Raw genomic sequence first — 132,167 nt, forward strand, 5'->3', positions numbered from 1 at the left:
AAAAATGCTTTCTCGGCGCTCTTTTTTAACCGTCAGTTTTTTTATTATAGTTTTCTAATAACCAAAACGGCGTGAATTTTTAATTATAAGTACATTGTAAATTGTAAATGTCATAAATATATCTGCGCTTTGCCTTATCCGAGGCTATCACTTCGCTAAAGAATGTTGACATGAATAAACCGTGTAACCAGTAACATACAGTTTAAAAAGATCTTGTTCATATATGCTTTGTCTTCCGCCGTATACTTTTACAAATGGGAAATTGACGGGGTGATATGGGTTTCTAGGAGCACGAGAAACGACGCAGTAGGAAAAGGCGGGTTAAAATTCACTCGGAATACTCCGTAAATCCAGGGTAACTCGCCACAGAATGGCTCACAATAACAACGAAAAGCTCGCCCCCTCCAACATGTACATTATGTCATAGCTATAAGTAACCGCACCTGCTTAAGCAAACAGCAAATGCAGAAACAACTTTCCCCCTGCTTCCCACGAAGCATTGCAGCAAGTGGGAGATTCAAAGAAGGCGTCTAGTATACGCTTCGCGTCGACAGACACTGAATGTTAGCCTTCAAGTAATTCGAAAGCAATACTTGTTTAGGTTAGCGAAAGCGGGTACCCGGATGGCGTCCGCAAAAGCGTCCACTATACAGCTAACATTCGGCGCGCATGCATCGCAATAATAAAACACACCTGAAGGCACTTGCATCCGAACAAATCTCGCCCGCAGTTTCGGTGGCCTTCAGTTTTTGTGGACGCATGCAGTGTCTCAGCACAGCAGCATAGATAAAGATTTTGCGACATTTCCACGACATTTCCGTTGTAGGCTACAGTCGCCATTGGCAGAAGACTGTTCGGTGTAGCTGGATAAAAGAGAAGCTTTAACGCTCTCTAGCGGCTCGTACAGATGCGCTTAGGAGTCCTCTGCAATTGCTTTGACCTGCACAGATCGCGTGTATAGTTTCAAAGCTTACCTGGCCGTAGTCCTAGCCAGCTTTTCAACCCACCACACGTGTTTTGAATACATAAACGTACGCGCCACTAGTTGTTGGGAAACACGCAGGGGTGTCGTTGACGAGAAAAAAAATTCCACAAAACGTAGGTCGACTCTATGCCATTGCTGGTAAACTTTATTGATGCTGCGCGGTCAGTTATTACTCTGTTGGTGTCGCCCCGGGGGATGACCACCAGCAGCAGGATTGTATAACTGCAGGTTTATCTAGCATAGGTGCCATTGCAGCGCTGGTATGCAGCATCCAAATCTTTCGTAAAACATGCCCACTTTAAAAATATTATGCTTACAGCAAGCCCCGAATAACATCCTCCAGTCGCAGATTAGACGAAAATGTTTCCAGGGTGAGTTCACTTTGCTATAACGAGTAGTAAAAACAATAGGACGCGTCGTTTAATAACGCTCTCTGGAGTTTCTTATCAGTGTAACAAGCATGTTGCTTTTCAACTCATCCCGAAGTTTACTTGAAGCTTTTTTTACAGTTTCCCAATAGATCCTGAAGTTGTTCAATTTCACTTGCCGAGCAGCGTGATGTTTCTGAGCAATCTAAAAATATCTCTTTTTTGGATTCAGGGATTTTGAACAAAGTGTTTTTTTGTGCCGAAAATTGCCAAAGTTTTTTTTTCTAACGTTTATTAGGCCCGGTCTTCGTCAAAAGTAGACAACCATGCCGAAAATTCTAGAGCCATAAATAATGAACGCAGGAGCTTAACTCGATTGAGGGCAGACAGAATATTTTTGCTACAGTTACAAGAATAACGCTTTTGCCAACTGTACGGTATAAACAATTTCGTTGGAGTTTGCAAGTTCAGCTCCTGATTTGGGTTGTTGGTGACCTCCACAGCGTGAGAACTTTTGACCAAGACTATATATGTTTCAACTTCAAGGCCTCAGCCAAGAAAGATCCGTCAGAAGTAATTGGAGCACGGTGCCCAAACACATAGCAGCGCCGTGTAGCTGCACCAGCGGTAAACTAAAGAAGCAGAACCCGCATGCGTGCCAGCCGACGCCGATAGCCCCTCTGTACCTCTCAACCTACTTCTTTATTGCGGCTTTGAGCGTTGTTTGCAGCATACTGGTCTCGGCGATGGCACTGATAGCAGACCCACCTAGAAATATTAGAAAAGAAAAATTGTCACTTCAGATCCTTGCGATTGCGACGCTTCTCCAGCAGCTCGCGTGCGCTGAAAGTGTGTGAGCGACGCTGCCAAATACCGCCTCTGCCATCAGCGCCATAGTATGCTGCGAATAATGCTCGACGCCGCCTTAAAAGAAGTGGGTTGGGGAGTAAAGATGGGATATCACCGTCGGCAGGCGGGCATGGGTGTTCGGCTCATTTAGTTTACCGCTGGTGTAGCAACGCGGCGCTCCTATGCGGTTCGTCCACAGCTCCCATGCTCCAATTACTTCTGACAGAACCTGTACCTTCGGGCTGTGTATTCATATGGCTGAATACCAATTGTGAATGTGCGTTCTCGTTTAACAAACAACTTAGGCTGGCAGCCCGAAGCCGGAATTTTTTAAAGCTTTATATAAGCGATCTTCCCCTACCCTTATCCCCATATCTACCAGGGCTTCTTGGCATTCTTCTTCTAATAAAGCCAGTCATTCCATTTCATTCTCGTTGTTTGAAACCACGACAATGCTGCGGGCTTTCCCGCATTAACAGCGACGATTCCCAGGTGCAAACGGCTATTTTCAACTAAATTGGGCAATGAGGAGCTCACATACTTGGTGATTATGACTTACTTATGCGGCTTAAAACATTTTGAATGAATGGCCGCAGGTATATGGACATTCGGGTTGCTATGAAATCATTTTTATCGCGTGATTGACCACATTCGAAGGATTACCTAAACGAGCGAGAATAGCATAAGATTGAGGGACAATTGATGCTGTTTGCGTAGATCTCGGACTCTCAACGAAGACCCGATGAAACTTACACTCCGCTGACACAAATTCACAGTAGCACCGTGCCTGTTCTTACTCTTTTTTCTAAGCGATATCAAAGGACATCTGACAGCGCGTGAAAGAACAAAGCACACTCACGTCCTTAAAAAAAAGAGCACAATCGTGGGCTTCATGTTTTAAGGCGGCCACGCAACTTGCAACGCGAAGGCACCAATACTTCGGAAACGTTTGATTCTATAAATGTGGCTTGTTTGTAGGCCACGCCAGAAAATCGTTGATAAATTAAAGTAGGAGACCCGTGAGGGGGGAGGGGGCTTCTCTAACAGATGGCACTCTCCAAATCATGTTTAGCAAGATGGATCATGCTTTCTACGAATTTACCAGCAGCTTGACGACGGGCTCAGAAGTAAGTTAATGGGATGAAGTGGTACATGCACCATCACAAAACATATGGTAGTCAAAGCATAAGCAACACTATCTCACTCAAGGATCGATATGTTTGATCTTCTACAGCACCACCTACACTATCATGTCAATCTAATATTTCTTAAAAACTTGCTCAATTAGAGCTCTCTGATGTATCCAGTTCTATGAGTGTCACAAAATTTCCCTTCCCGCTGAGAATGTCTCCCGTCCCGTCCCCCACTTCAATGATGGTGACGTCGGGTGGCGGAGGCGCCGGCTGTTTACCGCTGCGCTCTGCGCGTGACCGAAAACGACGCTTCGCCCGCCGAGCCGCCACCACCGCGGCATCAGTCTGTGGGGCAGAATCGGAGTAGTCCGGGTCGTACTCAGAATCGGACGGTGTCGCCATCAAACTGTCCGACGCTACAGACGAGCACCCAACACTGTCCCGGCGCATGAGCTGACCCCTGCATACGTGCATGAACTCGATGTCGCCCGCGTCCACACGGCGGAGAGCGTCCATGGCGTCAAAGCCTCGCCGACCATGACCGTAAGTCGGCTTGGTCTTGATGCAGTGTTGCAACGACTCGACGCTCATGTAGAGACCGGTGCGTGGGGATGGCTTGTAGGAATTCGGGACGGACAGGATCATCCCGGGGTTGAGTGGGCCATTGTTCATTAGGTAAACGGGGCGCGGTTCGTGGAGGGAACCAAAAATAATTGGCTGCTCCAGACCTTCCAGGAGCGTCTGGTCCGGAGGCACCGAAAGCTTGCAAATGTTTCTAGAGTTGAGGGAGTCACAGGGGGAGTAGAGGGAGTCCAGGTCGATGCTCGTAGACGAACCGTTGTCCCCGTCTACCTCATCGGGACGGCAAAGATCCACTGGAGAGGAGCAAAGGCGAGGGGGCGGCCTTGGCGGGGCCTCCTGGGAGGAGCCCTTCGGAAGCGGCAAGGGTAGTACGTTCTCGTACGAAGGGCTGTTGTCGTTGCCGTCCGGCTCGCATCGAACTAGGGATGGCTCTCGGCGGCTCTCCTGAAGCTTGTGGAGTTTTTCGTATAGGTCTTTCCTGCAACGACAAATCGTGATACAAAGGATATATCGGCGCACTGAATAAGTGCTTGAAAAAACAAAAAACAAAAACGCTTGTCACAGTTTATACTTGAAACATAGTCTTTTCATTTGACCTTATATTAATTGAACACAGAGCAACTACGTACCGGATTGAGAATCAACAATGTGTTTTTGTGTATGGTTATGGGTGGTCTAACTTCTGACAGAAATGTTGGGATAGAGGACAGTGGGACTTTGGAGAAAAAAATGAAATATATGATGGTGTGGGACTCTTACTGTTTTTTTTTTCCGTGGACCTTACTGGAAATGACAAAGCCATCACCAGTGCTTTCTAAGGGCTCTTAAAATTCCTGTGTCGCACTTGAGCATCTTACCTTACATTCTTTTAGGCACGTATCATGCCTGAGAAAGCACGAGGTTGTTAAGCAGGGGTAACAACGAAGCTACCCGGAAAGTACGCTTTGTTACCTCGTTCTCACACGACCAGGCGCGCGATGGATGTTACCTATCTTACTCAGCCTTACTCTCGCCTGAGCAGGACTTTTTGAACGATCCTAACCGTTTTCAATAAGACTACCGACATTCCGGGCCTTATTAAAAGTGGTTCACAGAAACCTTTTCATTAACCGACGTAAAAAGAAAGCATAGTTTCAAATCGCAGGGCATATAGGTGCGCATTGTCGCTTGTGCTGCGGTATCAAATAAAGTTTTAAATTAGGTTGCCACCACGCCAGATGAATGGCAGTAGCTTGAAAAGAAGAACTTACTAAAGTCATTTCCTTTATTTTAAATGTCACATGCTGAAACCCCAATAGAGCAATATGAACTGAGGAATCATACTTGTTTAAAAGATGCGAATTTCTTTCGGTTTTCTGACTAACCAGAATTAGTGCAGCTGTATTAAATGCTTCCTTAGAAAACAGATGTAAAAGGGATACTGAGGCCGACCCGATGGATCAATGCATACTTCCTCGGCCGCAGCATAGGAGAAACAGACATGAAACAACAACGCTTAAAGAGTTCCCACCTCAATGCATGCTCCCAAGAACAGATAAATAAGGCATCGTAAGAGGCCTGAGAAGCCTTCATGGATGTGGTTAGAACGCCCAAGGCTTAGCCACTTGCTAGCCCTGCTAAAATAGCACACGGAAAGAAACTACAAACGTTGCATAAGAGACGAAGGAAGCAAGGCTTAAGGCTTAAAGGATGCAAGGCACAAGCCCCGCTCACCGGAAAAGGTCGAATCGTGCCTGCTGGGCTTCCCTGCCGGAAGCCTTCTTCCGACGTCGTTCCGGAGGACGCGGGGGATAGGGAGAGGAGTGGGCCATCGACTCCAGCGGCGAGTCCCGGAAGCTCTCGTTCACCTCGAAGAACCTGAATCGAAGGCTTCTGGTCAAGGTTTCCGCATTACGAGCCACATAGCAATGTTTAGCGCTAGCTATTAACGTTAATTTCCCCTAGAACACATTTTGCGTTAGCTGCGCTAGAGAATGGTCAATGCAAAGAACGCATGGCTGGAGTGAAATGCTGCTGCGTGATTTAGGGTATAGAATGTGTGTCGAAGACAGCGAAGTTTGGTGAAGTCTTCGCGGAGCTAGGTGGGGGGGGGGGGGCTTCAAGGGCTCAGTGTTAACAAAATACCAGGATGTTCATTCGCTATAAGCAATCTTCTAAGCAACAATGGTTCATTACATTGGGTTGCACAAGTAAATAGCTGAAAATGCGCTGTTTGGTGAGTTTTTTGCTTCATTAGCTACATGGAAAGCGCAGGGTTGCAAGTGATGACGTAGCTTTTATGAGGCGAAAGTTGCGCAAGACCACAAGTTTCGGATTACCAGCTTCTGTAGCAAGACAAGAATGAGAAAACCAACGAAAGCACGCGGACAACTGTTTGATGTTTTCTGAAGGGAAAGATAAAAAAGATGTGCTCAAACAAGTGTCCAACCAAACGAATTCTCCACGAGCGAGCCAAGTACGCCACCTTCACAGATTAGTTATCAGGCTTATGCACTGAGGTGGCACTGGCAACCTCTACCGGGGTCAAATCTGATCTTCTATAGGTCTCCCACAAAAAACTCGTGAGGCAAAACTCCGCAAAGCTCGTTACACGAATTGAAAAGAGCGCGGAACGTGGTCGCTCTGCAATATTTTCTTTGCACTGCGTGATACGCCTTGAAAGTGAAAAATGACGGCACTTTGTTTCGTAAATGGCTCGGCGTTTGCACGTTTTGCTCTAGCCTGCCGCACTTCACCTCCGGCGGAAGAAAGAGCAGGCGCCTAAACCCTGCACTAAAGCCAAGCTCCCACCAACTGTTCATTTCGAATTCTCGACTCCTCCGAGCATTTGCTACAAATAAAACATTTATGACGTGATGACAAACACAAGTGTTTTACAGCAGCTCCTATTCAGGCTTTGCGGCGGTGCGTAAGCACCGGCCTGAAACATTCATGTTGTCGTCGTGTTCCAAGTAGTCCTGTACTGGGCAAGTGCTAAGCACAGAGTGCTGCATACAAAATGAACAGGTAGCTGGAGCTTGGTTACCGGTAAGTCTTGTCTAGCGTTGTTCACTTTCCACTTGGCGAAGGTAGATGCAGACTCCAAAAATAAATGGGATGACGCTTTCCAACTCAGGAAACAAAGTGCGGTTATCCCTCATGTCGTCCCGCATTGTGGCATGTAACTATATTACGCCCGCATTGTGTCTATCGAATTTTGTATAGAACCTCTTCTCGGAAACGAATTCACGAGGCGTTGCTTGAGATTTAGATATACGCAACTACTTCGTAAAGAAGGGATTGCGAAAACATGCCGATACCTCTAAGCGTGAGAAATACGCGGGAAAGTTGAGCACAGGATGGGCTTTCGCTCTGGTAGGGACACTTTCAGATTACACACAGTGTTTGCATACTACTCCAGGTAATGCGGCTTTGCTAAACATGCAGGCTGTGTGGAGTTTGTATCGCATATGTTCTAGCTTCATGAATATAGAAGTAGTTGCGAGTCAGCACTTGCTCGGGTCTCCACTGTGACTTATCTTCCGTACCGCCCATCTGACGCAAGTTTCTTTTTTTTTTGCTTTAATTCGGCTTTATGCGTTAACCCTACCGCATGCACCTTAGCGGGCCACAAAATTCAAGCACGTACGTTGCTAGGCACCGCCCCCTCTATACTTCTTTCTACACGTAGTCGCTTCTGAGATTCCCACCGCCTCGTTGATCCCGCCCCCACTTTCGCGCGACGCCCTTCTGCGAGAACTCACAAACACAGCTCCCGCCCTCCAACTCCGCAAATGTCCTCCTTCAACTATAAATCCTTCATACTCTTCTTACCCTCTTAGATCCTTCTCTCTCTTTATAAGGCGTCGGCATCCCCCCGAATACAGTTTAAAGCCTTTTTCTGTCCCCTTTTCCACTCCCAGTATTCACAGAGCAAGCAAATGAACCCATTTACCCGTTCCATTCGTCAGTGTTTAAGACTTCTGGAACATCGTTGCTATTGGAAGCCTTAGGTATATTTAAGATAAACTAACGCACGAGGCAAATTCGCCCACCTCTAGGTCTCGTAGACGAGACGATTTACCCTCCCCAAGAACCCAATCTCACCTGTGGCAGTCAACTCCGAGAAGAGGATTGTGGCGCACCGTCGCCCCACTGTGTCCGTTGCTTCCGCCAGCCGTAGTCGTGGAGTAGTCGGGCAGTTTAGCGAATTGGAGGCGCCCGTGCTGCTGCTGCATGTGCTGGTAGTAGTCGTCTTCCGGTATGTCCACCAGCGTTGGCCGGAACCGGAAGTTGCGTAGCCGGGTCCTTGCGGCAGCGATCATCTCGCGCACCTGCATTGATTCACACGTGCACAGATCGTAGGATGAATGCCACATGAAGCTAGCTCGTGTGGCCTCGTGCCGCGAGGGAGTAGATGTGATGTGGTGATGGGAAGATGTTTGAAGGGTCAGTACAAATGTCCTTAATCTCTTGATCAATGAACGCGCTTTTACTACAGTGTGTGCACTGACATCACAAGGGTGGCGTAGTCAGTACCATTGTCCCAGCATCGTTAAAACTACCTATTTTAGCTCGGCGAGGACTCAAGTGGGCTCACGTGTTTTTTGCCATCTATGTAAACTATATGGTAGCCTAGATACGACGAGTGCGTTGTCAAAATAAGTTCATCGCCCATAGAAAGCGTAAGAGTTCCCTAATCACCTTCTGAGCGGATGAGAGAGAAGGCCAGTGACACAGAATCTTCTCCGAAAATGGCCGTCGAGAGTCCAGGTTCCTCAGTGCTGACGACAGCTTCTTTCTTTCAGGCGAGTAGCGTGGGCACTCGCACAAGACGTGGCATATCGTCTCCGGCGTTCCGCACGTTTCGCACTCCTCACTTGCTGCCATTCCTATTAAACTCCAGACTATAGACTGGAAGCCTTCAGTGGCAATCACTGTACTTGAACGTTTAGAGCTTCAGCGCTAGGCATACCTGTCTGCTCCAATTTTTCTTCATTCTTTCCTTTCTCTTTTTTGTCTATTTTTGCCTTTCTTTTTTCTCGTTTTTGATCACTAAGCAAGAAACTTGTAATAGTTCAGTGCGAAGCGGTAGGAGGGAATAAGAATTCAGTAGTTACGAGAGACTGCTGTGCAATGTTTTTCGCTACTTTGAAACTGAACTCTGCACGCTTTGGTGACCGCCTGCTCAACGCATGTTTACTACTCGTAAAAGCTTGTTTCAAAGTCTAGAGTGTTCACCTAGGGTGACAACAAAGGTCAGAGCCATGACTTCGGTAACACCTTGGTTTGAAAAATATGAATCCTATTTCTGCCATATTTCCCAGAGTTTTCCGCTGCCCCTAAAAATTCAGTTTCATTAATAAAGATAATTAGGTACGCTAAACTGCGCTAAAGGACGTGCATTTTTGAGCGAGCAGGTAACAAAGCATTTTTGGGGTGAATTGCTGACCCCACAGCGCATACTAATTCCAAATGTTGGAAGTTAGCTGTCGTACCGCAAAGCATGGTTAATTAAACATTTCTCGCATCCAGAAAAATGATGTTCATAATCGGGTTTTAACCTCCTCCATGTTTGCATTTCCAAGCTTCGCTATCTGCATCCCTATCGGCTCAGCAGTTGTTCGGCGATTCGCAAAGTTCTCTCGAGCAATTAGCATTAAAGGCGAAATCTTGCTTCGTGCTCAATATAACGCTGACTAGACGGTTCCACTAGACCCCAACGAAATGACAGGCAATATGTGTAACTCTAGGAACAGCCATTTTAAGGCTGATTACACAGAAGCCCTAAGGATTTTTCAAAAGCAGATTGAGGTTCTAGCAAAGAAGCAAAATTATCTTGCTAAGTGTTAGATGCATCGAGATAGTGCAGCAATGTATAAAGTAAGTAATTACGAGTAATCCAGAGGGTTAAATATTGGTTGATACCAATATTTCTCAATTAAAACTGTTTTATCGGGTAGGCGAATCAACTGTGTGGAAATGGGCTGCACATGAAAGTAGTGCGCGTTGAAATACTCAGTTTTAAAAATTGTTTAAACTTTGGAATTGGCAGCGTTGTATAAAACTGATTTCGATGTCATCGTCAATGTCGCCGGTAATATGAATATACCCAGCCAGGTTCGTATTGAGTAGTCCCCAATTACGCCAGAATTGGCGCTGTCGCTCATGACGCGCATGTGACCTCGAGATAGGCGGGATATCAACTACAGAGTCCACACACAGGATGGCGATTTTTAAGGGCTGATATCTTTAATCTAAACAAATGCGCGGAGTTTTTTCTTTAATAACGAAAGTCTCAAAGTATACCTCGAGTTTCACTTCCCAATATTAACATGTGAGCTAAAGCTGGCTGTTACGATCTTTTGTAGGTTAAGTAGTCGGTTCGTAATTATTTGTAAAAGGGTCGAAAGTGGGGCGATTTGGTATTGACGCATCTTAAAAATCCAACTGCGCGCAAATTAACGAGGACGTGAACACACTGAAGATACCACAAGCGCAGGGGTGTCTTCAGTGTGTTCACGTCCTCGTTAATTTGCGCGCAGTTGGATTTTTAAGATGCGTAATTATTTCTAGCATTTTTGTCAATTTCCGCTATGCCAAATTACACGACGTGTTGCCTTCATGGTGCACGAAACTACAATGACGTGAAACTGCACACTGATATATTGTGCACCTGAGCCGTTGTAAATCAAGTTTTGAAAACACAATGGTGCGTAATAGGAGTGTAAAAATAGATGCGCTCGGTTTGTGGTAATGTTTTATGCCTAACCGTATTTTTTTGTTTAACGCCTAACAGACATAGGTGCATTATAATATTATGCAGCGCCTGCTATCATCCTTTACACCGCGCGTTATGAAACCCCCGCCATCATCCCCAACAGACCACAAACTCATCATCATTACCAAGAGGCGTGGCCTATAGGCACGGAATCCCAAGGCAGGCGCAGAGGATAACGGCTATTCCTCGTTCTGTCGAGATGTGTGGTGTCTCTCGCCTGACAAACCCTGAACAGCTGGGGACCCGGACGTGATCCGATTGCTGCTGCCCGTCACCGAGCAAGCCGTTCTTCCTGTTGTCCGCAACTGCGCGTGGCGTGCAATCTACATGCTTCGCCAAAACACTCTACAAGGCAACGAGCTAGGCTATAATTTTTGTGTCGTTGTATTTTGCCGAGGCTTACCATCACCCTAATCACTGCCGTCATCTTTTCTTGTGCACTGCGGCTGTTCTGTGGCGGCTCCAATTCTCTAGAATTGCCGGCAAGAGGCTACTGCTCTTTTTTTTGTCTCTGGTACATTACGGCGCTGTATACTGACCAAAACGAAGAGTTAAAACAAACTCAAATACACTAGGCAATGCATAGAAATATTTGCTCGGTATTATCATTATTGAAAAGGAGGCAGCCGTAAGCGAGTGGAGTTAAGCAAAATTGAAATAAATAATACCTGCTGCTGATTTAGAGAAGTGGATATTGATTGCAACTGAGCTCAAATTGAACCGCCCTCAAAGGAGCCGCCGCCGATGGGCGTCACCACAACGCTCCAGAGCGACCGATTAGGGTGACCAGATGTGAGGATTTGGCGAATACCGAGGCCCACCATATGATTAGAGCCAAAAATATAATATGCGCTGGAAAACCCGCGCATGGCGTGCATTTGCGCTGTTTTCTCTGCGCAGGTTCTATTTTTATACTTGAAAGGGACCTTAAAACACTTTGTTTCAAAATATGTCGAAGTCTGAAATGCTTGGGGAGCGCGGTAAACCAACACAACCGGTACTTAGATTAGGGGATCGCTATGCACCTCAGCCAGAAATAATGACTATACGTTCATCAGATAACTTAGAAATTTGCTCAAAAGATCTTTCTCTCTTTCCCGGTCTTGGCGTTCTTCGGCCGCTCGAACTACGTCATTACCGCGGTTAGCAGGTATTGGCCTGCTTTCCTTCAGTTTCACCCAACGGACGCCTTCGATAGCCAGTTTAAAAAATTTAAGCCGTTCCACTCAATGCGAAAGCATTTGGAAGTGAAGAGCAGTGATTTGCCATAGTGGGAGGTGGCGCCGTTATCCGCTCACTGCTACCACCCATCACGCCCTTCGCCGCCCTCCCTCCCTCCTCTCTTGATAGATATGCAATTGAAATTTCCCGCCTTCGCAGTGCTCACGCGCCACCTGCCTGAAGCAGCGCCAGCGGGAGTTCTGTTTCTTTGTGCTTGCTTTAATTTCGTATGCTGGAACTGTTTTGCGTCATTTCGAACGCGTAATTTTTTTCTTGCGGGGTTGGAGCCTTTCTCGGCATTTTGAACGCGCCATTTTTTAAAGACGATAGTCTTTCTAGGGCTACTTAAACCCAGAAATTTTGGTCTGTCTGTATGTCTGTCCGTCTGTCTGTCTGTAACTCGATTCAGCCACCCGGCCAAAGTAAACTGCTCACTGCGCAATAGTCTTATATACTCACCGCCCAATGTAAACGTCTAAGCCTGGTTTATATGTTCATACTTGTCAACTTTGTTGAACAAGAACAAGACATTACGCAAATATAAGACAGTAAATTAGTACACAAGGGATATTTACAGTGTTCCTTTATTTAAAAATTCATGGATGCTTGGTTTTTCGATAGCAAGTGATATTCTACATTAACTGAAGAAAACCGCCGCCTCCTGGCGGCATATGAAAAATCACGCGGCAACAGCAACGAAAGGTTCCACTAGCTAGGTTCCACGTTCTGCTTGGAACGCACGTGGAGCACGGCCACGCGGTTCTATAAACCTTGTAGTCGGCCGCCTCCGTTCACGCGCGTCTCCGCCGTACTGCAGCGCTGACATCGAGAAATCCGGCCTGTAGCGGTGGAACGCGGTAAATTCAAATCGCCTTGCGCAAACCTTTAGTGTGTTTACCTTGGGATGAGCGCGACGGTACAGAAACAGCATGAAAGGTGAGCGGGAAAGCAAAGGGGGGGGGGGGGCATTTCCGTGGCAAATGTCTACAAAGACTACCGTCTTTTGACGACATTTGCAACGGAAGGAGCAGATACGCGGCCAATTTTTTCTTTCGCGGCCGCTTTTTTCGCGTACTATCGTAAAAACCAACCCAACCAGCGTTCCTAACTAAATGAACGCGGGGGCTGCCGGTTCGATAAACAGTTTTTGCTGAAATGTACCTGCAGTTTTCGTTGCGCTAAACAACGGGGAGATGTATGACAAGCGCCAGCGGTTCACGGGGTTCGAACGGTTATGACTAAACAAACCGCGTGGTTTTCGAAGTCTCAGCTTGACCCTCTGATGACCGTACACCAGGATCTACTTGGGACCGTTATCTTGCTGCGCCGCCCGATTCCGGCAGTCGCTTGACATCGACCGTTAGCGAGCTCATAAAGGTCTCTGCACTTAAAAGGAAGTCACAAAAGCAAAGCAGAAGAAGGGGGTGTATGGCTGCGGCGAGCGAATCACGCAGTGCCGGCCCGTGCTGCCGATAAGGACAGCTTTCACCGTGCTTCCATACCCGAAATAAAAGGTGAAAGCGTTTTCCGAGAGTGTTGCAGAACCCGTTTTATGGTATCCTTTGACTCATCATTTACCAGCTTCCACATTTGGTCACGCTTAACTGTCGCTCTGGCGCGTTGTGGTGAAGCCCACTTGAGCCAGTTCCTGCTTTGCGCAGAAGCGTTGTGGCATCCAATGAGGTCTGGTCGGGGAGCAACTTTGCTATTTGAAAACTTCAAGTGTAAAGTTCACTCTATGTACGTGCATTATTCGTAACTGTGACTTTTATAATGTCTATTTTCCGAGTGGAGTGTTTTTTGTTGTTGTTGTTTGCATTTTCGAAGCACAGAGCGCAAAGCGCAGTACCTTAGCGAGAAACTCTTGTGCCGGCGGCGGTGGGCTGGCGAGCATCTCAGGCTCGAGCAGCTCGGGTCCCAGGTTCATCTGCAGAGCGGCGCGCCGCACAGAACTCCGCGACTCGGCGTGCTGCCGGACGTCGCTGGGGGCTCCGTGCGTGGGCTGCGCCGCGCCGGAGACGTCACGCTTGAAGAAGACGTCACGGGTCGCCGCGGTGGCTCCGAGACCATTGCTTCCGGCGGAGGAGCCCCGAGGGGTGTCGTACGCATCCGTCTGCTCGTCGTGCGGACGGTGCTGCCGCTCCTGCAGAATCATCATCACCATCATCACCATCATCATCATCATCATCAGTATGGCAATGCCCACGGAAGGCCGAAAGCCTCGGTCAAAGATTTACAACCGTCACTATGCCGCGACGCGGCATCCATATCCACTCGTTTCCTCCCAGCTGTCTTCTGCTAATCCTTTCGCCGAGTTTCCTACCTTAATTCCTTTATTTATTCCCTGTCCCCCCCCCCTCAAAAAAAAAAAACACGAAAAAAGGTGGGGAGCACAAGCTGCTCTTGCGCATACTTGTAAATTTATTCCTCGGTAGCCGTCATCTTACCCAGGCCGTCCACCAGTTGTTAGCCGTCTTTCCAACATCTCCGGCCGAACGGAATTTTTAGGGCGACCGCCCTAAACGGCCTATTCAGCGAAAAAGCCGGCGTCCGGCGTCCCTAATGAAAAAAGAAACAATTCCTTCTGAGGCCTTCCACACACCAACGCCTTCCATAGCACGAGGCGTTCCACAGCGCAATCTTAAACTTGGCAACAGCAATAGATGTGCGTCAACGCGAGTACTTAAGGAAACGGAAGAACACAGCCAAACGTGTGAACAGTCACGAAGCGAGGTTTACCGTCGTTAAGTGTCAACTCATCCGTTACACGACGGCATTAACGAGCATCGACGCAAGGCGTAGGAGGCAGATCGAAGCAGTTTGAAAGCGTTAAGGCGGATAGCAAAAAAAAAAAAAAAAAAGCGGCTCAACGTGAGAAATTTCAAAACTCTTTGACAAGTTGAGGCGAAACAACGCGCATATAAAATCACAGCTGAACATCACGCATTCGCATTGACAACCCATGAGAAGTCATTTGGTGTCCTCGGGTTCTTTTTTAATTGATCCTGGATCTACTCTGCACACATCTAGAAAACAGCAGTTTCACACATCTAGTAATTACGGTGTCGGCTGCTCTTCTAACAACTCCTTCAAAAACAGATGAGTATATGTCCAGCCCGCTCATAACGAACACATCGGGAAACGGAAATCAGTTCGTTATATCTGTTTTTTTTCTATATGTGGACACAGAATATATGCATACAAATGGTATATCATTTGTATGCAGATTTATTCTTTATAGCCGGGATTTGGTTAAAATCGGGCTCGCTATAAGTGGACTGTACGCATACTTAAGATAAAGCAACGCTTCGACTTGCTTGCCTTTGTGCGCTAGTTGAGACGCAAACAAACGGCTTCGTTGTAAGATCGAAGGACATGTACCGAAAAATCCGCGAGGATTCACTAACGCTGCACTTCACCAGTTCCCACTTTCTGGCAACGGGTGAAATCATCATCTGTCTGCCATCTTAGCACAAAAACTGGTAGATATTATGAATGTTGTCAGGCCAAGGTGGCTGCCACGAGAAAATAAGCCGTTAAGCCTTGAAGACAATGGCAAGCGAAAGCCCGCAGCTCTTGAGACGGACCTAAGGAATCTACGGGAAGACAATTCCAGTTCTGCCCTCCGGTTTTTCGAAGCAGATGGTCCATGATCACGGGTTTGTGAGCATGTGGTAAATGAAAGAGAACAATGTGCCCGTAGAGGGATGTAGACTGCTAGCCAACGCAATATAGGCTGCTAGCCAACGCAGTTCGTTCTTCGGCTTCGTGGCTGTAGGATGCGTGTGTCTCCGTGTGATCTCTAACATGGCATATTAGGATGACTGACAATATTCGCTTGCCTCATAGCACCATAGGCTACAGCGACTGCACGATGAGGCGCCTGCTGCACCAATGCTGTGTACCCTTTTTTCCCGTAGCATTTTAAAGACGGTAGTCTTTCTGTGGCTACTTAAACTCAGAAATTTTGGACTGTCTGTATGTTTGTCTGTCTGTCTGTCTGTCTGTCTGTCCGTCTGTCTGTCTGTGACTCGATTCAGCCACCAGGCCAAAGTACAATTGTTATTGCGCAATATTCGTATATACTCACAGCCACATGTAAACGTCCAAGCCCAGTTTATATGTTCATACTTGTCAACTTTGTTGAACAAGAACAAGGCATTACGCAAATATAGGACAGGCAATTAGTAGACAAGGAATATTTACAGTGTTCCTTTATTTAAAAATTCTTGCATGCTTGGTTTTTCGATAGCAAATGATATTCTACATCTACTGCAGAAAACCGCCGCCTCCTGGAGGCATATGAAAAATCACGCGGCAACAGCAACGAAAGGTTCCACTAGCTAGGTTCCACGTTCTGCTTGGAACGCACGTGGAGCACGGCCACGCGGCTCTATAAACATAGTCGGCCGCCTCCATTCACGTGCGTCTCCGCCGTACTGCAGCGCTGGCATCGAGGAACCCGGCTTGTAGCAGTGGAACGCGGTAAATTTAAATCTCCTTCCGCAAACCTTTAGTGTGTTTACCTTGGAATGAGCGCGACGGTACAGGAACAGCATGAGAGGTGAGCGGGAAAGCAAAGGGGGACATTTCCTTGGCAAATGTCTACAAAGACTATCGTCTTTTGACGACATTTGCAACGAAACGAGCAGATACGCGGCCAATTTTTTAGAATGAACTCTTCGGCGTACTACCCTGGTGCGTACTCGAAACGGTTCGCAAGAAAAAAAATCCCTGGCCATCTCCACTAACGTGAAACCTGTGGAGGGGCGAAGCATGCGCTCATTGCGTGCCGGAGAAGTGCCTGTGAGAGGAGCAATCGCGTGTTTGTTGAGGTGGTGACGCCTTCTCTTGCGTTGAACCGGGTTTAAGCATTTGAATAGAGACAGACTGGCCGTACGTTGTCTTCGTATCGCACGCCGCATCATGCTAAGAAGTACGGTTTACAGGAGAAAACCTGGCATTTGAAATAATTTCGCGATGGAATTTGACAAATTTATTTTGTTAATGTGAATAAATTTTAATTATTCCTGTATTTTAAAGTAGTTGAAATCATGTTCGTTTATTTTGAACCGGTTTTATTCATTATACACTTGTTGTTTGACCACCGTTTGACAAGTTAATTTACCGTGACGACAGGAGACGTTTGACAACTTGATTCACCGTAACGACATGAGACGACGACAGGAGACGCCGAGAGCCTGAGCCGCTGAGGTGCTTCGCCCCTAAAATACGTTAGTATGCAGGAAGCTTGATGCAACGTCGTCGCGTTGTGCGATCATGCGAAGCCGTGACCGTAAATTTTTTCTGCAGAATCCAGTTGGGTAGCACGTGCGATGGGATGTAAGACATGACAGTACGAGGCCAGCCGTGATGTGTGGCGGTTCGAGGAAGTGACCAAACGTATCAGCAAAAGCTACCGTCAGTAAAATAGTCAGGCTGAAAGCGACAGAAACATCATAGAAAGACACAAGTGACGTTAAACTGTTTTAAAATAGGCCGTGTCTACAGTGCCGTCCGATGGTATTATATGCACTCCGTTATATCGACGTCCACCGGCGTTTTGTAATAAAACTTCCGTGTTTGGCACTGCATCGCCGTAGATAACGTAAAGATAGACAATGTAACCTAAACATAACATAACATGACCTAACGCACACAAAGAAATCACTTATAATACCAAAAGTAACCTAAGTCACAAAAATTATCGTTGAATTTAAAGACGGAAAAACAAACAAAAAGAAAAACACCAGAGGCAAAAGCCGGCTTCGAACCATCGTCGTTGCGATCAGGAAGCTAAGACGGATCCTCTACACTACAACGACAGACGGTTCGGCCGGTGTTAGCCTAGTTTTAAATATTCGAATGTCGTAGGACGGCACTCGAGCCATGCGTGGAGCGATCAGCTGGAGTGCCGTCGGACAGCACTCTAGACACTGCGTTTAAAATATATTTCCCTGTACTGTTTGAGAAAGCGGCGTGGAAAGCGTCTTGCCCCTGAAAATTGATTAAATTCGCTTCGGAGTCTTAATATTTTAAACTAAAAAGCATTCGCACCTGAATAGGTTCTCGTACCAGTTTCGCTTTTTTTTAAGAAGAAAATGTGGCCGCATGCCTTTTTTTGTCGCATTGAGGTTGGAAGATGTGAAATATAGATCTGTCGTGAGTTTTAGGACGTGAAGCTGCAACAAAATGTAGCATTGATACCTGCAAAAGGTGCCGTAATTGAACTGTTTGCGCTAATAACAAAAAGTCCAGCCAAGACAGATATACATATACATTAAAAGGGGTCCCGAAGAGGCATCTCGAGACGTGCGCTAGGAATACGTTTTGCAGCTTAAAAGGGCGAACAGTTACAGCATCTTCCGGATAAAAGGAAGGCGATCGCGAAATAGCCATTTTTTATCCTTCCCGAAATTTATTGAAGTGGTTCGAAGTTGCTGTGAACGTTTTTGCGACCCTCAATTATCATGGAACGTGATAAAAATGCCGAAGAGCCACTCGATGTTTGAAAGTATGACATGCGTTAAGGAAGGTGACCGCGAGATATTAAGCTGTCTTCTTAAAGTTATGAAAGCGACTCACAGTTCGTGTGAAGCTGTTTGCGTTTTCTATTCTTTTTCAAGTCTGCGGAAAAGGCAGAGGAGTCGCTGGACGCGACTGTTTCAAAGATTAGCACGCTTCCGTTTCTTTCATGGTTTAAACACAGCTGCGCCTCAGAGCAAAAAAAAAAAAAAAAAAACAGCCGTTTAAACGCGTAATTTGTTAGATGAACTAATGGAATGCTAAAAAGATAAGGAACCACAGAATGTCTATAGATGACTCATGATCCCACAACTTCAGTTATGGGGTCATGAGTCTTCAGTGCGCAGTGTCTACGTTAAGTGCAAGTTTTATTTCTTCAATTGTGTCTCTGTGTTGAGACTGAAACGCAAACCTTCAAATGATAAACCATATATCATCAAAGCTTTACCATAGACGTATACGTGCTTTATAAGGCGACAATGCTGCCACCTTCCCCCCAGCTTTCGAAAAGAAAGAAAGGAAAAAGCGAAATTAAAAGAAACTTACAGGATCTGAAGGTTGCTCGTTCAGGTAACTCCGGAAAGTCGACTTGGCCCTGGCTTGACGCACTTTCAGATAAACCAGCACTGCGAGCACATAGACCAGTCCGAGCACACCGAGGCACAGTCCGACCACGGTAAAGTCGGTGACCCTCCGCTCCGCGGGCGCAATGCCCGGCGCCCAACCGGAGCGGAACGCAATGCACGGCTCGAACACAGCGCCGGACTCATCGGCGCACCGCACTCGAAGCAGAAGCAGTTTGTGCTGCAGCGTGCGCCGCTCGGACTCGTCACCCAGCCACTGCAGGAACGTCCGGTTGCTGGCACGGTACAGCGCGAACGACGGCGCAGATCCGCCCGACGACGCCGAGCCTCGAGACTCGATCCAGCCGTCGGGGCTCAGGTACTGGGTTCGGTTCACATGGCACCACAGCGGGTCGATGGGAGCCATGCCTGGACGACAGTGTCCCGCGCAGGAAGCCAGTAAGTTCGAGTTAGAGAAATGGAGAGAGAGAGAGAGGTTGAGAGAGAGATCGAAGTAAAAACAAAAGGTGATTTTTAAAAGGAACTACTCGGAGGAAGGCGGCTACGAGCCGCATCTCAAAACGGCCCTTTGCTTTAAAACGACTTCTTTTCCCTTCACACATTTCTCGCCACCAAGCGCCTTGATAGGTGAAGGAAGCATTCCAAAGGGAAGTCACGTTTTAGAACGTGGCGCAGCTTCCGCGCTAAAAGAGAAAGTGAAGCGGATGGAAGATGGCAATTCCAAATAAGGTCTCAAGGTATACGGCGGTGGTTTCGGAGACGTATCTACGCTAGCAATATCGGTTTCTGGGGGGTTTACGCACGAAGCGGATGCCGTGTGCGTCCGAAACGTTTTTACCGGTTCGCCTTGCGTGACTCCGGAACAAGTCGTAAAGAAGCGCTTGTACACGGAACTTGTCAGATTGCAGCGGAAGGAAGGTGTGTGGTGTATCAGTCGCTTGGTTGCCGAAGCTCGCAGGCTCCTACACATGTTAGTTCGCCGTGGAGGAACTTATTTAGCCGAAGTCGATCGGCCTACGCGCTTTACAGCTCTTTATGAATGAATGCGTGAAGGACTTAATTTAGAAATAAGCCTGACGTCCACCGGGGTTATCGCGAAAGAAGGGAAGGCGAAAGTCTGAATAAAAGTCTGCTGCCTCGACGCACTACACCCTGCGCGTTGGTGCATTCGCATGGCCTACTCTGTAAAAAATGGCTTAGAACACATCACAAGGATTAAAGGGACAGAACGAGAAAAATGAGAATTGTAGTGATATTTTTATGTCAGCACCTCATAGTCACAGCGCTAAGAATATGGGGCTGAAATCTAGACAAGCCCCTCCTCCTCCTCCTCCGCCTCCACCTCCTCCTCCTGCTCCCCATCATCATCATCATCGTCGTCGTCGTCGTCATCGTCATAACCATCAGCAGCAACCTCCGCCCTTTTATCATCATCATCAGCAGCAATAACAATCATCATCCACACCACCATCATCCCAATCACCATCGTGATCATCATCACAATCATCTTAGTCGTCGTCGTCGTCATCACCATCACCCCCACCACCGCCAACAGCCTACTTGGTCCGTTGCGGGACGGAGATATCTCGTACGGACCTCCAATCGCTACTGTCCTTCGCCGTTGGAGTCCAGTCCTTGCCTCTGAATTTCCTTATTTCTTCTATCCATCACGTTATTGGCGTTCCCCTTCTAAATCCGTCTCTCGGTATCCACTCTTTAACCCTGGTGGTCCACCGATTGTGGTTTGGCCCAATTATGTGACCAGACCAAGTACACTTCTGTTTCTTTCTTTGGACATGCAATACTCGAGTTTGTTCGGTGATCCAGGTAGCTCGTTTCCTCTGTCTTAACGTATCTCCTACCGTTCTTTTCATGGCCCGCTGAGCCGACCTAAGTTCGCTTCCAAGTTGTGCAGTAACACAAATAAGGATTTGTGGCACGATTGTATCTACAAGACACGATACTACATTCAGCTGTGGTGAACTGTATACCTATTTGAAAGCCAGCGGTTTTATTCTCAAAATACGTTAATAGATTACCCATTGGAAATAGGTTACTAGCACATGTGTTGAGGATGGTCTAGAAATTTGCTATAGACCACAGGGTAGTTGTTTCAAAACACTGCTAACGTATCTGAGGGATTTACGATCCAGGTTCGGAATACAGTCGAATAACGTTAATACTAAGTCCGCGGGGACCGCTGGAAATTCAAATTGACCGATCTTCCAATTAAAGCAAAGGCACAATAACAGCATTGCCATTGGTCCGCAACACGCCCCCCTTCTTGATTTTGTGCACCATCTCCACTTTCGTCAGCAGTTTCAGCGAAGTGCACCATTTCCCGGAATAGTTAAGATTATCCCGAAATTATAAACGTGGAGCTTCCACCACACGCAGTGCTCACACGGAGCTGTGCGCAGCAGAGAAGGTTGAGGACCTGAAAAGGGAGATGCGCATGCTGCTGCTGATTTTTGGTTGTGGGGTTTAACGCGCCGACGCAACGCAGGCGATGAGGCGCGCCGTAGTGGAGGGCTCCGGATTAATTTTGACCACCTGGGGATCTTTATCGTGCGCCGAAATCTCGTACACACGGGCGTTTTTGCTTTTCGCCTCCATCAGAAAAGCGGCCGCCGCGGCCGGGAATCGAACCCGCGACCTCGTGCTCAGCAGCGCAACGCCTTAGCCACTGAGCCACCGCGGCGGGTGAGTCTCTGCTGACCTACCGCTTTACGACTGCGCGCTGCCCCAGTGGCGATGGCGCCGACGTAGTGCAGAGCAAGGCGGCGTTATGACGCGTAACGAATTTTAAGTATACAGAGAGATGACGGTCACCCTAATGCTTCTCATTCTAAATAACTTCACAATAACCAATATGTTGGGTTTAGCTCGGAATCATCGAGCCATTTCTTTGAATTGCATGTAAAATTGCGGGGACCCGAACATCACTTCCAATTGCCCGATAATTCCAATTAGGCGACTTGGAATTATCCAGAGTCGACTGTGTATACAAGAGGCACACCTCCGTTTCTACCACAGGCACTGCTGCCCTTCACAAGCGGAGTGTAGCAGACGACAGTGGCGCGAGTCCCTAAGCCGACGTCAGAACCAGGGGGCGCAACTCAAACATCTCACCGCCAATAGCTGCAACGCCGCCGACTATAGGCGAGCCGCGCTCGCCAATAGTCTTCGACTTCGACTCACATAATACGACTTCGACTCACAATCCGCCTCTCCTCCTTTCTCTTACCCCCTGTTTTAGAGAGCAATGGGAAATTTTGATGTTCAGCTCTTCACTGGCGACGCAGCTTGCGCTGGTCGACCGGGCGCAGGAGGCTATGACGTCATTTGGGCTCCAGTGAACACTCCCTGTGGGCAACATGACCCCCTTTAGACGCTCAATAAATGTATTCTCTCTCTCTCTCTCTCTCTCTCTCTCTCTCTCTCTCTCTCTCTCTCTCTCTCTCTCTCTCTCTCTCTACAGCACCCTGCTGTATCGCTGTTCTGGCCGCCACCGTGGACAGATGAGTGGATGAGATGAGTTGGCCGCCACCGTGGATGAGATGAGTTGGTTTGGCATGGGACGTGGCGGCCAACTGCTACACCAGGGTGCCGGATCTTTCTCTGGTGACGGAGCGCTGTTTATATTCCTAAGAGCCTTCTTGACATGGTTGAACGTTCCTAGTGTAGCACCTTAGGTACCAGGTATGATGGTTACATCCGGAGCAGGTAACACTTCATACCTGCATGGGTTGCTCACAGAGGGTTAGACGAAAAAGAGAGAGAAAGCGAGAGACGTTTTCCGCGGACGGCGTTGCCTCGCACGCCTGTAGTGCTATTGAGCAAGGGTTTGTCGGTTTTCCTTTCATACGCGCGGTTCTAAAAGAACAAGCCAAGACGCTGGCCTAATGGTGAGATCCACTGGCGACGGGCCGTTGGAAAGGTAAGCCACTGCCTTGCTCAAGTGTATAGCAACAAAAAGAATGGGTAGTTTGAAGCTCAGCTGGCCAAAATTGCCGCTGATGTTGCATTAGAGTCCTTCCTCGCCTTTTTAATACAATTATAAGCCGAAAAACTGTTTAGTGGACTCCGCGGCGACAGCAGTGACCCTTTGGCAGGGTAGCGCAAATGTTAGGCAACCCTGTGGTTCCTAAATTCCGGAAACATTGTGACGACGACAGTTCTGCACAGACTATATTTCCGCATTTTTTACATAATATCCGATTACATATCTATGGAGCCCTAGCTTGCTCGGGCGGTCACGGCAAGTAGTAGTAGTTTTCTGTGCGCCCTGGGCTGTCGAGTTATTAAATTTCCAGCGATGCATCTACCCGTAGCCCTATTCCTAGCTTAGTTAGGGCGCGGCGTTTCTGACGTAGTGCTGAACTTATTTAGAGTTTTTTTTTTTACCTTCGTAACTTAGTGTCAGATGATGCGAAAGGTCTTCTTTAGCGTTACCAACTATCTTTGACCCTTTGCCTAGCGAATAATTTCCTTTTTTTTTTTTTTCAAATTTAACCCCGCTTTCTGGGCTGGTTAGGCTCGTGGTTTCTGCGGCTTGTTTATACCGTGTTTCGACGAGCGCTGTTATACGCCCTTTGAGTGGGTTATTATACAGCCTTTGAAGTGATTTACCAACGTGAATTCATTAGGATGTAAAACAGCGCCACAAGGGAAGAGCACACAACACAGCGACTGGGTGTGTGCTCTTTTGTCGGCTTCATCCCTAGCGAGGTTTTATGTCCCCATGAACAACCCACTTCACCAGGATACCCTCATGTACCAAAGGTTAGTTATTTGAAATAAAGTATGGGTGTATTTTGTCCTCATGTTCACCGAAGTACGACTTAACGAGTTAGGTACGCCTTTCGGCTTGACCGGCGCGGAACTTTCGAAACCTACTTTCCTTTCAATATCCCCACGTGCTGGTAAAAGATCTTGCCGCTGGACTTGCGCTCACCAACCACCACGCCGACCGCGTGGCGCGGTTCTCAAAGACCCTGCCAAGTTTTAGGAGGTAGAGAGTAACGAGCACTCCAAACTATTCTTTCAAGCCTTCACTCTCGGCGGCGGTAAAGAAAGTTGGAAACTTCGCTCGACTGCGCGGCACGAACACCGGAGATTTTAATGAAAGGCGGTTCCTCCCAGTCTGACGCGAGCCAAGCGACGCAAAATACATGAGGGCGATAACCCTGTCTGAGGGCCGGGTTGGGCGCTCGGGCGGCCGGCGGTTACACGGATAACAACTTCATACGCTTTTGCACATTGCCCGGAGTGTGGAAATGAAGTGACACTTTCATCGCTGCGGCCGAGGGGTGCCGTTAAAAGATAGATAGATAGATAGATAGATAGATAGAGAGAGAGAGAGAGAGAGAGAGAGAGAGAGAGAGAGGAGAGAGAGAGAGAGAGAGAGAGAGAGAGAGAGAGAGAGAGAGAGAGAGAGAGAGAGAGAGAGAGAGAGAGAGAGAGAGAGAGAGAGAGAGAGAGAGAGAGAGAGAGAGAGCAAAAAACGTTCGGTCTGTGTGCATTAAACTCTAATTTGTGGGTGACAATGCAATATTAGATGACGCGTTTTTTGATTATCATTCAAAAGTCGCCCCAATATATATGACATAAAACTGCATGTGCCCTGGGCATGAAGGAGATAAAGAAGGAGGACTTAATTAGGCCATGCCAGGAGGAGGACAGAACAACAAGAACGACTGCGCAATAGCGGTATACGAATTAACCGATTACAAAATGTTAAGAATGCTTGTCCGCAGGTTCCGCATGATTATATACTACGGCTTCAGCGCCGATGCTCTAAAAAGCTTTTTTTTTATTTTACTGGTAATCAGGAACACAACGTAGGTCTATACAAGGACAGACTTTTCTTTCGTCAGAAACCTTGAGGATTTTTCATTCTTAGCCCATATGAAGTCGAAGCGCGTCATCGTCGCTTTGCAGATACTCGATAGCACGGCTCTGTGGGCGATGTGTGTTGTGCATTTAGCTATCACGCGGCTATTCTCTAGAACTGTGCCTGACTCGAGGACTTACCCTAGGGGTTCATAACAAAATGATCAAAGGGGAAATTGTAGTGAGCACAGAATGTGCAAATAACTCTTGTGCTTTGTTGGAGCCGATAAGGGCAAGATAACATACAACTGCACTCTATCCAATTTATGTTGTTTCCAATTATCTAGTTTTTTTTTTGTGACAACTAATTTCCAGGGTTAGCATTATTAGCATTATTATAACGCATTCAGGCGCAGAAATTTAAAGACGTATGGAAGAGGCTAATACGAGATTTTATCGTATATTGCCAGCGCAAATTCCGAAAGCTTGTACCTCAATACACGTTCCCCGCAATGCTTGATGCAGCGCCATATGCCCGCACCTTCCCCGCCTTCATTGCTTTCTCTCTTGTGGTACCTTATATTCGACATGTTAGGTTGGATGCTGACGAGCACGGTGGCCGCACCTTTATATTTATTTATTTATTTATTTATTTATTTATTTATTTATGTACGTATTTATTTATTTATTTATTTATTTATTTATATATTTCGGTACCCTCAGAGACGAAGGGATTATAGAGGGGAGTGGGTTTACAATGCAGTTAGTCCACTTATAACAATATCCAAGTGCCAAGGAAATCCCCTCGTTATAACCTATAATTGTTATTAGCGGGTTTCGAAATAAAAAGACGTAACAGAGCTCAAAACATCTTATTCGCATGCCAGCGGGGTTGTGCTACTACTAATTTGCGGAAAAGAAGGCGCAGTGGGTCACCTTCGTTTGCCGCGTGTGAAGCTAGCGCAAATCTTTTCCAAGAGCATCTATAGATGCTTCACCTAGCTGAGCTAAATGTCCTTGGCGGGAACAAAGTCCCCGAGGAACTGCGTCAAGCATTGGGTCTCCTACGAAGACACTACCTGAGTAGGCTGCGCAACCGCGTCGTTAGAGTCATCACTGTTGCACCTTTGGTGCACAATATAACCGGATTCAATAGTTATATCCGATATCGTGGCACTGGAGCATTGTAATAATTGGTTTATTTTACCATAGAAAGAATACAATAGTTGACGGTGCCATAGCTTTTCATCGTTATATCCGATATATTGTTATAAATGGTATCTTTATAAATGGACTCAACTGTATTTACAAACATATGACAAAACAGAGTACGACAATAAAAAACAGTAAACAAATACAGGAAAGAAACAAAGTAGTACAATCAAATGCTTCTGATTACACAATGCGAGCCAGTGGGCTTTAAATAGTTGTTGGTCCGGAATAGTTACCGTCAGTGCGGCTAGGAAGTTTTATTCTTGGAATATATGCCGTGTGAACGACCGCGAAGAAATTGTTAGTTTTGCAGGGCAGCAAACCGACTTTATGGACATTATTTGTGCGAGCTGAAATGCACCGAGGAGGCAGAATGATGATGATGATGATGATGTTTTTGATTGGGTTTTTATGGTGCAAGGCCGACTAACGGCAAAGAGCGCCAAGGAAAAACTGGTTTATGAGGACGAAATGACACTGAATATAAAACATTTTCTAAAAATAAACTTGAAATGACATAAAAGACATTGAAGATGACTGGTGTAAAGGGCCAGGTTGTCAGCATGCACGGTAAGTAACGAGATGTAAAAACTTTACATCGCTAAGAAACTTAAGAGTGCGCTTGTGGGTAATTACGGGTCGTCCCCTAAAAAGTAGGATGGGTGTAGCGTAATGTGTTGTCTGTATAGCTGTGCGAAGTGTTTGTGTCGTGTTGTTTCTAGTGCCTTGCATTGTATGAGGATGTGGATCGCGGATAGGCCGTCTCCACACCTGCTACACAGAGGTCTTGGAGATCCAGTGAGCAGGTATGTTCCATGTGTGTGCCCTAACGGTAATCTAGCCAAGGCGACTTCTGTGTATCTATTGCGTGTGTCGGTGGTGTATGGTCCCAAGTGAGGTTTTATTACGTGTAACTTGTCTGTTTGTTCACTCCAGTGTGTTTACCACGTTTCGCGTTGTTGATGTCGGATGTGTGGCTTTATGTCGGTATAGGGTAATGTTGTTTTGTCTACTGCATTCAAGAGTGTAGCAGCAGCGGCCATTTTATCCGCGGATTAGTCTCCTGCTATACCACAGTGACCAGGGACACAGCAAAGGACCAGTTCAAATTTGTGAGCATATACAGACATTATATCCTTGACCATAAGATTGACAACGTGGTTTATGTAAGACTTCGGTGAAAACAATGTTCGCACAACACTCCTGGAATCTGCATATATCATGGATTGTGGACTGTGGCTTTGAAGGATATGATTAACAAGAAAAAGTACCCCATAAGCCTCTGCAGTAAAGATACTAGTATTACTATTCAGAGTTCTAGTGACATTAAGGCCGGGTCCATGCGCAGCGCAGTACACAGAGGTGGCCGTTTTGGAGGCGTCCGTATAAAATTCAGAACACTGATACTTCTGCTGCAGATACAAGAAGTGCTGCAGGATTGCACATCTGGGCGCTCGGTTTTTCTCTATATATGTGTAAACGATATGTCGCATGATACAGGGTGGAGATGCCATGGGGCTATAAAATCTGTTACAGAAGTTTTGATGGTATCTAAAAATGAGACAGCAAGCTCCGACGCTTCCTCTATAACTCTGTTAGAGAAGGGTGAACACAATGATGGTTGATTTAGTAGGAGTTCAGTTATGGATGTATCGTAAAAATCTGACTTCAAAAAATGGTGAGGCATTGATGAGATTTTAAAAGCATAAAGCAGGTCTGAGTATGCTCTCGGACGTTGTAGGTTCCATTTATTACCCTCCACATAGACGATTGAGACCGGACTAGTGTGTTCCTCGCGTAGAGAATGAGTTGCTCGCGTAGCTGGCTGTGAAGGTAAATGTTGTGAAAGGGACAAAGGTGAAGAGTTTTTCTACGAGATGCTGAAGAAGGGAAGTGGTTGAGAGTTAAGTTTTTGATTCACTTTCATAGCTCGGTTATAGCTGTAAGGGTATCACTCCTTTGTAGCCTTTATTGTCGTAGGACGCAATGCAGCATTCTTATGGAGGCGAAGTCCGGAAAGGGTCCGTGTGTCGACATTTTTGGCGCACCTTGAAGTTACCCATGTGATCGAAATTAATCGGGCGCTCCACTTAACCCAGGTGTAGCTGGAGCTTCTAAACCCACGATACTTCCTTTTTTATTACTTTCTTTGCTACCGAACATTCAAAACGGCTGCCTATTGGTCGTCCTTCAACAAATGTACTCCCGCAATAAGCAAGCCTCAAGAAAATGAGACATGTTTCGGAATTCGTTCTATTCTGCCCTCTTTTCTACACCGTGAGGTGGACCCTCGTCTACCCTTCCGCACAGGGATTCGCTCAGTTTCCAAAGTAAGATGTGGGAACCTACAATTATTCCCGGTGAATACCACCAATCGAATTCCGTGACAAACGCTCGTTTTGCGAAAAGTGCCACAACAGCCTGAACGCTAAAATAATAAAGTGAAGTTTTACTGAGTCGTCATGCAAGTGCCATCAACGCCAACAACGCCACTTGTCATAAACTGCTAAAAAGTCTGATTTCCTTATCGACGACATTTCGTAAAAAGTGGGTATGACATTCCCTTGGTGCAGTAGAGTCAGTAAAATGCAGTCAGTAAAAGGCATTGGTGGAGACTTGGTGCAGACTTGGTGCAGTCAGTAAAAGGCATTGCATAAGGTGATAATTCGAATAATTGAATTTCGTTATAATGTTGAACCTCATTATAACGAACACTGACATTGTGAATTATCGGCTATAGCCAACTAAATACGGAATCTGCTTGGCCGCACTTCATTTCAATGGAACTTATTCTCTTTTTAAAGAAACCAACGCCGCGAAAGCCGCGCGCCATATCGGCTATAACGAAGAAATATTTGGTTCGCGCGAAGCTCGAAACTCAAAAGCTGCACAAAAAAAGCAAAATAGAAAAAAAGAAGATCACATCGCATTTTTTATTAGTTTGTGAAACTAAACAGTAGAAAAGGCCCTTTCGTGGTTGCACACTGTGGAAAACATCCTTCAGTGCTGTTATGCTATGAGGTTTTAGAGGCGGGGGAGATGGATGAAAGGGGTCCGAAACTGTCTGGCGTGGGGTGCCGACACCCTATCAGGCCCGACAGTGCTGCGAAAAGCCGCCAGACGAAGATCACATCCTTCTTCGAATAAATCTGCCCGTTTTTTTCAAACGAACTCTGTTCTGTAGTAATTTCACGTTCTCATCTCCCTTTCCATTTAGTTTGAACTGCCACAAGGAGTCAGGTAAGGATTATTTTGTTTATAGCGGGTTCGATGCTTAGAATAATGCGTCTTAGTATCCGGGATCATTGCCCGATCTAGACTGCCTATTTGTTCAGGCCGATTTTTACCCCTACTGTTACAACGAATATCGGATATAACGAACTAATTTACTGCCCCATAGAACTTCGTTATAGCGAGGTTGAACTGTTCTGAGCGTTTACTGGAGGTAGAGCATAAACAGCCCAATCTCGCGCAACCCAAAGCGAGCGAGCTCACCGGTTAGGCTGAGGTGGGCTCCCGGATGGACGATCTGTCCTGCTAGCGGGAGGAAGACCAGCGGTATCTGTTCCATCGGCGCACCAGGCCGCACGAACGCCCCCAGGCGACACTCGCCCAAGTCCCGCACGCACGTGCGTATGTCCTCGCGATAGGTGTGGTGTGACGGAGCGCACTGGCAGTGACACTGGCCTCCGCCGGGGGCCTGGGCCGCGTCAGGACCGCAACCCTGGCAGTCCCGGAATAAGTCCCCGCCATGGTGGCGGGATACGTCCATGCCGTAGACGCCTCCGGTAGACACCACAAGGAAGGTCGCCACAGTTTCCAGAAATAGCGAGACGGCGACCAGGGGGAGCATTCTCCCATCATGCCGCCCTGTCACCGCTCAACAGTGCTGTCCGCGTGATGCATAAGCGATGTTAAAATATTAGAACAAATGTTGAAGAAACCTGCTCCGTGGGGTGGCCGAAACGTGACGGTCGTCGACCAGAAACTGACTGAAGTTCCTTGGGATTGGATCGTTGATAGAATTGGGTTTCTGGGCAATGTGCGAGATTGACAGATGAAAGGCCCAACGAACCATACAGCGAGGAGCGCTTCGCTGGCAGAGAATAAGCGCTTCGCTGGCAGAGAATAAGGCGAAGAGCTCGGCGCGGATGATTGCACCCTTACAGGTAATTTAGAGTAATGGCTACCCTCCTGTTCAGCCGGAGTTGACTTGAGGGTGAAGATTTCTTGGTGTTCCGTAGCCGTACCTAAGACGGGTTCTGCGAGAAAAATATTTGTACTGTAGTTTCTGCTTCTCAATAGCAGTTCTTGGAAACCATCAATACATACTGCTTCATCTAACACCGCGCACAGAGCAGATCTAGCAAGCGTCACCGAGATCGTACTGGTGCCTCGCAGTACATGGACACAACTTGAAAAATAGGACAAGAAATACTTTCAAATCACCGCACGGGTGTTCGAATGAGGCTGCCCCATGAAACAGATATTTACCCTGCAATAGAAAAAGTCCGTCATTGCGTTCGTTGCATTTGGCACAGCGGATGCGGCACAGAGTTTCCTCTTGCGGATAACGTCCATGACCTTCCTTTTGATAGTGTTACTTCGAAGACACCTCCAGTGATAAACAGTGCACAGAGTCTTATCACTGGGGCGGTCTATCCACAATACGTACACGGCAAGCTCGTACATCTTCAAACCGGCAGGCACACAAACACACAATCGCCGCGACTCTGGGCCACGACATCCTTGGCTTCTTGCTCAGCTCTGTTCGGAGTGGTGCCGATGTCAGCAGGGCACGGTGTCCAGTAGCCGAATACGAGCGGTGTAGCATATTCCTTCCGCACTTCTCCGCGGGCGCCGATCTGCCCTTTCCCGGTAAATCTCCAACTGCGATGCCGTCAGCCCGTCTCGCTTCAATGGCTCCGTCCTATCGCCTCGGCCGGCGGCGCGGGTCATCACCTCGGTACCTTGACCTTCGCAGCTCTTCGCAACGGGACTTTCTCGCCACAGGGGCGCGAGAGTAGCAGAGTGCCCGGACGACGTGGTCCGCATCGCCGCACCGAAACAAGTTACGACCCGTGCCCTGACGGCGCTCGTACAAAAGACGTCCCACCGTCTCCCGCGTAACGGGGATCGCTGATGGGAACCGGTCTGTTCCATCGGCGGCTCGCGGCTGAATAAAATGGATCGCTGAACAGAATCCCGCCTTGCGCCGCCATCCCGGCACATCGGCTGGCTGGACAATGGGAGAGGCGAAAGGCAAAGAACGAGAGGAGGGTAGAGAGAGAGATGGCGTGTTTGGAATCGGCCTCTCGCCCGGATAAAGAAGGTACGCGTACAGCACGACGCATTTTCTCCGCCACGGAGAAGGTCCAACGCTCGCGCGTGGCCCCTTAAACGGAGTCAGCTGAGCGGAACGCTCAAGTACGACCCTCCTCTCGGGTGGCTGGTGCCGCGTCGCCCAAGACAAGGCGCCGCAACGTGTCTTCACGCATCGGCCGAGTGACCACCGTTGGCGGCGGCACACACACCGGCGGGGGATTTCCTCATCCGTGCTCGGATAGGAGACGGAAGGGAAGGAGAGGGCGAACCCACCGGCGTACGACACACGAGATGGAAGGGCGCGAAAGGAATCCCGGAGATTTTGTGATTTGGCCGCTTCAGGAGTCCGATGGCGGGCGCCTGCGGGCGCGGCGCGCATGCAGGGCAGACGCCCGAGACAAATGGCGGATTTTCCGTCGACGCGCCGGAGCGAGACCAAGAAGATTGCTCTCGTTGCCGCCGAAGCGCGAGGCAGGGAAGGGGCTGGAAGACGTGCCTCGCCTTCTCGGCATGCCGCACCGAGAGGGGGAGGACCGGTGGGCTTGTCGGGTGCAAGTTGAACCGTTTCACGATATATGGCGGCGCCAGTCAAGTGTGCAAGGTCAAGTTGTTTAGCGTGGGCGAGCCCACCGTTTTACGTTGGGTGCCGCAAGGTGTAATAGCGGTCCCGTTTGATGCACCGGACGTCAACGGTTCCGCGATCTCCTTCCTGGTTCACGAAACGGCGCGAAGTCTGTGCGGCAAACAGGACCAGCCTCCTCCGCTGGTTTTCTCCCGTGTGGGCTGTTGTTGGCGGAAATCGAACGGCGTAGATCTACGTCCGGGGCGCCTTGTGTGAGCAGTGGAAAGAGAAGCGTTGGATGAAGGGTGACGCGAGGCTCTGAACTTTGCTTCGAGGCTTGTGTGTATTTCGCGAGGAACACAATCTTGGCGCCATCCATTTTTGTCTCGTTCGCTTGGCTGCCCGCGCGAAGGTCCATAAAGGCGCTCCTCAACTTGAAAGGAGCGAAGCGTTCAGGTGGAACTGCAAACAACACTGAGGATAAGAAAACCGACCAACTAGCGAAACAACAACAAAAAAAAAAACCTACGGAATTCCTGTACACTATTCTTAGTAGTTATGCGGGTGCAAATATGCGAGCGGGAAGAGAATACGTGAACATAAAAAGAAAGATTTAGATACAGAGTTTCTTTTTGCTTCAGACCAGGAAGCAGCTACTCAACGGGCCTGGCTTTATAAAGGAAGGTGATGAGGTGTCTCTAAATGATAAGAGGTGACTGCAAGCCCCTTAAGTACCCCCTGGGGGGTCACACTTTGTAAAGCATCCAGAAAAGGTGGCGACCAAACCGGAAGCCATCGTTTCTCTGACCACCCATCTTAAGGAGGGCGCTCTCGTCTTTAGACAACAAGGAGCGTACGTCGAAAGCTTCCGCAAAACGGAAAATCACACATTCGTACCGAAAAAATGTGCCAATGCATTTCCGTACATATTGTTGAGACATGAGAAAAAGCAGAGGAGCTGGAAACTGGCACCACCGGAAGACACATTTCCTGCGGAAGTGAAAGGCTTTTTGGCAGCGCCGGTACCCAAGGCGGAAGCAACTTTGCCATAACCATTAGAAACAAAACCGGCCCCTTGCATCAATTTGGGCCGTATACGGCTACAGGATACATAACCGCGCACATAACAACGTGGTCTGCAAACGTCTACACGGTCCACAAAATGGAGGCTGGCCTGGTGCGCGTGTTTTCAATGGAGCAGTCGTTGCTCCCTTCAAATTTTTGCAGAGTTCAGCTACTCACGTGAACACCTGACACGTGCAATATGAACAGCTTGCACTGACGTTACTGTAGCTGCCATAATGGCGCATTGCTTGCCCTGTGGAAGGCTGTGAATTTATCTGCCGCTGTCATTTGGAGCAGCGCTAAAAAAGCTTAGAACAATACTCCAGAAAGGGCCATGGTCACGCCACAGGCAAGATATATGTATACGAGGAACACTTCATTTCACACTGATGAAATTTTTTGTTCTGTATTTCAGAATGCACGGGGTCGAATAGAGCACCTGTGCCAAAAGAAAAAAAAATAGATTTTGTCTTGTATTTTTGGATGCTAGACAGTTTCATCGTTTGTTCAACTCTCCCTTTTTCTTCTCCTGGTTGGTTTAACGCATCGGGAGACGTCAGCGCGGGAAACGTCCGTAGTGCTTCTCTCTCTCTCTCTCAATATATATATATATATATATATATATATATATATATATATATATATATATATTGTAGTGAAAAATATTACCTATGCTCTCTAAAAGCACCAGAGCCGCCATTTCCCAGAATGGGTCATATGGGTCGTATAAACACAGTCAGAAATCCTCATCGCCATCGTCTAGAGCTACGGGGTTCACTCGGACTGCTTCGGTCGGCTCGTGGTTGCATCCCTGATCCGCGATTCCTAACCTCCTTCAGAAAGATTCTTTCAATATATAGCGAATGAGAAATGGGAAATGAGGGGCTCGGTGAAATAAAACAGAGAATAAGGGTTGGCAGCCAAGAAAACCACGGAAAGCAAAGGGGAGGTTGTAGTGGGTCATAACAACAGATGAAGAATTTTTTGAGTCAAAAAGAAAGTGGTGCAAAAATGCCCACCGGGTGGGATCCGAACCCACGGCCTTCATAATACCGGTCCGGTGCAATTTCACCACTTTCTTTCTGACTCAAAAAATTCTTCATCTGTATCTATGACCCGCCACAACCTCCCCTTTGCTTTCCGAGGTTTTCTTGACGGCCAACCCTTATTTTTTTCTCTCTCTCTCTCTCTCTCTCTCTCTATATATATATATATATATATATATAAATATATATATATATATATATATATATATATATATATATATATATATATATATATATATATAGTGTAAGTAAAGAGTCGGATACACAGCAAGAACAATAACAAACAATGTTTACTTACGTAGCGGCAACGGGACTTGCCTTCATCAGAGTAAAGTTACATGATTTTGCTGTCGCAAACATTTTGAACACATTTCTTATATAGGTTTGCATAAAACTGTGAGAAAGAGCGGAAAATGTTTCGGAAATGGGGAGTGTGCATACAGTCAGGCTACGCCTATGTTACAACATCAACAAACAAACAAGAAAAATAAAAAGGGGGGGGGGGGGCGAGAGAGAGAAAAAGGGGTCGTGTTAACAATGCAGCGTTCAAGGTTGCACCATGACGGGTCAACGTATGCCGCGCGGGCTGCAAGTTCAGACAATGGGGGAAACTGGACAACCGCGGTTTGAAAAGAAAGGGAAGAGTATACACTGAGGTATTCAGTGACTGCTGAGACTGGTTTGGGGGGAAGCGAAGATGGGTGTGCCCCCCGCGGGTCAAGAGAATAGATAGGGGGCACAAAAGAGCATTTCACAGAAGCTAGCAATTGAACAGGAAATAGGTAGGGTCACAAAAGGTTAAACATGAATAGATCACAAAGAGTTAAACATTCTTAAGTGATGGTGGGAACGAGGCCTCCCTCCCCAGGACAAATGGCATTGTTGAGCCGCATTAGGCTAATAAAGCTGCTGTATTAGGAGAGTTTCTGCGAATTCTGATGGCAAACTCGAGGGTAGGAATAATGACCATAGTTATTAAAATTATGAAGCCGCTAATTTTAATCGAGGGATAAGCACGTTAGTTTTCCGTAACTTTCATTAATTCCAAGCGTGGCTGACCCAAACTTATAAATGAGATAAGATTCCCGAACCTCGCGGTCGTGGTGCGTTTTGAAGGCGGATTCTAAAATCGTTGCTTTAAGATGTTCAAATGCATGCCCGGGACTGTTCACATGTCTTGACAGGGGCAAATAAGGGCAGCTTTTTGCATGAGAGCGGTGATTATTGAACCGTATTCGGAAGGGCGTTTCAGTTTGGCAGATATATTGTTGCCTACAAACAGTGCACTCTAGAAGATATACGACATTAGCGGAGTCACAGTTAAAGTTACCTTTTATATTTACGTAGTAGTCTGAAGCCGTGCTGGTGGCGCGCTGTGTAGTGGTCATGTGTGGGCATACTTTACATCGGGGTTTATTGCAGGGCATGCAGCCAGTAGTTGCCGGTCGGTTGATACGAGAGTTAGTAAGAAAGTCACCTAAGTTCTTATTACGCCGGTAGACAACGCGTGGTGGTTCGGGGAATATGCTTTTTAAGCGGTCACTTTGCATTAGGATATCGTGATGTTTTTTGAGCACGGTTGACACTCTTGGAGCGGAGGATGAGTGGGTTAAAACTAAGTTAGTTTGCGGGTTCCCGTTGGGGGCTTTTTTCTTACAGATTTCGTTACGGTCTAACTGGTTGGCTCGCACAATAGCGTCGTCGATAACTTTTTCCGGGTATTTTTTATTCAGGAGGGCGGTCTTGAGTTCTCGACAGTTTGAGTCAAAGTCGGCTTGGTTTGAGCAAATTCTCCTAAATCGGTGGGCTTGGCTGTAAGGTATTGCTGTCTTGCAGTGTCTGACATGGCTGCTTCGGAAGTGCAAATACTGCCGCGTGTCTGTCGGTTTTCTATACAGTTTAGTTTGAAGCCGACCTTGGAAGGTAGTAACGGTGACGTCCAGAAAGTTTACACTGTGTTCCGAATAGGAATGAGCAAGGGAAATACTAGGATGGGCTAGGTTAAATGCCTCAATGAAGGTGAGGAGCTCCGCCTCACCGTGTTGCCAGATCATGAATATGTCATCAATATACATTTTATAGTACATTGGCTTTAAATTTCTGGGTGTCAAGAAAGTTTGATTCGAGATGAGCCATAAAGATATTAGCGTAGTTAGGTCCGATTCGAGTTCCCATTGACGTTCCGCTGACTTGCACGTAATGAACTCCGTCGAACCGCGGTTGTCCAGTTTCCCCCATTGTCTGAACTTGTAGCCCGCGCGGCATACGTTGACCCGTCATGGTGCAACCTTGAACGCTGCATTGTTAACACGACCCCTTTTTCTCTCTCTCGCTCCCCCCTCCCCCTTTTTATTTTTCTTGTTTGTTTGTTGATGTTGTAACATAGGCGTAGCCTGACTGTATGCACACTCCCCATTTCCGAAACATTTTCCGCTCTTTCTCACAGTTTTATGCAAACCTATATAAGAAATGTGTTAAAAATGTTTGCGACAGCAAAATCATGTAACTTTACTCTGATGAAGGCAAGTCCCGTTGCCGCTACGTAAGTAAACATTGTTTGTTATTGTTCTTGCTGTGTATCCGACTCTTTACTTATACTATTTCTGCGCGCTTTGTGAGTTTATCTTTCTCTAGATTTATATATATATATATATATATATATATATATAAGGGTTGGCAGTCGAGAAAACCTCGGAAAGCAAAGGGGAGGATGTGGTAGATCATTGAAACAGATTAAGAATTTGGAAAGAAAGAAAGAAAGTGAAGTGGTTATCGCACCAGACCGGTATTCTGGAGGTCGTGGGTTCGGATCCCACCTGGCGGGCATTTTTTCTTCACTTTCTTTCTTTCATTCCAAATTCTTAATCTGTTTCAATGATCTACCACATCCTCCCCTTTGCTTTCCGAGGTTTTCTCGACTGCCAACCCTTATTTCTGTGTTATTTTCAACGAGCCCCTCATTTCCTATTCTGATTCGCTACATGCATAGCGAGGGCCTCTGTTCTGGCAGTCTTGTTGCCAAAGGGAGCTTAAGAGGGTTCAAAGCTGGTCGACCACTCTGGACATGTCGTAGACACTCGAGTCACGACCCGGGGGTTAAAAAGAAGGTCCCCTTCACCCCGATTAGTCCGAATGGCGCTGGCTACCACCCCCAAGCACAGGAAATAAACATACCTAACATAAATACCCCAGAAAGTGAATGGGAAAATCGCCCCGCCGGTAGCGTAGTGGTTATCGTACCAGACCGGTATTCTGGAGGTCGTGGGTTCGGATCCCACCTGGCGGGCATTTTTTCTTCACTTTCTTTCTTTCTTTCCAAATTCTTAATCTGTTTCAATGATCTACCACATCCTCCCCTTTGCTTTCCGAGGTTTTCTCGACTACCAACCCTTATTTCTGTGTTATTTTCAACGAGCCCCTCATTTCCTATTCTGATTCGCTACATGCATAGCGATGGCCTCTGTTCTGGCAGTCTTGTTGCCAAAGGGAGCTTAAGAGGGTTCAAAGCTGGTCGACCACTCTGGACATGTCGTAGACACTCGAGTCACGACCCGGGGGTTAAAAAGAAGGTCCCCTTCACCTCGATTAGTCCGAATGGCGCTGGCTACCACCCCCAAGCACAGGAAATAAACATACCTAACATAAATACCCCAGAAAGTGAATGGGAAAATCGCCCCGCCGGTAGCGTAGTGGTTATCGCACCAGACCGGTATTCTGGAGGTCGTGGGTTCGGATCCCACCTGGCGGGCATTTTTTCTTCACTTTCTTTCTTTCTTTCCAAATTCTTAATCTGTTTCAATGATCTACCACATCCTCCCCTTTGCTTTCCGAGGTTTTCTCGACTGCCAACCCTTATTTCTGTGTTATTTTCAACGAGCCCCTCATTTCCTATTCTGATTCGCTACATGCATAGCGAGGGCCTCTGTTCTGGCAGTCTTGTTGCCAAAGGGAGCTTAAGAGGGTTCAAAGCTGGTCGACCACTCTGGACATGTCGTAGACACTCGAGTCACGACCCGGGGGTTAAAAAGAAGGTCCCCTTCACCCCGATTAGTCCGAATGGCGCTGGCTACCACCCCCAAGCACAGGAAATAAACATACCTAACATAAATACCCCAGAAAGTGAATGGGAAAATCGCCCCGCCGGTAGCGTAGTGGTTATCGCACCAGACCGGTATTCTGGAGGTCGTGGGTTCGGATCCCACCTGGCGGGCATTTTTTCTTCACTTTCTTTCTTTCTTTCCAAATTCTTAATCTGTTTCAATGATCTACCACATCCTCCCCTTTGCTTTCCGAGGTTTTCTCGACTGCCAACCCTTATTTCTGTGTTATTTTCAACGAGCCCCTCATTTCCTATATATATATATATATATATATATATATATATATATATATATATATATATATGAGAAAATGGTTGACTCACGAATAAAAACAAAAACAGTGGTGTACTGACGTTTCGAATGGTCCTCAGTAGACAACTGTTTTTACTTTTAATCGTCAATGAACCCATTTTATTTTCTGAAATATCTGAAATATTTATTCTCGCCCCTCGCGAAGTTTCTTATAGTACTTATATATATATATATATATATATATATATATATATATATATATATATATATTGCCGCGAACCATACATTGGGTTTGTTTATTTGTGTTTTGCTTTTACCGCCCGGCTGCGCCGGTCTGTGTTATCTCTGCGCCAAGGGAAGCGCGTGTTCCATTCTTTCTTTCTGTGCCGCATGTGTTATCTGTTGTGATAGGGAGAGCATTCCGATCTAACGTGAACAGCCCAGAATAATCTTCTTGGATCTACTATGTTCTCGATGCGAATCGACGTTTCGAGAACCACGCGCGCCAAAAGATAAAAAGCCTGCAGTGCGGACGCCGGGGCATTCGATTCGACGACACTCGCCTGTGCAAGTCACTTTGTTGACCGCTGCTTCGCCGCCTCTGTATTCTTTTGAGTTGTTAGGGGAGCACAAGTTCGCTCCAATAAACGTGTTTCTTATTCAACACCACTGCATCGTCCTTGTCTTCGTGACATCTGGTGGAGGTGCGGGGTACGCACCCTTCATGCCCACTACAACCTCGAAAAGCCGCCAAGCCAGTCCAACAAGAGCCAGCCCCCGCCTGCAAGATTTACCGCCCGAGTTCGGTCTTCTGCCAGAAGGGCCCAAGAGAAGGAACGCTGCAACCAACACCATGGTGCAAGAAACAACGTCGCCAATCATCCTGCAGCAGCCCCGAGAACCGCCATCGTTCCGGGGAGCCCCCGCTGAAGACCCCGAAGAATGGTTGGAGAAGTTGGAGCGCGTCCGCATCTTCAACAGGTGGGACGATGAAGAAACGTTCCGGCATGTCTTCTTTTACTTAGAAGATGCTGCTCGAACTTGGTTCGAGAACCATGAGAGCTCTTTGACCGACTGGACTCAATTCAAGAGGGAGTTCCTTAAGACCTTCACTACCGTGGTGAGAAAAGAGCGAGCTGCGCTTTTGCTTGAAACTCGAACGCAGCACCCCAACGAAGGAGTCGTGATTTTTGTTGAGGAGATGAAGCGACTTTTTCGTCGTGCGGACCCTGAAATGACCGAGGAAAAGAAGCTCAGGTTTCTAATGCGAGGAGTGAAGCAAGAGCTTTTTGCTTGTCTAGTCCGTAACCCTCCGAAGACAGTGGCCGAATTCGCGTCTGAGGCGGCCGCGATGGAGAAGACGCTAGAAATTCGAACCAGGCAGTACGACCGCCCTGTCAACGCGCTGTTCTCGGAGACCATCGGTGCTGCAAATGCAAGCTCCGATACATTGCGAGAGACCATCCGAGCAGTGGTCAGGGAGGAGCTTCGGAAGCTTTTTCCAACGACGCCGCAACCTCAAGTGGCTTCCCTGACCGACGTAATCCGAGAAGAAGTCCAAAACGCACTGGGAACTTCTACGCCGTCGGAAGCACCCCGCGAACCACAAGCCATGACCTACTCCTCGGCTGTTCGTCAACCCCGCCCTGCTCCAACCCGTCGTCAAGAGGCTGAGCCATACCGCCGTCCAACGCCGCCCGCCCGACGCCCTGTAGACCAATACCAGACGCCAAGGAAGACCGACGTGTGGCGAACGCCCGATAATCGCCCGCTGTGCTACCACTGCGGAGAGGCCGACCACATCTACCGTCGCTGTCCCTACAAGAGGCTCGGTTTGCGAGGGTTCTCCGTCGACGCCCCACGCCCCCGATACGGCCAGCGCCCTGCTGAGATCGAAGAATACCTCTCCAACACCAACCGAGGACCAGCCCACTTCAACCGTTCACCGTCGCCCTACCCGTCTCAGTCACCAAACCGCCGCAGCACTGCTGACTTCTCACGTGGAAGGTCCCCCAGCCCACGCGGGGGAAACTAAAAGCAGCAACTTCGGGAGGTAAAGTTGCACAACGGCGGAAAAATGAAAACCCTCCAACGACGCAGCGACTCGCTGAAGACCATCATTCACGACATGCCCTCATCCCGACGACCCGACCTAGCCCTAACGAGACTCCTGAACACGACGACAGCTACACGGCGCGACGCGTACCCGACCTGACCAAGACGTCCGTTGAGAAGACGACGACAACGACGATGCACAGTGCCCGACCATCAACACGTACAAGCAGAGATACGACGCCCCGACGAACCCGCAACTCGAGGACGACTGCATCTGACGTCAAGGTGTCCATCGACGGCTTTGACGTAGTCGCCCTCGTAGACACGGGAGCTGACTATTCGGTAATGAGCGGACCATTTGCGTCTAAACTGAAGAAAGTTATGACCAGATGGGACGGTCCGCACATACGCACAGCAGGAGGCCACCTCGTGACGCCAAGTGGAACGTGCACATCGCGCGTCACCATAGACGGCACAACGTACCCTGCGGCGTTCGTCGTTCTGCCTAACTGCTCCCGCGACGTGATTCTCGGAATGGACTTTTTGACGGACAACGGCGCAATAATTGATCTGCAGACCAAGTCGATAACATTTTCCTCCAATCACTCCACGACGCCGCAGCCGGACCCCGATCACCGTGCTGCTGTCAGGATCACCGACGATCACATCACCCTGCCACCCCGCGCAAGCTTGATGATCGCCGTCTACTGTGAGGATGCTGCTTCTGACATCGACGCTATCGTAGAGAGTGATCGAAGGTTGCTTCTCGACCGCGGTGTCTCCGTCGCAAGAGGCATTGCGCACTTTAAGCAACGCCAATCTCACGTTTTGGTCACTAATTTCACCGAAGAGTACCAGCATTTAAACAAGGGAGCTGCAATTGCGTTCCTCGAAGAAACGCAAGAAGCAAGTGATGTGATCGCAGTCGCCGACTTTGAACGCACACCCGTAGAAACATTCAAGCTCCCGCAGCCATTCGACGTGAATCCGGCGCTACCGCAAGAACAACGGAAAAAATTATTGGCTTTGCTGCGTCGCTATAGCGAATGTTTTTCGTCGAGCGCAAAACTACGTCAGACCCCTCTAGCGAAGCACCGAATAATAACCGAAGATGGAGCCCGACCTACCCGACAGTCACCGTACCGCGTCTCTTCACACGAACGGGAAGCCATCCGGACTCAAGTCGACGACATGCTGAGCGATGACATTATACAGCCATCGAAAAGCCCCTGGGCTGCGCCCGTCGTACTCGTAAAGAAAAAAGACGGCACATTAAGGTTTTGCGTTGACTACCGGCGACTGAACAAAATCACGAAAAAGGACGTGTACCCCCTCCCCCGAATCGACGACGCCCTCGACCACCTCTGCCACGCGAAGTACTTCTCATCGATGGACCTGAAGACCGGCTACTGGCAAATTGAAGTGGACGAGAGAGACCGAGAGAAGACTGCATTTATAACCCCAGACGGCCTATACGAGTTCAAGGTGATGCCGTTTGGGCTGTGCACAGCACCAGCGACGTTTCAAAGAGTCATGGACACTGTGCTAGCTGGCCTTAAGTGGCACACCTGCCTCGTATACCTCGACGACGTAGTGGTATTCGCCCGGACTTTCGACGAACACCTTGCAAGGTTGGAGTCTGTACTCGAGGCCATTCGTACGTCGGGGTTGACGCTGAAGCCTGAAAAGTGCCGTTTCGCATACGGGGAACTCAAGTTCTTGGGCCACGTCGTCAACGCCGCGGGAGTCCTACCTGACCCGGCAAAAACTTCAGCCATTGCGAACTTCCCAAGGCCAAAAGACAAGAAGGGCGTGCGGAGATTTCTCGGGCTGTGCGCATACTACCGGCGCTTCGTCGCAAACTTCGCACGCATTGCAGAGCCACTCACGCGCTTGACGAAAGATAGCACCCCTTTCAGCTGGGAAAACGACCAAGAAAAAGCATTCGGCGAGCTGCAAAAACGCCTGCAAAGCCCGCCCGTGCTCGCTCATTTCGACGGAAATGCCGAAACGGAAATGCATACGGACGCCAGTGATATAGGCTTGGGTGCCGTCCTTGTCCAAAAGCAAAGCGGCTGCGAAAGGGTAATCGCCTATGCTAGCCGTGGTCTGTCGAAGGAGGAGAAAAACTATTCTGCCTCTGAGAAAGAGTGCCTGGCTATTATATGGTCGATTTCAAAATTTCGCCCATACGTGTATGGAAGGCCATTCAAGGTTGTAACAGACCACCATGCGCTGTGTTGGCTCGCCAATTTGAAGGACCCCTCTGGCCGTCTTGGGCGGTGGAGCTTGCGCCTGCAGGAGTTCGACGTTACAGTCGTTTATAAATCCGGCAGGAAACACTCCGACGCCGACTGCCTGTCCCGCGCCCCCGTCGACCCACCACCACAAGACTCTGATGAAGACAGCGCGTTCTTCGGGATCGTGACGGAGAGCGACCTAGCCGCCCAGCAGCGTGCCGACCCCGACTTACGCGTCATAATCGAGTACCTCGAGGGATGCAACGTTGCCGTTCCTAGGACCTTCAAACGCAGTTTACCAGCATTCAGCCTGAGAAACTCCGTCCTTGTGAAGAAGAATTTCAGCCCCGGAACAAGAGCGAATTACCTTCTCGTCATCCCCGCGGACCTTCGTGACGAAATTTTGGAAGCGTGCCACGACGACCCGTCTTCCGGACATCTGGGCACAGCCCGCACTATCGGAAAAATCAAGGCGAGGTACTACTGGCCCGGCCTTACCTCTGACGTCACCCACTACGTCCGGAGCTGCCGTGACTGCCAGCGACGAAAAACGCCGCCGACAAGACCCGCCGGACTTCTGCAACCGATCGCCGTCCCATCGAGACCATTTCAACAGATTGGAATGGACCTTTTAGGCCCGTTCCCTACGTCACGATCACAGAACAAGTGGATTGTCGTAGCGACAGACTACATGACGCGCTACGCAGAGACCGCCGCTCTTCCGAGGGGGACTGCACAAGAAGTGGCGAAGTTCTTTATAAGCCAGGTTGTGCTGCGACATGGAGCCCCGGAAGTCCTAATCACAGACCGCGGAACGGCATTTACTGCGGAGCTGATGCAAGGAGTATTACGCTACAGCAACACGGATCACCGAAGAACGACGGCGTACCACCCCCAAACGAACGGACTAACAGAACGTCTGAACAAGACAATCGCAGATATGCTGTCAATGTACGTTGACGTTGAACATAAGACTTGGGACGAAGTGCTCCCGTATGTCACGTTTGCGTACAACACGGCTATCCAGGAGACGACACAGCTGACGCCGTTCGAGCTTGTCTACGGTAGAAGGCCGACTACGATGCTCGACGCCATGCTTCCGCACGTAGAAGACGACGATCTCAACGCCGACGTCCACGGATATCTTCAACGTGCGGAGGAGGCCCGCCAGCTCGCTCGAGTTCGTATAACGGACCAGCAGCTGGTGGATGCGGGCCGCTACAACCTCCGACGCCGAGACGCCGAGTACCAACCAGGGGATCGTGTGTGGGTTTGGACTCCCATCCGACGACGCGGACTCAGTGAGAAGCTCCTGCGAAGGTATTTCGGACCCTACCAGATTCTACGACGTGTTGGCCAACTTACCTACGAAGTGATCCCCGATGGTGACTCCGGCACATCACGACGACGCACGCGGCCTGAAGTCGTCCACGTGGTTCGCTTAAAACCTTTCTACGGACGATGACGAACTTTTATTTTCATTTGTTCGGACTGTCGCTTATGTTAGCATCGGGTCGATGCACTCTTAGAGGGGGGGGTAATGCCGCGAACCATACATTGGGTTTGTTTATTTGTGTTTTGCTTTTACCGCCCGGCTGCGCCGGTCTGTGTTATCTCTGCGCCAAGGGAAGCGCGTGTTCCATTCTTTCTTTCTGTGCCGCATGTGTTATCTGTTGTGATAGGGAGAGCATTCCGATCTAACGTGAACAGCCCAGAATAATCTTCTTGGATCTACTATGTTCTCGATGCGAATCGACGTTTCGAGAACCACGCGCGCCAAAAGATAAAAAGCCTGCAGTGCGGACGCCGGGGCATTCGATTCGACGACACTCGCCTGTGCAAGTCACTTTGTTGACCGCTGCTTCGCCGCCTCTGTATTCTTTTGAGTTGTTAGGGGAGCACAAGTTCGCTCCAATAAACGTGTTTCTCATTCAACACCACTGCATCGTCCTTGTCTTCGTGACAATATATATATATATATATATCTGTGCGTGTATCGTGAGAGAGAGGGAGAGAGAGAGAGAGAGAGAGAGAGAGAGAGAGAGAGAGAGAGAAATAAATTAGATACGTGGAGGAACATACGCGCAGGTGATGCGTCTTGAGTTCGCTCTGTTATAATGTGAATTGTAGATTGATGAAAAATAACGCTATGAATTTTCCGGCACGATAGGGCCGTGGCGAGTGTCATTCGCACTTGGCGCATGGCACAACCGCCTTCATGGCAAGGAAGTCTCCGCATAAACAATCGGGCCTGGTTCAATTTTTTCACTCTTTTTGCGCGAATTTTAAACTGTAAAGATTCATCTTTGTCATTGCTTTTATTACTTTTGGGGGGAGATAAGGATGCTGCAAAGTTCGAAACGTGGCGTAAAAGAGCTTCCTTATCTAACGACAGTATTCCCGGGCGGCAATATTTTCCGAGGCGCAGGTCGAGATTCGCGACGCGAGCTTTCGGCTAAACAAAGGTAGTACGGCAACCCGGTGCGAGATAAGCTATATATAGTGTAGAAAACAAAAACTTCGCGAGGTACGGCGACCGGGAGATGGATGCGCTGACACGGTTCGCACGATCTCCTCTTGGAATTGTTTTCTCGCTCGTGACATGCACCCGCTGATATCCCAGCGCTGACGCCGTGCTTCGCCGTTGTTCCTTCGTCGCTTATTTTTGGCGCGTGTTTTAAAAGAGACGTACAGTTTGTTTAGCGACCTGTCATCCACGTCTGCCGTGAGAAGGCAGCGCGAAAGGGAACTGTCAGCTGCTGCGTTTCCCGCCACGGCTGCGAGGGCCACTTTCGAAATCTCGCAGCGTTGTCTGGATATTCGATGCCACGCGTTAGTTTGATCTATCTCACACTAACTTAGTTCCCAGACGAGCCTAAGGTTGTGCCTTGCTGAACTGAGATAGGACCTCGATGCACTACAACTCCTTTACGAATAGCTGGCGCGGCAGTTCACTGCGCATTTTCCTGTAAGCGTGTTTAGGAACAAAGTTTCAAGTGTTCGTTTAGACAAAATGCAGAATTATTCAATCATTGATTCGTTGATTGATTGGTTAATTACATTGATTTGTATAATTAGGCAGAGTACGAGTACATCGCACAAAACAGTACAATTTCCAATCTTCTGCCGAAGTAAAATGGGGCAAAAGGCCTTTGAGCGTGATTGATCGAGCCCGATGGAGCCGCCTGATGAGGCCCCGTCCCTGATGTAGCATAATGGCAGCGGCACTAGCAAAACACTTTCAATGACCGGCGAGTCAAACTTTACAAGGTCGTGGGTTCGATTCCCAGCCGCAGCGGCCGCTTTTCTGATGGAGGCGAAAAGCAAAAACGCCGGTGCCTACGATCTTTAGGCACACGTTAAAGATCCCCAGGTAGTAAAATAATCCGTAGCCCTCCGCTACGGCGCGCCTCATAGCCTGGGTTGCGTCGACGCGTTAAACCCTACAATCAATCAATCAATCAATCAATCAGTCAAATTATAAATATGAAACAAATCAAACGGCAGCATCGGCACTATATCGACACAATTGTTGGTTATATAAAGCAATGACTTAGCACAAAAAAGCAGTATAAGGATAACATGCAGTAGAATATCGATAAACAGAAATCGATTAAACGGAACTGTAGCCTGTAGTTGGTTGGTTTCACAGTTAGAGAGAACAAGGCTTTGGTAGCTCACTCCAGCCACGTAAGTCATTTCTTTTAACTGAGAAAACGCCAGGTTCCTCGATACAACGACGTAATAGAACGAAGTTTTGCCTGTAAATATGATTGGTTGATGTAACTCTTCTTGTTTCGTGATGTAAACTCCTGTCTTGGCTGTATGCTGACAGTTTAAATAATAAATAAATAAATAAATAAATAAATAAATAAATAAATAAATAAATAAATAAATAAATAAATAAATAAATAAATAAATAAATAAATAAATAAATAAATAAATAAATAAACAAATAAATAAATAAATAAATAAATAAATAAATAAATAAATAAATAAATAAATAAATAAACAAATAAATAAATAAATAAATAAATAAATAAATAAATAAAAAAAATAATATGGGCAGGAGTGAGATAATAAAGGCCAACATTGAACACACAATTATCAGTGTGTTAACTGCACGTTAGCGGTTACGGGAAGAGATCAAACGAAACGGTAGACCACACTACATTCACTCAGTCATGTTTCTTGGTGGTGGTTTTGGCCCCAGCAACCAATCGCACAAACACAAATCTGTGACGTCATAGAGAAGTCGCCAGAAAGTGGAGGGGTGTCGGCACTGCTTTATCTGTTTTCTTTACTATCCTAGAAGTTGTTTGAAATTTGCGACAAAAATTGGCTCCATTGCTAACGGGACAAAGTAGCATTTCTAATGAACCAAAGTAGTATTTCGTCATCCAGGTCCCTTCAATAAAAGCCTGCAAAGGCTACGAATAAAAAAAAAAATGGTCCTGCTGAGGTTGTTCTGCTCGATATTTCATGTTGTGCCATTCCAACATCATACCGAACTGACAATTAACCACGTTCCATAACACAATTTTTGCGATTTCTGGTTTGTCAGATTACAACAGCGAAACTGTTTAGCAAATCGTAATTTTTCGTGTCCGCAGTCAAAAATACCGAGAAGTTGCCCAGCGCGCCCACGTTAGCGCGGGCCCCGCGAGGACCGCCCGGCATTCATTGCGCACGTTTGTCAAGCCAAGCATACCAACTTAGAGGGATTGGACAAGATTGGCAAACAGAAAAAAAGAAATGCTCAAGCGTTCGCCTTAATAGCGGCAACACTTGCTCGGAACGAGAAAAACTCCAGCATTCGCCGTAATCGTGGCAAGGCCTGCTCGGAACGAGAAAGACACGGCATAGCGTACGCCCCTCCAAGGTTATGTCCAATGGTTATCACTTCCAAGAAAATGAAAAATGCGCACACTTATAGCAACAACGACGGAGTAAAGGTCGTTGCGGCAGCGAAGAAAAAGCGAATAGGCTGCAATCGTCGACTTAAACATTTGTGATGGACGTGAAGGTTGCGTACAGCTTCGCTACCTTCCACTCATACGCGTAAATGTAAGCTTCCTCCATTTTTTTGTGATCCAGATTGCCCAATCAAAAATTGGTTTGTGCACCACAGAAAGGGGTGGTTAACAGTTACCAACTTACACTCTATATAACATAATGAGCCCATGCAGGGTTTCTTCAAAGTAAAGGCCGCATCTGCTGGAAGAGGGCAAATTTGTGTTTGTACAGAAGCAATCGACAACCGAAGTGGTAGAGTGCTCACTCGCTGCCGCATACCGCAAGTTGCCGAGACAGCAAATAAGTGCGACCACTTCGAACGGCGAATTCTTCCGGTGCAGTTAGCGCGCGCAAAGTAAACGAAGTTCGCGCTTCCTTCGTGGTCTTCGCGCTGGAACGGCAGACCACATTCCACACGTAGCTGCAACTCAACGATGCAGAAAACAAGCTAAAGTGCCTATAATGGCCAACGTCCAGACTACGTGAGCAACTCGTAGCGCCACAACACACAGAGGGAATTTCTGGCCAGAACTGTTGCGGCGAAAAAAAAAAAAAAGTGAACCAATAAAACCAACGATACTCGAGTTGCTTGCATGTGTAATGCAGTGGACCCCATGGCTCTGCTGCTAACCTTACACATCGACCACGCCAGGTTTAATCATTGCCCTTTCGCTCACATATATAAAAACGAGCGCGTTATTCGAAACACCTAACTGCGTAATAGCACCATCCTGACTTCCGCTTTTGCACGGATATGTCAAAACAATACCGGAGCCCCCTGTGTCGGCGGAAACGGTACCAGCGATTACCGACCCGGACTGCTGCTGTGCGCGAAGTTAGAGAAGGACAGTACGCAAAAGTAGGTCGCGACTCACGGCGAAATTTCGGTCGAATAAGCCGATATTGGCGTAGAAGTTTTCATCGCTCCCCGGGGCGACCTTGAACAAACTTGCTGCTCCCGATCTGTTATTGGAAGAAGCTGTGGGCGCTGCACATCTGTCATTGCAATATACTTGCTCTAAGTGGAGCAGGAAAACTTGCCCCGGAAGTGCTTTGTATCTGAAACTAGAATTGAAAACAAGCCAACCAAGAGACAACTCCACGGCGAAGGTGTTTTTCATGCAGGACTTTATTTATTTATTTTGCATAGTCCAGAATGGGTCAATATTGGTATGAGGCATTTCCACAAAAAAGTTTGGAGCATCGTCACCATAAAAAACAACGATAATGGCAATAATTAGCAATAGCAATAGATAATAAAGTTACTGCTCAATCAAACATTTATTAACGTTTCAAGGGATAGCCGATAGGCGTTTGTACTTGCACATGAAAGGAAAACAAACAAGCAAAATTTACCACGAGAATTGCGCACCCTACATACAATGAAACATGAACCAAATTGCCGTGAAACAACAGGAAAGCGGAATTTTGTCTTTAGAGCAATGAGAACACGTACTAGCTCCTGGCAAACTTCCAAAGTCAGAACAACCCTTAATATGAATGGCGTGCAATATGAATGGCGTGCAATGTGAATGGCAGTACGCCATACTACGCCATCCGCGAAACGACTAGCCAACTAGTCCTGTAGAGGAGGCGGAGGAGAAATGAACTTTTATTAAACGGCGAGGTGCTGGTGTTAATGGCACCTGCCTGTTGACAGCAGTCCTCAATTCCGCACTCCCTGGAACCTACCGGCCAACTTTGTTCTCTTCACCAACGTTTACTGATCGGTTAGGTCAGGGCTAGTTTCCTTTTGGAGCTCTTTAACACTAACCATCATCGTCATAATCAAGGTAAGGGCTGGTCACCCTCTGTTGAGTACAGGTGTTAGGGTAAAATAAATTAACGCAAACGGAGCAGGGAAAGAAATATACCATGGTCTTTCACCGGACACAATAACAGCGATATTGTAATCTGCAACTGTTTTAGTCAAACGTATTGACAGGGCTTCTGAAAAGATCGAGAACGGCAAAATTGAAGTAAAGAACCCTCCAGCCTCAATGGGGCACAGTGTCTGTTTATGGAGGTCAAACTGGACGGAGCTTTTTCTATGAACTATCCTAAAAAGACATGTAAAATAAACTTTATCGCGTCTAGACTGAGCCACGAAGATGGAGACTGCGACGAAGCTTTGTTTAAGGATAAAAAACCGGGTCTTTTGTAATTTATCAAAAGCCACGCAGTTCTACTTATACAACCGCGAAGATGCCAAAGCGTTCTGAAAATCGTGATGTCATAGCGTAAAGTAAAAGGATAGCAATACCTTACAGCTTCCGAAACACTGTTAGAAAAAAACCGCATAGGGCCGAGAACAGATCCCTCGGAAAGCATCGATTTACCACGACAAAGTGTCCGTAGGTAAGGGAGGACAGCACGTTTAATATTTATTTGGTTAATTGAGTTCTTATTAACTTTAGAGGTCCTGTCAGCTATTGTTAAAGAGGAAATAGGCAGGATATGATAAAACTAATCCGAGAATGCATCCACAAGAAATGACAACATCAATAATGGAAGAAACAATCTCAGCAAAGCAGTCAAAATTATTCCAAAAATAAACATGCGAGATTTGTAAACCTCGTTTATACCACGAAAAACATGCAGTCTCATATACGATGACGCAGTACGGCAGTAAAAGAAATTCCTTCACATCGGCCTCGCATGTCGCGCCAAGCAGCAAGAGCTACACGGAAAAGGCAGTCAGGTTAGGCTTGTTGCTGACAGGAAGCCAGCTGACATGCCCTTTCATTAGGTCAATTTTCTTCCAGGAAAAAAAAAACCCGGAAGTGAACCTGTACTTCAGTGTAGAAAGAAAACTGGGGCCTTTATACAAAATCTTCCCTTCTAAAGGAGCCCCATCGTGTCTTCTGCTCGTCGCATGGCTTTTTATGCGTGCCTATTGCATCGCAGAAGAATAGCTGTCGTATAACGCGATGGAACTCATCTTGGCAAGCACTCCCTGTAAGCTATGTGGTAACGCCACCACACACCGCAAATCACACGCAAAATAAAACCCATGCTGTAACACCACTATAAAAACGGTGCGATTATGCGATTCGAATGCAACCCGGGAATGTATCAGGTTGTTGGCAGTTGCAGTTCCCGCCCACAGTCCCTGGTAGCCTTACCTCAAATTTTGCTGATCTTCTAGGTTTATGCAGCTCCGTTAGGGACATTGCAGAGAGCATGAAAGACGATTATGGGTTTCTGCCACGAATGGGCAACTCCCGGTGACCTTTTGGAGACGCTGCATGCACCGAGGGGCTGTAGCCGGTGCTGATTCTTTTTTGGGACCAGAAGCGATAACGCTATTCCGATGAACGACTTGCGAAACATACCTGGAACTGTGTACGCAACAGCGGAGCGCGCATTCAAGCGGGGGACAGGAGCCGGTTTCCCCGTTTAACTTGGCTCCATAAACGTACGGTTCGCGAGTGGAGTGGAGTCCCTTCAGAGAACTGGGAATGATGGCCCTTGGATCGTGTATAGGCTGCTGTCAGTGCACACGGCCTGTGTTTTAATGTTTTATATTTGGTCGTATTCAGCAGGCGAAATCGGAAGCCGTGCGCGTTGCCCACGGGATCAAGTGAAGAAGGAACAACTGTCATGGGGCTCGTTCTGAATACCCAATAAACCGGGTTCTCTTTGTGGAGCTGTTTCGAAAAGTAAGTACCGACACGGAACGTGGCTTTGAACAAGGTTTTCACTAGTTGTGGTTTTATTTTCGCAAAGATGAAACTGTTATTCATTGCGGTTAATATATATTTTAAGGTGCATCAAGCTTTTGCAATGGCAATGTAGGCAAAATAGTGGTAAAAGCATGTTGGAGAGGCTCTCCAACATGCCCAAAATCCGGGATGACATTGCAAGCGGGATACTACCGAGAGCAGCTTGAATTGATAAATAATCAAGTCAGCGCGACATTTGCCGCAGGTCGGTGTTGAACCCGTCCATCCATGCAGCGCTTATTGTAATCACAAATATTTTGGTTAGTGGCCACTTATCGCGGGGGAGGCGGGTTTAACCAAACAATACCAGCAATGATGGGCGGCGGATCATGGCGAAATTGTGCTTTATCTCAAAACGAAAGACGCTAAATGCAAAAACCTCGTTTAAGCGATGCTTGTTTACCGGGATCCAACTGCTCCCCAAACTGTATGAAGCGCAATTCGTTTTGTAACTCATTGGTGTCGCCTGCCTTACATAACGCCTAGTTCTTCGCGTAACCAAGACTCAACCTTAAATTTTAAACATTTTTAAACTCCCCCTTAAACAATACAGGTTCGGTAATGCCAAATTAAATGAGCCTTGCAATACTTTTTCCAACTTTTTTTGAAATCCTATATGCTTGCAGAACGTAGTCACCCAACACACCGAGCTCTTAGATTAGGGGGTCGCAAAGTACCGAGCAGCCAAAAATTACTGCTCTATGCCTATCAGATAACTTGTAATCGCTCAAAAGATTTCTCTCTCTTTCCTGGTCTTGACGCTCTTTGACGGCTCGAATTACGTCGCTAAGGACATGTAGCGGCTGTTCGCCGGTTTTGCTTCAGCTGCAGCAATGAACGCTTTTCGATAGCAGCTTTAAAAAAAAAAAAAAGGACGCAAAACAAACCAGAAATGGAAGGCGCATCTGGTGCGACGAGCAAATAACGCAGTGCCGTTCCGTGCTGGCGATAACTATAGCTTTCAGAGTGGTTCCAGACGCGAAGTAAATAGTGAAAGCACTCATCGAATGTGTTGTAGGGTCCCTTTAACACAGTCACTAGCGCCATTTACACTTTAGCGTCAATATTACTCTGTCTCTTTGTGTTTTGCTAACATTCGCTTAACGGCTTGTCCTTGCGGTAGCTGTGTTAAAGAAGCCCGTATATGGCCTCCCCCACTCCAAAGAATTAATACAGAACAAATACAACCTAAAGGCCAAGCCGGTCGCTTCTGTCAAGCCTTGCGCACGTAGAAGCCGCCTCGGAACACGCTCGGAGGGAGTCCCCAGTCTAAAATCACAATAGGAATACCCCAAAAACCTAACAAGAATTCCTGTCGCATGACAAAAAACATTTTTGCGACAAGAGAAGTTCGGTTGTTACGACAAAGCCATATGTTGTTATGGCGCACATTTCTGTCGTAACGACAAAGTCAATATTCCCAACGACAAACATTCGTGTAGTAACAACAGAACTGCCATTTAAACAACTCTCCACAATGGGAAATAACATTCAAACCATGCGCAACTACTGATGGAACATCAGGACCACCAAAAGACAGGAATTCGGCACGAGGGAACATAAAAATGAGGACAGGAATCCGACACACGTCAGACCATGGGAATCACGACATAACAAGAACACGACAAGACCACAGTACGACACGCGAAAATGCGACAAACTACAGAAATTTTTCTTGTCGTCTTTTTCAATGGGTAGCGGCTGCAAAACTGCACTAACGCGTTCAATTAACAAGCGTTCAACACGATCACTAGACTTTTGCAATCGCCTCTTAGCATCCGAAGCGGCTAGCATGTTACTGATGCATGGACCATACACACGAGCGACACGGCCCAGAGAGAACTCCCCTTGACTCTGAGCACGTTTACGGGCGCTCATCTGTAATTCCCTACACTTTTGCCGTACACGGCTTCGCCTAAACGAGACCGACGAACTTCGGGCGAGCGTGCCCGACAGCCTGGCGGTAGCAACTAAATTCAGCTGTGTACACAAGGTTCCTATTCCGGGAAGGAAGCAGCCGAGATGTACAATGCCCCGATCCGTTGTCTATGACACGCCCGTGTAAGCTTTCACGCTTTTCGGCTGACGGTATGATTAATGGCCGACATGCAAGACCGAATCTGTAGGGACACGCTTCGGTGCCTGCGGCGCGAAAGAGCCATTTAGCGGAGTTGCAAAGTCCCGCCGCGTTATCTAAACGCTTCCTGGTAGCGAGGGGGAGTGTTGCATATGGACTGCACTCGGGCCTTGGCTTGAGATGGCGCGGGGCTCAGCTTCTGCGCTTTAATAGATGGAGATAATAGGGGTATTATGGCGGTAGTGCACAATCTTACGAATGTCAGCGTTCAACGTTTAGCAGCGAAGTAAGGCCTGATTATGAGTCTTACGACTGCCGCTTGAATAAAAAAAGAAACTGCACGGAGTAGATAAACGACAGAGATGTGGGCAGTGGGCGGGTATTGCAGAGAATCATAGAGTGGGCAAAGAGGTGCCCATAGAGTGGGAGCAAAGCTGATGACACAACCCTCGGCAACTTGAGCCCACAAGTTTACGTTAATCGATCCTCTTGTCCTGCGGAAACTGTTTTCGTGTTTCTGAGTGCGGCACAAGAACACCGCTTTATTTCCAGCACATTTTCAGGTTCCTCAGGCAGCGTTAAATTAGGCCATTTTGTTCCATATTTGCGACGTTGAGCAACAACGGGTAGTTTTTAATCATCAGGTAAGCTTTGCATTCTATACTTTGTAATGAGGCCATGGTTAATGGGCAAGATAAAAGAAGCGGTGCTGTTTTGTACTTAGAATCTTTAGGGGGGCTCGATAGGTAGATGATTGGAGCACCCGAATCATAGGCCCGGTAATTGTCTTTTGGTTGTAGTAACATACGAACACGTACTCTGGTGAAACGAAAATTGGCGCAGCTTGAATTAGTGGTGCAAGGTTGGAGAAACAGCAGAGCTGGCAGCCCCTCTGCTTTCGTCGGAGGTGCAACCCGGTGGCTGAACCTCACATGGATCTCCGAACTTGCCGCTGAAAGTTCTCCGTGACTGGCAGGGCGGGATCGTTTTGTCCGCAGCCTTTCAACTTTCTCCCAAAGTGGACCACGTTAACACGCGCTAGAGCTCACGGCAACCAGCTTCGCGAACTCGGCGTCTGTAGCGCGAACTCGGCATATGTGCTCCCCACTTCAGGCTCGAACGCACGTGAACTGGCGAGGAGAAGAGCACGCGGGAGATCACATCACGAACGCTGGGCAGAGTGTTCTCGAAGGTCGAACTGGCCGACGCTGGCCGCTCCGCACGAGGCACCCGCTCACAAGCGCTCGGTATTTTTTCTTGATATTTTTTTCTGGTAAAGCTCTAGATCGGAACTAAAAGCTCAAACGGCTCTGCTGTTAGAAAAATTAGTAAGTTCAGAGTGAGGCAGCGAAGGCACTAGCGCATTCGAAAGGGGAAAAGTGACTGAAACTTCGCGCTTTGCCCTGGCTCGCATCATTTTACAATATGAACAGTCACCCTGGGAGCGGCTGCTGTCATTGTAAAGGGAGAATGGAGGCCCCGTAAATGGCCAAGAAACGAGAATGAAAATGCACACAGGTCACTGCGGACAGTTACCCGCTTGGAGGAGCAGGTGCTTTAATTCTGCCCTCGTGTGCCCTCCTGAAGGTACAGAGTTAATTCTCGCGAGGTGGCGGAGTTCCAATGCAGCTACCTAGTTTGCAATTTCAAGCGTAATATTTACCGAGGACAGCCGGCTGCCTGGAACTTTTGTTACAGTCCTCATCGAAATCATTATGAATATGATCCCCTGCTGTTGCAAGGGCACGCCAGTAACCTTGAAATTGCACCTCCCCATAAACGTAGGAACAATCGTCGCACGCCCCTATCAACGTACCCACAATGAAAGCGGTGAACTTGTTTTATACCTCCTGACCCGGTGACCTACTTCGTCAATAAGCTATGCCAAATGGCATATGCTTTCGAGACCAATTTCAAACGTAACCCTTTGTTGCCTCGTCACGCTCTGCCAGGGGAAATAAAGGGAAAGAAAAAGACGTAGTTATCCACCGTGGAGCGTTAGTCCTACTTCACGTTTCCGCCATTAGCTCCAGATGGGAGAGACCTAGAAAGATAGCTACGGGCAGACTTTGAGCGATTTAGTTCATTTTTCTTATGTTCCTTAAAGAGTTCGTCCTAATATCCTAGTTTTACAATTCGCAAGAGGCTGATTAGGGGAACATGTTGTCTTGTGACGAAGAAACGAAGTGTTGAAAGTAATACCGGAGGACAGAACAGCAGACCGATTCCGCTACATGTTTAAAAAGACTAGTTTATTAAAGGGGTCATGCAGACAAATTACAAGTTTGCTTTTTCGGAAAGTATTCGTGTTTTGTAGTGCCCCTATCACTTGTCCGGCGGCAAATGATGCCATATTTATTGAGAAATTCATCAATTTAGGGCAAACTTGATTCTCCCGCTAGACCATGTGTTTCCGTGACGTCTGCCATGAAGTCATAAGTGGGCGTACTCAAACGGACTTCCACTGTGTCATCCGGCTCTGCAGCCTTGCTTGCCGTCGATCCTCCCAGATGGCAGTACGATACTCAGCCACGGACCGTTGTCCGCCGTTGCTTTGTTTTTGACCGTATTTACACCAGGCTTGTTCCTGTTACTGTAGAAAGTAATGTTTTGTGAAACATGGGGTATACTGGACAAACAAAGTCACGGAAGACAAAGTCGTTTACGCCGATTGGCCAGTGTCGTGTAAGAAAACTCCAAAGCGGGGGACTGCTGTGCAGCTAAAACAAGCATACTGCGTCCATTACCAAGTGTACTGCGCATTGGTACTTCTATTTTTTGCGCCTATTTTCGTTCCTTCCATTGTTTAACCCACCATTCTTACTGCTGTAAAATGAATATGCATTACAGTTAAGCGCAAATAGCTCGTTCGGCATCATAAGCCTTGCGTAATTTTCGTTTGCTCATGCCGGCCTCAGCCACCCACACAGCTGGGCATTTGACATCACAGGTTCTGTTGTGGGAAATGAGCTGGTGGGTCGTAAGGCCGTTCCATTTTTTCTTAATTATATAGCTTATTTGAGCGAAGTTTACGTTAAAATTGGTGTCGGTATGATTCCAACGAGGCAATCTTTCGAATTAATCAAACTTGTGTTTTGTCTCAATGGCCCCTTTAAAACCCGAGAACTCAATTGCCTAACCGCGCACTATGCGCCGTCCGGCAGCTTTGTAGGCCTTTCATATAAGCATCGCAACAGCTACGAGTTGTTTTGGGCCTCTTGCGGTGTTTATTGCGGCGCAAAATCAACGTCTTACTCCACTGCGGTAGTACGTACGCTGCCTCTTCAACTGGTGAACAAACGTGGCGCGAAACTGTTCGTCATCAAAGTAGCCTGAGACCCGCAGTACAATAACAGTGCGCTCCACGCAATGGCATGCCCCATAGCATGTAAGCGATTCTGGCCTGAAGATCCAACGAGACGGAAAAACCAACCGGCTGTGCTATTAACGACGCGAGATATACAAGGAGATAAAATAACAAATCGAGCCTGAATATCCAAAGCAACAAACGTGTAATAGAGCCGGAATGTCCACCGCGACGACAGATCTAACAGTATCCAATCGAGCCTGAATGTCAAACCAGGCCAAAGTACCAACCAAATGAAAAGCCGAAAACGACGTAAGGTTCAAGAACACCGAAAGTAGATTGTTCGATTTGAGACACTCGAACTTTATTTTTTATTTCGATAGCGAGAGGTCCGACGGGGTTGTGTGAAACTTTACGACGCAAGAACAAAATAAGGTATTTGAATTTAGTTAGTGGTATGAAGGGCTAAGTTTTTCGTCAAAGTAACACGCTGCACGTGAACGTCTTCGAGCCATAGGCCATGATCAGTATCAGTAAAATAGCCTTCCAATAAAATAAACAAGCCGGTTTCCCTTTTTGTACTGCGATTCATTCGTATCGTTAGTACCGACACATCAAGAGAAACACTACGCCGAGGATTGAAAAAAAAAACGCCTAGATTTTGTTATTTAACGCCAGGATTAAAAAACAAGCTCCCTGATCATTATATTATCCTCGAAAGCAATGCATGCGCTATTTTATAAATTAGACCGGGCCCTACTAAAGTTAATCTTTCCGGAACAAGCGCTGAAACAACGGGGACGAATAAAGAAACCGAAAACACTTTGTCTGCTGTCTGAGTGATTTTTTTTACCGAAACGAATTCGTAGCAATTAGCGAAACCTTCCGCTCTACTGCACCACCAACGCTTGCTTCAAGATAAGCTTGGGTGTGGGATCTGTTATTTTGAGCTATGTCTGCAACTAGTTTACACAGTCTTCTGATTATTTCTTTCGCTTTCATAAATGTGCCTGAAATACAATCTCTATTTGCCTGTGTTTTGGTCTTTTATAGCGCCCTTTGAGGTCTTTCGCATTGATTTTCAAGCTGCGCTTACAGTCAACAGTCTCTACCAATTTCTGCGCCTTTCCCTTTTTACTTTGCTTGAAATCAGGCGGAGGGATTCCACGCTCCCACGTTCGCAGCGTGTGGGTTGACATCGGTGTGCCGTCCTCCTTAGTTACAGGTTCATCTGAGATCCATTTTTCGTCTTCATATTTTTCTTTCCTGCATGATATTCATCAGCCAAAAGAGTGGTTCCTTTGTTTCTCACCCCTCCCACACGTGTCCTCGGAGCGATTTCTGAAGGTGAAATCCCGCGCCTCAATGTAAACGAGGAAACGAAGGTGGTCTTCCTTTATGCGAGCGCTCGGTACTCCAAGAAATCATATCTGGCCTTTTTACTTTACTAGCGCCCTATGGAGTTTTCAGTGTTCTTCTTTCTTCCTGCCGTTTGCCCATATCCCGCCCGACACGTGCAGAAAAATCCCCGGCCATCTCCACTAACGTGAATCCTGTGGAGGGGCGCAGCATGCAGTGTATAAGCGTATTTTTGGTGTTAATCGACCAGATTAGGGGAAATCCCCAAGGTGGAGTAAGTTTCTGCGAAGGAAAGTTTGACATCCACCTGAATGCAGCCGTACGGCTTTATTCCCGTGGATGTCAAACTTTCCTTCGCAGAAGCGTATTTTGGGCGGCTTGGCGTTTTTGCCTGCAGAGATTAAACCGTTGGGGTTAGAAATACACAGCTTTGCTGTAAGTCTCGTGTCTTTAAGCACGAAGCGTTCTAACGCGAGGCGTAAGCGAGTGTTCCGGTGTTTTTAGTACGCGTTAAAAAGCGTGGTAGCGCGAGGCCTAAACCAGTGCCCCGGTGTTTTTTAGTACGCGCTATGTTTGAGAGGCGTAAACGAGTGTCCCGGTGTTTTAGTATCGTGACTACATGAGACGACGGTTACGGCGGCGGCATGCGACGCCAACAGCCTGAGCACCTCAGAGGCTTCGCCCCTAAAAAAGCAGCCAAACTTCTAACGTAACAAATAATTCGATTCATGCAGCATCAGGAATTACCTCTTTCCCTCGCTGGCTACGTTGTTTCAAGTAAAGGTCACCATCACTTTAAAGAGGGCTGCTCCATGGACGGAAGGACGCAGGCGATCCGTAGAACAACAAACAATTACGGCAAAGCTAAACATATGTTCAGACCCAGGGTTTTCGCGGGGAAAAAAGGTACACCCAGGCTTTGGTGGTACTTTAGACGTACATGTAGTGACCGTCGGTAAATAAACGTATTCATCATCATCACCAGCCTATCTACGCCCTGCAGGGCAAAGGCCTTTCCAATTAATCTCCAATTATCCCGGTCTTGTGCTAACTGCGACCAGTTTATCCCCGCAAATTTCTCTATCTCATCTGCCCTTCTAACTTTCTGCCGCCCCCTGCCACGCATGCCTGCTGCAGGGATCCACTCTGTTACAAACGGTTATCTTGCCTTCGCATTGCATTGCATGCCCTGCCCACGAACATTTCTTCTTAATTTCTACTAATATGTCCTTCACACGCGTTTGTACCCTGATCCACTCCGCTCTCTTCTTGACTCTTAATGTTACACCTATCATCTTCCGTTCTATTGGTCGCTGAGTCGTCCCCAATTTAAGTTGAACCCTCTTAGTGAGCCTCGAAGTTTCTGCTCCGTAGATGAGTACCGGTAAAGAATAAACGTATTACTTGCGGCTGAAATTAAAGTGGATGTACATGGCTACTACGTAACTAAATTAGGTCGTTTTTTGTTTGTTAATTCTTACAGGGCAACGCGCATCTATTGGACAGACTCGACCTGTTTATTCAGAAAGGGGATGTTGCTATAGACTTATACGTTTCGACTATAGTCGAATGTTATCTCACACGGACGCACGCACGCCCACACGTACATCCGCACACGCACATAGACGCGCCCGCACACGCACATGGTGTAATGTATTAGATTAGCGGGTTCGTATTGACGGGTTCCTCGAAGGAACCTATATTGACTTGGAAATGGAAGCTGAGGAAAGGTTCTCACAATACGTGACAATAGAAGAGCGGCGAGCGTAAACGCTGCAGTGAATACGAAATGACCGGTTGCCGACGAATGCTAATTTACACGGCCGCAGAGCCGTTGCTACCACGAACAACGAGCGCACGGAGCAGAAAAGGTGAAGTCTCGTTTGTTTGATTGCCGGTGCAGAGGTGGCTACGAGACGGGGCCACCAAATGGCGCACACACCGAATTCCATTTATTGAGGTATTTTCGCCTTGGTCTCTTCTGAAGAGAGTAAGGCCAGGTTACGGGCAACTGCCGTAATATTTTCAAATAATGACGTCATTTGACGTCTCAGACAATCGAACTGCGTGAAACGACGTTTTTTTACGTCCATAGCACACGATATGGCTGTTACGTCGGCAGTCTGAACATAGCATAACGCGTATTTTGGATACGAAGCACGGGTGACTGGTAAACTGCAGCCGGTCCGCAGTCGCGCACTCAACGGGCCGCTTCCGAAAAGTAGTGACTTGTTAAGAGGGAGAGAGAGAGAGAGGGAGGGAGAGAGGGGTAGAGAGGGGGGAGGGAGGAAGAGAGAGGTAGAGAGAAGGAGGGAGAGAGAAAGAGGGGAGGGAGAGAGGGGATAGAGAGGGGTAGAGAGACAGAGAGTTGAGAGAGGGGAGAGAGGGAGAAGGCATGGTTGAGTCGCGGGAGGGCAGCTCTGTGGGCCCGACACCTGTCGACCAGGGCGCGCTTGGACTAAGCGTCCGAGTGCGGGAGAGCAGACAGCCAGGAGTCGGCGCAAAAGTCTTTCGGAAAGGCTGCCAGTTTCGGATTCCTCACAAACAAAAAACAAAAGCAAAACTAATACAGTAAATCCCCGTTTTATTGAAGTGCTCAGGACACAAAACTAACTTCCTCATGAGCAATACTTCTTTACAATTATGAGAGACTCTTCATGCATTGGAGACTGTTAAACACTTCAAATAAAGTGGTTTCTTTATAACGAATGTTTGCTGTATATCGCCGAATAGACCAATGCTATGTTGATGGGAACAACCCTTTGCTGAATAAAACGAGCGTCTTGGATTAGTTAACAAACTCGGTTGTAAGACGCCTTAAGTTTAGAACAGAAATGGAATTAGGCTGGAGTGTAATGCCTGTAACTGATTACCGGCGGACAAACAGGATAACAGAGTGACTAACCCGAGCCAGGACGAGAAGTGGAAGACGTAACCCGTTGGAGGGTTTTTGGGGAAACAAATAATGTCCCTAGACAAGGCCGGATAGGAAAGCTAGAATCACACAGTAACATGGCACGGGAAGAAAGGACGCAAGCAAGCGCGGTTTTGCGCTTGTTTGCGTTCTTTTGTGCGCTTTTTACTTTGAAATGTATGTACCAGCTAACCCAAAGTGCCTATAGCTGGGAGGCATAGCCACGTCACTACCGCATCTCATTAGGACAGCGACCGCCGGAAGAAGTTTTCTTCTTTTTTTTTTTTAAAAGAAACGTTGATTCTAACTGTACCTGCGTAATTTAAAGCACCCGAACGTAGTCAATGGCGCCGCTCATGCCAAGAGCGCGAGCCAGCGCATTTTACAACAAAGCTGCGAATGCCTCAGTTTCCTAATAAAGCGTGCGTGGATAATTCGGCGTATACCGGTAATTTTTCGACCCCAGCAACTGGTGTTTTATGTTTCCTAGTGTTCCCTACTTAAAGGGACCCGCCGCGGCGGCTCAGTGGCTATGGCGTTGTGCTGCTGAGCCCAAGGACGAGGGTTTGATTCCCGGCCGCGGCGGCCGCTTTTCTGATCGAGGCGAAAAGCGAAAGCGCCCGCGTGTTCGAGATTTCGGCGCACATTAATGATCCCCTGCAGGTGGTCAAAATTAATACGGTGCCCTCTACTACGGCTCATCGCCTGTGCTAAATTCGTGCGTTATCCGTGCGTCATAAGAAATCATCCGTGCGTTAAACCCCACTATCAATCAATCTACTTAAAGGGCTCCTGGTGGGACGTTTTGGTCGGTGTTGTTTTCCGTGCAGCTTAGAGGGCTTCCCGAGCAACTCTTTGCATTGTGCCTGCATGCATGCACAGCTACGCTTCACGCGATGAACATGTCCTCCGCGCTGGTGGGAAATTTAAACGTGTATGTACCAGGGTTCTATGCCACCTTTTTGCGGTCCTCCGTGGTCCAGCGTTTGGGTTGGTGTGTGTAGGAGGGGAACATATAGCCTCACGTTTATCTGGTGAAATAAAGCGGTACTCCTTCGAAGTATCATTCAGACAATTACCTAGGAAGTGTACCCAATTGCAAACTACATACAAAAGTGTTTGGTTTCACGCAGTCCTTGGACTGCGCCTTGCTGCGCTGGTCATCCTTCTTCACAAAGGGCACTACACTTTTTCTTTATGTTTTGTTTTTGTTGTTCTTCGCACAGCACGCGCCTGCACCAAACACTCTTTTTTGTAAAAGTTTTTTTGTTCGGTTTATTAGCTAACCTCTCATCAATGATATCTTTTCAGCGGGTTTTTTAAAATTGTTTTTCAAAGCTACCGCTGTGAGTTCTTTTCTGGGTATGTATGTACGGCTTCAAATATGCTCGTATGCTTATGTCTGAACAGCGTTGACATGTTACAGCTATGCCTGAGTTCCAGTCGTTTGGAAAAGTCTCGCTTATGTATGCTTCGGGTTCACGCTCTTTGCTATGACAAAAATGCTTTGGGAACGAGAGCTGAAATCCGGTTTAGAGAAAAGAGGCTACGCCAAATTGGGTACACCAAAATATCGATGAAAGAAAAACCTACCGGGGCCGCCAGGAAATTCTTCGCATATAAAAGAAACTGCACATACGTCAAACTGTAAACAAATGACGGCTGTCACGAACAACGGCTTGCACTCGTGGCCTTCCATTCCATTAAACCCGCTTCAAATAAGCTTTCCTCACTTTGCGTTCCCTTCATATCCAACCTATATGCAGTTCTAAGAGTGACGGCTTGTTTTCGTCGTTCAGCACGCCTGCACTCCATTGACTTTACCTACGATTTTCGGAAAGCACAGAGCGACGGGAACAGAAGTACTATAAGCTACGAGCGCCAACACGCAGCCTAAGATGATGGAGCTCACCATATTTTGGCGCCGCTTCCTTTGCTGTCATTGGCAGCATTTTCCGCGAGAATTGTGTCTTACGAACCAGACGCTAGCGGAATGCACATTTACTGAAGGAATTCGTGGAACCTGACAGATGACAGCTGTTTCCTCTAGAGCCTATCTCAAAAACCTTTACGCCCACGAAAGTCAAGGAAAACTGAACGAATGCTTACAGACTCGCAAAACTCGCTTTGTCCAGAGGTAATTTGGTTCCAGGGGAAATGAGTGAATTGACATGACAAGTCGAACCGTCTATGCGCGTGCTGCGCAATTGCCGAGCCGTTGTATTTTTTTTAGAATAAATAAAATTTTGAGTATTAAATGCGGATGCAAAAAAACTTTAATCTCCATTTGTACGTCGCCGAGCGTCCAACTGAATGCCGCAGGCCGGTCTTACCAAGAACTTACCACATTTTGTCAAGGCGCTCACACTGCTAGCGGGGATTTCGTATCATTAATTACACCCTGTTTAAGCAAAGCAAGCAGAAATTGGAAGCGAGAAAGAGCGAGATAAATAGGTAAACAGACGGAGATGTTTGGTTTTAACTGGAAACGCGCGTTCTGACGTGTTGTGGTTCTCATGCCAAGTGCCACCATTTTTTCGAGGGTAAAGAATAAACAATTCGGTATTTGGGGCCCACTTTCGGGCTAGCGAGTCCTCAAACTGCTAGTGCCGTTTTCGCACTTCAATACACTTCAGTTAAATCGTAGAATAACAAAGTTCACAAACATTCAGATTTGTTCGTTACAGGTAGGTTTTCGTGGCATGCAGGGTTCGAGTTAGGACTTGCGTGATTGAAGAAGAAACAAAACCAAAATTCTGGACATCAGTGACGGTAAACTCGTCCATCAGGAATTTATTTCATCGTGATAAACTGCGTGACTTCCACCTGCTGCTTTTACACGAGCGTAGCCACTACACAGAACTGCAAAGAGGCAAGGTCACTTACTGCTGTATTTACAAACGTAACATAAGTATCACTTTCGGTTTTGACCCTATTCGGTGCCTTAACGTGTTTCAAGGACCAAACACGTGCTCACATGACGCCTTAACGCGAACTTGATGCTTTTTTGGGCACTCAAAATTGGGGATAGGGTGCTTGCTGGGATGCTGTACTTGGCGGCAACGTTTTCTTCTTTCTCGCTGCCGGAGACGGCCTTTCAAAATTCGCGCTCGTCTCGGAAAGACAAAAAGTTTCGTTTTCTGGCAGCAGAAATTGCCACCGACGAATCGACCCCACTGATAGCAGTGAGATGCGCCACTACACCACGAATGACAGGCCTATAGCACCTAACCGACACTGCACTTACACGTGAAAACACGCGGTATTTTGCGTTGCGGAAGAAATTCGCTAAATTAGTGCATTCCTCCAGACGATTTTTCAGGAAAAGTGAAAAAAAAAAACAAAAAAAAACAGTGGCTCATCAACGCAACAAATTTGCTAAATTCAGGTTAACCGTTGCCACGCTTTCGTTACATAGATGTCGCAAAAACATGAGTTTCAATGAGGCTGTCAATGGGGAATAGAAAAACTTCGTTAAATCCAGCAATTCGTTACATAGAGCTTCGTTACATCCAGGTTTAACTTCGTTTGAAAAAAAAAAGTCAATATTTAGGTCCATGCAGGTGACGTTCTGTAGTTGTCGTTATACTTTCGTTAGTTGTGAACATTTTTTGGCAGCCCGAAACCTTATTTAGCAGACGAAAACTACTGAGGAACAAGAATTGCTACGAAAAAGTGGCACTTTTACGAGAACCAAAGATCATCGGCCTTACTCCGGCTATACGAAATGTGTGGGAACCTATAGCCACTTCGCTGCGCCCCTCCCCCTTTTGTTTTTGCATTAGGACTTCATTAACGCGAAACATTCAGTATTGATGACTGGGCAGAAAGACAAAGCGGACTGATGGGTAACAAAACAAAAACCGAAAAAAAAAACAAGGTTTCAGGAATTACTACGCTGGCTGTCTACGGTATGTCACAGCATGGTGTATGAAACTCTCGACGAGTATTTTTTATACATTGAGTACACCTCACTTGTCCATGCTATCGCTATCGCCATTGTGTTTACTCATTGTGAAACGATCAATGCCTCTGCTTCTTTTATTCTAAACTGAAGCTCGAACGCAAATTTTGAGTAAACACTTTTTTCATGCATGCTCTCGATGTTGTTGCGGCGTTCATGATGGATTGATAGCATCGAGATTGGTGGTCTTTATAAACAGTTTACTATGCATCCTCGACGTCAACGCCACTGCATCAGGACACTTGAAAACCAGTTTTGAGTGATTTTTTCGTAGCTTGGCTGTAAATGTTAACGGACTCGTGCTGCCATTTCGTTTATGTGCAGCGGGGAATTGACTCCTTGCAGCCGATATAAGGTGTTAGGAGATTCCAAGAGCGAGCAAATGTGGTAGTGGTGCTGGTGCCTGAAGATATGGCTCATACTACTCAGGGAGATTGCCCTGGAAAGGGGTGCTCACCGAGAGAAATTATCTACTCAGTAATTAAAGAAAAAAACATTTCAGGATAGAAATTAAAATAAGCGTTTAGGGGGAAATATAAACAGAAAGCAAACTGCCTAAACATGATCGTAGCACCAGGAAGTGTTGAAACCAAAATAAAATCAAAACTTCAAAAAAAGGAAAGAAAACATGAAAAGTATGTGGAGAAATAAAACAAGAAGGCAGGCAGGTGAAATGAGAGGCAGTGGGCGGGAAGGCACTGATAGCAGAGATCATACACGCTGGGAGAGAGAGAGAGAGAGAGAGAGAGAGAGAGAGAGAGAGAGAGAGAGAGAGAGAGATAACTTTATTTGCCCAGAAGTAGAGAGTTTGGGCTCACTTTGCCGCGTTAGTCAGCCAGGAGTTTTTGGTCCCTGGCGGCTTCTTCGGCCATCTGGACAAGGCGTAGCTGCGTTAGAGGAGCAGAGCTGCGTCGCAGGGTTTCCTAGTGCTCTAGGTGTTTGATATCTATGGAGGGTAGAGTGGTCTTGCTCCGTGGTTTTCTTTTGCATATCCACTTAATGTGCGTGAGGTCTGCGCGGTGGCCGCAGTGTTTGCACTTATCCGAGAAGATCTCTGGATGTAAGCGGGTTCGGGGATCTTTTTGAGTGAAGCCCGGCATAGCCTGGGGCTAGCATGGGAGACGGCGGAGCAAAGATCTGCACGGCTATAACCCAGCGCTTTCGCCCCGAAAAATAAGATTAGAGTAACAGACAGTGGTCGGGGGGAAGTATCTTTTTCGTATGGAGGAGTACCGTCGGTAGGAGAGGAAGAAATGTTCAGCTGTCTCTAATTCGTTACGAAATGCACAGAGTGGTGAAGGGGCCAGATTGCAACGGTGGAAGATTGCGGGCTTCCCCTCCAAGGGTTTAGCTTCTTCTGCTACCAGGCCAAATCGTCCACAAGGTGTATCACGATCGAGGTAGGTAAGTAGTGCTCGTAAAAGTAAGAGACTGGCCTGAACAGTAGCAGTGACTTGGGCTTTTTAAATCGAAAGCTTTCCTAGTGGGACCGATGGGGTCCTGCCAAAAAAAAACTAATGCTTTTTCTCATAGACCGGTTGCTGGACCGAAAAGCTGTGATAATGTCTCTGAACACGCGGTGCGTGCGTGCGTGAAGCCGGGCTTCTATTGTGTCAAAACTGTTACTTGAAAATCGCGAAAAGGAATGTTTTTAGATACAATACACCCATAGATAGTGAAGAAGGAGTACAATAGTATGCCTTTATCTCATAAACCACTTATAGGTGTACATTTAGAATAATTCGTAGATGTGTTTACTTACTGCGCGAAAAATCGTCGCGTGGGTTCCTTCCTCGTTTGCGATTTGGGTATTTGAAGGTTTCACGATCGATCGGACGCACTTTAAGAGAAGGTATCGATGCACTTTTGACGCACTTTTGATATTATAATGCTTTCGCGCTTCTAACAACTTTCCTTAGGAAAGGATGAAAAAGGTGATGCAAGAACCCACGTGACACACAGCACCGGGGAAAAAAAAACGTCGACCGTGTGGTTGCAACAACAATTTTGTTAGAGTAATGTTTGTTGCATGTACCTGTACGGGTACTTATTTTTGTAAGAAAATGACAATTCAAACGAGTGTTCTCAATGATTAGCTATCATCGGTTCTGGCGACAAGCTGGTAGCACAAGCAAACTGCATAAAAATTTTGCACATGTCTAAACAAAGCGCGTCTGATGCGACGAAACAAGCAAGAATTTGAATTTCAAGAGGCGAGATAGATTCAAACCGTACTGAAAACCAGTCTGATGTACGTTACAGAAATAGTTAAGGCGGGGAACATGAGAGTGCACTGTCTTTTCTTGCCTTCCTCCGAGCTTTAGAAATTCACGAATGCTCTATTCAGGGGTCGGCAACTTTTATAGCGGAGGGCCAAGTTGCACGAAGGTGACGTGGCGGGGCGCCAGAAGGCATATCGGGGTTGGGGGAGAAGTTCTGAAGGCAAGGGCAAGAAATCGCCCTATTAGCCGTGATATCTCACAATATTGGACGATGTACTAGCGAACTGTGGAGATGGGCGACACTGCCTACTAGAAATGATCTTTCTTTGTTCCTATTTAACCACATTGATGCAAAACTACTATGTCGGACTTCAGATAGGAAGTAACAAGGGGAGTGGGAAGAGAGAGGGTCCTCATGTCGTTCCGGTGGTTGTTTGGTAATCCCTCGCGGGCCGCAGGTTGCCGACTACTGCTCTACAGTACCACGGGGGAGTGAAAGATTTGAAGTAAAAATAAATAAAAGCAATGAGTGAAATAAAAAAATAAATACATAAATAAAAAATCAATAAAAACAAACAAACAAATAAATAAATAAATAACAAAATAAATAAATAAAAAATGAGAGTAGGGCAAGTTACCTGCAGTATTACTTCAAAGGGTCTAAACGGGAGCAGCACATGTCTCGCGACGCCCAAATGAAGGAGGTATACGTGGGGCGGTGTTATTGCTCTTTGTTGTCCTTTGTTACCCTTGTGCCTCTGCAGATAAGCACTGCTATTTTTTTAGTCATTACCAACCGTCTCGCCGAAGCATCACGCCTAGATATTAAACATTACGAATTCCCTCAAGAAAGTAGCATTCGTCAAATGAAATGTATACTTCAAGATGTGCGCCTCACATTCCAAAAAACAAAATAATAGACCAGAATAATTTTAATGTTATTTTTCTTATTCCATCTGTTACGCAGCAAAAACGAACATAATAATTTCACTAAACGATACGCTTTTTGAGCAAAAATTACTCCCGAATTTTGTTGATACGCAGGCTGTCACAACACACCACAACGAGGAAAGAAAAAAAACAAAGCATCGCCTAGTTGCCCTTCCACACACTAATGAACCTACAAATCCTAGTCCCTCTTTTTTTCCATAATTAAAAATGAGAACATGACCTAACAAGGTCATTCTCATACACGTCTGGGCATGGTGCACCCTTTGCCCAGACGTGTATGTGTTTCAGAGTGAGAACATATATCGTTCTCTGCTCTCTTGTTTTATAACAGAAGAAAAGTTTGTTCTTGTAACAGGTCCCAGCGCAAGTTACCCGAGTTTTTTTTTTGTGTTAATGAGGCCAACGCTTTCCCACTCGCCGGTAATCCCACAATCTCCGCGTACTACGCTTGACAACCTGCAGTTTGGACAAGTGTCCTTCGTTGGCTTCTATGCGATGCATTTCCCATTGAAAGTAACATAATTCACTGGTCGTAATGAGTGCTCCAGGTTTCCAGCAAGCGAACCACATTGTAATCCATAATCCGAGGCTTTGAGAGCTGGGCCTTTTGGCCTACGCACGTCCATATCAAAGGGTTTCGCGTCTGGGAATGCACATTCTGCTCGCTTCAATCCTGTTTGCAACCGAGGCCCTTAATTACCGATCCGGGACAGCTGGTTACCCATAGCATATTATCAGTGGATGAAATGCATTTACAGCTTATTAGGACGGACCTTCGGGCAGTGTTCGTCTGGCTCCGCGGCGAACGAGTCACGAGCGAACGACAAAGAGCGACCCATTTCTTTCCTACTCATTCGCTGTCGCGACTTTTAATGCGGATTTATAAGCTGCTAGCCTGTGGCCTGCTGGCACTTTTCTGTCCTCCGTGGGTGAGCGAAAACTTATGCAGTGCTAGAGAACCACCGGCCTAGAGTGTTGTACTGCCTATTGTGCTCTGACGTTACGCTTAAGTTTTGCACTGTGGTCTAACAGCGTTAACAGGTACCCGAGGATTTTCCTACTGTGGCATTGACGCTACTTCGTAGGACGTTACGCTCAACTTTAGGCGTACCTTACGATAAGCGGGGCAATGAGGGCCGCAGAGCGTGGTGATTAGGCAATGCTTAACCCACGGATTTTAGGGCCTCATCAAACGCTTCACTAGAATATTTCAAACTTTAAAAGTGACCGTAGTTGTTATTGTTGTCCGTCAAAACGAATGGTACCAAGATGGCAGCCGCTGCAAAGCGAAAATAAACATAAAAATACCTTTGGGTTTTGTGATTTAAACTACAGACGCAAGTTTTCATGAAATTTTGAGGAGCAAGAAAAAGAAAAAGAGGTTTCTTTCATGTTTCTTTTTCAGCAAAAAATATGAAAAATTGAACAAAGACGATGTGCACAGATCTATAAAAAATTCGACATACTTCTCAAGGTGAAAGCTTTAGATATCATCAAACGCGAATAGTGACCGTAGTTTCTGGCGACTACACGAATGAAACCTAAATTTGGCTGCGGTAGAAAAATCAGTAAATGAACTATACGTAGAATATTATTTGGGTTCGAATAGAATTTGAACCCATGTCTTAATTCAACAACCACAGCCAAGTGTGGTCACTACAGCACTAACCCTGTACCGTGGCAAGATGGAACAAGAATTATCAGTATGCGGGCCGCATGACAGGGAAATTGCTGGCACCACGAACACGATGCAGCAGTAAAGAAGTCTTCGACCAGCGATTGTCGAAGACTTCTAAGAGACAGCTAGGAGGCATCTAGGAGACATCTAGGAATTAGCTAGGAGACCTAAGTGCCAGATCAATTTTTATGTTAACTCTGAACAGAATTTGTAACATGCTGCATCACAAACGTTCCAGCAGAGCTTCCGCGCTGAAAATAAGCGCAGAATTCCATGTCAAATAATCGATTTCAGATAGCGTTCCCCTTACTGCAGATTGGTCGCATCACGACGAGTTGCCCCGCAGAATCCTATCCTGGTTAAAAAAATAAACCCTATTTTTTTAAGCCGCTCACATCTTTAATTTGAACCTCGGTCGCAAGAGCAGGCAGCAGGTGTGCTAACTTCAGCTCTAACTCGGCAACGTGGCAGTATGGAATAAAAAATAAGCCTTAAACATGTACCTTGAACGGTGCACGAATTGGCACGCAAGTATAACTGGAGCACGCCGACGAGAGCTCTGGCTGTGGGGAAGATGCAGTTTGAACTGCGGATATCTGCCTGGCCGAGTAATTTACGACAAACGACGAAGAAAAAAAAAGGCTGGCGATTACGATACTCCCTAATACGATATTTGGGCGCCGCAGCAGTGCGCTGAGGCAGCGCTGACTCGTGGGTTCCTTCGACGGCAGCGATGATGAGCCTCTGCATCGGCGGCGCGAAGTGCGTCTCAGGAAGGGACCGCGAAGTGAGTCTTAAACGAACACACATCTTAGTCACGCACACGCCCCTCTCTCGTTTTCGCCAAGCATCGCGCCGTCGAGCGCCTCGTGTGGGCTCAGCATACTGCCTCCTCTCCTCCACAACCGCACACTTTCGGAGAGCGCTGGCTCGCGCCGCCAAGGCGAACCGCCCTCCCTTCCCAACTTTGCGGCACTCTCCTCCTTTGCTTTCCATCATCACTCGCTTTTTTTTTCAATCCTCAGTCTTGCCATGGTTGACTCAGTTACGCCGACAACGTGGCTCAGCCCACAGATGTCCGCCAAAGAGCTGCGTCCTAAACAAAGCGACGGAAGAGACACAAACACAATGCAGCAATAAAAAAAAACCCGATAATCGCCAAGTTCTTGCGCCTTCAAAGCGCGCAAGCACACTTAAGTCTCCCAGGTATGTTTTTGTCTTGTGCTAGTTCCCACAGTAAGCACAATGCTACATAACAAACGAGTTGCACATATCTGACGGAGTGTATTAGCCAAAGTGTTCCCCAATATTTTCGTTTTGTGCATGTCTGAAACTGCAACAATGTGGTCAACACAGCGCTTTCCCAAACACTAGTCGATGCTAGACCCAGAGGAAGAACTGTGAGTTGGGCTTGTTGGTATAGGTTCACAATGGGAAACAGCGCAAAAACAAAACTTGGACAAGAAAGACAACGGGACGAAGCGGTACTAGCAACTGAAACGTTTATTCGTCAAAACACACAAATATATACACACAATCTAAGCCACCGCCAACACAAAGGTACAGTACAATCTACAATCTTGTACAGTCACGGGGAACAACCACCAAAAACACTGCATACAACCAAACCGCACGTGTTCATACTCCGAAAGATGCACGGTGCACTTATTCAGCCTTTATCCAAGAAAGCAAACTCGGCATCTGATAGCAAAAGAGAAGGTTGGCTGACACATGTTTTTTGTTCTTTTTTGATGTAAAATGCTTCAATTATCTCTCTTGTGTCCCGCTTACGGTGTTTGTCAAGAACGATGGTGTGCGGTAGCTCCGGATGGCACGCGCATCCCTCGTGGTTTTGGTTTCCATCAGTGAGCGTGAGTGACAACTCCGGACGGCCCATGCACTTCTTGCAATGCGTGGCCAAATGGGAATACGGTGCCTCTTTTAATGAGCTGTTATGCTCACGAAGGCGAACGTTCAGGCAGCGCCCAGTCTGACCGATGTACTTCTTTCCACACTTTTAAGGGATACTATACACAACGTCCTTACCGCACTCAACAAATTTAATGCCATGTCTTATCCCACAACCATTCGTCCTTTTTTCTTTCTTGTCTGCTAACCTTTGCACCGCAGGGCAAATCTTAGCCACTTTGTTTTGGGCTGAAAAGACGACGCGCACGCCATATCTGGAAGCAACTTTCTTCAGCCGATGTGATACACCGTGTAGGTAAGGAATGACAGCTATCTTGTCAGGAACTGAACACACTTCATTTTCCTCCCCGCGGGCCACGCTTCCAGCCTACTTAATCTCCCGGCGATTCCTTTCACAAGCCAAACGAACAGAGTCATCGGGGTGCCCGGCTGTCCTTAACCTGTCTACCTGGGCGGCGACACTCTGTTCCATGAAATGTTTGCAGGATTTGTTAAAAGCTGATTTAATGCAAGAAAAAGCAACACCGTTCTTCACCAGCTTTGAATGGGCTGAATCGTAACTTAGTAACTCCTTGGTAGACCTTGAATGGCACATCCAGCAAGTGTGGGTTGGCAGGAAAGTAATTAATAAATCCAAATACTGGAGTTCACGTTGCTTAGGCACCTCAAACGTGTAATCTAAGCCCAAAGCTTTTTTCCTGAAGGACTTCACGACATCCACAAGTACGCCACAGCCTTGGCCTTCTTTTACTATAACAAGGTAGTCATCAACATACCTAAATCCTTAAGATTCCTGTCTACCAGCTCATTTTCAATTGATCTGTCAACTCTGCTTAGAAAGATATTAGAAAGCACCGGAGCAACACGAGACCCAATACAAATGCCTGCTTTCTGAACGTACACCTTGCCACCCCAACCCACCAGAGTAGACTTCAGATAGAAGGCCAGCAACTATAAAAAACCTTCCACCGAAATACCACATGCACTCCGAAACGTCGCTTCATCGTTATCTTCGAGGATGCAGGCCTTTACACATTGCAACAAAGGGGCATGTGGAATGGAGTAGTACAGGTCAACAACATCAATACTAAAAGCATCTCGGACATTCCCACCGTCAGTCCTCAGGTACTCTAGAACTTCCATGGAGTTGGGAACCAAAAAAGGATCACAAAGCCGAAGCGATTCCAGATTCTTCTGCAAATACCCCGAAACCAAGTGCTGCCATGAACCCCTTTCAGAAACAATGGTGCGAAACGGGAGCTCCGGCTTGTGGGTTTTTACCGTGAAAAACGCTTCTAACACAAGACCCTTTTCATTCTTCACCGAGGACATTAAACGGCATAAATTCAAATCACCAAGCAACTTCACAGCGCGTCGCCTAACTAAAGAGGCCTTTTCAGTAACCTCACAAAAGTTCTTTGTTACAACGTTTCCGGCCTTCTCAAGGAACACTTCCTCTGGCATCACAACAAAAAACCCCTCTTTATTGGACACTGCCACACGAGACCCACTATCCACCAAAAACCTTATCAAAGGCCCGAAACCAGCAGATCGAGTCTGTCTAGCATTGTTAGATGCAAAAACCTGAACGCATTCCGTAACACACCTCGGTTTCTCGTCGTCCTTCACTTGGCGGGCCAAAGTCCTGGACAGCTCCACCTTTTCAGCGGGTTCCAGAACCGGTTCCACGCAGAACTTGGGACCACGTTGCAGAAGCTTCCTGTGGTGGTCGGGCAGTTCAATGTCCCCCAGGACAAGGACCGTGCCGTTCTTTCCCTTTTGACCCCTTTTCTTTGGTAGACCCAGAGACCAATTAACACCGACTGTGCCGATGCCTGCAGTGCTAACACCATTGAATAAATGCTCGTCATCGGCGTCTGCATCACCACTATAAAACGCAAAACAGGCATCGATACTTCAATGATAAGCACTGAAGGGAATTTTGAAAGCGAAAGCTTTCTTAGTGAGACCTATGGCGTCCTGTCAAAAAACTGATGCATATCTCCATAGATCCGTTTCGGATCTATGGAGATATGGTTTAGTTTTGGAGATATGGAGAAAGGCTCTGATAATATCTCTGGGCACACGACACGTACGTGAAACTGGCCTTCCATTGGGTGAAAACGGTTTCTTGAAACTCATCGGGAAAAGGAACGCTTCCAGATAAGACAATGCATTTATCGATCACGAAGAATAGAGTATAAATTTTGCTCATAAACCACGTATCGGTATACATTCGGCTCGTGTGTAGATGCGTTTGCTTAGTGGGCAAAAAATCATCGCATGGATTCGCTCTTTGTTTGAGATTCGGGACTTCGGAGGTTTGACGACCGATTGGATGCACTTTCAGCGAAGGCTGGACGCATTTTTAGCAGAGGCGTTGACGCAATTTTGACGTAGTTTTGATAGCAGAAAGCTGTAGCGCTTCTGGCTACTTTCTTTAGGAAGAAAAGGTAAAGTTGTTAATGATATATCAGCATCTATTGTGTACCCAGAGAGACACCGGCATGTCCTCTCAGGTCGGCGACAACATTTTACAAATTTGTAAATCTTACTTCAAGCATAATAAAAGAGCTGTAAACACGGTAACCAACAAATCCGGAGCTGTCAAGTGCATTTCCGTGTGCACTCAAAAGTGACCGCTTCATCATTGCTTTGAGAGCAAAAAAAAACAAAAAAAAAAAACAAGCATTCAAATTATTTTTAGAAGTTCGAAATCCCTGAATCCCAAGATAAAAAAAAACCCATAAAAGTAACCATGAACTTGTAAGCAAACTTGCATCTTCGTGGGTTTTTTCAGCGCCTGTCTTTAAGCGTATTTTTCGTGGCAATCAGGGACAGTTGCCTTTTCACTTCTTGCAAGCCTACCGATCTTGTAACCCGTTACATTTAAGCAGCTGCCCTGCCTTTCGCATCCTATTACACGACCCCAATGTGAGTTCTCCAACTTCCCAATGAGTTTCTTGTTGTTATGGGCAGTAACCACTGTAATGACGGCGTGTACACCACGGACGGTCACAGTATGGCCTTCTCTTCTTTTCTCCCTCAGGAGCGCTCTCCCTTATTCGCACAGACAGCACGTCGATGCCCTCCCGTCCAATCCGTCATTGTCTAAGCTTGCTGGACATTCACATCCAGAGGCTGACCTATCGCCGCCTGAATGGTTAGTAAAGATTGATAGTCGCTGATATATCAGAGTGCGGATATATCCCTCACGAGCCGGTCAAGAGAGCGCCGCCATTATGTTTCTTGAGTTGAATCGTTTTAGTCATTTTGTCACTTCCACGGATTGATTCATTTAGCTGGCTGTCGGATAGATTAATTGAGTTGGGTCATCAGCGCCAGACAACGAATTTCGGCTACAAAGACAAGCATTAATTGCATACATGTTAGCTGGACTTCTTTTGCATTTCGTTCACCTAAATAACGTATTTAATTGAGCATTTTTACAAGAAAATTTACAGTTAACGTTTGCGACTTCTTTAAGTGATGGCAACTGAAGTGATTGTAAAGGGCAGTCGGATTATAATAATGTGTTTCGGAGTTTATAGCACCAAAGAAGCTTCGCACGAGCAACAATTACCGCGATCCTGTTGTTGTGACACGTTATAAATGACAAGTTTATTTTCGTCGTAGTAGAAACCAGATAAGATGTTTCGTATGGGTGACATCAGGTACTAACACACCGTGAGAGCACTTGTCGTGGTATTTGCTGAAATGTCCTAGATGTGCGCCCAAAATACGAAACAGAATCACAATTCACATTCAGACCAATATATGAGCAATTCCACTCTGTGAAGGTGTATTACCAGCGGAGCTGTCTAGCATACGATACAGGGCTGACACATTATTTTGACGAGCGGTACGAGTTTACTTAATGTAACTTAACTAATACGAACAAGTAAATGACAGTCGGCGTGATGCGTGGTAGAGTAGCTTAAGCGGAATATTGTCATTGAAGTTTTGTCGGGATATTTGTGACGAGAACAGTCACAGCCATTTAGTGTAGCCGTAATCCTACCATTGGTGCCCTTGTGTTGATAACGAACGGGAATTCAGTAACGTACACAGCCTCAGTTTGAGCTAACTAATATCAACAAATAAGTTAAACTCGGCGTAATTATGAAGTATTCCTAACTTATTCGCTTCCAAATGTTATAATTTTTGGTCGCAAACGTTTCGATAAAACAAGAATTACAGCCGTGTTCCGCGGAAGCATTCGTGAGAAAGCTGGCGTTTTAGCAAGGTTCCTCGAGCACGTGAATTATGCGGGGCATCCTAAGCATATCAAGCTCCGCTTTAAAAATCGACTCTTATTATATAGGCACCATTCGCAAAAATACCCCCTATTCCAGAGCATTTCAGCTTTACAACTTCATACGCTAGGACAAGAAGTTCTTCAGATGTAAATCTCGTCACTTCGCTTGGAGGACGACGACAGATCGCGCAGAGTGCTCGAGCTTCCCGGACATTGCAGTGCAAATACAGCAAAGCTTTTAACTTGTCCCGATTGTTCCCTGGCATCACAAAATGAAAGGAATCACCAGCGTTTCCTCCTGGAACAATCAATTGCATGATCTTATTTTTCTTGAAGCTTTCAGGCTTTGCTTGTTTGCATTTTAGACTGGTCATATGGGCGTGCTCTAACGCACTTCAATGAAGAGCGAGCTCTACGACCCGGCAGTGCTCCATAACTGTGCTTATAAGCCCTCTCCTGATTCGTACCACATCCTATACTGAAGCGAGTGAACGAGGCCTCCACTACGCCTTCTTTTGAAACTTAACCATCAACGGCCTCTGATAGTCTCCCTTTTGTCGAAGCGGAAGAGCCGTAATGTTTAGCGAGATATGACTGGGTCGTTCTTTCTTTCCGCGTCCGGGAAATATGTGAATGGTCGTATAGAATATTTTGCCTGTACTTACACTGATATTTCTGCTTTGAGTTCTCCCTCCACGTTGCTCAACAAATAGGGTTTCAATCTCTCTGCACAAACTCCGGAGTATGAACTCACTCCTCTTCAAACAGACCTGGAACTATAATTCCATTCTACGTAGTTTCGCTTTTTGTTGCTAAAGCATTAATTACTTAGACCGGTGGCTCAAAAGTATGGCGTCACCGTGGCCAAGAGACGTCACATAAAATGGTCGACGGATGGCCCCTAAAATGGCTGACAACGCAAAAAAGATCAAATAAAGTACAAAGAAAATAATGCTCAGATTGGCAACAAATTTCTCACGATAGATTAAGTGAATGAAGGTAAGTAAATTTGTTTCTAGTTATATACAATTAGGTGTCGCTGGGAATTGAATCCAAAGCCTCTGGTGTGGGGCTACCCTGCATCTCGAACACCAGAATAGCTGGACGATTTTCGCTGACTAAACGCAGACGTAGTGAATGCGTTGCGGTCGTCACTTAGAAACACGTGTGTTAGAAACATGTGCTATTATGAGCAATATGAAAGGGAACAAAGAAAGGCGTGGCAAACAGCCTCGAAACCGACTCGGAGCAGTACGCCAATCACGCTGTGAAAAAATTAGCCCCATCTTCCCGAAGGGAACGCTGAGCAGATGCGGAGCATCTCGGGGTTCCGTGGTGTTTCCGTTGTGTTCGTAGAACTTCATCGGAAGAACGGAGTGAAGTGGAGTCAACTGCAGCAAGCGCGCTGAACTGAACGCGCACAGCGCGCTACCCGATTTACATTGAAGGTTGAAGGAGAGGAGACGAGAGGAGGAGAGATACGCAAGCGCCGAGCATGCGCCGCGAAAGCAGAAGCGAACGAGAACGCGGGAGAAGCGAAAGCGAAGTGCACACAGCTGGTACGAGAGAAGTGGCGGGAGTATCGCGCAGCTGTGGGAGAGAGGGAAGGAGGAGAGTTGCGCATGCGCAGTGTGAGTGCGGATGCCGACGCGGGACATGCCCAGACTATAAGATGCTCCGCATCTAAAAGAAAGGGGGAAAGGAGGGCGCTCTTCCACTAACTGTTGGCACTCCCACCACGCTGGCATTTCAACAAAACAGCAGCTTACGTCATTTAGCCGATAACATGTATCGTCCGACAGCCGATAAGACTCACGGCGAGAATACGAACGGTTGGTAGAACAGCGTCCCCTTTTCCACTGTGTTTCCGACTGCGGCCGCTGCGTATCACTCATAGCTGGGTCTGAGGGTATTTCTTACGCGTTCCTGTGTTCCCTTTCATATGGCTCATAATATTACAGACCTAGCGAACGCGTTGTGGCCTTCCGCTTAGCAACATCTGTTAGAGCCATGTACCGAGGCCTACATGAGTAATTTAGGCATTATGATGGCAGAGAGAGCAATAAGAGCATTATGAAAGTACGGTTTTGTTAATTGCGCAGGCACAATTCTAGCAAGGTAGACTACCCTGTGCTCTCTCTCATAAAAATACAAAAGTATGAGGATGTTAATAGGATAATGCATTCGGTATTCATTACAGGCGAAAGAGTGCTTAGAGGTCGTCGTCGTGATTCTTCGTACTTCCGTGAACACGCCTTGGCCGAGCCCTAATTCATGGAGTTACTTCTGGCGCCGATTAAGCATGTCCATCTTCGCGTAGAGTTTGTCGTTTGAATGGTTTATATTTAACTAGATTCTGCAACACTTTCTTCCTCCAACTTCTTTTTAAATTTGAAACGCTTTCAGGGCGTATAGCCAACCAGTGCATCATTAGTTAGAATGACAAAGTACTTCTGCCAAAAACTGCTGGTCTGCGCCCTTCAGATAAGTGGAAACTTGCTCAAAAGATCTTTCTCTTTATCACGGCCTTGGAGTTGTTTTAGTGCTAGAAGGAGTAATTAGAGCACTGTTGGGGCTGCTCTAACTTCCTTTCCGTTGAAGCAACGAGTACTTTCGATAGCCACATAAAAGAACCGCAACAAAAGCAACGCAAAAACAAGAGGTCGTATCTGCTCGGACGAGCAAATCACGCTGCGCCGCTCTCAGCTGGCGATGACAGCTACCGGCCGAACACGCGAGATGCGTAGTCGGGCCCCGGCGCCGATGGGCACGGCCACGGTGTAAGTGGGCACGACTACGTTGGTCGAGTGGTAAAACACTCGGCTCGTAAGCGGGAGGTACAAAGTTGGATTCACTTAATAAAATGCTTTGTTGGGCGAGTTGGTTGGTTGTGAGCTGGTTGCGAGCTATCGCTCACAAATGACATACGTGTGCAGCTTTCTGCGAATTGCGCAGTGTGTGTGTGTGCCTTTATTTTCAGAGTTGAAGCTGCGGGGCCGAAGCATAGATACTACGGCACGTGAACTTTCGGAGGCGCATCATACAAAAAACTGTGGTTGATTCCTCTGTCATAGGAATCGGCACGACAAGAAAGTGAAATGTGCCGTGAAATCTGCAGCTGAGAATGATTTGCGGGTCGGCGGCTGTCTGGTGGGTGTGCTTGGCGAGCGACGTCCTGTTGGCGGGTCGCTACGGCAGAGGTGTACTGGCGTCATTTCCGTGATGGATAGGACGTCAGCAAAATCTTGGCATATCACGGCATAAAACACTTTCCTGTTAACATATAAAACCCGAAAAAGAACAAACCTAAGTATAACGTACTCTTTAGTTCTTAAGGTTGCTTCCCCGCAAGCAGACCCTATGAGCAGGGGTGCACCCTTTATATGCCGCCTGCGTAGTTGCACTGGCGTAATTTCCGTGACGGATATCACGTCAGAGAAATCTTCGTGTATCCGTGAATAAAACACTTTCGTGTTAAAAGAGACGCAAAGATTGTGCCAGGTAGACGTCGGTGTGTTTGCGGGAGAGTGAGTTCCGCCTGTTATGCCGTGATCAGTAGCAGCGTATGCGACTTGCTGTTCTGGTGGTGTAGTGAGCAACGGCTGCCATTTTGGTGTTGTGCTGATACTCTGTAACTTTATCTAGTGGCACTAGGGTGGTGCGTGTGCGGAGGCGCGTCTGTGATGCACCGGCATTTATATGCGAAGAAGTGTTTCGAAATAAATTGATTGTACGGTTTAACGCGCCGGAGCAGCGCAGGCGATGAGGAGTGCCTAGTGGTGGGCTCCGGATTAATTTTGGCCACCTGGGAATCTTTAACGTGCGCCGAAGTCTCGACACATGGGCGTTTTTGCTTTTTGCCTCCATCAGAAAAAAGCGGCCGCCGCGGCCGGAAATCGAACCCGCGACCTCGTGGTCAACAGCACAACGCCTTAAACACTGAGCCACCGCGGGGGGGAAGGGGGGGGTGGGAGTGGGGGGGGGGGTTCGAAATAAACTAGTTGGTAGTAAGCGCTCGTCCAGTCTACTGGTGTTTCTTGGTCCACGTCCTTCGTGCTCTTTTTTGATGCCTCTGACCACGTCCCTTTCACCCTTTTTATTTCGCTGTGCACGTTTTAGCGCTCTTTTTAATTTCCCTGTCCACGCCCTTTGCACTTTTTTAAATTGCTATGTCCACGTCCTTTGTGCTATTTGTTAATTTTCTTGAAGCTGGTTCAATTCCTGGGTCGCGAGATACCCACCGGTTTCTTTCAAAGGCAAGAACGTCCCTCGAGCTCAGCTCGCCAGGACGTGGGAATAAACGCTTTGATGTCTGCCAGAGGCAGCTTGTACCATGATATGTACCATGGCGGTGGCGGGAGCAGAAGCAGCATTATCGTACGGCGACTGTCATATTAGGCGGTATGTGAATCCCGCTACGTTGCAGGGAGCGCAGTGGTAGCGGTATGTTGAAGGAGACTGGTGACAGTAGAGTGGAATGAAGAACACACGTTTTCGCGGTGGTGGGATTTCTAAGTGCGCCGAACTGACAACAAATGATAAACGTCGATTTGTCCCACAATTTTGGTATTGTTTCTGGAGCTTTTAATTGGATTACGCCTAATTTCATAAATCGGCGAAGAACTCTTCATGCTTCTATGCTCCATTTCATCAAACGACGAAGAACATGAGGGACATTTTCTTTACGAAGCGCGATGCCTCGAGACTAACAAAGGAGCTTGTTTTCAGGGGAAGAAGCGGCTTCTGGTCTCTCCTGAAAAACCAGCACCCATTCCTCCATCATGTCGATCTTACTTTGGCACTGAGGTTACCGGAGTGACTTCCACGTCGGCTAGAGACCTCGTTCCATCTATTACGTCTCAACGTAGCGCTCACAAATACCTGCCGGTATCGCCTTGGCCTAACTTCGAACGCGTATTGCTACAACTACGGTTCACCTGAAACAGTCGAGTATATGTTACTGGAGTTCCTTCATACAGTCAAACGAGAAACGACCTCGAACAGAAGATTGAGTGCCTCAACCGCAGTTCCGTAACTTTAAAAGCACTCTTGTGACCATGGCCATCTCCCTCGTCTCAGCGTAAAGTGCTAACCGCATTATTTGAAAACCTCAATGACATTGGTGTCGCTAAGATGATATAGAACCAGAACATCCTTGCACTGTGCAACCGTCTATAAACTTTTCACGTGTCGCACTGACGGTCTCGAACACACACGCCACCTCCTTTTTTCACTTCTTTTATTTCCTTCTTTCTTCTTTCTCTTCCGCCAACTTTATTCCCTCCTCGCGAACCCCGCAGAGTAGCATGTCGGCGTTAACATGCCGGCAGACCTCTCTGCTTTCCTCTTATAAAGAGCTTTCTCTCTCTCGCTTTCTCTGCTATCCACGGCGTTGTTCGGGGTAGGCATACACGGCTGCAGGGAAATGTCCGCCGCAGGTTCTCTTTAACGGCCTCTACTTGCCAATCATAGAAAAAAACAATAAAAACCGAACTGCACACCACGATTGAGCATTTAATACGCCCTGCAGAGTCCCCACCGACAAAACTGACATCGTCGCATCCAACAAATGAATAGGAATTTTATTTCCTGTCGTGTATTTAAAACGAAACCAAGGAGTAGACAAGAGATTCCATATATGGCTAAGGCTGTACAGCGAAGCTTGCTGAAAGCAAACGTTTTATTTTGTTTTTGCAAATCACCGAGTCTAACAGCTGGCCTCTAAGAAAGGCGAGGGATGAAGGAATATGCGCACGCGCGCCCAGAATACCAGACTGCAATAAAACATTTTAAAAAGAAATAAAGAAAACAAAAGGGTCTGAAGATTTCGTTGATGTATTGCTGTCCTGCTCTTACACTGGCTCTCCTGTTTGAATCGCAGTATGCTGCAACAACTTCTACCGTAAGGCCGGACTTAGCCTTGCGTAAACTTAACTTCGAACAAAATGTCTAAGAAAACTTCGAAGAACTTCGAGCTCGCGTGTTTCTTATCTTCTAAAAAGCCTACACAACCGATGCGTGGTTGGTGCCTTCGGTGTTTTTAACAGGTGAATACACAGAGAAACGACCGCTTATAGAAGAAAGAAAAATTCCGTAATTTCTTCTTCCCAGTTTCTGCAGCATTTCGCTTTACGTCACAAGTCCTGCCTTTTGACGGAACTGAATTCTGATACGCGGCAAGGGCTTGTTTAGTTAGCGCTAAAAGACGGGGACAAAAGGTTCGCCAAGCCCGTACAAATCGAACTTGCTCTAATAATGGTACGCTCAAATGGCCTCAGGCTTTAAAGTGAGCTTGAGGAGGGGGCGGTGCTGTTTTAATTTTTGTCTCTTCGTATTCCACGAATTTCGGCCACATCCCATCGTTTGGCACGATGATTCAGTTTGGTCACTCCACCGTTCGGTGAAACGAGCGATAACTTGAGCTTCTTTGAAACTGCCCGGCTTGAATGCCTTGATGACGCTTCGCCGCGGATTACAGTACAGTCGACAAAAACTCTTTCTATAACGCTCGAGCGGCGTGCTCCGGACTTCGCGAGAGACATCTAGTGATAACACCTTGTTTGAGACCGGTAGAATGTGAGCATGCGCGACCCGCACAGCGCCTGTTTCCCTTGCCGCTGTGCCCGTCGCCGTCCTTGGCTTCCGCACCTTCTTTCGCCGTGAGAAGCGCTGCTTGCGCTGCCGGGCCGGAACACAAAAGTGGAGATTAGCAAGTGTTAGTACAGCGTTGGCTTCGTTTAACTACCTCAACGCTTATTTTTCGCTCGCCCTACCCAATTTATACCAGGTATTTTTTTCTTTGTGCGAGAAAACAAACAACAACCGCTGAAAACGCATAGCTTCCGGTGTTCTAGAGTGACTAGATATCGGCCCATGATCGCTTGCACAGGGCATTAAGTATTGTAGCGCTAGCCCGTCGGCAGTGACGTGCAAAGCTCAGTACAGAACCCGGATACTGGTGAACGCGGTACTCGTGCAGCGTATTGGCTGAACAATGGTGCAATGAACAGCTGTGCGCCAAAGCTAATACAGACGGAAAAAATGCCCCCACCTCCCCGAAGGGAATCGTGAGGAAGTGCGAATGCATTTCTTGCGCCGAGAGTACACGGCGTAGTAATTCTGCCATCGCCTTGAGAGGCGCAGTACCGGCGAGGGGGAGCTGTCAGGCGAGGGGAGAGGCGCGCGCCGAGGTGAGTGCAAACCTAACGGGGGGAGAGGCGCGCCAGCTGCAGAGCATGTGACGTCACGGCGCGAGGAGAGGGGGAGCAGACGCAAAGGCGCCAGTGCGCGGTCACGTGGGAGTGTGACGTCACGGCGCGAGGAGCGGTGCGGGAGCCGGCGCGGGCGCGCGCAGCCACGGCGCGGGAGGCGGAGCGCGCGCGGGTCACGTGGGGTGTGACGTCGCTGCGCCGTTGCTACAGACGCTCCTCTCCGCTCCTCGCGCCGTTGCTAGGGGAGAGGAGGAGGAGCAATGCGGACGGCGGATTCAGGGTCGCTTATAAAGTGCATCGCACTTAAAACGCAACTGTTAGCCCGATGAATGGTGTTGGCGTTCGCTCGATGGTCAAGTTGAAACTGGTGCTTAGAAGATAACGCTGACTTCATCCATTGTGGTGCACAGATTTCCCGCTTCTGGTATAACACCACGCGAAAAGTATTATTCTCCTGTTCCTTAAATTTGCACAAATTTAAAAAGTAGACCTGTTTAATGGGTAGTTGCCTCGATACAGATTTCAATCAATGTAGGTTCAAATTATGCTGTTTGTTTCAGTTGAATGGGAGTCGCTTGCAGAGTAAACTTGTATGGTGTACTTATACATGTACTCGTACAGTAGCGTACATAGGATTTGTAATCGTGTTTGTTCTGATTTTGTAGCAACGGCACTGCTGCGGAGTTCAGTGCTTATGTAATCTTGGGTTCCCGGACACCAAAAACCGGGTTGACTTATATGGGGTGGAATCATTGAGCTTACGATAGATGTAACGTGTAGATTCGGAGGCGAATGTTCGTGCAACAAGGTTGCAACGTAGAAATCTGATGGCTGAAGTCCATCGTGCGCCAGGTGCACTCTCCCTCGACCCAGTTGGTGTCCCAGAAAGTATTTCGATCGTTCCAACTGCAGCCTGTGAGCAACCGCCGTAGACAAATGAAGTCTCGTTTTTATTTGAGCACAATTGCACAAGGACAGGGAACGCGGACGAAAGAAAAGTCGAACACACAACGCACTGTGTCGTTGATGTGTTTTGCCTGTGTTTCTTTCTTTTGCGCGATCGTGCTCATGCTGTAAATCAGCAAGATGTCCGAAACGCTAACCTTATTTCCTTTTTTTCTGTGTTGACGAAACATTTCACAAATTTCCCGAATAAAAAAATTGGTCGCCATCCCTCCCCGAGAAAGTGGTTGTCCAGCAAACTTGTTGTAAACCACCACAAATGGTGATGGAGGAGGGTATGAAATAGTTCTCGTCATCTCGGCAGGCCTGTCGCTTGCTCTCGGCTAGTGTAACTAAATAAGGGTAGAGTATCGGCCCTCCTTTCTCCTATTGTTCCTGGTCGCCACCGTGATCTTTGGTCAATTCGCATTACGTGACATTTGTTTACACTGCAACGGTTCATAGACGTCTTTTGTTGTTTATGCGTTGTAGCTGCATTCTTCATACAGCGTCGTCACAGCGCTCTTAGAACAATGCAAACATACTAACTAGCTGAACTTAATTTTCATTACTGCCACAACTCTGGCAGGCTTAGCTTGCCCTCCCTGCTCTGCGGCTGTGCGCGACTGACGTCATTTCGAATGGGAATTAAAGATAACGCATGAAAAAAGATTTCAGCAGCCGAAGGGTGTCCGAATATGCCGTTTCGCTGCGTATTCGGTAGTGTTGTTATTGTTAATCTCGCCGTTAACCTAGTCGATGTTGACGGCGAGGCCACTGATGCGGCAATCTCGCAACCCTGATAAACGCTATAATGGCCGCATTCGCTTCGTGTCGTACACACACATATTACGTGGACTGCATGCGACGTAGCCCCATGTAGTGTAGGGAGCGTTGAAGTCCCCGCGCTCTGCACGCAATAGGAATGTCAAGTGTGCTAAAATAAGGAGTGATAATTAAACACACAATAACATAAATATTCGGGTAGTAAGTTGAAAAATTATGTTATAACTAATGATTGACGAAATGAGAAAAACATTCACTCAAATTATGGGTTCACTTCTTGAAACGAGCCGTTCATTTTTATTTCCTTAGAGCTGCTGGCATAATTAGAAGTGCAATGACCTCATGGTGAACGAATGACCAACGCACGCGTCAGTGCCCGGACGACAGCTCCTCCATTTTCACACAAAAACCGAACAAGAAAAACGAAATTTTCAGTCAGGGGCGTGATGTCCTTTTGACATGGCTCTCATTTTAGCAGACAGGTCGCACGAGGCCCGACGCCAAAGACAATAGAATTCTCTATTCAAATCTTCCACGCGCGCGTATTTGTCGCGCCTCACCTGAAGCCCGCGGCGGCGGAGCTGGCTCGCAAAAAAAGCTTTCAGCTCCCAAAGCCGGCGGGCAAGGAGGTGCCGCATCCTCCACACGGGTGGGAACTCTAAACAACAAAATACAAAACAGAACACGACACCTTTCTTATCCGCTTCTACCCTCCCTCATATATCTGAGGGTCAGCGGCCGTGTTCCTGGAGGCAGCAATACGTGCTCGACGTCCGCAGAACCGTTGCCCGTGGCAATAGATTGCCCCGAGGAAGAAGGGGCTGTTCTATGTCTGGGAGACGTGGGCCTGTGCTTTCTGGCAGTTCCGGCCGGCTACCGTGATATTCGTCTTTCTGCTCCCCCCTCTTTCGCGTTCTTGTTTTGCCCTTCCACCTATCCTTTCATCTCGGACCCTCCATCTTGCGCCGAAGTGTTGGCTCCAGCCCTCACCTCTGACGTGTAGCAGGCCATGAACCCGCATTGCGAGGCCTAATAGGACTATGGCGTTGATCGTTTACACGTGGCCAACCGGAAGTGACGTCAGCTGGAAGCTTAATTCCATTCTGAGGGACATTCAGGGAAGAGAAACTCAGTCTACGACTAGGGGGAAGCTCGAAGGTGGTATTAAGGCAAGAAACTACATATGCCAACCCCAATGACTGGCTCGGCCGGCTGTAGGCAGATGGCCGCTTACAATATCAGACGGGATCCACAAGCGGTGTGCCACCCGGGTTGACGTGAGTATTAGGGCCACTGACGTGATTGCTACTGACGCCAACAACGGCGAGCTCAAGTGGGCGACTCGGACATTCCAGGGAGCTAGGGAGACTAGACATCTCGGGAGTGCAGTTGGGAAATTCGAACTTGGTGCCGTCAGGGCAGTAGTATTGGGGTACTAGACGGGAGAATGGTCGAGCGGGGAATACGGCTTGTTAACAAGCAAACTTGTGCCCTAGACTGACCTTGATTTGACTTGACGAAGGTTTTATTGGAGCCTAGTATGGCTCTGTCTGGTGACATGCCAGTGGAGGGAAACTTTCTTCCTGTAATCGCTGGCTGTGGCCCGCTACCCGGGAGCATCTCACCAGGGAGTAGAAAATTGGGACCGAAACATTCTGTGGGGGAGTTCTCGTATAGTGAGTAGCATTTATGCTTGTATCATGTACGTCCCACTTTCTTTTCAGGCTGTTCTTTCCCGGTGTGCTTGAGGACACCAGCTCAACGCGCGAAGGTAACATCCGAAGTAAATACTTGCTACACACCACAGTGGTTATCTATCGTTCTAGCAGAAGAAAATGGGTCGCGTGTTCTGAAACCGAGAGCGTAATCCCCATGCGAAACTCCCGTCAATCGGCCAGTATGTCAGGAAGCCGTGTAACTGTTCGCGTTGGCGGTGCCTTTCACAACGCGACCCCATCCAAGGTCGCTCCAGACATGGTGACCCTACTGTATTATCGTCTCTTTAGCGCGATTGCTCTAGGTGAATCGTGAGAGAAAAATGAGCCCAGTGTTTGACATCCTCCTTAATAAGAATACTCTTGGAAGAATGCTGAAGCAGAAAGATTGATTGATTGATTGATTGATTGATTGATTGATTGATTGATTGATTGACTGATTGAGTGATTGATCGCTGGGCTTAACGCGCTGACGCTACGCAGGTGGTGAGGCGCGCCATAGTGGAGGTCTCAGGATTAAATTTGACCGCCTGGGGATCTTTAAGTTGCGCCGAAATTTCGTACACACCGGCATTTTTGCTTTTCGCCTCCATCAGAAAAGCGGCCGCTGCGGCCGGGAATCGAACCCGCGACCTCATGCCGAAGCAGAAAGAGCTCCTCTTCGTAGCTGGGCGATGCTGAGAGGCAGAATATTTATTGTGCAACAAAGAGGTAACGCCATAGTCGTGGCTCGAAAATGCTCCGGAACAATGAGCAGTGAGACGCTTCCCGTGTTCACTATCATCCACCTTGAACGAAGACGAAGCTCGGTGCGACGCATAGGTTTTGGCGTCGCGGTCCCTTATTAATCGTAGCGGAACATGTTCACCTGTCGCACGCATCACTTTGCCGCGGCCTCGTCCAGTACAGCCGCCTTCACCCCATGGGCGGCGACACGAGGTGCAGGAGTAGTACTAGAGAATTTTATCTCGCAGAAATATGGGCGATGTTTTTCATTCCACGAGCCCAAGTGACGGCTTTTAGTTCTCTGTCCTGGAACCCGTAGTTGCTGGGCGTCCAGGTAAGCGCTGGTCTTCATATGTTCATACATGGCTCGGGATGAGGAAGTTGGGTGGTAAGAAGTGGAACGGAGGACTGGGTTTTCACCACAAGCAATGGTGATGCGGGGTAGGAAGCCTTGTTGAGAACGAAATTCGCATTGTTTGGGGGATCGGGTTGGATAGAGGCTGTGTAGCCAGGTGGGGTGCGGGAAAGTGCTCGTGTAAATTCGACGGAAACCAGTTTCTCTACGTTTGAGCAGGTATGTAAGAGACACGATTCGGATACGAGGTGGAGAAGTGAAGCGTTTTGAACAGCACCACGTTCAGCTAGTTTTCAGTTCAGCTGAAGCGGTGTGTGGCGCGCAGTTTTTGAGCGCCAGCGAGAACGGCGGTCTCTGCGTTACTAAGAAATAACCAAACGAAGCGCGTCGAGCTCTTTCACAATAAAATAATATAGTCGGGCACAGTCCGGAGAGAATAAAAACAAGCGGACGCCACGTTCTCAGCCCAGGATGAGATAACCATCAGTGGCTTAGCCCTGCCAACATAACATAAACAAGCAATTATCTTAACATTGCCAGTCCGAACAGGAAAAAAAAAATGACCGCGTATCTGCTCATTTCGTTGCAAATGTCGATGAAAGACGATAGTCGACTGGCGCCCATGGCAAGTAAATGCCTCCCTTCTCTTTCCCGCTCACCTCTGATGCTGTGCTCTTCCGTCGTGCTCCTTCTAAGGTAAACACGCTAAACGTTTGCTCAAGTCAATTTAAATTCACCGCGTTCCACTGCTGCAATTCGGGTACCTCGATGCCAGCGCTGACGTACGGTGGAGACGCGCGTGAATTGAGGCATACGACTAGAACGTTTATAGAAACATGTTGCCCTACTCCACGAGTGTTCCAAGCGGAACGTGGAACCTATCTAGTGTAACCTTTCGTTGGTGTTGCCGTTTGATTTTTTTTATTTCGCCAGGTAGCACGGGCCACAGCAGCCGACGGTTTTCCGCAGTTGATGTAAGATTTTATTTGCTATAGCAAAAACCAAGCATCAGTGAATTTTAATGAAGGAACACTGCAAATATCACTCATGTATTAACTTTTTTGCCTCATATTTGCTCAATTCCTTGTTCCTCTTCAACAATGTTGACAAGAATGATCATTGATACCGGACTTGTACGTTTAGATTTGGCTGTGGGTATCTAAGACTCTTGCGCAGCTACTGGTTCACTATGGCCGGGTGGCTGAATCGAGTCAGAGACAGATAGACAGACATACAGGCAGACACAAATTTCTGCATTTAAGTAGCCCAAAAAAGACTACCCTCTTTAAAAACAATAAAAAGTTATTCTCAACTTAAATTGGCCAAACCAGCCATTACAGGACACTACTCCGACCAAGATGAAACTTAACGCCCTAGCCATGGTGCCTTCAGGGCGAATATAGTATGACGGATCCCCGGAGGTGCCCGGTCGCTCCTTCTGACCCCATTCAGCCGCCTGTAAACGGCATGCGAACGGCACTCCGGGGAATAATAAATCCTTGCAGTAAAAACAACCGTCATTTTGTTTAGCGTTCTTGCTCTTCTCGGCCTACAGTATCACTGGCAGCGCTCCAAGGCTTACACACTTTCTAAGGGTAAATTTGAGAGTTTATTAAAGCGAGAAACGACCCTACAGTTGTTTTCTTTCTTTTGTCACCCGGAAGAATAGTAAAAGACGATACCGGAAGGTCGCCACAGGCCATAGACGATAGGAGCAGCGATAAACTTGACAAAAGCTCCGTGCCCCTAAAAGCAAAAAAAAAAAAAAAAAGCTTTCGCGTTTAATCGAACCGGCCCAGTTTTAATGCAAATAATGCTGCCTCATGTGAATTAAGGACAGACACAGGACGCAACACATATAGGTGTGTTCAGAAATCGGTCAAACAGGGCCTTCGCATGGCGCCCTGGTTGCTGTAGGGTCTATCATAGAGTTTCTCACAATATACACTAGAGAGAAATCTTGCGCTAGCGTCTATGCGGCCACATCAAGGCCACCTGTGTCGTCATGGACCGCCATTAGATCATGCGCTCGTCTGAATTTCATCATTGGCGTGCATTGAAACGTTTTAGGGACTGCAAATTTAAACAAAGTTCCACAGAAACGCGAAAAATAGTGTGCAATTATGTAAGTGGAAAATAAAACAGGCTGTTTTAAAACTACGAAAAAAGGAGGTAAAGCGCATTTTTGCCGGAACATCTGTTCCTGCTATTTTGCAGGTCAAGATAGTAGTTAGGAACAATGTTAATATTTGGGCAGGAAACTCATTTTAGACTCTTATTTTATTATCTTTACCATTATTTCAAATAATAAGTTGTTTAAAGAGTTTGAATAGTTTTGGAGCGTGCCTATGAAAACGTCACCTTCGTGGTGTACCGGTGCACCGACCGTCAGCTGCAGTTTAACAAGAAAAAAGAAAACGTGGAGTAAAATTGAACAGTCGTGGACGATGACAACATAGGACGGATTCAGCCTCCCGTATCTGTCGTATCTTGTTTTCGTCGAAGTACCTTTTGTTTATTTTTTTCGTCGGCTACAAATTTCGCGGCGGCATATTACCCACTCAGTCATACGTCCTTCGACTGCGGCATGATCAACGTCAGGTGCAATCACGCACTGCCGGCTGTTTCATCGAACACGGCTACCACAGAACAGGAACTGACAGGAAGGATTTCGGCTTCCTCGTAGCTCGAAGACGTGTTTATGCATAGTGAAAAAGCCAATCCTCAAAACCGCTTAAGAATGTAATTGTCCTGCCAAGCCCAAGCCAAAAAGGGAGGTCTTGCCATAAACCCCCTCGACGACATGGATTACCAGGCGCAGTTTCCTGTCTAGTATACTTACTAAGAAACTCTATAGGGTCTATAGCTTATCGTCCCGCAGTTGCCATCTTCGATTTGCGAGCAAGCTACATTGGCGGCTGAGGGCGAATAAGGTGTTCTTGGACCCTTTGCAGTTATAAAGCCCCTCGAAGGACAAGAGCTAGTATACGTACGTAGTGGTTCAAATGTAGAGAGAGCACTGGACGCGTTATGCGGAGGTTTTGAGTTCGAATCGCGCCTAAGGAACACAGCGTGTTGCTTTAATTGAATAAATTCTTTATTGCATCATCACGGAAAGGCAGCATCCCGTTAGTCGGCTATATTATGATCTTTACTGTATCTCAGTTACCATGGCGTTAAGAAATGTCAGTTATTTGATACCAAAATCGTCCGAGGACTATTTCCTTATGTTGCCTCACAAATTAATTCCAGGAGAGCAAATCTGAATATCGATATTCGGCTTTTCGGCTGGAACGTTTCTACCAAGGAGTAGCCTTCACCAATTTTTTTTCTTTCCGGCATTTTCTTGGCTGTGCTTGCAATTTCTAGTTGCCATCGCGCAAGGCAAATGGTGGTTACAGAAAAGGAACGCATCAAGTAGGACTAATACTTTTCGAACATGGGTGCGATTCATTGAACCAAAGTATTTTCAGAGTACTGGTCCGAAAGTAATCATACCCCTATCATCAAGAACTGTTTTCTAACTGAAAAACAAAAACTGCTGCTCACGTGGTCGAAAGCTTAATGTTATCATTGGAACCAGGGCCACAGAGTTCCGGCTATCAACATGCATCACTTACTTAGCGTAGGTCTCAACAAAGTAAGCCGCAAAACTAAAAAAAAAATTGCTCGATGCTTCAAAAAGGGAAAGCGGTTACGAAGCTTGTGAGCAACGTTTAACCCGTATTGCCTCGTAGTAAATAAAAGATACATAACGCGAGGTTGGGAAAGGGCAGGCATAAGAGAAGAACGAAATGCCGTTCGCCGATCTGTCTTACCAGCAGCTGTAACGGGAAGGCGTGGCGCTCGTTGCCATCCACACACGCGCGACTGGTTCCGGGAACTCGTAGAGCCATGGCAGCGTCCGTTGTTAATTAAATCCCTAGCCGCTAACGGATACCCTGCTCCTCCCTTTCGCTTCACCGCTCCGATGACAGTACGGCATGCGAGGTCCGGAACGCCGGCCAAATTGCGGCAACACACTGCAGCCAACAGCAGCCGGCGCAGAACAGCACCCTGCGGCACGCCGTGTCGTATTCCCCCATCTTTCCCTTCGACGATCCGCCCTCCTTTTCTTCTCTTTTGCCGCTTTTCCTAGCACGCCTTACGCGTTGGTGGTTTGAACATGCACGGGGTGTTGCTCGCTGGCTGTTTCGCCCTGAGCCAACAAACGCAGCGTGGCAGCGTGGTCGCGTTGTGCGGTATGAAGCCATGGTGCTTCGCCGAAATTTTGCGACGTGTCACAGCGGGTACCTTTTCTTGCCGCTGTTGCTCCGTGTGCGTAACTTTCAGGCGCAGCATCTGTAGGTTTAGATAATTGGTGGTTGGTGACGCGGCGGTATCTTGGTGACGTGTTTTTGTTGTAAAAACACGCTCGTCATTTGCGGTGCTGCGATGAGCTACGCAACACTTCCCGTGTGGGCCACTCTCTCTCCCTTAGTCTCCCTCCCGAACTTCTACTTTTGTCTGTTATTAAGGCAAGAGAAGCCCATCGCACTAAATCTCGTTTTAAAATCACCTTTGTTTTTTTTCTCTAATTTCTGTAAAAAGCCCAATAAAGAGACAATATCGCCGAAAAAAATGACTGGCCAGGTGACATCACAGCTGAGACAACCGTCGAACTGCGGCACCAAAAACTTCGGCCAAACGCGATACCATACCAGCAACTAAAACTATTATCTAGATTTTCTGGTTGCCTATTTTTTGGTACCCCGGGCTTTCTCATTGGCCGTGTGCCAAAAAGGCGCTACGTAATTGAGGCTTGTGCAAGAACTAAAAAAGAACTTTCACTATTCATATCACGCATATCACACAAGCTAACTTTATCAAACAAGATGAGAAAATACTCGCGGCCTGCGTCTCTGCGAGTCCTTTAAGTGTAATCTACGCTTATCCTGAAGAACCATCTGATGTATCTTCACTTTTATAGGTTTTCTTGTCTGATTGTCATGGTTTTATTTCTCCACAGTAAACTTTCTTACACCCTTTTTGGCCAAAAAGGGTGTTTTACGTTCAATAATTCATAGAATTTTATTAAATCCCAAACAAATATTTCCCGCAATCTCAACACCCTTCAAGAAGGGTGTTCACTATTTCAACCCCCCTTTTCCCAAAATGGTGTAACGTTACAAATTAGGGCGTTGGAAACTAAGAAAACGGGTGTAAGGAAAACGGGTGTGAGAGACATCCAACTTTGGAGGTATTTCATACCCGTTTGCACGGGTGGGCCGAACATTTTCTAGAATCAATTCGGTATATCCGGTTTTCGCTGTATCTGAACGTAAAATACATGCATACAAACTATAGCGGGAAACAAAGATTTGTTCTTTGTAGCCGGGATTCCGTTAATTCGGTACGATGTTTCACACAATACAAGTTGGCATAATTCATTACAAATGAAGCTGTTTAAGCTTGAATTAGCTTCGGTGGGGGTAAGCAAAAGGAGACATAAAAAACAACTGCGCCCCCCGCAAAGGGTGCACCACCACAGGTAAGGCATTATAACAGTGGAGCCGGCTTTGAAGCCTGTTCGAGTGTGGTCACGGAAGGCGCAAGCGTATGCGCGCCTCTTACTATAACATTTCAAAGGTGCTAGTCTTCTTGCGATTCTAAAACGCAAAAACAACACAAAACAAAACAAAAACATTGGCCCAGCTTGCAATGGCGGTGCAAGGCGGTAGAAGCAGCATAGCTGGGGGTGGACTTCGCGTGTTTCTCTCTTGGATCAGCTGTCAGTGTAGGGGACACACTGGAACAGCCTTGTAAAATCCGGTTAAACTTGGCCTATCCCCTCAGCGCTTAACCTGGATTAGCAAGAACATCGCAAAGCCTAGCAAACGTAGCAAAACTTAGCAACACCAGCCGAAACTAGTTCAACCCTTAACTCGGCTGTTCTTTTTTTTTGCAACTAAATACCTATTTCACACCATTTGAACACCCTACAGAAAGCCAAGCGTCTTGCAGTCGGTCAACGCCATTTTCGCCGCACTAGTATTGTATTTTGAATTCTAATGGTTCAAACTGATAGTTCACGTGCCAAAGCTTGGGGCATGGGGCACACCGTACATAGAAACGAGCTATCATTGAAGAATAACAATTTTGTTTTGCTTTTGAACATTTCTTACGAGTAGAGGAGGGTATGAGGGGATGTCTATACAGTGCAATTACACATGCATGCATGGCCGTATTTAATGAACAGCTCAACAACACCTTTTACACACCCTTTCAACACCCTTAAAAATACCAATGTTGTTGAAGTTGATCAACACCTTTTTTGTTCACACAAAAAGGGTGCACAGCTAGGAAAAGTGCGTAGTGATTCAAGAAAAAGGGTGTAATTGGCTCCCAGCTCCCTTTTTCCACTTATGTTGCACCCTTTTTTGGCCAAAAAGGGTGTAAAAATGTTGAGTGTGAATCAAAGCAAAGATTCATACTTACAATACGAAGACTTTTTAATTACCCCAATAAAATTGCGTCGCTTCGGTGACATGGCATTTCCTATCAGCTATTGTGTGCAGTTCAAGCGAAGTGGTTCGGATTCTTACCAAAAAGAAAAACACCGGAAGGGGGCAAGCCAGAGGATGGTCACTGATTGGCAACTAATTTTATTAGGCAAAAAAGACTATATTTTAGAAGAACCTTTAGGAATGAAGGAAGGATTAAAGCTCGGGGTGTGAAGTTATACTGGTACGTGCGAACATGTAGTGGAGAGAGCAGGGACGATTCTAGCAAATACACAATACAGTCCAGCCCGCTTATATGAACCCATCGATAAGCGGAAAGGAGTTCAGTACATCCGTACTTCACTGCATCTGAACATGAAATATATGCATACAAACACGGCAGCAGTAAACAAAGATTTGTTCTTTGTAGCCGGGATTTCATTAAAACGGGGTTCGATATAAGTGAGCTATGCTCTATCTCAATCGAGAAGCGAAGTGGCTGGCGCGTTGGCACATCACCCTCATTTCTTGCGGAGTGCCAAAGCGTCATTTACTTCTCGGGCTTTGTCCGCGATACGAATTATTTAGGCTGAAAAATAATATCGGTTGTTTTCAGAGTGCAAAAATCTACCATAATAAATTTATACCCGCGTTCCTGAACTTCAACAAAAAATTGTTTAAGGGTTTTACGCGCCGAAGCAATACATGAGCTTTGAGGCACGCTGTAATGGGAGGATACAGAGTAATTTGAACCACTTGGGGATCTTTAACGTCGGCCGGAATGTCCACAGACGCGCCTCTGGGTTTTTCGCATTTCTCTGGAAACGGCTGCCGTGGCAGGCATTGGAAACCGTATTGAAGGTCTCAGTACCACAATGTCTTCACCGCTACGGATTCCTGGAATAATTCATGGCCCGAAAGACATTTATACAAAAAAACCCACACACGATCAGCAAGATCAGCGTGAAATTGTACGTAGCGCTGACGATCCTGGCTTCGCAAATAGTTGGAAGGAAAGTTCTGCTCTGCGAACTTGAGACCTATCGGTTTTATTCTGAAAGCACGGCAGCTGGAAGCGTGAACGCACACCACGAGAAAGACTTTCAAGTGACGTACATTTCCCTGCAGTCATTTTAAATACATACAAAGGAACCCTCAGTTTTACGGCCCCATGTTTGAACTGCCAAATGGTACCGAAGGAATAGCTGACGTTCGCGAGCTTTCTTCGTTGTCAGGCAATTCTCGAGGATCCACTGCACGAATAGTTCAGTTCCAGAAAAACCCTAACCATAACTCTTTGAAGGGTCTATATGCCAAGACTTCTGCACCTTCATTCTACTACGCGGAAGTGAAAATGACAAAAAAAGCTAGCAAGAAAACCTACTGAAATAATTCATCGGGGTATGCACTTAAGTCTGCTTACGTGCTGTCAAGGCGAAAACTTTGCGATACTTAATAACTTTGCAGCTACGTCCTATTTGCGTCTTTTTATTCGTTTTTGTTTCTTTGTCTCGTACGCAAAATACTTCGACTGGCTTCTTTTCGACTACACCGAGTTTGCGTCACTTTCAGATTCGCTTCCGTTTCTTCATCTTACGGTGCTAGTTACGTCAGACGCCATAGCTTATGTGGAATCAGGGTTGTAAGCGGCTCATGAGCACCTGTTCTACTCACGGGCCGTCGCGTTCAGGTATCATTAGGGTTGTTTGTTTTTCGAAAAACTCCGATTTTACCGGATTCTTACACCCAGAACATGTTTCAGAAGATTCGGATTAAACCCGATTTCTCCCCGAATGGATCTTTTCAAAGGAGCGATCTGAACGACTGTGGTCCGATTTTCCGCCGTTCTGAACCCGTACTTGCTGGAAGCAAGCGCACAAACACACCTTTCGAACTCATTGAGTGTGGGAATTGCTCTACCACCCGCAACCTGAGGCCGGCAAATGCTACCCTAACATTGTTGTGCCCAGCTGATTGAAGCTGCATCGCCGATAAAACCTTAGCCCTGTTGAGGTACGTTCAGCGATCAGACAGGGCTCGAATGAAGACCGAAAAGTTGCGGAAGCAGATTACAATAACGTATGTAAACAATGGTAAGGGAAAAATAGATGACCAGCTTTTGGTGAATAAAATGTTTGATCTGCTAGAAGTTATTAATGCTATATACAGTCATTATTTGTTCATTTCCAAGGAAACGCCAAATTTCGGGGAGGATTTTAAAGAGAAACGTGAAGTTCCCCCGATTACCAGCTTGAAATAAACACCGATTGTAACGCGTTAGAGTTCAAAAGCTCGTGATAGCCTCTAAATAAACTGAGTTATTAAAATAACCTTAGTGCATCTATCGATTGAACCCGAAAAAATCCGAATTTCGGAATGGTTTCACCGAAACACCCTATTTCTCTCCGTATATTAGTTTCAACAAAAGCACCCGATTTTTACCCCCAACTCCCCACCAGCTGATTCTGAAAAAATGTAAAACCCGAAAACGAATAACCCTAGGTATCATGCAGTACGCACTATTGTACAGCTTTTACATTTATATTTCCCTGTTTTCTGAACGCTGTGAAGCTGGAACATTAGCCCCTCAAAGCTCTTAATCCCTGGAGATTCTCCCAAGTGGGGAGAATCTTCCGATTCTCCCGAGAAACGGGTGCTGGAACTTTCGATGGCGATGAAGACGACGCAGGCACCTAGCTCAATAGACGCATAGGCGAAGAGGAAGACGACTAGGCGAAACGACAAGATGGCGGTGCATTGAACGGTTCTCTGTAAATAATGTAAATATATTGGCTTTCTATCGACGATGGCCCCCTCCCTTGCCTCCCTGGACGTTCTTCCACAAAGAGCAGGAACGAAAACAAGTTTTCTCTATGCTGGCAACCTGCAGAGTTAACGCAATGGTAGCACATTTGGCTGGTGACAACCGAATCACGTGATTTTACCGCGAAGCTTTACTGTCCTCCCTGATTACGCTGTACGCCAATACGCCCAATAGGAAAGCCAACTTTCTCTGACGATGGTGATGAATGACCGTAGGGGAAGGGAAGGAAAAAAACGGCGGTTGGTTTTTCTGCCATGAGAATCGGTAAAACACGAAATAGAAGTGTGCAGCGAAATCTGCAGCAAAATTAGCATGATTTGCGGGCCGGCGGCTGTCTGTGGGTGTGCTTGGCGAGCGACGTCCTGCTGGCGGGTCGCTTGGTCAAAGGTGTACTGGCGTAATTTCCATGACAGATATGACGTCAGTGAATTCTCGGTGTATCCCGGCATAAAAAACTTTCGTGCTAAAATATAAAACCCGAAAACGAACAAAACCTATCTATAACGTACTCTTTAGTACTACAGGTTGTTTCACCACAAGAACACCCTGTCTGCAGTGGTGCACCCTTTACAGGACGCTTGCTTCGTTGTGTTTGCGTCATTTCCGTGGCGGATGTGACGTCAGTGAAATTTTCGTGTATCCAGGCATATAAAACTTCCGGGTGAGAAAGCGCTCCCCGTGGCGGGAATCGAACCTGGGTCCCTCGCGTTATGAAGCCGACGTCTATCCGGCTGCTCTATTTCGACATGGGCGTAGCCAACACCAACCAGCAGGTACCGATGCGCGCCGTACAACGCAAACCTAAACGTTAGGCCTGCAGAGTGCAGATCCGCGAGTTGCTGCGGTTATACCAGGAAAGTGATGCGTACCTCCAGAGTAGCACATAGCCGCAGTGTGGGATTGGCCAACCAAAGAATTCATCAGGAGTAAGCTTCGCGTTCAACCATCTTCGTCGTTAGACGGAGGGGTGCATGATTTTTTATTTACTCTTTAACGCGGCGGCCGTTTTCTGGACCGAACAAGAACTCGAACAACGAGACGGCGGTGTTTAGCGGAATGAGGCACGTAAAACTTTCGCATTAACAAGAAAAAAACCTATTCATTTCAGCTTGCAACGATTTGCACACAAAAAACATATTGTTCTGCCTCGTCTTCTCCCCTAAGACACACCCACCCACAAACGGCAGAGGTTCGATCTCATTGAGACAGGCAGCTTAAAAGTGGAGTCGTAATGTCGTTTCATCAGCAGCATATCCGTTTTACCCTTCACGAAAACACGATGGCACGCACTTACCTATAGGTTGCACCAGTCGCAATTTTTTCAGGCTCTTGATGGAACCATAGTAACGCCTAAATAGATGAGTGAAAAAAAGGAAATTGCAAGTGGGCCTACTTTGGGAGTAGAAGCAGCTATGTGTAATATGCGGTAAACCATCGATTCTCTATTAGTACCAGAACGACGAGGTACACCGTTTCTGTGCGTGCTACGCCCCCCATCGAACGTTTTACCTCCTCTTCGCGGAAGCCAAAATTCAATTCTCGTCCCTCGACAAGGGCACCGCCAACAACACAAAAATACTACGTGGAGCGACTACGAAGGCAGGTAAGGAGCTCTGTAACTGGGTGGTTGATGGTTCGGCGTTTTTGAATAATCAGATTGTTCGCCTGCGTGTGAACTTTGTTTCGGAAACCAATTTTCCTCCGCTTTGTTGGTCTCATTGCTGCGCAAAGTAGGAGCGCTGTAGTAATGTTCACGCAACATTTGTGGGGGGCTGGAGAAAATTAACTCGGCAGTAGCTAGCTTATCTCCCGCCGGAGAACGTCTAACACGATTTGCTACAAAAACGTCCCGGCGGTGAAGGGCAGGCAAATAAAAGTAATGAAAAGGAGCGTGCTTCTGGCTTCTGTAAGCCTTGTGGCCGATTCTAGAGCGTTCCCCGGACTTGGATGGCAGCCTTTTTCGGTAACTCGCGTAGCAGCAGGGTCTGTGCAAGATTTTAGAGACGATAGCCTTTCTTGGGCTACTTAAACCCAGAAATTTTGGTTTGTCTGTATGTCTGTCTGTCCGTCTGTCTGTGTGTGACTCGATTCAGCCACCCGGCCAAAGCAAAACAATGCCTGTGCAATAGTCTTATATAGTCACAGCTAAATCTACCCGTCTATGTCCGGTGTAATGTTCATACTTGTCAACATTGTTGAAGAAGAACAAGACATTACGCAAATATGAGACAACAAATCAATACAGAAGTGATATTTGCAGTGTTCCTTTATAAAAATTCAAACATGCTTGACTTTTGCGAAATTAAATACTTCATCAACTGCAGAAAAAGAATCCACTCCGCCGTCGCCTGCTGTCGCCCGCGCCACTATAGCTTCTGGCGCCATTTTAAGAAATCAACCGGCAACAGTTACGCAAGGTTCCACTACATAGTTTCCACGTTCGGCTTGCAACGCACGTGGAGTGGGGAAATGCGGTTCTATAAACGTTGAAGTAGGGTGCCTCGATTAACGCGCGTCTTCGCCGACGGCAGCGTTCGCATCGAGACACCTGGTTTGGAGCAGTGGAACGGGGGAAATTTAAAATGATTTAAGCAAACCAGTGGCGTCTTTACCTTGGGAGGAGCGCGACGCAAGAGGAACAACATGAGAGGTGAGCGGTAAAGCGAAGGGAGGCATTTACTTCGCAAAAGCCGATAAAGACTATCGTCTTTTGACGTCATTTGCAACGAAAGGAGCAGATACGCGGCCAATTTTTTTGCGTAACTAGACAAATGGGGTCTCATTAGTCCAGATATTTAATCCCTTGACACCGAATAACTAGCCGTCTCTGAACACTGGTGCGCGTAGAATACATCCTCCTGCCGTCCATGCGTGCACGCAAGACGTTTTATAGAAGCAAAATATTCGGCTTCAATTATGCACAAGAAAAAGGTCGGGGAAGAGATCGGCAGCTACCAATCACGTAATGGTACAAATAATAAACAGCTATCTATTTGAAGAATGCAAGCAACCACACCTTGGAGCGTTTTGTTGCACAACAAATGTTCCCTTAGCTGCTAAATGTTCAAATGGCTTCTTATCGCCATATATCATGAAGCCATCCTAGTAGCGTTATAGAGAAGGAACAGGTAACTGACTCCTGCCGTATTTTAATTTCGACCCCCCCCCCCCCTATTGGGCGCACGTGTGATGATTGAATATGCGAAACTTGGGATACAGAAAGCGGCAACGGACTTTGGAGTGCTGGTGTTCAGGACAGATGTCATTTGTGCCTTTTCTGGATCCACACTCCCCATGGCATCACAAAAAACAGGGTTGCATTACATAGCTGTGACGCAATGTTTCTCTAAAAAGACTTACAAGGTTTGTAATCTCAGTGAAAGTAAACAAAAGCACTGTATACTCCTGTAATGTTTCTCCCGGGTCCTTTATGTCGGAATACTAACACAGGCACTGTTTATAATTAGCGCCTATGCAGCACGTCTTTTGTTCTTCTACTCGGTTTGTACATGCTATATAAATCATGAGACGGTGCTCGTTAGCCCAGCCGAAATTTGTGATACATGGGTGCTTCCGTATTACAACAGAACAACCGCTGCATGACTGAGAATTCAACTCGGCTTCATGTTCACAACGTGATGCCCTAGCCTCTGAGCGACCGTAACGGACATTTTATGGGCGCGGGAAAGTGTCTTTCACACCGGCAAGCTTTCCCGCACTTAGTTTGTAAAGATATTGCCTCTTAAATCAAATCTCCGAAAACCCTTGTTCCTTGAATCGCCTTTTCTCTCTTGGCGCGAGATGAAGCCACGAGACAGAAAAAAAAAAAAAAAAAACGCGTGAGATTCGAATTGAACAGTTTGGAAAGTCCTTGCTAGTTTCCTGTGACGTAGCCGTCACGTGACTGGGAATTGCAGCGGCGGCAGGATTAGGCGTCTGGAGTGTAATCTTTGGGTCGTAACTGTTGCAGTCGTGTCCGCTGGTGGTGGCTTTAGCTGCCACTTTGCCACCCTGAGGCTTTTGTGTTGCCTTGCATCTTGTTCTTATGTTGACTCCTTTGTGTAAGCACGTTTCGCTGTTGCCGCTGTGGTGGTCTCTCAGTCTATCGCAAGACAGTTCAGTCACGCAGAAACGGGTCCACTGGTGCCATTGTAACCCCCCATTAGCAGTGTCATGATTTTTTCACATTGCGCCATTTTCGTCTTTTCTCTGGTACTATATGACTGAAACGCTTGGCCCATAGCCCTGATTAGCATTGCAGATACGTCATTATCACAGACGTTTTTCTTGTAATTAAAATGCTCGAACTACTCTGGCAGGCCCCCAGTGGTGCGATTGCGTCTTCTCCTTACCATAGCCATCAACGTTTTTGCTTCTCGGAGTTCATTTTCCTCTATCTTTTTTCACCTTCGTCCATGTATGCCGTACGCATATGCTATTAGGGTGAATTTGCTTTGATACTTCCGAAAGTACATAGCTAAAATTACTCCTGCGGCTTCGGTAATGTCTCTAACATGCGATTCCAAGTAGAAGGTCGCAACGCGAATGTCAGGGACATCCTTAGGCAGCTGAAGCCAAAATTCTGCCGTGGTGAAGGAGATGCGCCTTAGGCTTATATTCCGTAGACATAGGGTTAGAACCCGGACCCGTTTTCTTTTATTCCATTCATAATCTCTTTGTGCAGCGCGTGCGCCATTTCTGGGGCCAGTGCTCGGTCGGGCTGACGTTAAACGCTGGATTTTCTGGTAATGGTACATTCCATCTTTTGATATTAAAAAAAAAAAGAAAAGAAACACTCACATCTGGGTTTAACTAAAACGTTTTCTCTTAATTGCGTATGCTCAAGGGCATTTTTTTTCCAGCACAATCTTCAGGGGTTTAGCAGAATTCCAATTGGTCGTCTTATTCCAGACGTGAATTTAGACCGGAAAGATATGGCATGCCCGCTACTATTGGGTACTAGCGGTGGAGACTTGGCTCAATCCGTAAAAAGTAATGGGCCCACTTTCGTCATATCAGAACAGCGGATACACTCACTCACTAGCGCAACTGCGGTTCTAGTCGAAGCGCATTTAAAGGCACACAAGCTCGAACTCAAACAAGGTCACGTCTCGCGCAGAGCTGGGCAGTCAACGCACTCTAAAGACACTCATAAATCTGGGCTACCACAAATCGGCTTACAGACAGACCCATTTTGTAGCGCACCCAGCGAGACATAGTCGCAATAAGGCGTACGGCCGCCGCCGTAGATCTTGCGCTCTCTGACCGACGAATGAAAAGTGAACGGTGATTCAAGTTAGGTTTAGTCTTAAAGCCGGGGCCTTACTTTAGTAGGACAGACGCCGTAAGTGTTTTGTCTATACGGGAGGAAGCAGCGTCTTTGCTCGGAGCTTTAAAGCCTATGTAAAGACGGATTAGAAGCACTGGGGTCTTTATTTTTTTTATCAACTGTAGCACCCCGCAGTGGAGCCAATCGTCTTATGCGTACGTTGAACCCGTCTTGAAGGCATCGTTTTGTCCTCTTTGTTTCTGTTCTCGCTTTGGCTACCACCCCAAAATCAAAGCTCGGGCCAAAGCCGCTGTGCTCTTGAAAATGGTGGTGTGGCCACGACAGGAGTTCAGACGGCTTAAAGCCAGCTGTGTTCAGCATAGCAGAAAAAAGCAAACAAGCTGTGGAAAATACATGAAGTAATATGCATATACACTTACGATTTTGACGTTGTCTTAAAAAATGATACGATAAAAACATTGTTCTTGTTAGGGTAACGACCTCAATTTTTTTAATTGTTCAGTAGAAACAAAATTGTAGCTATCCTCTGAAACGGTACCTGGTGTTGTTTTTAGACTAGCATCAACCATGCCTGAATTAATTGGTTCGTCCCTGATCCGACCTCGGGGTTTTTTTTCCGCTGTCATTATTCGTTTTCCCCCCGATTTCTCATATGCCTTCTCCGCAAACGTTCTTAGCAAATTTTCAGTCAATCGGATGTTTCCTTATTTCAGTACTGGAATTATTGCTTTTAATGTATGATGGCATGCCACCAAAACTCGTCACATACACGAGCCTGCTCTTGCTGCTGCTTCTGTTGTTTTAATCGGGTAATTGTCTGGTGACTGGTTACCGCGCTCCTAAGAGGCAATGCACTGTGCTCTCTGATATTCCGATGCCGGCTGTGTCGGGGTCTGGCTATTGCTTAAGTGCGCTTATTATTAATGAATATAGGGTGTAATTGAGGCAGTCCGTCATGTTTTTTTTTTCTATTCTGGGCCTGAAATACTGTTTAGCAAGCCTTTCGGTTCGTACAAACACAATATGCACTCCGAGTATACCTCAATGAATATAAGATATGTGTTGCATGGGAGTGTTATGCTGTGGACTTCCATTATGAAACGCACTTGGTTATCAGGAATTTAATGGTTAAGACTAACACCAACCTAGCGCTCTGGTGAGATGCACATTCGGAGAAAAAGGTGTCTGCTTGCGACGAATATTCATGGTCCTTTTGAAATTGCTGTAGGCGGTGTTTACTGTATTAGTTGTGAATGGCAATATGACAAACCTAATGAACAAACAGCTTTTCGTAAAGGATATTCAACAATTGACCATATTCAGACGATCAATCAGGTGATAGAAAAATGCGCGGCGTAGCCTCAACCCCTATATATAGCCGTCATAGATTAAGAGAAAGCATTTGACTCGGTCGAAACCTCAGCAGTCACTCAGGCATTACGGAACTAGGGGGTAGACGACCATTATGTAAAAATACTAGAAGATACCTACAATCGGTCCACAGCTACCATCATCCTCCATAAAGAGAGCAGAAATATACCTATAAAGAAGGGTGTCAGACAAGGAGACACAATCTCTCCAATGTTATTCACATCATGTTTACAAGAAGTATTCAGAACTTTGGATTGGGATCAGGTGGGAGTAAGGGGTAATGGAGAATACCTCAGCAACCTCAGATTTGCTGATGACGTTGCCTTGCTAAGTAACTCGGGGGACGAATTGCAAAGCATGCTTTCCGCACTGGGCGAACAGAGTAGAACCGTGGGCCTGAAAATTAATATGCAGAAAACCAAAGTAATTATCAATAACCTCGGGACAGCACAGCGGTTTGAGATAGGTGGTGAAGCCGTGGAAGTGGTAAGCGAATATATCTACTTAGGCCAAGTTGTGACCTCGGATCCCAACCATGAGGCAGAAATAATTTCAAGGATAAGAATGGGGTGGAGTGCATATGGCAGACATTCTCAGATAATGAACAGCAGCCTACCATTGTCGCTGAAGAAGAAAGTGTACGACAGCTGCATATTTCCGGTAGTCAGCTACGGGACAGAAACTTGGAGGCTCACTAGAAGGATTCAACCTGAATTGAGGACGACTCAGCGAGTAATGTACCGGAGGATGATAGGCGTAACGTTAAGGGACAAGAAGAGAGCGTAGTGGGTCAGGGAACAAATGCGTGTTAAGGACATATTAGTAGAAATTAAGAAGAAATGGACGGGGGCAGGGCGTGTGATGCGAAGGCAAGATAACCGTTAGTCATTAGGGGAACAGAGTGGATACCTAGAGAAGGCAAACGTTACACGGGGCGGTAGAAAGCTAGATGGGCAGATGAGATCAAGAAGTTTTAGGGGATAAAGTGGTCACAGTTAGCACAGTACCGGGATAATTGGAAATTCATGGGAGAGGCCTTTGCCCTGCAGTGGGCATAGATAGGCTGGTGACGATAATGATGACAAGCCATTCGTGTATGCTGTAATATATTCAGACTTCGAAGTAAAGATAAAATATATGATAATACAACTTATAGCTTTGAATGCACCTTGTAGCGTGCTTCGGAAGAAGGACACATTTATTATAAGGCGTATTATTTAATGAAGGCAGGAATATATTTAATGGAACCCTGTCTCACATTTTTCACCTTTTTTTGAAATCTTAAATGCAAGGCGTTGCGCTGCTGAGCACGAGGTCGCGGGATCGATTCCCGGCCGCGGTGGCCGCTTTTCTGATGGAGGCGAAAAGCAAAAACGCCCATGTGTAAGAGATTTCGGCGCACGTTAACGATCCCCAGCTGGACAAAAATAATGCGAAGCCCTCCACTACGGTGCTCCTCATAGCCTGCGTTGTGGCGGCGCGTTAAACCTTACAATCAATTCATCAAAATCTTAAATGCTTGCAAAACGTAATCACCCAACACACCCAGTACTTAGATTAGGGGGTCCAAAGTACCTCAGCCAAAAATTACTGCTATATGCCCATCAGATAAATTGGAAGCTCGCTCAATAGATTTTGCTCTCTTTCGCGGTCTTGACGTTCTTCGACGGCCCGAATTACGTCACTGAGGCCATGTAGCGACTGTTGGCCGGTTTTCCTTCAGTTGCAGCAACGAACGCTTTCCGATAGCAACTTTAAAAATAATGTCACAAAGAGAAAGCAGAAATGGAAGACGTATCTGCTGCGACGAGCAAATCACGCAGTGCCGCTCCGTGCTGGCGGTAACTGTAGCTTCCGCAGTGCTTCCAGACGCGAAGAAAAGAGTGAAAGCGTTCATCGAAAGTGTTGCAGGGTCTCTTTAAAACACGTGTTCCGTCAATTCAGGTCAGGTCATAGGCGCTTGCGTTAATACGTAAAACGCAGTCGGTTACAACAACAGGAAGTCGCCCGCCAAGTTCAAGATAAATAAGCAATCATAAGCAAAAGTGTGGTAGAAATTGAGGGGAAAATTGAAACTGTTGTCTAATTCTTCACTTACCGCCGTGCGTTTGCTGTCGAACGTCGATTAAAATCTACGTAAACAAATTGAGAGTTATATTTTAGAAAGCTGCCTACAAGCTGCCCGTAATTTTTTTAAAACTGCGCCTTCCGCCAGATTACGCAAAGAAAAAACAACTTTACAGCTGGCTCATTTTTATCATTTATTCTCAGGGAATGCCGCGGGAAATTCAAAGACGGAGAATATCAGCGTTACGGCTTATTTCTCATAGCGGGTAAGGCGTAGCATTCCTTATTGCGCTTCGCGCTGCTCGGTTCAATATCCACGTAATAGGGTTCCCTAATAAGGTTTATACCGCCGTGCTGTTCTGGAGAATTCGTTCCGGCATGGTCTGAGAGATAACAGTGGCTACAGCGTTGCACGCGCTCGGCTCGCGCTGCACTTTCGTGGGCGACCGTAATAGGAAGTGCAAGAGTAATCTTAGGAGTTGATTATTACACTGATGAGAAGGCGATCGTTCATGGAGACGTAAATAACCACGAACTGTGGTTCACATTAAGAAGAAAATGTTACAAGAGGACCTAGCCACCCTTTGCTATATCTAAGTGCATATAAAAAATAGTTTCCCTACAGAAGCTAGAAAAAAATATGGGGTTGATCCTACTTCCATAGGGACCGGTAAACCACAAAAAATCCTCCGTCGCATGCCCCCGCGCGAGGGACACGAGTAAATGCAGAGCATTGGGGTCGTTTACGTGGCGTAGGGTTGGTGGTGGTGGTGGTGGTAGTTGTTGGTGGTGGTAGTTGGGTTTGAGAGACAGAGAGAGAGAGAGAGAGAGAGAGAGAGAGAGAGAGAGAGAGAGAGAGAGAGAGAGAGAGAGAGAGGAGAGACGTAAGTAGGTAACGTCAACTTGTTATTTATTGCCATCACTTGCACCCCGCCCCCCCCCCCCCCCCCCCCCAAAATCGGTGGGATCTTTATTGTTTCTCTTCTTCTTTTATCTCTCGAGGGGGGGGGGGGGGGAGGCCTTCCTGACGAAAGCCTGGATCGGCTGGTCGACGTTGACGCTTGGCCGCGGCTTCTCGTTCACGAAGGTCGGCGTCGGCAGCACGCTTACGACGCTTGCGTCCGGCGTGGGCAGCGCGCCGCCTCGCCGCCTCGCCGCCTTGTCTTCTGCCGACTTCGACGGAGACGATGGTACGATGTCTTGTACTGGTTCCGCGACGCTGATGTTGGATTGCGTCGCGGTACTAGTTGAAGGTCTTGCTTCCATCGCTTATCAACTGCGACCGCCGACGAACGCAAGAGAAGAGAGCGCAGGAGTTGACTGGAGTGGAGCCCGCGCCAACCCGCTTTATAGGGGGTGGTTGTATTGCGGTAACGTTTAGTGTTTGGGGGGTTGGTGCTATCACGTGTACACCACGCAGCTATCACGCCGCTAGCACGCCGCTTAGTCGCCAACGCACGCCGCTGACGACGTAGTTTCAATGAGTCAAGGATATAAGGCGCGTTCGTAGCCTTTGATTCTGTGTCGTCTTGTGGCGCAGTGGGTAGAGCACCATGTAGCTTGCGTTCCGCCCGCAGGGTCGTGGGATCGAAACCAGGCGCCGGTAACTGTTATTTCTTTTTCTTTTTATAGTGTAGGGGGAGGCTGGCTGCTGCAGACACCGACGCACGGGTGACATCGTGAGTTATACAAATGCTCTGCATTTAAGATGAAATGTGCCTTCACACTAGCAGTTTATTGTTTAATGTGCACCGATATGAACTTTCGCCGGATGGCATGATTATACGCATCAATGTTAGACACTGGATTGCATGCGCCGGAGCATTGCGTAAATCCGATTGAAACCACAGGCACTCGCACACCGTCCGTGCGAATGAAACCAAAGAGGTTGTCGGCGAATCGTTTTGGTGAACGCATCGTGCGCTGCAGCGAAAGGAGCAGCGGACCGTGTCACAAGCGCGACATTCGCAAGTCGGCGTCGTTGCCTTACAGGCTTCTCCGCAGCTTACGCTGCGCGTCCCCCGTACACGTAGGTGCTGGCATCAGGGCGCTAACGGTCGGCGCTCATAATCGTCATGATGCACTACTTCGCTTCGCCTCTCCTAGACGGCAGCACCATCTGAAGTGAAGGATATAAGCCGGGTTCATCACCCTACTTACGCGTATGTTCATAGCGCAGTCGGGAGCGCGTTTTGTACCTCCCGTTGCGGCGTAAGTTTCGTGGCTTGAATCCTAGCGCAGCCGCGTCAGTCGAAGTTTTTCAGGTGATGCCACTTCCGAGACGAAAATGACGTCAATGTGATCTGAATGGACCGTGGCATAAAACACTTTCGTGTTAAAATAGCCTGATGGCCTTTTCTACTGAACGTGTAGTTAGGAATTACAAGGTCATAACAACTGTTAGGGCGCCGATTTTATGCCTTTTAGGCTGATGTCCATTTAGGTGGTTAAATTTGGGAGTTCGAACTTTTTAGTCACGCGAATTAAGCGCCTTACGAATATTGAAATTGCTGACTGCTTTTAAGCGCTTGCTTCAGAAAGATCTATATGTCGCGGGAGGAGTAGCTTGACTAAGTTAGGCGCACATACATGGGGTCACGAGGCATGCATAAGAAATACTATCCATGGGGATTGCATTTGATTCGGCGTGGTAGCTTAAACAAGGAATGTGTCTTAAATTCAGTCTGGTAGCAGTATCTCAAAGGTCTTGCGAAAAAAAAAATAACGGATTAGCGTGCTTACAGAAAAATTACCTGGAGAGGTGATTTGATGATTGAGGTTAAATGAGGTGGCTTGGGAGAATTTTTCACTTTCCTCATTGGGAACCAGAGGTAATGATCACTGAATTGTTAAACGAACCAAATGTTACAGTGTGTGCGTGCATGCCCGCGTCTATCCGTCCGTCTGCCCGTGTGTATCTGCGTCTGTCTGTCTGTCTGTCTGTCTGTCTGTCTGTCTGTCTGTCTGTCTGTCTGTCTGTCTGTGTTCACGTGCGTTGTGTGCGTGCCTGTGAATTTGTGTGGAGGTGCGCTTCAGATTCTAGCGTTAGCGATTATCGCGTATTGCAGCGCACTCGCGATATGAGTAAAAAACGGTAAAGATACCGTCATAGCCGTGTTCAGTAGGCAAAAAAAAGTGTTCGCGTTAAAAGTATGAACAATTCAATAGCTTATTTCATGCCACCGATTTTTAATGATCGTTTAGAGCATCTCGTAGAAACATTTGCAGAAGCTGTCAACTAGGAATATTCCTAGTTGACAGCTTCTGCAAATGTTTCTACTATTTAGTAGGATAAGTGTGTAAAGAGCTCTATATACGCTTATTAATTGATTGGTTGATTGGTTGATTGATTGATCAACTGATTCTAGTACCTCTTTTGTAGCTGGGTGATGATATGTGTCATCAACGGGGAAATGACGTGTGTCACTAATCTCCAATAAAGTTAGCTTCACTGTTAATCACAAATGCCTTGCTTCAGAGGCGTTCTTTAGGGACAATATAACTGGACAGACACAAAATTTTGAACGCCCTAGGTACTATTAATAAATATATCCATAAAACTTCGTCTATCCCTTTAAAGCCCAGTACACAGAGCGTTTTTAATGTCTGTTTTTCTACTTTACACAAGCGCATTGCTGAAAAAAAAAAAAAGACTTTCAGTGTGAATATAAACGGCCTTATATGAAAATACCAAGGCCCCGAGACCTCTTAATGTGAACATTTTCTTTTGCGGTGGGAGTATTGCACATCAATCAAGAGTTACAGACAAACAGATGGTGTTCCTCGTTTGGTCAACATAGAAATATTAGCGCATTTAAAATGTTTACGCGAATGTTGTCACAAATTGATGAAAAAGATTGCAGGGTAAAATGCCGGTTCAATTTTTGTTATTATGCCCGCTTGGAGTATTAAAACGTATTTTGACTTGAGGGAACATTCACGCCCTCCACAGAAGGTTTGTTCCTGCTTGTAAGTCCGTGAATCCGGAACTTTCTAGCCCGCGCAATCCGCGCATTTGCCATCGTATCGGGCTGCATGTCACGCTCCCTACTGCGACTGAAAATCCTGAGCTGAAGTTTGTGCGCTAGGACTGCAGATTTCAGAAAATTACCGCTCATCATTGCACCCAGGGATTTCTTAACATCAAAATTTTCCTACATCATACGAATTAGCCGGAGTGTGGCCAAGCAGGATTGAAATTAACAAAAAATGAATCATAAATTACGCCTAATGACTATGCACTGAGGGATACACTCGAAACCCAAAACCCACTAAAGAACCCCACCATTTGGCTTCACAGCAACGCTCTAGACCGACAAATAAGGATGACTGAAGTCTACGAAAAAAAATCAAATCATCGCGGGGGAAACCGCGCAAATGGACGCCATGCGCGTTACTGCACGCTACCCTTTCATATTAAGCAGTCATAGCCGTGCTATTTTGGGCGCACGCAACAATGCATGCACAAACCAAATAACAGAACATGCTTTTGGGGTAATCAAATGTTCGATCCGTCATTGTTTTTTCTGCCAGAAGGCTCTCGCATTGGAACACATTGCACACTTTGAGGGATAATGGCGTTTTCTGTTTGTCCCCTCGTACTCAAGCTGTTATAGCTCTGGGAAAAAGTGTTCACTGATGTAGACTGGCGCGGGTTCATCACTGACAATACTACTTTTGCACAGTCATGCATCAATTGCTTTTTTTAATCCAGGCTTCCCCTTCGCCAAGGACTACAATTGGACGGTGGTGTTGTCTTTCTGAGCATCTCTCTTCGGAACACGCTCGCGTGCTTCTATACCGGTTTGGTAAGTCGTTTCGTCTAGGGCTGAGCCAATCGTACTCGTCACGGAAGAAACGTATTCGTAGCGCTGCTGAGGAGCATAATTGATTTCGCTGTTCATCTTTTGTGCGCACAGCCTTGTCACCGTAAACAGGCCCGACTTCGTGTTACCGGTTCCAATTTTTTTTTTAGCGTTGCACGACACCTTGAAGCTCCTCCTAGTCGTTTGCAAGCTCTTTATTTTGGGCGACTTCAGTTTGCCTCTCTGCCTTGTGGTTCTTGACACCTAGGTAACCAGATGCGGTGCTTTGTGTCAAGCCCTGTCAGTGCAATTTCAGCCGGCAATTTTGTTTGGTAAGCCGCACTGCGAGGCTTAGCGGTGCGACTTCATCTCGTATTTCAGCTGTTCCCTCTGTCCAACCACTTTTCAGGCCATTTCCAACCGGTCTAATCATTTTCCGCGCTCCAGCCCTTTACACGAATACAGAAAAATACAAAACCACCAAATGGAAGAAAAGCTTGAAAGCAGGGACAACTAATAAAAAAAATCAAAATCGCATTTTATTGAGAGCTGACCTTTGGCTGCGGAGTAGAATTACATAGACGTTCGTACAAGGACCCGTCGTCGCGATGAGTTTCATGGATGAGATTGGTGATTGAAAAAGCAGCGTGAGAAGGTAAATGGAAGGGAGTGCTCTGACGGCTTTTTTTCATCGTTGTTTCCCGCCTTTTCGGGCCGTTCCTTTATCATGCACTACTTTTGTAGCTCCCAATCTTGTGACGCAGGTAATGCCGCCTGTCGGCCAATATTCTTCATCGGCAAAGCGAGGTACATGCGTGGGCTAGATACAATCTACGCTAGTCTTAAGTTGTTGTTCCGCGGGCGGTGAAAGAGCATCATTACCTTCACACTTGTGTAAGAAGCTGCTTAATACGGAATTACGCGCGGTCTGAAGGTAGTAAGAAGATGTACTTTGCATACTGAATTATAAAGGGCGAGAGCTTACGTGCCTCAAACCGCAATTTTTTTAATTACAACAATACAAAAGAAGCAAATGAAATAAAAGCTTGTACAGAAGATACAGAAGACTTCGCCGACTAGTTCGACTCTAGCGCTGTTTCTTATGCAATATACGTTTGGCATTTCTATAGAAATAGGGAAAAGAAGCGTAGAATAAACAGATACAAATACCTGAACCACGTAGTTTCGAGGCCCTTAGAGGCTAATGCCTCCAAATGGGAAGGTAAAGTTCACGGAGCGTACACGCGACGAAATCTTTATGTTATTAGAGGGCGTTATAAAATTCGCGTACCATGGGCGGGCGAGTGCAGCTCAGTGCCAGTATGTTTGTTTCTTAAATTTTCACTAAGTCATAGCTGTTGCCAACGTTGAAAAAGAGCGAGAAAGGTGCGGAAACATTTTCCTTTTACCAAACAATAATTAGGACCCTTATTTCTTTCCAGGCGTTATCAAAAAGGGTTTCAACGTAATCCTTTGTGATGACAGACTTTATGCGCTGCGCGAAAGTTTCAAGTTTATCTGCCTTGGCGCGGGGACTCAGGTTGCTAGAGCGTTGACATGCTCTAATGCCAATTATGCAAGTACAACGAAACACAGCTTGCAGGAGAGTCATCACACCGGTAAACATAGGAACAACAAGGCAATATGAAAGCGAACGAAAAAGAAAAACTATGATCAGTCGCTAGCTAAGTAATTACGGCAACATCCGTTGAACCGACAATTTTTTTTGGTCGCTCCTCCTGCCAATCGCTGAAGACGAGGAGTGTCGAAACAAAGACGTCAATATGCTCAGCTTTTGAAATGAGGCCGAGCTTGACAAGCGAGATAGCGTACACTTAGTTATGGAGTTTGGTTTTCATCGTTGAACATGTTTGTAGGGGCAGCAGGCTGCACAAAATGCAATCATTTTGTCCTCAATAACCTACTTATTCCACGATTCGATTCGCGATGATCGTAACTCCAAACAGGTTGAATCGTCGTGATCCACTTCGGTAGTTCTGCACGGTGTGTGGGATAAGGATAATAGCAGGAAGGCACGGCGATCCCAACATGAACGAGACAATCATTGGGCATCCCACTCTGTGAAAGTGGCTGACCAGCTAAGCTGTATTGGCGACACGACGGTACGACAGTACGACTATATTTACATCACATTATAGATAACATTAATTGGTCATCACACTCTGTGAAGGTGGCTGACCAGCAAAAATGAATTGGCGAAACGACGGTATGGCAGTACGACTATATTTACATCACATTATAGATAATATTCACTGGCCATCACATTCTGTGAAGGTGGATGACCAGCGACGGTGTATTAGTGACACGACGGTACGACAGCCATAGGTCGGCAGAACAGAAAGAACTCACTCAAACTCAATCACATTTTTTTTCATTCACGCTGTACTCAATCAAACTCAGACTCAAAAAGTTCGTCTGTTCACAAAATCACTCGTACTCACTCATCTAATACTCATTTGTAATCGTACTCACTTGTACTCAAACTCATTTGTCCTCACGAGTATTCGTACTCAATCTGTACTCATGAGTACGGAATCTGTACTCATGAGTACTCACTCTGTACTCATGAGTACTCAATCTGTACTCATGAGTACTCAATGAGTACTACTGCTCATGAGTAATACTCATGAGTACTACTCATTTTTCACTCATGAGTACTACTCATTCTGCACTCATGAGTACTAGTCATTCTGCACTCATGAGTACTCAATCTGTACTCATGAGTACTCAATTTGTATTACTCACGAATAATCAACTTATCTGCACTGTTAGCTAGGTCGTAGCTGGAATGAAAGACTAAGTAGAAAAAATAAATTGTTTAATTGATTAGAAAAACACAGGTTACATATAAATCAGGACAGAGGAAGAAAACGTCTGACGCGGTGCACTGTCGTTGGGCGACTTACTGCGCGAAGGCAAGTACATGTGACAAAGCAAAACGGAACGTAAGCACTCGCGTTGCGTCTGGTGTCTCCTCTTGTTCTCAGGCCGGGTCGGGCTCAGGGGAGCTCGGGGGTTGTCGGTGCAGCCGTGGCCGTAAACTGCGTTTTTCTGCGTGTCTTCGGGTGGCAGCTTTTGTCGTCCGTTTTCTTGTTTGCACTACTGTTTGCACTACGGTACGCAGGAGTGCATATACTAAAGAGTGCAAGCACTCGCAAAAACAGTATTCATGAGTATTGTACTCATGAGTGCTGTGTACTCATGAGTGATGTGTACTCATGAGTACTGTGTACTCATGAGTGCTGTGTACTCATGAGTGCTGTGTACTCATGAGTACTCATACTCATGAATACTGTACTCATGAGTACTCATACTCATGAGTAGTGTACTCATGAGTACTGTACTCACGAGTAGTGGACTTACCCCTATACTCACTCGTCATCGTACTCACTATTTTTTTCTGGGTGTGTGATCACTCATCATCGTACTCACTCGTGAGTTTGAGTAGAAATGAGTACAAATGAGTGTACTCACGAGTGAGTACGCCGACCTATGACGACAGCGCAACTATATTTACATCAGATTATAGATAACATTTATTGGCCATCACACTCTGTGAAGGTGGCTGACCAGCGAAGCTGTATTGACGAAACGACGGTACGACAGTACGACTATGTTTACATCACATTATGGGTAACATTCATTGGCGATCATACTCTGTGAAAGTGGTTGCGGAGCAAAGCTGTACTGGCGAAACGACGGAATGGCAGCACGGCTATAGTTACATCAAATTATAGAAAACATTCATTGGCCATCACACTCTGTGAAGGTGGCTGACCAGCAAAGCTGTACTTGCGAAACGACGGTACGGCAGCACGACTATATTTACGTCACATTATAGAAAACATTCATTGGCCATCACACTCTGTGAAGGTGGCTGACCAGCAAAGCTGTACTGGCGAAACGACGGTACGGCAGCACGACTATATTTACATCACATTATAGAAAACATTAATTGGCCATCATACTCTGGTAAGGTGGCTGACCAGCAAAGCTGTACTGGCGAAACGACGGTACGGCAGCGCGACTATATTTACATCTCATTATAGAAAACATTCATTGGCCATCACACTCTGTGAAGGTGGCTGACCAGCAAAGCTGCACTGGCGAAACGACGGTACGGCAGCACGACTATACATTTACATCACATTATAGAAAACATTAATTGGCATCATACTCTGGTAAGGTGGCTGACCAGCAAAGCTGTACTGGCGAAACGACGGTACGGCAGCACGACTATATTTACATCACATTATAGAAAACATTCATTGGCCATCACACTTTGTGAAGGTGGCTGACCAGCAAAGCTGCACTGGCGAAACGACGGTACGGCAGCACGACTATACATTTACATCACATTATAGAAAACATTAATTGGCATCATACTCTGGTAAGGTGGCTGACCAGCAAAGCTGTACTGGCGAAACGACGGTACGGCAGCACGACTATATTTACATCACATTATAGAAAACATTCATTGGCCATCATACTCTGTGAAGGTGGCTGACCAGCAAAGCTGCACTGGCGAAACGACGGTACGGCAGCACGACTATACATTTACATCACATTATAGAAAACATTAATTGGCATCATACTCTGGTAAGGTGGCTGACCAGCAAAGCTGTACTGGCGAAACGACGGTACGGCAGCACGACTATATTTACATCACATTATAGAAAACATTCATTGGCCATCACACTTTGTGAAGGTGGCTGACCAGCAAAGCTGTACTGGCGAAACGACGGTACGGCAGCACGACTATACATTTACATCACATTATAGAAAACATTAATTGGCCATCATACTCTGGTAAGGTGGATGACCAGCAAAGCTGTACTGGCGAAACGACGGTACGGCAGCACGACTATATTTACATCACATTATAGAAAACATTCATTGGCCATCACACTCTGTGAAGGTGGCTGACCAGCAAAGCTGCACTGGCGAAACGACGGTACGGCAGCACGACTATACATTTACATCACATTATAGAAAACATTAATTGGCATCATACTCTGGTAAGGTGGCTGACCAGCAAAGCTGTACTGGCGAAACGACGGTACGGCAGCACGACTATATTTACATCACATTATAGAAAACATTCATTGGCCATCACACTCTGTGAAGGTGGCTGACCAGCAAAGCTGCACTGGCGAAACGACGGTACGGCAGCACGACTATACATTTACATCACATTATAGAAAACATTAATTGGCATCATACTCTGGTAAGGTGGCTGACCAGCAAAGCTGTACTGGCGAAACGACGGTACGGCAGCACGACTATATTTACATCACATTATAGAAAACATTCATTGGCCATCACACTTTGTGAAGGTGGCTGACCAGCAAAGCTGTACTGGCGAAACGACGGTACGGCAGCACGACTATAAATTTACATCACATTATAGAAAACATTAATTGGCCATCATACTCTGGTAAGGTGGATGACCAGCAAAGCTGTACTGGCGAAACGACGGTACGGCAGCACGACTATATTTACATCACATTATAGAAAACATTCATTGGCCATCACACTTTGTGAAGGTGGCTGACCAGCAAAGCTGTACTGGCGAAACGACGGTACGGCAGCACGACTATACATTTACATCACATTATAGAAAACATTAATTGGCATCATACTCTGGTAAGGTGGCTGACCAGCAAAGCTGTACTGGCGAAACGACGGTACGGCAGCACGACTATATTTACATCACATTATAGAAAACATTCATTGGCCATCACACTCTGTGAAGGTGGCTGACCAGCAAAGCTGCACTGGCGAAACGACGGTACGGCAGCACGACTATACATTTACATCACATTATAGAAAACATTAATTGGCCATCATACTCTGGTAAGGTGGATGACCAGCAAAGCTGTACTGGCGAAACGACGGTACGGCAGCACGACTATATTTACATCACATTATAGAAAACATTCATTGGCCATCACACTTTGTGAAGGTGGCTGACCAGCAAAGCTGTACTGGCGAAATGACGGTACGGCAGCACGACTATATTTACATCACATTATAGAAAACATTAATTGGCCATCATACTCTGGTAAGGTGGCTGACCAGCAAAGCTGTACTGGCGAAACGACGGCACGGCAGCACGACTATACATTTACATCACATTATAGAAAACATTAATTGGCATCATACTCTGGTAAGGTGGCTGACCAGCAAAGCTGTACTGGCGAAACGACGGTACGGCAGTACGACTATATTTACATCACAATATAAATAATTCCATGACGCCATGACGCCATCTCTTGCGCTTGGCGTCACGGACCCACTCTTCCTCCCGCGCCGCCGGATCGGCCCGACGGTGACGGGTACTATCGGTGGCAAGGGCGCACGGCGGTCTCTCACCGCCGCTTCGGTGACATGGTGCGGATGGTCGAATTCCCACTGCTACTCGAAGCGTCGTTCCTCGTACTAACACGCGATCGGCTGCGAGAATGTTCTGTTTCCCTTTGTGGCTCGCCAACATCACAAACACGCGGCGACGACGCGCTTCGCTGCGAGGGACCGCACCTTTTCCTATCCTTTTGCCGCTTGGTGCCTCTCCCACGCGGTTTCTTTCTTCCTTCGCGCACGCGCACTCCATGCTTCGGTGGCTGTTTGCACCGGACATAGACAGCTGCGCTGTGAAACACACGCGACAAATTCTGCCACTACTTGGTCGGTAGTACCGTTATTTGCACGACGTGTTCATGTTATGAACTGACCGTTTATCGCAATCCGGGGATGGTGTTAGGGAGATGGGAGCAGCATTGGTGAAATATTGAGTACAGGGCGGGGAAGCGAAGCAACGCCGCAAGGCAGCCTGCAACCTTGAATAAAGAATAAAAATGTATGGTCAATGTTGGCTAGAATAAATAAAAATAACTGTTCGTGTTTTCAAGTCATAAAAAGGTCGAATGGGTGATAAACAAAAGATCCCATCAGGACGTTTTTTTTTCGAGTTGGATGCTAACCGTGGTTTTGACCATGGCCAAAGCTCCTGACATTTTTTTAAATTATGAGCGTTAAGTTGCAAATATTAAGCCGATTTACGTTCAGTTTTCGACCTTCATGTTTGGGCATCCAGAGAGATACGCCGTGCTCAGGTGACGGGCTATCTTCAGACGTTGAGGAGGAAAATCATGCAGCAGGAAGTACAGGGAAGAGACGCTCCCGTTGCTGCTCAAACTTTTAACAAAGTTGAACTCTGGCGCTAATAAAACAACGTTTTTATTTTACAACTTCGGACCTTCTTGTGAAAGATCTTTGCTGCCTAATGGGTTGGCCGTAAAACTCGGAAACCAATTATGCCATACCGCCTGCTTTATCAAAGTGTTTTAAGAAAGACGACTAACTATTTTGGACGGCCGGATTGAATGCGCGGCGGCGCTAATTAAATAGCGAAGATGCTTCCGGTGTGGTTTTAACGTCCAACCGAGTACAACTGTAGCGCAAATAAAACCACGTATCCTTTTAAAACTTGGGCCTTTCCTTCATGAAATGTGTAGTGCTTATAATGTGGGGGCTGTAAAACCCGGACTCGATTAGGCCATGCCGCGTGGCTTTAGTGGTAGCAGCTACTGTATGTATACATAAACATCAACTTATGTGTGTAGTGTGTTTATGTGAGGGATTATTGGCGATGACAGAAGGTCGATGACATTTAGAAGTTCGTTGTGCCCGAACTGGGAGCAAAACTCCCCGAAGCTACATGGTTGTGTCGTTCGCATTAATCACTCAAGATTAACTACGACTGCTTCTGTGTGCCTGGTTACCCCATTTGGCAAGATCATTGAAACATCTTGCTCCGTTCTTCACCACTCACCGGAAACTAGCGTTCGTATGGTTAGGGGAAGCTGCTGGCGAGTTACGTACGCAAAAAGCCATCCAATAATTGTCCCAAGTGAGAATACTGTCGACTTTGCTTCATTTGTTTTAGCGCGCGTATTTGTCGACAATAATTTCGTGCCAAACTTGCGTTGAAGGTTTGCGTCACAGATGTACTACGATTGAGTTCTCTTCCAAATGGCCCCCTGTTCGTACAAACACTAGTGACTAGGGCCTCACTAATATTTCACAGCACAAGATTTATGCACAACGGCATGGGCATCAACTATTTCTTCTATCCTTAGACCACAGGAGACGCATCGGTGCTATGTTTAACATACGCCATCACCAACATCGCGCTTCGCAGGAGGTTGAAAACTTGCTGATAAATCTAACGCAGTAGGCCCTGACGGTTGCCCAAATGACCTTAGTATAACTTCCTGCTGACATGATTGCAAAGCATAAAGGTCGATTGGTTAGTTGATAGATAGATTATATATATATATATATACATATATATATATATATATATATATATATATATATATATATATATATATATATATATATATATATATATATATATATATATATATATATATATATATATATATATATATATATATATATATAGTAAGGGAATGAGGGTCTCGTTGAGGAAGTACAGAAAGATAGGTCGGTAGTCTAAACGCCAAAGGAGGCATAGGGGTTTGGTTAAGCTTTTTTTTTACTATGGTTATTGAAGTTAACACTTTTTTATTTTTTTTAAATATACGAAAGAAAGGAAGAAAGACAAACACGCTCCCAGAGTGGGGACCGAACCCACGCCTTTCGATTAGATCTCGAATGCCTTACCAATTCGGCTATCTGGGCGACTGTGTTCTCCTTCACTTTCTGGGCTATTTATACAGTCGAATCCACTTATAACGATACCGTTTATAACAATATATCGGATATAACGATGGACAACGATTGCACCGTCCAATTTTGTATGCGTTCTATGGTAAAATAACCCGCTTATTACGATGCTCCCAAGCCGCGATATCGGATATAGCGATTGAATCCGCTTACCGCGCGCGCCGAAAATCACGAGGAGGAAGCAGGCGAGGAGGAAGCGATCCCAGGGGAGGCCACGGAAGCACCCGACGATGAAGGGGTGCCACAGTTATGGTCGGTGCTTCACGAAGACGCGTCGGGTCTCGACGATTTTCTCCATGCCGACGATGGTGTGGAAACGTCCGAGTGCCTCAATGACGAGGCGATCGTTGCGAGTGTGCGTCGCGCAGCGGACAGCTGTGAGAGCGACGACGACGACGACGCGGCTGAGCAGCCTACCCAGGTACCGTCATCGCACGAGGCCCAACGAATGATACAGTCCCTACGGGACTTCATTTTCGCGAAGGACCTCCCGCTCAGCTATGTGGAGCAATTAGATGCTCTCGAAAAAGATGTGCGTCAGCTTCGCGTGAAGCAGTCAAAGCTGACTGACTATGGCTTTTCTGCAAACGAGTAGTTGCACTACCCCACTTGCAGGGTAATAAAATGTTTTGATCTCTCTTGTGGCTTTTTTTTCTCGACCCGCTTATAACGATTATCGGTTATAACGATGGGATTTTCTTGGCACTTGGATATTGTTATAAGTGGACTAGACTGTATTTCCTAGAAGTGTATCTGACGCTTGAGGGTGGTAGCCAGCGCCAAGTCGCCCAGATAGCCGAATTGGTAAGGCACTTGAGATCTAATCGAAAGGCGTGGGTTCGGTCCCCACTCCGGGTGCGTGTTTTTCTTTCTTTCTTTCTTCCGTATATTAAAAAATAAAAATTCCCTCGCACTTCCCCGAGGGGGAGAGTGTGTAAGTGCGAATGCACGGTTGTTGATTGCGCGATTACGGTGGATATCGTGATCTTGGAGTGGAGAGGAGGCGCCCAACACCCGCAGTCACTGAGCGGAGAGAGGAGGAGGAGAGTAGCGCCCGCCGTTACGGCGAGGGCTACACGAGCGCCCTCACGCATCGGAATGCGGAGCGCCCGCTACGCGAGCGAGAGCTCTCCCGCCCGAAGTGGAGAGGAGGCGCCCAACAGCCGCAGTCATTGAGCGGAGAGAGGAGGAGGAGGAAAGTAGCGCGCGCCCATCTCCCCCCGTTGCTACGGAAGACGAGGAGGAAGTCGAGGAGCGCGCGCACCCGCAGCTGTTGCTATGCGGACAACGGCGGCGGACGATTCAGGCTCGCTTAAGAAGTGCATTCGCACTTCAAAAAAGTGTAACTTCAATAACCGTAGTAAAAAAAAAGCTTAACCACACTCCTATGCCTCCTTCGGCGTTTAGACTGCCGACCTATCTTTATATATATATATATATACAGTCGAACACGGATATATCGAACACGGGTATATCGAATTATTGTCTATATCGAACTCATAAATTATCCCCTTGAAAATTCTGCGTAAAAGTATAGGAATTAGTACGTTTATATCGAACCGTACTTTTCCCGACATTGGGTATATCGAATGCCGCGCGAGCTGGAAGGTGCTCTTCGGCGGTCGCTGCACCCTCGATTGAGGTTGAGGAGGATGTGGAGGAATGCGCGGGCATGGCGAAGACTAGCTCGCGGAACTAATCCCCCCTACCGGAACGAATTTGCGCTTGCCCAGTCGGTCCCCGCTGTCGGCCGCCGTAGCGTTAGAGGACGGAGCCCGGTATGCTAAATCTCTCTAGGCACACAAGCCCGAACGCTCGAAAATGTGACAGTGCGAGGTAGGGATGCCCCAACTGCGCACGTCCTTTTTTTTTCGGCTGCGTACGTTCCCCGGCTTGCCGAAAAAGAGTTTTTTTTTTCTCTCTCTCTTGGTCTGTCTTCCCCCGATGTCGTCTCGAAAAAGGGAAGAGGGAACGAAGGCGCTGACGGCATCCTCCTTCTTTTGCATTTTGCTGCTGTTGCTGCTGTTTGGCGAGTTGTCCCGCACCTTTCGGAGATCACTGTTTCTCTCGGAGATGACCTTCGCGATCGCTTTGTTGGAGTCCGTTCAGAGAGCCTTGGAATTGTTACCTTCAAAGTTCTTGTGGTACGTGCGCGCTGTTCTTTTTTTGCGTGCGTGTTGTGCATGGTGTGCGAAGGCGCAGCGTACTGCTGGAATTTTCTAGTTGTGCAGCCGGGAGAAGGTCGATACAAGCGTCTTTAATTTCATTTCCAGGACGAAGAAGCAGGCCAAGATCAGCGATTTTTTTTTTCACGGAAATAAAGCGTCCTGCTGCGTCGTGAGTGAGGAATTAGTTGTCATTCTTGAACGCGACGATCGGTAAGTGATCGTCCGCCATAGGTGAGGTCTCAGAGTCCATATTTCCTATATCAAATTTATCATATATCGAACTATTTCGCGATCCCCTTGGAGTTCGATATATCCGTGTTCGACTGTATATATATTGTTACGTGGCGGTAGGACGGATGACATGAACCATGGTCGATGCTGAAGCGATCTATTTACAGAAAGAGATGCTAGCTATTTACAATTCGGCCATCACAGCACGAGCGATAACCCCACGCCAACCGTCTTCGTCTTCGTCGGTGTAAGATGCCCATCACACTAGGCTGCACAGTCCACTTCCTCGTCTTCTCGTTACATATCCCCCCGCCATCCAAAACGACCGTCCCGGTCGAGGTCACAGTCAATGAGCCCGTGCGGTGAAGATGAAATGAATATAAACAGTGAAGTCCTTGCCGCCACTGCAGACGCTGATCGGTTCATGAAGATGGGCCCCGGAACAGCGATGCCGCCGACGCCACAAAGGAACCTCAAGCTCTTGGAATCGCGCCGGAGAACTGGGCAGGGGAATGTCGTCGGCTTCTGGTCTGGTAGCGGCTAGTCAGGTCGGCTGGTCTCGTCGGATCACGGGCAGGGGACACCGGGCTGGGGAATGCGCAGGCCAATGGCTGACCGGGGCTGGGGCGGACCGACGCGATCCTTGATCCTTGAGGTGGTCGCTTCAGAAACCGAGACGGGCGTAGCTGGAGGTCTACGAAGGGGATCAGAACCGCAACCTCTACCAAAACATGTTACGTGGCGGTAGGACGGATGACATGAACCATGGTCGATGCTGAAGCGATCTATTTACAGAAAGAGATGCTAGCTATTTACAATTCGGCCATCACAGCACGAGCGATAACCCCACGCCAACCGTCTTCGTCTTCGTCGGTGTAAGATGCCCATCGCACTAGGCTGCACAGTCCACTTCCTCGTCTTCTCGTTACAATATATATATATATATAACCCGCCGCGGTGGCTCAGTGGCTAAGGCGTTGCGCTGCTGAGCATGAGGTCGCGGGTTCGATTCCCGGCCGCGGCGGCCGTTTTCCTGATGGAGGCCAAAAGGAAAAACGCCCTACGAGATTTCGGCGCACGTTAAAGATCCCCAGGTGGTCAAAATTAATCCGGAGCCCTACACTACGGCGCGCCTCATCGCCTGCGTTGCGTCGGCGCGTTAAACCCTACAATCAATCAATCAATATATATATATATATATATATATATATATATATATATATATATATATATATATATATATATATATATATATATATATATATATATATATATATATATATATATATATATACCTATATATATATATATATATATATATATATATATATATATATATATATATATATATACAGCGAATCAGAATAGGAAATGAGGGGCTCGTTGAAAATAAGACAGAATAAGAATTGGCAGTCAAGAAGACCTCGGAAAGCAAAGGGGAGGATGTAGTAGCTCAAGATAAAGAATTTGGAAAATAAGAAAGTGGAGCAAAAATGGCCGCCAGGTGGTATCCGAACCCACGAAGAATACCGGTCTGGTGCGATAACCACTACGCTACCGGCGGGGCTACTTTAGCCTCCACTTTATTGGGTATTTATGTTCAGGTGTTTTGGTTTCCTGCGCTTGGGGGTGGTAGCCAGCGCCACTAGGACTACTCGGGGTGAAGTGGACCTTCTTTTTAACCCCCGGGCCGTGACTCGAGCTTCTACGACAAGTCGAGAGTGGTCGACCAGCGTTGAACCCTCTTAAGCTCCCTATGGCACCAAGACTGCCAGAACAGAGGCCCTCGCTATGCATGTAGCGAATCAGAATAGGAAATGAGGCGCTCGTTGAAAATAAGACAGAATAAGATTCACTTAATCGCGACCAGGTGCCCATCATACGTTATGAGCTATGAGCGGAAAAGCAGCTAGGGTGTCGCATGGCAATCTCTATGTTCCTCATTACATTGGTTATTTTAGTAAAGTTCGCCGTAAAAGCAGTGTCAGTGTTATTCTAATGAGGTAATCTTTCGAATGAACTAAACTTGCATTTTGTCTTCATGGTCCTTCTAAGCTGTATGGGCGCTCCGGCACAGGCAATGGGCGACCACAAATACAGGAATACAGACCCAAGAGTACCTCTTGACGACAAATATCACACATCTTAACAGGACGCTCATGCCTGGTAAAGAATCGTCCCTCAGGGTGTTAGATTACCAGATTATCAAAAGAATAAGAATCAAGTTAACAGCAACGGTAACGCGTAGTGTTCCGAATCATTCTGAAGTGTTGAGTGGTTTCTAGTTATTTTTCTGTTTAGAAGAGCGCACGATTTGTTTTCAACTCAACAGTTTCTGAAATACGTTTGCTCTGAGGTTTAAACCTCTCCAACCACGCTCCCAACTCATTAATCAGTGTGCCCGTCCCGAGCTCCATTTTTCTAGCTCGCCGGACGAACAAGCTGAACCTACGGTACCAGCCAGTACTAAAGTCAGCGAAACTTTTCCGCGCGTTATTTCCGCCACAACTGCTCCAGTTCTACCAGTGTAGAGCTACATCCCAGAAACTGAACAGAAATCCTTGCTGACAGCGACATTTCTTACCGCTGTTTACAGTAATCCGAAGAAAACAAAAAGCAGAGGAAAAGCTTCCGCACCTTCTCCAATCGTAACTCGTCGTTTACCATTAGTTTCTCCGCGTAGCCACTTCCTGGTAACGTGTTTGGCTATGTTTTTGTTTGTATTTTGCAGAATAAGGCAACGAAACACAACCCAGTTAACCGTACAAGCTTTTTTTCTCTTCACACAACCGCTATGAACGGCTTCCTTTGTGTCGTGAGAACATTTATCCGCTTGGCGACGCTCGTAGCATTCGTTTCTCCGGCACCCTCGCTGACAGCTTATCGCATCGACGCACCTGCCGCCGGTTCTCAACGCGCGGACAACTCGAGTGACTGCACATTTTGATGCCCACAACTGACAGCTATTCTTATTGGTTGACAGGCCGCGTATATTTCAACACTGCCTCGACCAAAAAGCATGATTCCATAACCACCACTTAATATCATGTGAACTGAAAAGTTAAAAAGATGTCCCCAGGTGTCAGCCTGCCTATGCCCACACAAAGCACGCCAAGTCAAAAGTATGGCAGGGATGAGATGGCAAAAGCAAAAGGTACGGCATTTGTATCATGGCGGCAGTGTTTTTGAAATGTAGTAGAGGGGCTTGTTGCTTATTGGCAGGAAATTTCTATGCAATCGCAATACTTTTTATCTTGTTTCGCTAGCACAGACAACAAACCGAACCTTGCTTCAACACTCCCATTCTATACCGCATATCTCCCGGCAACTCTCCTATCCCCGTCTTGTCAGACTTACCGAACCACATACCATCTCGTGTGGTAATGTACATACCACCTAACGCCTTGTTTCTCCATTTCCAGAGCAGTGGCTGTGCGAGCTGACAGCTTGCGGTCGGAAGGGAAAGAATACCTGAACGCAAATATCGGAGCAGCGGCGACAGCTTGCGGCTTTAGGGGCTGTGAAAACGTCACCCACATTTGTGTTGTGCTATTTTCTTTAGCTCAAATACACGTTTTTTCCACTCACTCACTCACTCACTCACTCACTCACTCACTCACTCACTCACTCACTCACTCACTCACTCACTCACTCACTCACTCACTCACTCACTCACTCACTCACTCACTCACTCACTCACTCACTCACTCACTCACTCACTCACTCACTCACTCACTCACTCACTCACTCACTCACTCACTCACTCACTCACTCACTCACTCACTCACTCACTCTTTTTGTGTTTAAACAACTGAAGCAATAAGAAGGTCTGATTGCAATTGCAAAGAAAAGTATTGAATATCGATTCATGCATCTGAAGAATATGAAAAGCCATCTCATTCATTGATGTACGGCGTATAACATTCTGCGGGAATTAGAGAAAGAAAGAAATATGCCCAAGACATCTATCGGCACAAATCTGTGCCCCCCCACACCAAAAAAAAAGCGAAATACGGAGGGCCGGAAATGGCGGCCGCGAAAATATGTGCGGAGAAATTACTGGAGGGTGGTTGAAAGGCAGTTGAAATGAATTCATACATCGATGATCGGAAAACTTTGGCGATATATTCGGGTTCGATGGCGCGAAAACGAACGAAAGAACGAATTAAGGCGGACTAGTGCAGCGGCAGAAATTCCCAGACGCGGTTTCCCATGAAAACTAATCGAGAGCAACCAATCTTAGGATACAAAGATAAAAATAAAAATAGTCATTACTTCGTGAGGCAAGACGCACCGAGCTCTGAGCTGAAAATAAAACCAAGTTCAGTCTGCATTAGGGGAAGTTTATTTCCCCGACATCCACAACGGTTTAATGCTCTTGTAGAAGTCGTTCGTCTTCTCACCTACTTGCACTAGACGAGACGAAAGAGAATAATATTAAACTTAAAGCTCTTCAGTACTTCCCATTTCTAAAGTACACATTTCGAGCTTATCTGCGACTAATCATTACGCTGGATGAAAAATTTTATTCCAAAGCTTCCCGCAGTCAGTCACACTCGCACAGGGGCCTAATTGTGCGCCAGCCTGTGCACTCAGTTGTCTTGTTTGTTTGAATCGCGGTCGAAAAGTCTGTGTAATCGAGAAATCGCCATTAGTACACGCCGACCAAACATGAAACTAAACTTTTCACCTAAGTACTTGTGCAATGTATAACAGAGCCGAGATCCACCGCCTGCAGACAAGCACAGCCTTCCTCCATATAGTCCGGTCATTGCATCAGTCCGATCCTGTACACGGCCCTCATCATTACCTCAGACCAGCAAATGATGTTAGCAACTTTCCCAGCAGCTGCTAGCGGTAATGTAGCTCGTGAAACCAGTTGCAAAACGCACCGGAAGGCCTGAGTTTACATCGAAATACGTGAGTGCTCAAACAAATACCACCAGAAAGAAAGATATGTCATCCTGTTTCAAACACGACAAGGGCGGCTCAAAGAGTCTGTTTGAATCGAGCCAGCTAAAAAAAGCAATTTTCCCACTGATTTCATCTAGTGTGGTAGCGCCAAAGCGAAGTACAAAGTTCAGGCATCGCCAAAGCGCTTCTGCAGCCTGATGGTATCTATACCTTTGCACTAAGCGTTAGATGACCTCCGACTTGCAATATGACCTAAGCGTGTTCTCGGGGTAAAGGTTTTCACTTCTTGGGAGGGGAGGTGGGGTGTACGTAGTAGTGTACTGACGAAACAATATATGCACACATCGACGAAGATTGAAGGCTTTCACTGGCGAGTTGAACATTCGTGTGTTTGTTTTCTTAATTTTAAAGATTGGGGTTCTTCTATACGCAGGCATGCAGTACGCGAAGGTCATAAAACAGAGGACAAAACTCACACCAACTTCAGCTGCTGAATTTATTCTGGTTGCAAAAAAGTAATTCTAATTGCACACGTGGCAGGTGAAATGAAAGGACGAAGACCTAATCGCAAAGATAGTTTTCAATTTCAAAACAGGAATTTACTCGCCGAACTCACATATGCGCTGTAGGGCCGCCGTATAGCGGAGCGTTCACCAGACAAAAATTTCAACAGGAGCCGCTGGTGGGGTCAATTGCATTCCTGTAGGGCCAAGATAAAGTTCTACGGCCACTTCGTCGCGCTAACAGCATACCCAGACAACAAGGAGTTGAACCTTTATGGCGTTTATCGGCTCGTCAACCCAATCGGTGAACGCCGACTGATGCCTTGTTGGTGTTAATCGGCGCAAGAACACGGGCAGCCACCACCAACGTACAAGCTTGTAAGTACTTTGTTTTGGCCAGTGAGGTTATTTTGTTTTGCAAACAAGGTGACCCGAAGGGAATCACCAGCAAGGTTATGGCGGCTGCTGGTCGACTGTGTGCATCAAATCCCATGTATGCAGCAACATAAGTGGTCCTGTGGCAATTTTTTCCAGCTCATCATCCCTCTTGTGTTTAATTTCTTTATTGCGCAACTACGCCCTTCGGGGTAAATCTCGCAAAACAGCGTGTTTTGCTTACAGCTATAGTTCCAAGAAATATATAATTTCCCGTCTAGCCAGACGGTGTACACTATGCTACGCCGAGCGTTTTCTTTGTTTTCATTGCGATTATACATTGTAATTAAATATAAAAAAACCCGGCCATCTCTAGTAACGTTAAATTAACAGGGGCGAAGCATGCACCCTATAAGTGTATTCTTGGCACAATGGAGTTTTTGCACACGGAGAGGAAACCGTTGGGGGCGGAGGTATACAGCTTTGCTGTAAGCGTCGTGTCCTTGAAGAAGAAACTTTTTAGCGGGAGGTGTTGGAAAACGACTGTTTCCGGTGTTGTAGTACCATGACTACATGATACAAAGGTGACATGAGACGACGACGACATGACACGACGACAGCCCGAGCCTCTAGGGGGCTTAGTCCCTAAAAATAAAGGTTACGGACTCAAGCCACCGTCCTCCTTCGCCTCGCAGTGTAGTCGATGAAACAGCGCGTTACATCTCCATTCAGCCTTTTTAACAGCAATAAGTTTCTCTCTCTCCCTCTCAGAAAAAAATGGAAGCAGGAACTACGGTGAGAGAATTGCGGCTGCTTCTATTATTTGTGAGGAAACAATGTATAACGATACACAAGTTTTTTGTTATATTGACCTCTATTTTTCGCGCTATATTCAATTCATGTGATCATTGCCAGCCATTGATTACCAAAAAAAAAAGACTGCAGCATTAGACTGATCAAAGCAGCATTAACTGCGCAAGAGAGCGATGCAAAACGTATACAAAACAACAATAGTATGTTAACCATTGTACATGCACATTTTCATTAATATTATTCACAAGCTGTGTTGGCTCAGATGATAAGGCATCGTGCTTTTGAGCACACCACCATGGGTTGAAATGCTAGCTGCTACGTCCATTTGTCTTGCGAACAAAAAAAAAGCCATGTGTATGAAATTTTCGGGCTGGCTAAATACCGATAGGTGGTATAAATTCATCCATAACAGTCCGCTATGGTTCGTATGACAGGCCATCCCATTGTATCTTCGGCCATTGGAAATATATCTATTTTATATTTACGGCGTTCTTTGTACCAGTGAAACAATGACCGAGAAGAAGCAGTGCCGTATGCTGGTCTCCATGCATTATCACCAGCTCCCCTGCTTTGCCATTCAATCGCATTACTGTCGTTATTATTACCAATATAAAGTACTGGGGATCAGATTTTCTTGGCTTATTCTTTTGATCATTAGGTGTGAAGTATCGTGCTGCTCGCATGGGAAAACATGTCATGCGTAGGGCTGCACACGGTATAATAAAGTTCTTACTCCCTTAGCGCATCCTGTCTCGTGCACTGTAAAAGCGCTCTTGTCAGTCATGCTGAACAACGTCACACTTGTAGTGCAGATCAAGCACGAACTTGCAATGCATAGCGACTGGATTAGCCAAAGCAATGGCTGCTTCCGCAGATCACGCACTCTCCCAGGAGATGCTCGCAAGGCGGCATGCCGAGAGGGCAGGAGTAATCTCAGTCCATCACATTTGGGCAGAAACATCTGAAATATTAGGAATTTTCTTCAGAATATACTGTGGGAAGCTGCCAAGCAGCCACTAACAGTTTTTGTGTAAATGGTTCACAAGTCTATGCAGGTCACCGCCCGTGGCCCAGCAAGAAGTCTTTGGGCACCATGTTGTGGGCCTCAAAGAACCATGTTGCGGGATTCAACAGAATGCGTCTGCGAAGCTCACTGAGAAGAGTCTGAATACGGTTAGAAAGCATCTCGATTGAAAGCTTGACGACACGTGGCGGAAATAAAGATTGAGCTGCATAAATAAGACATTGATGTTTTGGTTTTGCTGGTTCCATTTCGAATGTTCGACTTGCTTGCGACCTATTAGCCAGTCACATGTTTCATAGGATGTGCCTTGCAAGTCGCATGCTAACAAATCTCTAACAAAGCAAAGCTACCCGCAAGAATTAATTGACGATGCTCTGAAGCGTTCAGATTCCCTTGACCGCAAAACGCAAACTAATTTTGTACTTACCCAACTCTGCGTCAGCGCCGAAAGTCACGGCTGTTCTGAAGAAGCATCACATCATCCTTATGCAAAACCAGCGGCTTATAAGCATTTTAAGGAGCCACCACGCGTAATCTATAACAGTACCAAAATTGTGCGGGACATGCTAACCTCTTCCAAGAACGCACCGCCACCTTCGCATGGGCGTGCTCCCTGCCAAAAAGCTCGTTGCAAACTGTGGGCACATATTAACACCTCACTAACAGTAAATAGCACGCTACTGAATTTTCCTTAAAAGTTGAAGGCGACTTTACTGCGACACGTCGAAAGTCGCATACCTTTTAGGATGTTCAGTAGGCACGCTCCAGTATATTGGCCAAACAGAAATGTCTTTCAGGCTCCGATCTTATAACCACCAGGCGCACGCACGTCCCTCTGCTGGTCTTCCTTTGTCCAAGCATGTAAATCGCTCTGGTCAGACTTACGAAAAAGTCAGGTCTACTATACTAGAATCAGGTTGCCGTTCGAATTACGAAAGGGAAGTACGAGAGTCCTTTATGATTCATAAATTCAACACAGTTAAACGCGTTATAATAGAAGTCTAGGGAAGTTGACGTTTTTATTGCCTTGACACACAGGACTCATTGCATTACCCTTATTTGAACCGCAGAAGCAGAGCAACGAATTCTAGTTCGCCTTTACCAATTACGTTCGATTCTGCTTACGTAACCGATGTGCAGCGTTACGAGTAACAATGACCTGTTTGTTTTCATTTTTGATTTATCGCGCCTGATGGGTTTGCTTATAAAGCGCACAGCCGCTTTCTGCGACCGTTATCAAGTCGCAAAAAAATTGCCCGCGTTCATCCACCTTTATTTGACATTTACCGCCAGTAAAGAATATTTTAACTGGCAGCTCCGTAATAACTCAAACGTTTACCAGCCCGAACTGCCTTTCACATACAGCGCTTTGGTTAATTTATTAATTTCTTGTGCCCATATATACCGCGCACTCAGGTACCAATTTTGGCTCAGAGGAAGAGTGGACCCCGGTCGAAACATTAGTCATACTATTGTTTTCATACCTGCGTTTAACCTCTCAGTTATTTTCGAAACCAATTCCCGGAACGTAATCAATGTCAGCATATATATATATAATCTATCTATCTATATCTATAGTGGGGACCGATCGAAAGGCGTGGGTTCGGTCCCCACTCTGGGCGCGTGTTTTTCTTTCTTTCTTTCTTCCGTATATTTAAAAAAAAGTTAACTTCATTACCTGTAGTGAAAAAAAGGAGCGTAACGACACCCCTATGCCTCTTTTGGCGTTGTAGGCTGCCGACCTATCTTTGTATATATATATATATATAAATATATATATATACATATATATATATATATATATATATATATATATATATATATATATATATATATATATATATATATATATATATATATATATATATATATATATATATATATATATATACAAAGATAGGTCGGCAGCCTATATATATATATATATATACATTTATATTTACAGAGTAATCTGTTCATACGTTTTTCACCGAACCGGGAAACCAAACAGTAACAACCAGGATAACGCAGCAGTGACGAAACCTTCGAAAAAGAACTAAAGCAGTGTAGCTTTGATTTGCAGCCATATATTTCTGTCACTTTGGCTTTCGAACGTTAAAAAAACTCGTTAATGTTGGGTTGCCGCTTTTTGCGATCGCTGGGGAACATCACGCGTGGAAATGCAAGGTCCCTAGCGTCATCGACTGACTTCCGCACTGGCTGCTCGTCTACTGCATTTAGTGCTTCAAGCTTTTCCTGAAGGGAAAGCGCCTCCCGTTTTCGCGACACCATCAAGGCACGAGAAAGTTCGCGGCTGCAAGTTCACCGGCGTTCTCAAAGCTTAAAGCAGATGATGACGACGAGAGCGCGTGCTATTCTTGCAGCGGTGATTTTATGGCCAACATGCATTTCCGGCATTCCAAAGTGAAACTTCCATTGTAAGCGCAGTGATAATGGCGGTTGTACTGATTAACATAGGGCCATCTACTGGTGATGAATCGCGCCGCGTGCGGCTTCATGCAGCCGGTTCCGTAGCCAAGCCCGGCCAAGGCTGGGCTTGGCCGGGCCTGGCCACTCACTCACTCACTCACTCACTCACTCACTCACTCACTCACTCACTCACTCACTCACTCACTCACTCACTCACTCACTCACTCACTCACTCACTCACTCACTCACTCACTCACTCACTCACTCACTCACTCACTCACT

The 132,167-nt window shown here is 46.7% G+C and overlaps 1 protein-coding gene across 1 annotated transcript; it reads right to left on the reverse strand.

Annotated features, from left to right (window-relative positions):
* Positions 1-1,108: 1,108 nt before the first annotated feature.
* Sha (shavenoid) lies at positions 1,109-92,031 on the reverse strand. The gene is made up of 6 exons (XM_077691190.1): positions 91,653-92,031; positions 18,970-19,415; positions 13,748-14,041; positions 8,004-8,230; positions 5,631-5,774; positions 1,109-4,395 (listed from the first exon to the last, which is right to left on the reverse strand). Exons 2-6 carry the CDS (start codon positions 19,411-19,413, stop codon positions 3,483-3,485), a joined length of 2,022 nt encoding a protein of 673 aa, XP_077547316.1. The 5' UTR covers positions 19,414-19,415; positions 91,653-92,031; the 3' UTR covers positions 1,109-3,482.
* Positions 92,032-132,167: the final 40,136 nt, after the last annotated feature.

This window comes from Haemaphysalis longicornis, unplaced genomic scaffold (genome assembly GCF_048455015.1).
Source record: "Haemaphysalis longicornis isolate Haplotype H1 unplaced genomic scaffold, Haemaphysalis longicornis Haplotype H1 scaffold_10, whole genome shotgun sequence".
Lineage (NCBI taxonomy): Eukaryota > Metazoa > Arthropoda > Arachnida > Ixodida > Ixodidae > Haemaphysalis > Haemaphysalis longicornis.

Coding starts and splice junctions, on each gene's coding strand:
- Sha (XM_077691190.1), bottom strand. CDS start 19,413: ATGGCTCCCATCGACCCGCTGTGGTGCCATGTGAACCGAACCCAGTAC. Junction 14,042..18,969: donor ACGAGCAACCTTCAGATCCT/GTAAGTTTCTTT, acceptor ATGATTCTGCAG/GAGCGGCAGCACCGTCCGCA. Junction 5,775..8,003: donor CTCGGAGTTGACTGCCACAG/GTGAGATTGGGT, acceptor CCTTCGATTCAG/GTTCTTCGAGGTGAACGAGA.